Consider the following 144,179-nt stretch of genomic DNA (forward strand, 5'->3'; position numbering starts at 1 on the left):
AGTGGGGACAAACTGGGTGGGAGGCGCCACTAGGTTGGCTCGCACAGGGCGCCTGAACACCAATGGCCGACCCTGCAAGGAATCGACATCTAAATTACCCATTGAATTAGGGAGAACCTAGTAGTGCAGAGCAAACTTCCCAGCATATTGCAACTGGACTGCCCTTATGGGTGGGATCAGTTTGATATGACATAAATGGTATGGGTTCTCTCTATAATGGCACAAGTGAACAAAAACCTTTCTTTGAGACTAACGGAAGGGCAAACTAGGTTTTATCCATTCTCAGTGAACTCATATTCCTTGCTTTGATATGTATTACCCAAAGACCTTGGTTATTACAACAATTCAAAAATTAATTATAAGCACAAAATTATAATAAAAAAATAATTTTTACTGCAACATGTATTTTTCTTTTAGACAGATTTCAGAATAAAGCTTAGATTCATACTAGATACTTAAGATTTCTAGAACAAGATAATCTGATAATCAACAGAATCCACAAGAAAACTATGATATATACATACATTTTGATTTTCTAAAAAGGGTGATACGTATACCAGAGGATTCTAGTGTATTTAATACTTTATCCTGTATAATTCCCTTGGTTCTAGATTTTTTTCTATAATTTGGAATGGTAGTTGCGCAAAGCTATGTCTAGTTTCTTGAAATTGGTAGGAACTGACAGATCATGTCTTTCAGTTCTGATGGTTGACTTATGTTTAGATATTTTATGTACAATTCTACAAGGGAAATCTCACATGTATAGTTTACCATGTGCATGTCTGTATCTCGCACCCAGTTGGATTTTTTCCATTATAGATTGTGTTCATACAGCGCAAGCAATAATACTGATCCTCCTTTTTCGCTCTCCCTTCAAGTTAGTGGTATCCACATCAGTCCGTCCTTGCAAGCGCGCTGTCTTGGCGTTATACTTGATTCTGACCCTTGGACATGCTGCCTCCATTTGCTCTTTTCTCTATTGTAAGTTCCATCTGCTAGTACAGACTGCATTATTATTGGTGGACTGCTATGTTAAAGCCTGCCACCTGGTGGTGGCCTCATTGTTAACATCAGTCTATTTATTCTGATATTTCTACTTGGGAAATAAAAGTAGGACAAAAGTGCTATTGAGTTATCAGTACATGTCACACATGTCACATTTTATCTTTACACAGTGTGTGCTATCTCACACAAGCTTACCAAACATGCACATCTTGTCCTCAGTATCATATATAAACATATATAATGTATGGATGCTAAGTGAGTTTGATTCATAAAAATGACACCTACTTTTAATTTACTTCTGTAATCACAATCATATCATTACCTTGTCTGGGTTCCTGACCTACATGTAGCACCAGATCTGCAATTCTAGAGGATTGATGAAAACATCGATGCATTTTTAGATGCTTTTGTAACAGTTACACAATATGAAATTAATTATAACAAAGGATTCCACATAATTCCAAAACATTTAAAGAACATGTTACATGTAATACTATTTCTGAATGGATCACGTAACGAAAATCTCATTTTTATTTAATACTGTAATTCTCAGTGTCTTATATGTCTAATATCTGGGCCTCACAGGAGTCTGACTGCACTAAAGTGGACACTTATCTCTACCTACTAGGCCACCTAAACTGAAAACAGACATATAAGCGCACAAAAGTTACCCCCTCAACTGTGTTTCAACCTTTTACAGAGAAGTACCCTTGCAGGTCTAAAAAACATCCTAAGTATCCCTACCTCAAACATTTTTCATTTCTATTGATTTAAAGTCCAAATGAAACGTGTAGACACTATTTAAATTAATCCCATATTGGAGAAAAAGCCTGATGAAAAGTTCTAAAGAATATTTTAACAAAAGATATGACTTAATGTAAATATTGACTAGAGCAAATCAACTGGAAAAAGGCTGTAAATTATGAACCAGATTTGGGTGCTTTCTTAAAGAGGAATCCCTTAACGCCAAACAACATATAACTAAATACAATAAGAAAAAATATTACACATTATACACCCTTAAATTAAGTGTATATTCCACACAATAACAAAATAAATTTAATTGGTGATAAAAATAAAAAAAATATGAAAAGTAGAACGAACGTTTAAAATGAAGGGAAAGGGGGACTGTTGCCTAAATGTTTCTACAAGATTCAGCAAGTGATAGTAACACAAAGGATCTGATATATTGATAAAGTAAGATAGTTTCAAGCACTTGTCCCTTCAATAAGTTCAATAACTGTGCTAGTGTTACTAATAATTACATTTATCACCAATTAAATTTATTTTGTTTTTGTGTGGAATATATTTTAATCTTAATTTTGTGTTGGATTTCTTAGTTGTAGAGTTAACCCCAGGTGGAGTGTACGTTTAGATCAAGCTAGTTTTTTATTCCATTTGTTAAATATAAAAAGATGCACAGTTTAAAAATCAAAACACTTTATTATACACTCAAAAAAATCAACAAAACAGAAATACAGAATAATGCAATATTGCAAAAAAAAAAAAAAAAATCAGTGATAGAGGCTATATAACATTAGCTAAACCATAACGTCATAACAGCTCACTAGCAAATTACCTCAAAGGACTGACACGTGTACCAAACATACCCCAACATTTCGGCACAAACACCAGTAGCTTTCTCAAGGGTCAATCATACTTACACATCCTCCATTGGTGTTTTAAATAGCCCTCCTTCCAGCTGATGGCCGTAAAAGGAGTAAAGCACAAATGAGTCTGGGCATGACATCGTCACGCCCAATGTCATAGTTACATAGCTGAAAAGAGACTTGCGTCCATCAAGTTCAGCCTTCCTCACATATGTTTTCGCTGTTGATCCAAAAGAAGGCAACAAAACCTAGTCTGTAGCACTTCCAATTTTGCAGCAAACTAGGAAAAAATTCCTTCTTGACCCCAAAATAGCAGTCAGATGTCTCCTTGGATCAAGCTGCTATTAACCCTCTAATTAGAAATTATATCCCTGTATGTTATGATTTTGCAAGTATTTATCCAATTTCAATTTAAACATCTGTATGGACTCTGATAAAACCACCTCTTCAGGCAGAGAATTCCGTATTCTTATTACTCTTACCGTACAAAAACCTTTCTTTGCCTGAGACGAAATCTCCTTTCTTCCAGCCACATGTGTGACCTTGTGTCCTATGTATAGCCTGGTTTATGAATAGATGTCACTTGATTAATATCCCCAAAACCAGCACACATATTGCTCAAGAATCAATAAACATAATAAAAAAACAGTGATAACTAGAGTTGAGCGAACCGGGACTGTAAAGTTCGGGTTTGTACCGAACATTAGGTTTTTTGGACCCGAACACAGACATATCACTGTATGTTCGGGTTTGAGTTCGGTGTTCGGCAATCAGAGTGCTCTTTGTCATTTTACACAGAGTGGGAAAATGCCAAAGAACTTTCCCACGCTGTGTAAAATGACACAGAGCACTCTGATTGGTTAGATTCCAAGCCCACCAATCACAGTGCTTTGTGTCATTTTACACAGCGTGGGAAAGTTCTTTGGAATCTTCCCACGCTGTGTAAAATGACAAAGATAACTCTGATTGGTGGGCTTGGAATCTAACCAATGAGAGTGTTCTGTGTCATTTTACACAGCGTGGGAAAGTTCTATGGAATTTTCCCACGCTGTGTAAAATGACAAAGAGCACTCTGATTGGTGGGCTTGGAATCTAACCAATCAGAGTGCTCTGTGTCATTTTACACAGCGTGGGAAAGTTCTTTGGAATTTTCCCACGCTGTGTAAAATGACACAGAGCACTCTGATTGGTTAGAGTCCAAGCCCACCAATCAGAGTTCTCTTTGTCATTTTACACAGCGTGGGGAAATTCCAAAGAACTTTCCCACGCTGTGTAAAATGACAAAGAGAACTCCTGATTGGTGGGCTTGGAATCTAACCAATCAGAGTGTTCTGTGTCATTTTACACAGCGTGGGAAAGTACTTTGGAATTTCCCCACGCTGTGTAAAATGACAAAGAGAACTCTGATTGGTGGGCTTGGAATCTAACCAATCAGAGTGCTCTGTGTCATTTTACACAGCGTGGAAAAAATTCCAAAGAACTTTCCCAAGCTGTGTAAAATGACACAGAACACTCTGATTGGTTAGATTCCAAGCCCACCAATCAGAGTTCTCTTTGTCATTTTACACAGCGTGGGAAAATTCCAAAGAACTTTCCCACGCTGTGTAAAATGACACAGACCACTGTGATTGGTGAACTTGGAATCTAACCAATCAGAGTGCTCTGTGTCATTTTACACAGCGTGTAAAAGTTCTTTGGAATTTTCCCATGCTGTGTAAAATGACAAAGAGCATTCTGATTGGCTTAAACCAGCCAATCAGAGTGTTCTTAGCCTAATTGCAGGGCGTGGCAAGGCTTTTTAAGCCTTCCCCCGCCCTGCAGAGCTCGGTCTGCGCGCAGCCCTCCATGGGTGAAGATGGATTATTATTTTTTGCGCTCGTTTTTTTTTTTAAATTGCGTCGGTACTTATGTCTTTTTATTTGGCCTTTTGCTGAAAAAAGAAGATTTTAGAAAAAAGAAGACGTCAAATTGAATTTTTCTTTACAGGTTAGTTATTTTATTCCCCCTTCATTATTTTTAAGGGTGAGGGGGGTAACTTTTTTGGGGTGGGGGGTGGGTGACTAGGGGCTTGGGGACCCCTAGTCACCTTTGATTGGGGGGGATTTTTATTTATGGCCCCCACCCACCGCTCAGGGGTGGGGGCCTGGGGGAGGACAGTAGGTCCCCCTCCTCATTATTTTTATGGCCCCCACCCACCGCGCAGGGGTGGGGGCATGGGGAGGATAGTAGGTTCTTCCCCCATCGTGATTTATGGCCCCCACCCACCGCGCAGGGGTTGGGGCCGGGGGGGAGGACAGTAGGTCCCCCCTCATTATTTTTATGGCCCCCACCCACCGCGCAGGGGTGGGGGTGGGGGGAGGACAGTAGGTCCCCCCATTGTGTATCAGGGTCCCTGAGGACAGGTGTCAATCCATATCTGCCAAGTGACCCTATGTAGGGGGAACAGTCCCTATTCTGCTATGTGTCAGTGTGTATCAGGGATCTTTAGGATAGGTGTCAATCCATATCTGCCAAGTGACCCTATGTAGGGGGAACAGTCCCTATTCTGCTCTGTGTCAGTGTGTATCAGGGATCCTTAGGATAGGTGTCAATCCATATCTGCCAAGTGACCCTATGTAGGGGGAACAGTCCCTATTCTGCTCTGTGTCCATGTGTATCAGGGATCCTTAGGATAGGTGTCAATCCATATCTGCCAAGTGACCCTATGTAGGGGGAACAGTCACTATTCTTCTCTGTGTCTGTGTGTATCAGGGTCTCTGAAGACAGGTGTCAATCCATATGTAAAGGTGTCAATATGCCATATGTCAGGTGTCAATCCATATCCATTGTGATTTAGGAATGTTAGGTGATTTATGCCCTTTATGGATTAAAACCATACTCTGCATCAACTGTGTAATTTTCCATGGGAGTTTTGCCATGGATCCCCCTCCGGCATACCACAGTCCAGGTGTTAGTCCCCTTGAAACAACTTTTCCATCACTATTGTGGCCAGAAAGAGTCCCTGTGGGTTTTAAAATTCACCTGCCCATTGAAGTCTATGGTGGTTCGCCCGGTTCGCCGGTTTGCGAACGTTTGCGGAAGTTCGCGTCCGCCGTTTGCGAACCGAAAATTTTGTGTTTGCGACATCACTACTTATATATCTCTTTCTGTTCTAGTGCAAACTGTACTCCTAGATATGTTAGGCCTCTTTCTGCCCAGTTATAATTAAACTTTCTCTGCATCTGTTCTTTTAATCTAACATCTACATTAACCCCCAATATTTCACACTTATCTGTGTTAACTTTAAAGTTAGAAAAAAAATATTCCATAAGTCTCCAATTCCATCTGAACTTGGAGTAATAAACTGTAATCAAAAACAATACATCATCTGTAAATGCGGATACTTTAACCTCTCCCCCGGTATACCTATATCCCTTAGTATGTATATGATTCCGAATGGCCATAAGGAATGGTTCAAATGCCAAGTTAAATAGAAAGGGGGGTAGCGGACACCCTTGGTACGTACCATTGTTAATAGAAAAGGGTATTGATAATTGGTCATGAACTCAAACGTTAGCTGTAGGTCCTCTATAGAGTGCCTTTATCCAGTTATGTAATCTAGGACCAAACCCCCACGCCTCCAAAATAGCAAATAAATAAGACTGATACACCCTGTCAAAAGCTTTTTCGGCATCAATCGCTAACAAAATAGTTGGAATCCTGTGAGAGATTGCTCTATGTATCAAATTAAGAATCTTAGTGGTATTGTCCCTGGGCTTACAGCCAGGAACAAAACCTGCTTGATCAGGATGGATCAGTTCAGACATAAGGGGTTTGAGCCTATTTGCTATTAATTTAGAGAATATTTCTAAATCAAGATTAATAAGTGAAATTGGTCTGTAACTACTACAGGCCTTCAGGTCTTTCCCTGTTTTATGTATATCTGTAATCAATGCTCTCAGCATTGGGGGTTGTAGAGGGACACCTGAAGTGAATCCATTAAAAGTCTTAAGCAAATGTGGTCCCAGAGTAGTATAAAAAAGTTGATAATAATGTGCCATTAGACCCTCTGGTCCTGGACTTTTGCCCTTAGGCATGGTTTTACTTACTTCAGCCAATTCTTCTGAAGTAAATTGAGCCTCTAATTGATCCATTGTTGAAATAGGTAGCTTACAAGGGATGTTCCTAGATATACAATCTTCCAAATCAAGGGAGACATGTTCAGGGAGAGGTTTATTATAAAGATCCTGATAAAAATCCCTAAAGGAAGCTGCTCTTGTATCTGTAGTGTTACAGGATCTCCCATTTTTATTTAACATTTTTGGTATATAAGTTTTCTGAAGTTTTGCTTTCAGTGCCCTGGCCAATAATTTCCCACTCTTATTTCCATAGGTTTAAAAGGAGCATTGTGTCATCTGAACTGCCCTCAAATGGGAGGAGGGATCATAGTTTTACTCTATTTGCCATTAGGCATTGAAAATTCTCTTCAAAAGGAATCTGTTTATGATTAATCTCTGCAACATGTATTTCTCTAGTAAGAAAATGTATTTCCTCTGTTCGTTTCTTTTTTAATCTGGAGCCCCATTTAATTAATATGCCCCGAATGACCCTCTTACGAGCTTTCAAAAATCCATGAATCATTTGTATCAGATTTACTGTTCTCCTCAAAATAATGAAATAGGGTCTTATTTAAATCCTCAATCACCCGGGAGTCATCAAGGAGAGTTTCATTTAAATGCCAATTAGTGCTTCTCCTAAAGTCTCCTTGTAGTTCTAAGTCTAAAAAGATAGGGACATGATCTGACCAGGTGATGTTTCCAATGGAGGCTCCTTTTAGCAAGTGCAGATGTCTATGATTTATTAAAAACATATCTATCCTTGAATAACTATTGGCCGCTGGAGAGTAGAAAGTTTAATCCCGATCCCGTGGATAGGTGATCTACCAGATGTCAATCAATTGTTGGGAATACAATGTGTAACGGATCGCCTGGTACCCCGACTGGGTACCTCCGTTGAAGGATGATCCTAGCGCTTCCTGAGGACTCCAAGCACTGCAGCAGACACCACAACCACCGTAGACTCCTCCAGAGAGCAAAACAGGAACCAGCTATTCCAAGAGCTTAGCAGAGATTTAGCAAGGGAATATGTCAAGCATAGCAATCCCTTGTAGCGGATTCCACCAATAAGAGATGGCACTCCAAATTGAGGGTAAAGTAGAACTAACTATACTGGCGCATACAGCCTCTTTTATGCCCAATCCACAAACATAGTACTGCCCACAGGGTTTTACAGAACAACCAATCAATCTGTACAATACACACAGACACTCCCACACAAAATCCTCCCTTCTGCCTGTGATATGATTACTGAACACAATGGGTAATATAATTATCACAGACAGAGAAATACAGTTTTATAAAACATATCACAGGGACCCCAACACATGTAATACCCCATATAAAGTATATCCTCAGAACCAGGGGATCTAGGTGAACCACATATCCAAAATTCACCCAGATCCGTTCAGTAGTTTGGAAGATACGGTTTAATGCAGATTCCGCAGAACATATACAGATTATATAAACAATAATTACTGTATAATGTGTCCCCTGTTGTATAGTTTAAAACTACTGCACAATGTTTTTGTGCACCAAATACCGGCGAGATGGCACCGTGTAGAAAAGTCACAACAGTGTCTGTGAGTTAAAATGGCCGCCATCCATTGTTCTCACCATGTGCTTCATCCATTGTTCTCACCATGTGCCTCTGATACATGAAATGGTGGCCACCCAGTAACTCCACAGTATGTCCCCAGATGGTTCTTAAAAGGCCAGTAGCAGCATAATACAATACAACATGCCCAAATCCTGTATTTAAAGGGTCAAATCTCCCAGGGGCCATAGTCAGCAGGCAGGAGGCAGGCAAACAGGCTTCTCCAATGCCCAGTGGCGAGGTTTGTTCCGCCACACAATGTATTTAAAAAACAACAGACCTCTGATGGTGCAAAGCATCTCTCGTCTGTGAGGAACTGTCCATTGCATGGTCTAAAACCAAATTCCAGTCACCCCCAATGATTAAAATCCCTTCTGAGAATCCTTCCAGTTTGCTCAGACAGGAAGTTATAAAAGATGCTTGGATTGAGTTAGGCGCATATATATTTGCTAGCGTAATAATCTGGTCATTAAGTTTCCCCTTTATAAAGACAAATCTCCCTTCCGGATCGTATTTATTTTCTATTTCAAAATAAATTAAATGGGAGGCAACACAAATTTCTACTCCTCTAGACCTCCCTTTTATATAGTTGCTAAAAAAGTTTACTTACAGTATAAGGTGGAGTTTCCTCTTATTTGAATAGCTGATAATAGTAAATATACCTAAAGATAAAACAAAATAGGACACATAATAGTGCAATAACATCTGTATACAATATTGGAGTTCAACAAGTGGATGAAATATCACTCACAAATAAGGAGCCTGTAGGTAAGGCTCACATTTCCAGCTCTGTGGGATATCAAGGTTCCCATTCCCTTCTTTATACTGCCAGGAGGTTTCAAGTAATGAGATATCCTCTCGAAGGTAAGTATAAAAATAAGGTGCTTTATTATAAGTGCACAAGTAATGGTGAACAAAATAAATAAAATCAAAACCTTACAGTTTGAAGGTGTCTTAGGAATAGTCCTTTTTAGTGCAAAACGCGTTTTGCCTCGTTCAGAGGCTTCCTCAGTTGCTGATGTCCTGCTGGTCGTGAGTGTCCTTTTAAATAATCCATATTTGGCACTTACTTGCTGCCGTCGGTTAATGCGTTCATGTGGTATTTCCGCTTCTGGGTTTTGCGTTCCATCGGAACGCATGTATCGGTAGAGCGCATGTTTCCTTTTCATATGTAGTGGAACGCATCCTTGCGTTCCACTGCGTATTTGTGATGTGTCAGTCTCTTATACAGCTTAAAGCAATTCATAATGGATATAATATGAATAGATTTAAAGGACCACTCTAGTGCCAAGAAAGCATACTCGTTTTCCTGGCACTAGAGTGCCCTGAGGGTGCCCCCACCCTCAGGGACCCACTCCCGCCCGGCTCTGGAAAGGGGAAAAGGGTTAAAACTTACCTTTTTCCAGCGCTGGGCGGGGAGCTCTCCTCCTCCTCTCCGCCTCCGTTCCTCCCCGTCGGCTGAATGCGCACGCGCGGCAAGAGCTGCGCGCGCATTCAGCCGGTCACATAGGAAAGCATTCATAATGCTTTCCTATGGACGCTTGCGTGCTCTCACTGTGATTTTCACAGTGAGAATCACGCAAGCGCCTCTAGCGGCTGTCAGTGAGACAGCCACTAGAGGAAATAGGGGAAGGCTTAACTAATTGATAAACATAGCAGTTTCTCTGAAACTGCTATGTTTATAAAAAAAATTGTTAACCCTAGCTGGACCTGGCACCCAGACCACTTCATTAAGCTGAAGTGGTCTGGGTGCCTAGAGTGGTCCTTTAATGTTAGGGAATATCTAGTATATAAAAACAGAGCAAATATTTAATAATACTATTGATAAAAAGCAGAGAATAGAGATAAAAATACTAAGTGACACAATATCTTAATTATAAGTCAAATTAAATATAATAATAAAATAGAATAAGTGAACAAATAATTAATATTAAAATAGATAGTACAGTGCAAAGTATCCAACTATTTCTAAGATCATTATAATGATCCATATTATGACCATTATTTATAACGGTAGTCTATTGTGCATAATTAAAATAAAAGGAGACAGAAAGAATATAAAGATACTGCTATATAAAACTTTAGAAGGTGAGATAAGAGTCCTCTTATTAAAACTCGTATAAAAAACATAAAGCAGAAAGGATATTGTCAGACTCCTCCACCCACCAAAAACTAACATATAACCCTACCAATGATACCGTAAATTTTTTTAAACAGTATGTGGACAAAGGAAAAAAATTAGGAATCCTTACTGATAAAGAAGCAGAATATTTATTGGTAGACAACCCAAAAATACCAGTTTTCTACATTCTACCAAAAGTTCACAAGAATATAGAAAACCCTCCGGGGAGACCAATTATATCCGGTATCGATTCCATTTCCACAAGAATCTCTAAATATATAGATACCATACTCCAACCAATTGTTATAAAAAACCCTACCTATCTTAAAGATACGATCCACGCCTTACAAATCTTGGAAGAAATAAAATAGACGAAAGGAAACGTATTAGTCACATGTGACGTGACTTCCCTGTACAGTTTTATTCCCCATGATAAAGGAAGTCTGATTTTAAAACAGAACAAATAAAGTACATTTTAGAAGGAATTTTATTAATTTTAACTCATTGTTTTTGGTTCAAGAATACTTTTTATTTACAGATTTGTGGCACGGCAATGGGCATCAAGTTCGCCCCCAGTTACGCCAAACTCTTCATGACATTCTGGGAAGAAGCATTTGCATTAGGGGGACATAAATGGGCGGCGAACTTGGTGTCCTACTGCCGGTTCATTGACGAAATTTTTTTTGTATGGACCGGTACAACAGAGGCCCTACAGGAGTTTATTAGATATTTAAATACAAATGACTATGGAATACACCGAACTAGCCACTATAGTGAATTTAAAATAATTTTATTTTTATTTAGATATCAGTATTCAGGAATCTATGATAGTAACCAAAAACTATTTCAAACCAGTAGATGCTAATAGTTACATTAAAAAAACAGTTGTCACCATAAACCTTGGCTTAACAATGCCCCCAAAAGTCAATTTTTAAGACTCCAACGTAACTGCAAACAAGATATAGATTATCTAGAACAGGCACATTACATTGCAAAAAGGTTACAACGAAGAACTTTTATACCAAGAAATGGAGGAAGTTGGAAAATTAAATAGAAAAACCCTTATACAATATAAGCCAAGAAAATAATTAGTTGACACAAACAAAGTTCCTTTTATTTGTAATTTTAATGGACAAAACAGACGTATACAGAAAACTATTTAAAAACATTGGCACCTACTGAAGGTCGATCCGATTTTAAATAAAATGTTACCTTCAAAACCCAAAATCACATATAGAGGAGCAAACAATTTTAAAAGCATTTTAGTTAAAAGTAATTTAACTCCCCAAAAAACTAAGCATTTTATTCAAGATTTAAAAGGTTTTTACGGGTGCGGTATGTGCCTCCCATGCAAAATTACAAAAAGTAAGAAGAGGCATTTAGAAAATATAGAACATATAATCCATAAGCCATATACCATCAAAGATCACCTAACCTGTCAATCAAAGGGCATTATATACATCTTGAAATGCCCCTGTAACCTTGTATATGTAGGAAGGACTATTCGACCTTTGAAAGTTAGGATTGCCGAACACATCCGTAACATTAAAAATGGCTTAGAAACCCACAGTGTGTCCTTACACTTTAAACAGACTCATAACCAAAACCCAGAAAATCTTTTTTTTTTTGCACAATAAAGGAAGTAAAAAGAGATTGGAGAGGGGGTAACTACATTAAAACACTGGGAAGCCAATATGACAGATTTGTCTTTAGACATCTGGAGAGTACAATGAATAAATAAAGTGTCACAGATATTATCTCCAGATAAAATTATGACTTTTGGCTCTATTGTACAAAAATATCAACTCCCCCAACGAGAGAGCTTTAATTATCTGAGGCTTAAATATTTCCTGCAGAAACATCTTAGTAGAAAGTCTGGAAAGTCGTCCACTATGCTGAAATTCATATTCTCAAATCAGATCATACCTAAAGTTCTAGCTAAAGCTATAGAGGTAATTAGAAATATTAAAGAGGTATCAAGTTTTCCCCAGAAGAATAAATGGGAAAAAGGCTTACCGTATATACTCGAGTATAAGCCGAGTTTTTCAGCACATTTTTTGTGCTGAAAAACCCCAACTCGGCTTATACTCGAGTCAGAGTCTGTATTATGGCAATTTACATTGCCATAATACAGACTGGGGGGAGAGGGGGGCTGGCAGAGCTGTACTTACCTTTCCTGCAGCACCTGTCAGCTCCCTCCTCCTCCGCGCCGTCCGTTCAGCACCTCGCTCAGCTCCCAGTGTAAGTCTCGCTAGAGCCGCGGCTCTCGCGAGACTTACACTGGGAGCTGACAGAGGGAGCTGCACAGACCGCGCGGAGGAGGAGAGAGCTGACAGGAGCTGCAGGAAAGGTAAGTACAGCTCTGCCAGCCCCCCTCTCCCCCCCACTGAACTACCAATGAACCTGGACCACCAGGGAAGGAGCCCCCCTCCGTTATCCGAAGCAGTAAAGGATGAACTTTCTAGAACTGAACTCCCTACTACGTTAAACGCGCTGATTCAACTATCAATCAGCATTGACAGAAGACTTAGAGAAAGAAAGGCCGAAAAAGCTCTCTTGAGTCCATTATGGAAAAAACCATTTAGTCCTTCAAAAACAACTGAAAAACCATCATTACAAAATGAACCTATGGAAATAGGGGTAATAAGAAGTCCTCTCACTCTAGAAGAGAAAACCAGAAGACGTCTACTAAACCTCAATACATGCACTGTGCCTCACAAGATCACTTGATCCCAGATTGCCCCTTATTGAAACGGCCAAAAGGCGGTAAGCATGCTCATACCACTTCTATACTAAGTGCACTTCCCTCTAAATCAAACACTCAATTCTCCTCTATTTCTCTCATATTACAGTGGGACAAAGAAAGAATTACGACTGAAGCCATCATTGATTCTGGTGCAAACGGGGTGTTCATTGATTCATCCTTTGTAACCAAAAATAAAATTCCTTGTGTTCGCAAAAGCACTTCTGCTTCTGTCAGAGTGATTGACGGCTCCCTCATATCCTCGGGCCCTATACTAAATGAAACTATTCCTGTAAGAATAACCGCCAATCATACTCATACTGAATATCTTATATTCGATATTATCTCATCACCTCTTTATCCGGTCATACTAGGAATCAACTGGTTAAGGAACCACAACCCACAAATTACTTGGTCTCCCTTCTCTCTCACCTTTAACTCTGCTTATTGTAAAGAAACATACTTACAACATATTCCAATTTTGCAGATTATTGAAGAACCAACTATACCTTCCTGTTATTCTGAGTTCTCAGACGTATTCAGTAAAAAGGAAGCTGAAACACTCCCACCTAATCGTCCCTACGACTGTCCCATAGACCTCATACCTGGCGCCCCCATCCCTTTTGGGCACATCTATCCTCTCTCTGAATCTGAATTAAAAATCCTCAAGGAATACCTGGATGAAAACCTCCGTAAAGGGTTCATTAGACCTTCCAGCTCACCTGCTGCCTCCAGTATGTTTTTTGTGAGAAACCCTTAATGAATTTGCGGTAATAATTAGCAAATCCTACAAAACGCTGTGTAGCTTTAAGACCTTTAGGTAACGGCCATTGTAATACTGCCTCAAGTTTGCATGGATCCATTTTGAAGCCAGAAGGGGAAATAACATATCCAAGGAACTGTATCTCAGACTGGTCAAATTGGCATTTTTCAAGCTTACAATATAAGCTGTTCTCTAACAAGGTCTGGGGAATAGATAAGAATGTCATCTAGATACACTAGTACGAACATGTGGAGGTAATCTCTAAGGACATCGTTTATAAAATCCTGAAATACCGCTGGGGCGTTGCACAAGCCAAACGGCATAACCAGGTATTCATAAAGTCCCATTCTTGTATTAAACACTGTCATCCACTCATGTCCTTCCTTAGTTCTAACTAGGTTGTATGCACTCTTTAAGTCGAGTTTAGTGAATACTCTGGCACCTTTCAACCTGTCAAATAGCTCAGAAATAAGGGGAATGGGGTAGGCATTTTTAATCGTTATTTTATTCAGACCCCTATAATCAATGCAGGGGCCTAGGTCTCCTTCTTTTTTGTATACGAAGAAGAACCCAGCCCGAGCAGGTGAAGAGGATCTACGTATGTGGCTCTTTCTTAGAGCATCTTTAATGTATTCCTCTAAGCAGAGAGTTTCTTGGGGAGACAGTGCATAGGACGCATAGTGCCGAGTAACAAATTTATGGCACAGTCATAGGGTCTATGCGGTGGTAATGTCTCGGACTGAACCTTATTGAATACTTCCTTTAAATCCAAATACTGCGGTGGGATTTTTGTGGTTAAGGGAGGCGCTATGGGCACATTGATGGTACCAACTCGTTGTGGCATTTGTTGTAAACAATGACCTCTGCAACTCTCTCCCCAACTCACAATCTCTCCTTCAACCCAATCTAAACGTGGATTGTGTTTCTGGAGCCAAGGAAAACCGAGTATTATAGGACATGTAGGGGAAGATATAACCTGAAAAATCATCTCTTCTGAATGCAAGATGCCTACTGAGACAGTGATCAGCAGGGTTTCGTGCGTGATGAGAGGCTGGGTAAGAGGTCTCCCATCGATAGCCTCTACTGCTATGGGTCTATCTTTCTGCCTTAAAGGCAGGAGATGTTTGGCAGAGAATTCCTTATCAAGAAAATTCTCTGATGCCCCAGAGTCAATCATGGCCTCACACTGAACAGTAGTACTCTTACAGAGAGCTGGACATGCGAGCCTTAGATGTCCCCTCTTACCACAATATAGACACAACCCCTCATTACGTCTGTATTGTCTTTCTGCCTCAGATTTTAGCAATGCCCAATTGCATGGGTTCAACCTCTGAAGGTGGAGAAGGATTAACAATTACTGGGTTTGAGAAACGAGGAGCTATAGACAAGTTGGTACGTCTAGTACGCTGTTTTTTTTTTCCCTCTCCCGGAGTCTGTTGTCAATATCAATCATATAGGCAATATAATCGTTAAGATTTACTGGAAGGTCTCTGGCTGCGGTCTCATCCTGTATATTTTCAGCCAACCCTTCAGCAAACGCAGCCACCAGACCACTGTTAGTCCAGTCCACTTCAGATGCTAGTGTCCTGAACTCTATGGCGTAATCGGTTACGGAGCGGGTGCCTTGCTTTATTCTCATTAAGGCTTTAGCAGCATTTTTCTCTCTCCCCTTAGGCTCAAAGGTAGCTTTAAAAGCCGTTAAGAATACATTATAATCCCGCGCAACTGGATTCCCACTCTCCCATAAGCCAATCTGTGATCTATCTGTAGGGAAGGAATCGGGGGAAGCTTCAAAATGATATTCAGTCTGGTTTAGAAAACCAATGAAATCCTTAGAATCACCTCCGAAATGAGGAAGAGGTGAAAGGGTTATGGATGGAGGTTTATTTGCCACAGGTGCAGGTACAGGTGGAGGTGCTACCGGTGGTACAGGGGGTGCTTCCAGATAAGCAGTTCTCTGGAGCAAGGTCTGGAACGCTTGGGCAAATTGATCTAACCTGTGGTCCATATCCTCCACCCTGTTCTCACAGGCTATCATATGTTTACAAAGTTCCGCAGGATCCCTGTTGTAATGTCACGACTGGTAGTGTGGTCCAACACGCAGAAACTATGTAAACATATACATAGAAAATGAAAATGAAATAAAAGGATAGAATGTAAACTGGTCCTTAGAATGGCCGGACTAATACGTTAGAGACAGAGAATGGTCAAAGGGAAAGCCGAGGTCAAGGAAGCCAGAAATACACAAATACCATTAAAACAAGCCAAGTCAGGGGAACCAGAAATCGGAATAACAAGGAATAGGCAAGGTCAAAATACCAGAAAATCAGAATCACAAGGATAAACGCACTCTCGGGAACCAGGAACAGGAAACCACGACAGGGAAAGGTACTGGGGCAAATCAGGGATTTAAATATCCCTTTCTGGGCTCTGATTGGTCAGAGTGTGACCTCTGACCCTAGAACGTGCATGTGTGTTGACGTTGTGACGTCACACGCACGTCTGTATAACTTTAAGGGGCGGAGCCTTTGGACGGGACCGCATGGTCGGCGCCATCTTTGGTTTGGGCACACTGCCCAGAACATGTGGAGGAGCAGTTCCCGGTTCGCCGACGAGCAGGTAAGCTTGCTTTATCGGCGAGGTCGTGCCGGTCGGGCACAGACACACCGTGCGGCGTGCCGGGAGCCATAACACCCTGAAATTGTAATTCATGAAGTTGTCTTGCCTTACGAAAAATTTATTCTTTCAATTGAAAATTATGTATGCAACAAATAAAATCTTGTGATTTCTTTTGTGCCTGCACTCTATTTCCCAAGTGCTGTATTTCTATGGTGACAGCTTTTAACTTTTCACTAAAACTATCCTCCATTTTTTAAAACATAATGATGAGATCAGATTTTGAAGGTAATTGGGTCGGGATTGTTCTAAGTGGGGAAAAAAAGAGAGAAGGTAGATCCACACAGTCACAATAACATGTGAAGGTGTAGAGTCTATATTGAAAGTTGTCTACCTCAGAGCTACAAAGTAGGGGGTAACCCAAACAAATATATAAATCGAGGAGACCCATGAGACAAGGGGATCCCAAGAATAGCTCTGAACACACAGAAAAAACTTATGTGATTACCAAATAATTGGAAGGAGGGAGGGGACACGTGTAAATGGGTGAAGAGATGGTAAAGGTTACAGTACAGTAATAGCTCCGGACGACGGCATGTATTCACGCTAAGAGCGCTTTCTTTCTTTATTTTTCACTTTACACTAGGTAGCACTTAGGAGGTCAGTATGTTGGATTGTTAGTTTACCAGCTTGTATAGGTTCTTTAAGGCAGGCAATTCTAGTCCTGCGGGGCTTCTCTGGGCTCGGCACAGGGTTTGTCTGCCCCAGTAGACCCCCCCCATTTAGTTAACAGGGCTCCTACTTGTCTGCCTGACGTTAGTGGGGGCACCATTTATTATTTTTTCTTTGGGTTACTAGCTCTTATCAGTCCACTCAGCTTGTGAATTTTGAGATCTAGGAGGTTTTACCATTCATATTGGGAGGAGCAGTTGGAGCCTTCTACCCCTCCTTATTTCTCACCATATATTGTGCCACTCGCTGTTGTGGACTGTGGGGAAGTTTATTCTTCTCCTACAGATAGTAAGCTGTGGGTGGTATAAGGTGAAGATAGGGTTTCTTTTGTTTACTCCCTCCCACCTTTACCATCTCTTCACCCATTTACACGTGTCCCCTCCCTCCTTCCTATTATCTGTTAATCACATACGTTTTTTCTGTGTGTTCAGAGCTATTCTTGGGATCCCCTTGTCTCAAGGGTCTCCTCAATTTATAGGATTGTTCTAAGATCTAACCCTTCTACTGGACTCTCTAAAAATGGTGGACTTTCTGGCAGGCTTCCTTGCTCGCTAGCTGGAGGAGTAGTTTTGTCTTGTAGGTAATGGTCTGCCAGTTCTGTCAGGAACTTTAGTAATGGCGATTTTTGCGTTGCTGGATTGGGACCGGGGGAAGATCCCACCACTACCTATGCTTTTTCAGTCCCATACTTTCTAATTGCTTCCTGAGCGACTGTATTGATTATTAATTAGGTAATGCCAAAAACAATTGGCACGCTCAATCAGTAGCAATCAGTAGCCGTCAGTAGTAGTTAGTTGTGGTCAATATCAACACAGCAGTATCTACTCAGCAAAAATATTATTATGGAGGCTTTGAGAGTTATTTTTCCTCATGGATCCTCTCAGTTCTTTCTACATATGCTGAATGAGCTGAAATTAATGAAAATCAAATTGACCATATTGATTTTGTCTTAATAAGATAATGCCAAAGGCAGTTGGCACACTCAATCGGTAGTAAGCAGTAGCATTCAATATTAATTAATAGCAGTCAGTATCAACAATGCAGTATCTACTCAGCAAAAATAATGCAAACTATGGCACATATATTGCTGTTATAGTTCTTATAATGCTTATCAAATTATTTAATAAAACTATGTAATATACACACACACATATATATATATATATACACACACACATATATATATATATACAGGGAGTGCAGAATTATTAGGCAAATGAGTATTTTGACCACATCATCCTCTTTATGCATGTTGTCTTACTCCAAGCTGTATAGGCTCGAAAGCCTACTACCAATTAAGCATATTAGGTGATGTGCATCTCTGTAATGAGAAGGGGTGTGGTCTAATGACATCAACACCCTATATCAGGTGTGCATAATTATTAGGCAACTTCCTTTCCTTTGGCAAAATGGGTCAAAAGAAGGACTTGACAGGCTCAGAAAAGTCAAAAATAGTGAGATATCTTGCAGAGGGATGCAGCACTCTTAAAATTGCAAAGCTTCTGAAGCGTGATCATCGAACAATCAAGCGTTTCATTCAAAATAGTCAACAGGGTCGCAAGAAGCGTGTGGAAAAACCAAGGCGCAAAATAACTGCCCATGAACTGAGAAAAGTCAAGCGTGCAGCTGCCAAGATGCCACTTGCCACCAGTTTGGATATATTTTAGAGCTGCAACATCACTGGAGTGCCCAAAAGCACAAGGTGTGCAGTACTCAGAGACATGGCCAAGGTAAGAAAGGCTGAAAGACGGCCACCACTGAACAAGACACACAAGCTGAAACGTCAAGACTGGGCCAAGAAATATCTCAAGACTGATTTTTCTAAGGTTTTATGGACTGATGAAATGAGAGTGAGTCTTGATGGGCCAGATGGATGGGCCCGTGGCTGGATTGGTAAAGGGCAGAGAGCTCCAGTCCGACTCAGACGCCAGCAAGGTGGAGGTGGAGTACTGGTTTGGGCTGGTATCATCAAAGATGAGCTTGTGAGGCCTTTTCGGGTTGAGGATGGAGTCAAGCTCAACTCCCAGTCCTACTGCCAGTTTCTGGAAGACACCTTCTTCAAGCAGTGGTACAGGAAGAAGTCTGCATCCTTCAAGAAAAACATGATTTTCATGCAGGACAATGCTCCATCACACGCGTCCAAGTACTCCACAGCGTGGCTGGCAAGAAAGGGTATAAAAGAAGAAAATTAATGACATGGCCTCCTTGTTCACCTGATCTGAACCCCATTGAGAACCTGTGGTCCATCATCAAATGTGAGATTTACAAGGAGGGAAAACAGTACACCTCTCTGAACAGTGTCTGGGAGGCTGTGGTTGCTTCTGCACGCAATGTTGATGGTGAACAGATCAAAACACTGACAGAATCCATGGATGGCAGGCTTTTGAGTGTCCTTGCAAAGAAAGGTGGCTATATTGGTCACTGATTTGTTTTTGTTTTGCTTTTGAATGTCAGAAATGTATATTTGTGAATGTTGAGATGTTATATTGGTTTCACTGGTAAAAATAAATAATTGAAATGGGTATATATTTGTTTTTTGTTAAGTTGCCTAATAATTATGCACAGTAATAGTCACCTGCACACACAGATATCCCCCTAAAATAGCTAAAACTAAAAACAAACTAAAAACTACTTCCAAAAATATTCAGCTTTGATATTAATGAGTTTTTTGGGTTCATTGAGAACATGGTTGTTGTTCAATAATAAAATTAATCCTCAAAAATACAACTTGCCTAATAATTCTGCACTCCCTGTATATATATATATATATAAATTCCAATTAGTTAATAGATTAATTAGAGAGTGTAACGGATCGACAGGTACCCCGACTGGGTACCTCCATTGAAGGAATCTCCTAGCGCTTCCTGAGGGCTCCAAGCACTCCAGCTGACACCATAACCACCATAGACTCCTTCAGAGAGCAAGACAGGAACAAGCTCTTACAAGAGCTTAGTAGTGATAAAGCAAGAGAGTATGAGTAGCATAGCAATCCCTTGTAGCAGATTCCCCCAATAAGAGACAGCACTCCAAATTGAGGGTGAAGTAGAACTGAAGTTTTAATGAAACACTCTGCTTTTATGCACATTTTATACACATAGTACCGCCCACAGGGTTTTGAAGAACAAACAAACACGTAACATATAGTAAAACACTCCCATTCATTCCCACAAAATCCTCCCCTCTACTTGTAATATGATTACTGAACACAATGGGCTAACGTAATTAACACAGGCAGGAAAATAGAGGGGAAGAGACAGACTTTCCCATGGATTCAAAGGGCAGAAAAAGTGTCCCAAAATCCAAGAAGGCCAAATAATTTTTGTAAAGGGCCATACAACTCAGGGTCGTAGTTATGAGGCAGGAGGCTGTCAATCAGGTTCCTCCAACAGTCACAGGAAAAAGGCAGTTTGGCACATAACAATCCAGTGAGAAAAGGCAGTTTGTCACAGGGAGGATTACATTTTGATGGAAATTGATGATGAAAGCTATGAAGGTTATTTTCCTCACAGATCCTCTCACAGATCCTCTCCGTTCTTTCTAAGTATGCTGAATGGGCTGAGATTAATAGTTCAATAAATTAATGGACATTAATACATCCACCCATGCATAAAGAAAAATCACCACGTTGTTTACTGCTGTTTACCGCTCTGTTTAATGTCGGGAGCCAACCCTACCTTCCATTACCCCTGCTTTGTTTTCTCTTTTTCAGTGTGTGTTCAGCGTATTTTTCAGACACTTCAAGCTCTTTTTACAATGCTTCCTTGTCCCACCTTTTGTGTGTTAGGAAGGTCACTTTCCCTTTCTACTTGTGGGCGCTTTTCTCAGGCGCTCTCAGACTCTCCAGATTCTCTGAACTGATTCTGTGACCAACCGGGAGTATCTGGGCTGGAAAGACTCGCCACAATGCTCCGACCCACATCACGGCATCACGTCCTCACTTTCCCAGCTTTACCTTCTCCTCCCCCTCTGACGTAACGTGCAGTCGTATCGTTATGTCATCACGTCAGCGGGCAGCCATTTTTTGTATAGTAAATTAAATGATAAGGCCCTGGGGAGATAGCGCAGCTAAGCGGACAAGGGCACATGTAGGAGTGTGGGGATAGATGCATGGGATTGGTTGGGAAGTGTCTGTGGGTGTGATTATGTTCTGTGTAAGACAGTGTGGGGGAGGTCTTACCTCAGTGCCACTTGGGATTCGGGCCAGCAAACAGCTTCCTGTCCTCCTGCTCCTGTTTGCCTGGGCCTGCAGATTGACACAGCTTGATGGTTGAGGCTTCTAGCTTCCCTCAGGGCTGCTGCAGCGTGGATGGTGGCCGGCACCTGTGGGAACAATTGGCAAGCATTAATGAGGTATGGCTACCGGTGTGGGCCCCCCCCGCGGCCTACCTCCCCTTGGAGCACCCCCTGTGGTCTCCCCTGCTGCCTCCCATGCGGTCCCTGCCCCTGGGGGCCGCACCAGCACTGGCAGGCGTTCCCACCCGCCTGCCAGGCTCTCCCCTGATCCCTCTCCTCAGGCCCGGTTGATGAGGTGGAGCCCGGGCCCGAGGCATCGACAGGACCGCATGTCTGGGGGCTCCAGACACGCTGCCTACCGACAGGGGCCTGGATTTGAGGCTTTCTGCGGCCGCGCGCGTGGCACGGCCTTCTGCCACGAGGCCTGCCACTGCCGCGCGGCCTGCAGCCTCCTTTGCCGCCCGGCCTGGCACTCCCAGGCCGGGGATGCGGCCTCCTACCCCCGCGCGGCCTGCTGTGTGCACGGCCGCGTGGGCCCTCACGGCAAGGCCGGGGATGCGGCCTGCTACTGCCGCGCGGCCACCTGGAGGGTCTGCCGCGCGGCACACACTTGGGCCCCCTACCACACCATCCGCCCCGGCCGCCAGCGCTGGATTGCGGGCCAGGGGCGGTGGGCGGCGGATTCATCTCTCCGGGCGGCGGGTGGCCGCCCGGCACCAGTCCAGGTCCCCCCGCGGCCGGCGGGGGGTTGGGGCGGTGAGTAGGCCCCTGCGGGCCGCGCGGGGTACCTTAGTACTGCCGTATGGGATTGGGGGGGTCTCTTTGCCCGTCGGGAGCCTCCTCTGCCGGTGAGGAAGGCTCCCAGGGCTGTCTCCCCCTTTTTTTTCTGCCAGGGGTCCCAGTTTCCCCCTTTTTGGGCCCCCGAGTCCCCCCTCTTCTCCCCCCTTTTTCTGCATCCTTCCCCCCTCCTTTTTCTAGTGGGCCTGCCCTCTCCCCTACTTTTTCCCTCTCCTATGTTTTCTTTTCCCCTCCCCTGGGTCTACATTCCCTTTCTGTCTACCCCTCTATGTTCTTTCCCCCCCCTATCTAGCCTGGTCCCCCCCTCTATCTAGCCTGGTCCCCCTCCCCCCCCTCTAGCTAGCCTGGTCCCCCTCCCCCCCTCTATCTAGCCTGGGCCCCTCTCCCCCCCCCCACCCTGCAGGTCACTTACCTCGGCCATCTCCTCTGGGGCGTGGGCTCTCCTCTTCTCCACTGCTCTCTCCTCTGGACTCTGCTGCAGTTCGTGGACCGTCCAGCAGGTGGCGCCTGGATCACAGCTGTTGTCTTCTATGGTTGCTGGTGCTGCTGTTTCTTTGCCTTGTCCTTCTGCGGCTGGTGAGTACTTTTCCCCCCTCTTTTGGCGCTTTGCGTGCATGCGTTGTTCCTTCTTTGTTCAGTCTAGTCCTCCTAGCACGGTAAATAAAAAAAAAATAAAAAAATTAAATACAAATAAATAAATAATAATAATAATAATAATAAAAAAAAAACAATAATAATAATTAATAAATAAAACAAACAAAAAAAAAAAAAAAAAAGAAAAATCAGAAATAATAAGTAATTTGCAGTACAAAAAATGAATTGTGTCCATTACCGCATGGAATGAGTTAAACGACAGCCATATAACAGAACATACAACCGTGATTTAACTGTCAAGTACACGGTGGTGAATAATCAAGCAAAAAAAAAAAAATAATAAATAAATAAATAAATAAATAAATAAATAAATAAATAAAAAAACAGACAACCCAAAAAAAAAAAAAAAAAAAAAAGACATTAATTACCAAACAGAAAATATATATATATATATGAACGGAGAATGTCTGGGTACAAGGACAGCGCTTTCCCCCCTTCGTTTTCTGTATGTCTCATTCGTTTAGGTACACATTCCTGCAGCGTCTGGCGCAGCGGATAGCGCCGGCGGTGCCTCCCGGGTTCGCATGACGCTGGGTGTTGCTGAGCTAATATGGCCCGCTTGGCTTGCGCGCACTACTAGGGAGCATATGGGGGAAGGGGCTTTTTTACGAGTGTGTTCCATCCTGCCACGGGGGTCCCTTGGCTAAGAGGGACATAAGGGGTGTGGTCGGTTACACCCCAGGGTGCATATTCGAATGCACCCTGTGCTCTGGATAGCATGGTCGGGGAGAGGGCTCCCCGAGACTGCGCTGCGTGGTTCTGCGGTCAGGACACTTTCGGGACGCATGTAGTCCCTAGGAGGAGCTGGGTTGGTGGAGGTACATTTTTCCACTTTCGTTGGCGGTGCAACCCTTCTTGGCCTGGGGCCGGGTGGGCTTCGGCCTGTGGTTTTTTCGTCCTCTCTGCAATCTGTCGGGAGGGGGACGTGGGTGCTCTCGGAGCTGGACCCTTAGTCCATGCGAGAGCCCCTTTGGGTGGTGTGGGTCCACTTTACCAAGAACGCTCGACTAGCTTACTTCCCAATCGTTTAAGGTGCCCCTGGAGTCCGCTCTGCGGGTCCCCCCTTTGGGATGTGGTGCCCATGGAGGAGCGGGGTTGATATCCCCTGATTCCTTATTTACTCAATTGTCGTATCCTCCCTGGGGCCTTGCTGCCGAAGGCGGCGGTGGACTCGGTCTTCCGGCTGCTGCCGGTACGCCCGTCGAGTTTGTTTCCGGGCTGTGTTTCTGACGGTCAGGTTAGTTGGCTATATGCCTCCATGTAAGTTGCTCCCGGTGTGGCTTATGTGTGGGGCCGTCAGTGTCGCATGTGCGCACTCTGCTGCTGCAGTGTTTTTCTTGGTATAGTGTTTTGGAGTTCCGTGGGTCGGGGTGTGCTCTTGTCTCCTGGTTAGTGGGATCAATTCCACTAAGGGGACGTCGGTCCCCCTGGCTGCGGTTTGGGGCGTCAGGCAGGAGGCGTCGGTGGTTTGGAGGGGCGTTGTGGGTTTCGGCTGCGCTACCCGTGGGCTCTCCTGGGTACGCTGGGCGTTGCCTATTGGGGTTGCCCTTGGGACTGGATGGGGTTCCTGCTGGGCCTCCTTTAACGCTGGCTTGTGCAATCTGGCCCCCTGTGTCCTGTCCGCTGGCTTCCAACTGTTTTGCCGCCGCAGCAGGTTTTTGGGGTTTTGGGCCATTTGGGCACTCGGTGTTGTGCTGCCTCTTGCCCAATACGCTGGCTCTGGCGGACTCTGGTGTTCTTGGAGGTCCCCCTTTCTGGTAGCATGGCAGGCATGGGGTACCCGGCTCATGAACGAGTGGGTAGGTTTTTTCCTTGGGGACCATCATGGGGGGGTGCTGGCTGTCTTTGTCGTGTGTCGGTAACCACTTCCCCGGTGGTGCTCTGGTACTCTGGTTGCGGCTCCTGGCTCGGAGTGGCTTGGGCTAGGGGCGGCTGGTCCGGGGTTTTTTGCCGGTTATTACCATTGTGTTAGCCGATGCTCTGCCTTGTTCATTATAGGGCGCGGTGTCGATTTATAAGGCGGTGGAGGGGTGGTCGCTTGGTCCACCGGTCTAATGAGACTGGTCCGTGGGTTGATCTCTGCGGCGGCGTGGTGGCCCGCTCCAGTAAGGTGGGAGTGATTGGGACGTATGAGAATGTTTCTTTGTGGGTTCCGGGATGGGACTGCTCATCTACACGTTTGGTTACGGGTGTTGGGGGCGATTTCTGCGATTGGCTGGGGTCGGCTTCCCGTTCATGTTATGGTCGCCGGCAAGTGGGTGGAATTCTTAGATGTTGCGGGGTTGACTTTCTGCATTCTCCTGAGGTAGAGGGAATGCACGGGGTTATGGTTGGGCTCCTTCCATGCTGTAATGGGTTCCAGGATAGTCCGAGTTATACCGTTCGATCGGGGGCAGTGCAGGGTTCCGTCCTTTGCCTGTTTTTCATTGGGAATGCTGTTCAGTCCCCTGGATTATTCAGCCTTCTCACCCTGTTTGGTTCTAGGAGATTGTGTTTTTCACCCCCGCGTCCATTTAGTCGTGGTGTTCCTCTTGGGGGCTCGATTTCCTGGATAAGGATGGTGGGGAATTCAAGGGGCATTTATTTTGGTTGGGGGCGGCTACGGACGCCGCCAGGCTGGGCGTGCCAATGGTTCAGAGGGCTCGAATGGGGGAGTCAGGGTGGTGGGTTCCTTGGGTTCGCCTTGCTGGTCTCTGACTGGATTTATCTCCGCGGTACGGTCCCCCCTCCACCCCGGACTGGGGAGGGTGGGATGTTCGTGTGAATTTGGGCCAGGAGGCGAGGGCGGGTGGTTGGATCTTCCGCCTTTGGGAGTGGAGGTTCGGTGGTCTGGCACCGGATACGTGAGGGGGGTGTGGCTCCTCCTCATACGAGGTCAGCTGTTCCGCCTCATGGGGTACCAGGGGTTTTGTCATCCCTGGGTGGCATGACATGAGTCAGTAACGGTTTCGGACTTGGGTGCTCTTCAATATGGACATGTTCCGCATTATGTTTCTTCCCCAAGGTTCTCGGGGGCTATCGCCCTTTCCTTTTGGCAGTGCGCCCCGCAGGTGAGTGCCCTGGTGCGCTGCGGTCGGTCATTGACTGGATGTGTTTCTGGGTTTGTCGTGGCCATGAATATAATAATAAAAAATAAATAAATAAATAAAAAATGAAAAAATTCTTTTTTAGATTTCCAGTTCGCCTTTTGGGTTTGGCCGGAGGTGGCCTAGTTATCTCGAAGGAAGGGTGCGCTTGCTGGAGGTCGGACTTGACCTCTGTTACTCTAGCGCTGCGTGAAGTGGTGGAACAGGCCATGGCTGGTTGTGGTGGGGTCCCCCGCTGATTTTAGGCGTAAAACAGCGGGGTTGTGGCGGGGGTATGTCCTTGCCAATTGAGTTTGAGGTTACGTTTAAGTAGATGGAATGAGATGAACAAGTTTTTTAAGGTCTCAAACCTCCCCTGCTCTAAAGGTTTAACTTTAGGTTGCCTGAGGTCTCGTGCCCATCGAGCGTGGATAAGGTCGGCTGATGGCAGGCATTGGAAGGATTTTTTATGACGAGGGGGGAGGTGAGAGGGAGTGGTGATTAGGAACCACTCCATGTTTTTATTGGCAAGGACGGTTGGGTCACTGTATAACACTATGGGTGGAGTTATATATGTATATATGTTAATTTATGCTTATTTATGTCTAATGTTTTGGTTACAGAAAAGAAGAGATTTAATAAATAAAGCTATGGATGTGTTATGCAGTAATTTAGTTGTGATAATAAATGCTGTGGCCTGTTTCATCCATACTAAGTGGTCTGTCGTTATTGGGGGGTTTAATGGGGTTAGATTTTGTTCTAGGCTGCATCGCGATTCCCCACTACGTACATACAAGGCCCTGGGGAGATAGCGCAGCTAAGCGGACAAGGGCACATGTAGGAGTGTGGGGATAGATGCATGGGATTGGTTGGGAAGTGTCTGTGGGTGTGATTATGTTCTGTGTAAGACAGTGTGGGGGAGGTCTTACCTCAGTGCCACTTGGGATTCGGGCCAGCAAACAGCTTCCCTCCCGCCCACCCTATACTATATTTTGTCGCAGCTAGCCGGGGGTATGTCCTTGCCAATTGAGTTTGAGGTTACGTTTAAGTAGATGGAATGAGATGAACAAGTTTTTTAAGGTCTCAAACCTCCCCTGCTCTAAAGGTTTAACTTTAGGTTGCCTGAGGTCTCGTGCCCATCGAGCGTGGATAAGGTCGGCTGATGGCAGGCATTGGAAGGATTTTTTATGACGAGGGGGGAGGTGAGAGGGAGTGGTGATTAGGAACCACTCCATGTTTTTATTGGCAAGGACGGTTGGGTCACTGTATAACACTATGGGTGGAGTTATATATGTATATATGTTAATTTATGCTTATTTATGTCTAATGTTTTGGTTACAGAAAAGAAGAGATTTAATAAATAAAGCTATGGATGTGTTATGCAGTAATTTAGTTGTGATAATAAATGCTGTGGCCTGTTTCATCCATACTAAGTGGTCTGTCATTATTGGGGGGTTTAATGGGGTTAGATTTTGTTCTAGGCTGCATCGCGATTCCCCACTACGTACATACATGATGAAAATAATGGTATCTTTAGTAAGACCATTTAATGGCAAGAAAACTGTATATAATATGTGTAGGTACAGTAAATGAGTAAGAGGAAAATTACAGCTAAACACAGACACTGCAGAAATGTAAAAACAGCCCTGGTCCTTAACGGTAACAAAATTAGAAAATTATCTGGTCACTAAAGGGTTAATTGCTTAACAATCAACAAACAAAACAACAGTTCTTTTTCTTTGTAATCCTTTTCCAAAATATTTTGATTTAAGTAAAAATAAAACAAGCAGGATAATTGCAGAAAGGTGGTTTCCCAAGTAAAACAAAATTAGCAAGCAGGAATACTTAGATTGCAGCAATAGGTAGTAATGATGGGACAGCTTCTAGCTTCAGGTAAATTGAGAGCTCATGCAATTAAAGGGACACTCTAGGCACCCAGACCACTTCTGCTCATTGGAGTGGTCTGGGTTCCAACTCCCACTACCCTTAACCCTGCAGCTGTAATTATTGCAGTTTTTTATAAACTGCAATAATTACATTGCAGGGTTAACTCCACCTCTAGTGGCTGTCTACTAGACAGCCACTAGAGGTCACTTCCTGGGTTCTAGCACAGGAAACCTGTGCTAGAGCGTAGCTGGACGTCCTCACGCTGTGTGAGGACCTCCAGCGTCGCTCAAAACCCCATAGGAAAGCATTGAAATGATTTTTCAATGCTTTCCTATGGGGAGACGTAATGCGCATGCGCGGCATTTCCGCGCATGCGCATTACGTCTCCTCGGCGGTGGGCGAGATCAGTCTCGCCCACCGGCCGACGCAATCACTGGGAGGAGCGTCGCGGAGGCGGAGACAGCGGCGAGGGACATCGCCGCTGTCCCAGGTAAGTGACTTAAGGGGTTTTCACCCCTTCAGTAACCGGGGATTGGGGGGTGGGAGGGAGAGGGACCCTCCAGTGCCAGAAAAACTGATCGTTTTTCTGGCACTGGAGTTTCCCTTTAAGTAAAAGAAAATAACTTGGTTTAACTTATCTCTTTGAAGTTGAAAAAGGAGTAGTAATAGGTCCGGTCCGTATTCAGGGTTAAAGAGGTCTGTAAGGTTGGGTTTCCATTAGCCAGATTTGGTACACAAGTAATATTTAGGGGAGCTCAGACAGCAAGTTTGTATCACTGGGAAAAGTATAAACAAATTGAGCAATTTGAGATTACCTGCAGCCAGTGGCGTACATACCAGGGTCGCAGGGGTCGCGGCTGCGACCGGGCCCGGCTGCGACCGGGCCCGGCCCACCAGGGGGCCCGGCCGCCCCTGCGACCCGGTATGTACGCTCTGGGCCAGCCTCTTCTCCTGGGGGGCCCAGGAGCCGGCCACCTCCGGGCCCCCCGAGGCTGGCCCTGCTTACACCCGGCGGCCGGCTGGTGCGCGAGGGAGCACTCTCCCCTGAGTGCTTCCTCTTCAGCTCCCTCGCGCACCGCACTGATACCGGAGCCGGAAGATGATGTCATCTTCCGACGCCGGTATCAGTAAATAAAAAAAACATGTATAAGTGTGTGTGAGTGTTAGTGTGTGTGTGAGTGTTAGTGTGTGTGTGAGTGTTAGTGTGTGTGTGAGTGTTAGTGTGTGTGTGTGTTAGTGTGTTAGTGAGTGTTAGTGTGTGTGAGTGTTAGTGTGTGAGTGTTAGTGTGTTAGTGTTAGTGTGTGTGTTAGTGTGTGTGTGTGTGTTTTAGTGTATGTGTGTGAGTGAGTGTTAGTGAGTGTTAGTGTGTGTGAGCGTTAGTGTGTGTGTGAGCGTTAGTGTGTGTGTGAGCGTTAGTGTGTGTGTGTGTGTTAGTGTGTGTGTGTGTGTGTTAGTGTGAGTGTTGGTGTTTGTGTTAGAGTGTGTGTCTGCTAGTGAGTGTCAGTGAGTGTGTTACTGTGTGTGTCTGTTACTGAGTGTGTTTGTGTGTGTGTGTGTGTTAGTGAGTCTGTTTGATGTCTGTTAGTGAGTGTGTGTTTGTCAGTGAGAGTGTATGTTTTGTAAGTGTGTGTATGTATGTCTGCCGCTGAGTGTGTCTTTGTCAGTAAATGTGTGTGTCTGTTAGCTAGTGTGTATGCATTTGTTCGTGAGAGTGTGTGTGTGTGTGTCTTCAGCACTTACCTTTCTCCAGCGCCGGACTCCCATGGCTCTGGGGATCCCTCCGCCTCTCAGCTCCGAATGCGCATGCACGGCAAGAGCCGCGCACGCATTCAAACCGCCCATAGGAAAGCATTACTCAATGCTTTCCTATGGACGTTCAGTGTCTTAAAATGGCGGAAGCGCCTCTAGCGGCTGTCAGTGAGACAGCCACTAGAGGCTGGATTAACCCTCAGTGAAACACAACAGTTTCTCTGAAACTGCTATGCTTTCAGCTGCAGGGTTAAAACTAGAGGGACCTGACACCCAGACCACTTCATTGAGCTGATGTGATCTGGGTGTCTGTAGTGGTCCTTTAAGTGTGTGTGCATCTGCATGCAGTGGCGTACATACCGCGGTCGCAACCCCTGCAACCAGGTGCCCGCCGCCATGTGTTGCTGCCCCGGCCCGCGCAGAGTAAGCGCGAGGGGGGGGGGGCCCACGGATCAATTTTCACACCGGGGCCCCATGGGTCATGTGTACGCCACTGCCTGCAGCTTCCTTTTAACCCAGGTGCTGGTGACATCTGAAGCATAGGCGAGGCCTGATCGGTGAACCTGGAAGTGCTGCACAGTGTATCTGCCAATCAGTAATCACGACAAGTTGTCAGCTCTTTAGTGTAGGAAACAATGAAGCTGGCTGCCGCAGGGAGCATGGAGGTGTCGTGAGAGGGAGCAGTAACCTTCCTGCAGTTCCTCTCTACTCCTTCATGTGGTGTTTAGTGACATGATGTCACTCCAACCCCGGCATCGCTACACAGAACGTGCAGGGGAGCAGAGAGGAACTGCAGGAAGATTAGCATAAAAGGATGAAAGGTTGCATCAAGAAAGAATGCAGACTTGCATCAAAACCAATGCAGCCTTGCATCAAAAGGAATTTAGACATTAAAATAAGGAGCAACCAGCACAAACCAAGCTAGTGGTACAAGGATGACACCGAATGCAGGTTAAACCTGACAGCTATGAAGCAACATCTGCAATGATACCACAAGTGTATATTACTGAGGGAAAAAGCAGAACAATAAAGTACTAGACCAGGTAGCAGCTCCACTGGCTTTTTTGCTGATTCTGCACAGTTGTCACAGCCAACCACCAGTGCAACTTCTTCCACTACTTCCCCAGAACTATTTTCATTACCCTTAGGCAGAGCAAGGAGGAACATAGTGTGAGCAGTTGAAAGAGGCAGGCTGGACAGGAACAGTCAGACTCCTCATTATGCAGTTAGTTAAAAAATAAAAAAATAAAAAGATAAAGAGTTCCTATTGCAGAGTAGCTACTGTCAGTCCCATTTACACTCACTTTGAAATATTTAGAGTCTTTACTGATTTTAATATATATATATATATATATATATATATATATATATATATATATATATTTATAGTATGAGTACATTTCATATACCATGTAAGTATCCAGTCCACTATTCTAACTCCTTCTGCAGCAAATTAATATCCAGCTCACATTGTATTACATTACCTAGTTTTGTGCCATTGCAAACACTGACACATGACTTCCAATGCCCATTTCATTCATAAAAAGAACTATAGAACTAGTTCCAGAGCAGAACCCTGATGGACAACAGACTATTTGGACATCTGCCTTTCTCCAATACGCTGGTACAATTCCTTATAAAAAGAATCCTGAGAGAGTAAAAACAGAGGTTCCCTTAATTCCACACTTAGCTCCTTAGTACTCTTGAGTGAATACCATCTGGCCCTATGGCTTTTTTTTTTTTTTACCATTAAGAGTCCCCATAGCAACCCAAGTCTTCCGTAGTATAGAAGCAGTATGGCAGGCATGTTGCAGGGGTTTTGGCCAATGTTATATGCCCTGTTTCAACACAGAACAGCTAAGATTTAATTGCTCAGTTGTTCTGTGCTGTTTTCTGTAGACTGTGCTGTGGCTTTATTTTTTGTACCTGATTCTGGATATTGACCCTTAGTCTGTTTATTTGCTTCTGAACCTTTGCTACCTGGATTTAGATTTTTTGGACCTGTTTAACCTAGCCTTTAGAATTACCCTATTTGGATTGTTTGCCATGGACTTTGTTTCACTCCTAACTCAATGAGGACTGCATTTTGAGTTCCATATTAACAACCTTGACATATACTAAGTAAAAATAATTATTCAAAATATCTGCCTTTTCTTCATCTTCATTTACTAACAAAGCCATCTCTGATTTCAGTGACCCTACATTTTTATTTTTTAGAATGTATGTATTTCTAAAAATATTTTTGGAGTTGGTCTTGCTCTCTTTTACCATCACTTTTTATTTTATAGTTTATCTAAATGCTTTTTTGGGCATTGTTGGCTTCCTTTATAGTTTTTGTGGTTTTTATGGGTTGCCTCTGATTAATGCAATTTAAATGCTTTAAATGCCAATTTAGTATTTTTAATTTCTTGTCTTACTTTACTGTTAAGCCACATTTAAATATGTTTCTTGATATTTGTTGCTCAATGGCATAAATGGAGAAGTGTGTATGTATCTCTCTCTCTCTCTCTCTCTCTATATATATATATATATATATGATTTAAAGCTAATCATATCTTATTGAAATTGGCCTGATGATAAAAGATCAACATTGTTCATTATAACCAGTTCCACAAAAGCATCCTTTCTTGGTGGTGCTTCTACCAATTGTGACAGGAAGGTGTCAGTTTCAAAATCCGCTTGTCTCAGGAGAGCTTATGGAAGTCCCTAAGCTGAAGATTCTGGCTCTTTTGGAGCATACAGAGAGGTGGGAGGTATGAAGTCAAAGCTATCTAAAATGGTTTAAATATTTTCGTTGTGAGAACATTTAATTTAAATAGTGAGGTAATAACTTCATGATCCAAGGAGATATCTGACTGCCATTCTGGGGTGAAGAAGGAACTTTTCCCTAGTTTGTTGCACAATTGAAAGCACTTCAGACTGTTTTTTTGCCTTCTTTTGGATCAACAGCAAAAATCAACTGTGAGCTACAGACCTATTGTAATTTCAAAGAACACCCCAGAGCCCTCACACACTTTTGCTTCCTGTGTACATTTTCTTATCTTATTGCTTAAAAAGAAACTGGCACTTTTACTGGCTTGAGACAACTCCTGGCTGTCTCGAGCAGAAGTAAATGTTTCTATTAGAGAAGCATTGTTGCTAATGCTTATGTTAACAAGCATTGTTGGTGAATCACGGTAATTATTGTGCATACACCCTGCATCCCAATTCTTGTCTATGAGAAGCAGTCGATTAGCTAAATATTGTCACAGTAATAAACTCCCATAGGCAGAGCTTTGAGACGACAGACTAGGCCTTTCTTGGTTAGAGGTAAATAGCAATTTGCAAGAGACTTGGAACACCTGTATATCTAAAATAAGAAAGGAGTCCTCCATTGCTAGAAATATATGTATTGTTTTCTAATGTTGGAGTGTCCCTTTAATGTATTAATATCAGGATATTTATTGCTAAGAGATAGATCTAATATTGCGATTTAGAGATGTCCCGAATAGTTCGCTGGCGAATAGTTCCTGGCGAACATAGCTTGTTCGCGTTCGCCACGGCGGGCGAACATATGCGATGTTCGGTCCGCCCCCTATTCGTCATCATTGAGTAAACTTTGACCCTGTACCTCACAGTCAGCAGACACATTCCAGCCAATCAGCAGCAGACCCTACCTCCCAGACCCTTCCACCTCCTGGACAGCATCCATTTTAGATTCATTCGGAAGCAGCATTCTTAGTGAGAGGAAGGACAGTGTAGCTGCTGATGATTTAATAGGGAAATCGATAGCTAGGTTAGTGTATTCAGTGTCCACTACAGTCTTGAAGGACTCATCTGATCTCTGCTGTAAGGACAGCACCCCAAAAAGCCCTTTTTAGGGCTAGAACATCAGTCTGCTTTTTTTTTTTTCCTGTGTAATCTAATTGCAGTTGCCTGCCTGACAACGTGTGTGTCCACTTGCCCAGTGCCACCACTCATATCTGGTGTCACAATAGCTTGCATTTAAAAAAAAAACTAAACTTTTTTGACTGTAATATAATAGCAGTCAGTTTCCTTCACACGTGTGCGTTTCAGGGCCTGCCAGGGCACAGTGTCACACCAGTGCAACTCATATCTGGTGTAACAGTAGTGTACATTAAAAAAAAAAAAAACTAGAAATTTGACTGTGAATAATAGCAGTCAGTCTCCTTCACACGTGTGCGTTTCAGGGCCTGCCAGGGCACAGTGTCACACCAGTGCAACTCATATCTGGTGTAACAGTAGTGTACATTAAAAGAAAAACTAGAAATTTGGCTGTGAAATAATAGCAGTCAGTTTCCTTCACACGTGTGCATTTCAGGGCCTGCCAGGGCACAGTGTCACACCAGTGCAACTCATATCTGGTGTAACAGTAGTGTACATTTAAAAAAAACAACACTTTTTTGACTGTGAAATAATAGCAGTCAGTTTCCTTCACACGTGTTCGTTTCAGGGCCTGCCAGGGCACAGTGTCACACCTGTGCAACTCATATTTGGTGTAACAGTAGTGTACATTTAAAAAAAAATAAAAAAATTACTGTAATAGATTGAATAGCAGTTAGTTGTCTGCAAGCGTGTGTGTCAGGCCTACAGCGACTACTCTGCCAACTTCTGCCAGTGCACAGTGCCACTCATATCTGTTGTCACAGTAGCTTGCATGCATAGTACCACTAATCGAAAAAAAAATGACAGGCAGAGGCAGGCCACCTCGCAGGGGCCGTCGTGGTCGTGGTGCTGTGATTCCCTTTGGCCCTAGAATAATGCCCAGTGTTCAGAGGCCACGTACCAGGGGCGGGCTGGGCCAGGGGGCAGGGTGGCAATTGCCCCCCAGGCCGCCCTAAATCCAGGGCTGCCCACATCCAAAAAAAAAAAAAAAGTTCCCCCCAGTGGCTGAACTACCGGGTCGGAGCTGCGTCCAGGCCCATCACACCAGGGGGCCTGGCTGCTCTGTAGACCCCTGCTGGCAGGACTGGCTCCCCTTGCAAAACTGCTATTTAGTATATTGCTAATTCGGCAATATACTAAATAGAAATTATCTTACCTCACTGATTGGCCATTGGGCAGTAACCTCAGTAAAGGGCAGAGTGGGGTGCAGATGGAGGTCCCGCTGCATTCATTGTTTGGGTGTGCCGCGGAGGCACACTGGAACTCAATGCCTAACCCTCACCTCTTCCTGGGTGGAGTTCTGGCAGAGCTGCCTCCATATCCTGCCTGCAGGGCCCCTCCCTCAGTTCCCAGGATGCCAGCACTTAGACAGCACAGGGGAGCACAGAGCAAGCCCAGCAGACCTCAGGCCCCCAGGATTTCCTGTCCCAGCTTGCAGCAGTGGCACACAGGATCAAGGTGAGTGAAATACTCTACCTCACCTCTCCCTGCACACATAGGAGGCTGTCTCTTCCTGGCTCTACTTCTTTCTGTGTGTCTCACTTCCTTTCTGTCTCTCAAGTTTTTTAACTGTCTTAGGCTCTCCTTTCCTTGTATCACTCTCTGTCTCTCTATAGCTTTCTAGCTGTCTCAGTCTCTCCTTTCCTTGTGTTACTCTGTCTCTCTCTAGCTGTCTCTGGCTCTCCTTTCCTTGTGTCACTCTCTGTCTCTCTATGGTTTTCTAGCTGTCTCTGGCTCTCCTTTCGTTGTGTCACTCTCTGTCTCTCTATGGTTTTCTAGCTGTCTCAGTCTCTCCTTTCCTTGTGTCACTCTCTGTCTCTCTATAGTTTTCTAGCTGTCTCCGTCTCTCCTTTCCTTGTGTCACTCTCTGTCTCTCTATGGTTTTATAGCTGTCTCAGTCTCTCCTTTCCTTGTGTCACTCTCTGTCTCTCTATGGTTTTCTAGCTGTCTCAGTCTCTCCTTTCCTTGTGTCACTCTTTGTCTCTCTCTAGCTATCTCTGGCTCTCCTTTCCTTGTGTCACTCTCTGTCTCTCCATCTCTTTACATGTGTAGCTCTGTCTCCCTTTGGCTCTCTGTCTCGGTCTCTCCCTTCCTATCTGTCTTCTCTGCACTCTATCTCCCTCTCTGTTTCTTTGTCTCTCTCTCAAACAGCCACAAATACAATCACACTCAGCCAGCTCTCACACCCACACAATCACACTCATCCAACTACACACATACATGTAACACTCACCCAGCAACAGTACAATCACACAAAGAAACCATACACATGTCAACCATGTGTATTGCTTAGTGGGGAGTGACGAGGAGTGAAAATATGCACCAGGTAGAGTGACAAGGGGGCCCTACTTTAATTCTTGCACAGGGGCCCAGTGGTCCCCAGTTATGCCCCTCGTTGCCCCCCATGGGCCCCTGTGCAAGAATTAAGTGATGCGCAACCATTATTGACAGAGGATGTAGATAACAGGGATACGTCTCAGTCAGGAAGCATTACACACATGGACGTACGGTGTGATGATGATGATGTTGTACCCGCTGCTGCTTCCTTTGCTGAGTTGTCAGATACAAGTGAAGTGGTTGATGATGACGATGCGTCCGTGGATGTCACGTGGGTGCCCGCTAGAAGAGAAGAACAGGGGGAAAGTTCAGATGGGGAGACAGAGAGGAGGAGGAGACGAGTTGGAAGCAGGGGGAGGTCGTTGCAAGGAGCTAGTGGCACAGTCAGACAGCATGCATCGGCACCCGGGGTCAGCCAGACAGCACGCCAATCGACGCATGCTGTTGCCACCACCAGAATGCCGTCATTGCAGAGCTCAGCAGTGTGGCATTTTTTTTGTGTGTCTGCCTCTGACAACAGCGATGCCATTTGCAACCTGTGCCAAAAGAAACTGAGTCGTGGGAAGTCCAACACCCACCTAGGTACAACTGCTTTGCGAAGGCACATGATCGCACATCACAAATGCCTATGGGATCAACACATGAGTACAAGCAGCACACAAACTCAAAGCCACCATCCTCCTCCTGGTCCAGCATCTTTAGCATCTTTAGCCACATCAACCACTGCTGTCCTCCTTGCCCCCTCTCAACCATCCGCCACTCTGTCTCTCACCTTGAGCAGTTCCTGCTCATCTGCCCACAGTCAGGTGTCTGTCAAGGACATGTTTGAGCGTAAGAAGCCAATGTCACAAAGTCACCCCCTTGCCCGGCATCTGACAGCTGGCTTGTCTGAACTCTTAGCCCAGCTTTTACCATACAGGCTGGTGGAGTCTGAGGCGTTTACAAATTTTTTAGCCATTGGGACACCGCAGTGGAAGGTACCCGGACGAAATTTCTTTGCACAAAAGGCAATCCCCAACCTGTACTCGATTGTGCAAAAGGAAGTAATGGCATGTCTGGCACACAGTGTTGGGGCAAGGGTCCATCTGACCACTGATACCTGGTCTGCAAAGCATGGTCAGGGCAGGTATATCACCTACACTGCGCATTGGGTAAACCTGCTGACGGCTGCCAAGCATGGAATGCGTGGCTCTGCAGAGGAGTTGGTGACACCGTTACGACTTGCAGGCAGGCCTGCTGCCACCTCCTCTACTCCTCCTACTCCATCCTCTTCCATAACCTCCTCGGCTGAGTCCTCTTCTGCTGCTGTGTCTTGCTCCATATCAACGGCACCCCCCCAGCTCCCCAGGTACTATTCCACATCCCAGATACGGCAGTGTCACGCCGTCTTGGGATTGACTTGTCTGAAAGCAGAGAGTCACACCGGACCAGCACTCCTGTCCGCCCTGAACGCACAGGTGGATCAGTGGCTGACTCCGCACCAACTGGAGATCGGCAAAGTGGTTTGTGACAACGGAAGAAATTTGTTGGTGGCTTTGTGCATAAGTACACAGGCTTACAGGACGTCCTGAAGCAGGCCAGGAAGGTGTGTGGCTATTTCAGGCATTCCTACACGGCCATGGCGCACTTTTCAGATATCCAGCGGCGAAACAACATGCAAGTGAGGCGCTTGATTTGCGACAGCCCGACACGTTGGTATTCAACACTCCTAATGTTCGACCGCCTGCTCCAACAAGAAAAAGCTGTTAACGACTATTTGTATGACCGGGGAGCTAGGACAGCCTCTGCAGAGCTGGGATTTTTTTTGCCACGTTACTGGACGCTCATGCGCAATGCCTGTAGGCTCATGCGTCCTTTTGAGGAGGTGACAAACCTAGTCAGTAGCACCGAAGGCACCATCAGCGACATCATACCATTTGTTTTCTTCCTGGAGCGTGCCCTGCGAAGAGTGCTGGATCAGGCCTTAGATGAGCGTGAAGAGGAAGAGTAAGAGTTGTGGTCACCATCACCACCAGAAACAGCCTTATCAGCATCGCTTGCTGGACCTGCGGCAACGCTGGAAGAGGATTGTGAGAAACAGGAGTCAGAGGAGGAATGTGGCTTTGAGGAGGAGGAGGAAGACCAACCACAACAGGCATCCCAGGGTGCTCGTTGTCACCTATCTGGTACCCGTGGTGTTGTACGTGGCTGGGGGGAAGAAAATACCTTCAGCGAGATCACTAAGGACGAGGAACGGGACATGAGTAGCTCGGCATCCAACCTTGTGCAAATGGGGTCTTTCATGCTGTCGTGCCTGTTGAGGGACCCTCGTATAAAAAGGCTGAAGGAGAACGACCTGTACTCGGTGTCCACGCTACTAGACCCCCGGTATAAGCAGAAAGTGCCTGAAATGTTACTGAATTACGGCAAGTCGGAAAGGATGCAGCAGTTCCAAAATAAATTAAAAAGTATGCTTTACACAGCATATAAGGGTGATGTCACAGCACAACGGGAATCTAACAGAGGAAGAGGTGAAAGTAATCCTCCTCCTCCCACGACCACGCCAGAAAGGACAGGACGCTTTACAGACGTGTTGTTGATGGAGGACATGCGGAGCTTTTTAAGTCCTACGCATCGCCACAGCCCTTCGGGGTCCACCCTCAGAGAACGACTCGACCGACAGGTAGCAGACTACCTCGCCTTAACTGCAGCTATCGTCACTCTGAGGAGCGATGAACCCCTTGACTACTGGGTGTGCAGGCTTGCCCTGTGGCCTGAGCTATCCCAATTTGCGATAGAACTTATGGCCTGCCCCGCTTCAAGTGTCCTGTCAGAAAAGACCTTCAGTGCAGCAGGAGGTATTGTCACTGAGAAGAGAAGTCGCCTAGGTCAAAAAAGTCTAGATTAGAGGGATGGATCCCGAAGGGACTGACAGTGGGCGATACATTTGACTAAAAAAGGCCTGATGAGGGGGACGTAACAGGGATTAAACTGATAAGAATAGTACTACTTAACACACCACTCCGATCTGGTGGCACATTAGATTGCACGCGCAGTGCCCCAAATTTGAAGTAAGAGGAACGACCAAGCATCTTTTTCCATCTCCCGGTTCCTAAAATCGATGCCATATACACATCCCCTGATTGGGGATGTAACAGGGATTAAACTGATAGGAATAGTACTACTTAACACACCTTATAATAACGCAGAGAGTGGCAACGCAGAGAGAGGAGTCTGAAGAAGAGGAGTCAGATGAGGAAGGTGGCTTTGAGGAGGTGGAGGACCAAACACAGCAGGCGTCCCAGGGGGCTTGTTGTCACCTTTCGGGGACCCTTGGTGTTGTACGTGGTTGGGTGGAGGAAGAGACCTTCAATGACATCAGTGAGGACAAGGAACGGGACATGGCTAGCTTGGTATCCAACCTTGTGCAAATGGGGAGTTTGCGGTTGTGCAAATGGATTGTTTGCGGTTGTTTGCGGTGCGTTAAACGGGGAGTTTGGTCTGTCACTGTGAAGCGGGCGTAACCCTTACACTACCTGATCGATACAACATCATACCTGATGTTTTAAAGCACGTTATTCCAAACAATTTAGGAATGTTAGGTGATTTATGCCCTTTATGGATTAAAACCAGACTCTGCATCAACTATGTAATTTTCCATGGGAGTTTTGCCATGGATCCCCCTCCGGCATGCTGCAGTCCAGGTATTAGTCCCCTTGAAACAACTTTTCCATCACTATTGTGGCCAGAAAGAGTCCCTGTGGGTTTTAAAATTCGCCTGCCTATTGAAGTCTATGGTGGTTCGCGAACATTTGCGGAAATTCGCGTTCGCCATCTGCGAATGAAAAATTTTATGTTCGCGACATCTCTATTGAGATTCTATCAAAGATACATTTGAACATATTATCTTTTTCCCTCTGTAAATTATTTGTGAGGATATATTTACAATTATATTACTAACACATAACCCGTGTTGTAAGTTTTGTAGATAAAGTATTTCACTATATTTTTTAACTTGACATTCTTTGACCTATTTGTTATTATGGCATTTTTTATTTGGTTGTGTGCAAATTAATTAATGATATTGTATTATTGATAGGGAATTAGTAACTCTCTTTTTTAACCTAGATTTTTGTAGTAGTGACTATATCTTTTGCAGGTCAGTTAGGAAAGGTTGAAAACCACATAAGGGCAGCATTTGGTTTAGATTAGGGAATTATGATACATTGGTTACTGACAAAAGTCAATATGTCTTCCAAGGCCTTTAGCTATTTTTTTTATTCATAATCTCTCTAGTAACTCTGACAATTCAAATGAAACATACAATTCCTCTAAATTAAAGGTAAAATCTAACTAAAAAAATAACACTTTCTTAGAAAGAAATACTTTGTTGTAGTGACAAATAAAATATATTCCTTTTCTCCTCAGAAATATGTGGACATGCGGACAGTGTAAGCCTATTGCTCATGTAGGAGCCCCCGCTGTTCCTTTTCCTGTGCCTTACAGAAATCATTGTTCATGAAACGTGTGTTCTTACCATCTGTTGCAAAGTGGAAAAAGCTTTTCATAGAAAATAATTATTTTGTTTTGCACAGATGGTTTTTCTTTTTAGGAAACAGAATTATTTGCATCACTCTATACTTAAAATATTAAAATATAACAATACTACTTTTCATGAATGTGTTCATGTTTTTACTAAATATAGGAACAAGACAATGAGTATTATTAAAATAAAATATTGTGCTGTAGGGTTTTCCTTAAAAGGCACTCTTTCCACTACATTTTCTTTTTCATGTTGAAAGTGTTTCATTGATCTCATTGAGAAGTGGTATAAACTCACCCTTCAATTATAGTTAATTGTCTCACCTGGGTTAAGAAATCAAGTAAAGGTAAATAATAGGGTATTTCAGTATTTTAGTGATTTGGGAAGAGGTTATATTTGATTATTTGATTTGTGTAGTATCAATATTTAGTCAGAAATGACAAATAATCCAATGCACTGCAAGAGAGGGTTCTACTGCTATGATGATTAAATTATATGATCAATAACAATACAATGAATGCAGTACAAGGGAAAAGAAAAAAAAAAGAAATAGTGCCATAATGAATAGGTGCAAGATACTTTAAATGTTTTGTATTTTAATATAAATAGAATTCATATGTCTTCATTTTGGTAAAGACCCAGCAATAAAGCAATTGTGGTGGGAGAAAAATGAGTACATTCAGATATATTGGATTTGGGGAACAAAACATGAGGCCACAGTCAAAGATAATACAGAAGTACGAAGCTTGTGGGCTTGAGTTCGTAGATGTTCAACTGACCTGTAGGGAGATTGCAAATATGGAGCAATCATTTTCAAAATAAGGAATTCAATTAGCTTAGTTTGGGAAAACAATGAGTTTCAGGAAACCAGTATATATGCAGTTAGGGACAGAGGATAATTAATTTTAACATGTACCGGGAGGACTGGATTGACATCAGAGGAGAGGGTATATCTGGGTATCATCAGCATATAGGTGAAACAGATATTCAAAGAAATGAATAAGGATGTCAAGCAGGGGAGGGCTGGCAGCCTTAGGCCTGGGGGGCAAAACCAGTCAAGTGGCCCATTGCGCCACCAAATCAGTTCACCATCCATGCCCACCTTTTCCTGGTTTTATAATGGATATTGATGTTATGCTAATCAGTAGCTCTTTGCCATACCCGCTCCTTCACGGCTCTGACTTTCAATGTTGTCAGAGCACAGGCTGAGAATCTCTGAGCCTGTGCTCTGACTCACTAACTGAGCGCCGGAACCACGAGGGAGAGGATATGATCTGACTGCACCTCGTTTAAATTAAATATGCTGGTGTACCCAACTTGTGAGCTGTGTTGGCCACCGGGTGCCTCTGTTGTCATGGCACCCTGCGTGACCGCACAGCTTGCTCACGCCAACGGCTGGCCCTGCTGACACACACTGACGTTACTACTTAGATATCCCTCAATATTAATACAGACATCAGAGTAAACACCAATAAACTGTGGAAACAGAGCTGATCCCCCCCAAATTCATAAAGGTTTGCTTAGAGGATTTATTGTAAGATTAAATCATGCCTCCTCCTCTCTCTCCCCCATGCGCTGCTCTGTAGGCTGGGAGGAAGTGAAAAGTAATCACAGTCTCCCAGCACAATGCCACCTGTGGCTGCATGGGGAACAGCTGTTTAATGTAATGCTTGCAGGATGGCCAGCTGCCGCAGAACCTCTTTGTTTCCGTCTCTGCAAAGGGCTCCAGGCACTGCTTGTTGTGAGTGTGAGCCACTGTAAATTAGGGGCAGGGGGCAGAGGGCACTTGCACTGCGGTCAAGACGGGTCTGGGCAGGAGGAGAGTGCAGTGCAATCAGTGCACTCCCCTCCTGTGGGTCACCAGTAGACTGGTGCACCTGCCCAGGATCAGAGTCGGTGCAAGGATTTTTGCCGCCCTAGACAAAATATAAATTTGCCGCCCCCCATGTGACATCACAATGCCCCACCCATATGATCTGCCAGTGCTGCACACAGTGTGTGTTTACATTAAAAAGCCTGCAGGGACCAGCTATAGACACCAGAACCACTTCATTAAGCTATAGTGTCCCTTTAATGTGAGGTAAATTATAGATTAGTGTCACTAATAATATACTAGATTGCCTACTTACAATTAGATGATAACAAACAACACGGACACCCGTGAAAAAATTGATGAAACACAAAAAACTTAAGAAAAAACTTTAACTTAACTGATAGGTACACGGCCTCCCAAGGTTATCTCCCAGCTGATAACCAGGTTACAGGACTATATAGTTGATGGGATATTTTGGGATATTGCTAGTGTACCTATAATAGAGGACAAAACATAGTGCAAATATTGCTAATAAACTGTAGTGAAAATTGCCAGTGATCAGAATGCACTCACATATTCCAGAATAATAAAGCGTATTATGGGTGCCTCCCCTGGATGGAAATGGGGGGTATGTTCCTTTAAAATTCCCTCCTCAAGTGATGGCCGATAGGGTATCCAGGTCAGCACGAAATCTCACAGACAGCAACCAAAGGAATACTTTAAAGGCGGTTTATTCACTTGAAAAAGGTTAAATTAAATAAAATATAATAAAAACAGATAAGAAAGAGATGCTGGTCCTACGCGTTTCGTCCTTATACAACAAGGACTTCCTCAGGGACCTCTTTCAGCAAATCACATTTAACAGGTAAACTTAAAAACAGCATCCTAAAAACGCTAACAATCAAAAGCTATTATATAGGGCTAAGCCCTCCAAGTCATTGGTGGAATAGTGGGTGTCTTCTAATTGCCTGGTTCCAATTCGTCGAGATATTCCTCTCAGGTGTAGCTGTTTTGCCGCAATGAAAAAAGCCGGGTCCGTTCGAAGCTCCAGCCACTTCCGCATTCGTCATACGCCACGCCTGCGTCACGTGTACAATTGCCGATCACATGATCTTTATGCGTTCCACACTCGGGAAGCAAAATGGCTGTGCGTTCCACAGCGTTTGTAACAGCTTAAAGAAACGTCTAATGTTTAACTCAGGCCACTAGGGATAAAAAACTGTTAGAATATATTCTTTGATCACATTAAAAAATATCCCAATCAAAATAATATGTCCTCTAAAAATAATAATAATATTAACCAGTTGAAATGAATGAAAAACTTCCCATCCAAGTTAATCATTCATTATATCCATATAATTTTACTTGATTACTACTAATACTGATAGTGAATTCATACATTAGCAACAATACTGATTTTAATTTTAATTATAATTTTACTTGATTACTAATAATACTGATAATTAATTCATATATTAGTGACAATATTGTTAGCATAATATCCATTAAAGTGACATAAAAAAATCACCTCTCAATTATGGATTCATTTTATAAAAAGTGACATAAAATGTCCATTTTTTATATTTAATTACACATCCATATTATATAGGATTGTTAAACAAATATTACTCAAAACTAAAATAACCATATCACCATTATAAATCCATTTTATGTGAAGTGACATGAATATTTATTTATATATTCGGTTGCATATCCATATTGTGTGAAATAGCATAAGTGATTGAATTTTAATCAGCTTGCCGGCTATATGTTGGGCCTGAGCCTGAAAATCCTCCGTGTGTGAGCAGTTTCTCCTTACTCGGGTTAATTGTCCTTTGGCAATGCCCTTCAACCATGGCTGGTGGTGACAACTACGTTTATGAACGTAGCTATTCCCGTCAGTTGGTTTAAAGAAGCATTTGGATTTTATCTTGTTGTTATCACAGAATAAGGTGAGATCTAAGAAATGTATTTCTCTGCGGTTCCACACTGGGGAAAATTTTAAATTATATTCATTCTGGTTTAAATGGTCAACAAAAGTCATAAATTCAGAATCTGACCCTTTCCAAATGACGATCACGTCATCGATATATCGCCGCCATAGGACCAGGTTCACCACCCAGTCATGCCCCAAACGTACGCAGAGGTCTTCCCATCTGCGCATGTATATGTTGGCATAACTGGGGGCGAACCTGGTGCCCATGGCGGTTCCTACCAACTGGAGATAAAAAGATTGATCGAAAAGGAAAAATTGTGTTCCAGTATAAACTGGATGCCCCACAAAATAAAAGATCTAAGACCGAGGGAGATGTTTTCATCCTGATGCAGATAAAAAGCCACTGCTTTGAGCCCAAGATTGTGACTGATGACTGTATACAATGAGGTTACATCTAGTGTAGCCCAACTGTAATCTTCCTGCCATTCCAAACTTTCGATTTCCTGTAAAAATGATTTCGTATCCTTGGTGTATGACCATGCCATTTGTGCATATTTTTGTAAATAGGAGTCTAGGAAGGCGGACAAATTTGCCGTGATTGATTCGATCCCGCTGATAATCGGACACCCTGGAGGATTTGTTAGGTTTTTATGAATCTTGGGAATGAAATAAAAAATGGGGATAACTGGGTAGGGGTTCCAAAGATAATCAAATTTTCTTTTTGTAATGATGTTTTCATTTCTAGCCTCTTCTAAAAGGGTTTTTAGTTCCATATTAAACACCTGAGAGGGGTCATTTTTGAGTTTTTTATACGTATTCCCACCTGCCAAGATGTTGGAAGCTTCTTGGCGATAGTATTGCTCTGACATAATAACTATTGCCCCCCCCTTTGTCCGCTTCCTTTATGACAATATCCTCCCTAGAGGTTAGATCTTTTAGTGCTGCTTGCTCCCCCTTAGTTAGATTATGTACTTGGTTCCCTCCTCTTTTTCTCTTACCTACCCATTTTTCAAAATCCTTTTCAACTAGGTCTTCAAAGGTTTCCAAGTGAGACCCTTTGCTGTGTTCAGGGAAGAATTTGGACTTGGGCTTAAATTTTCTCTGTATGTCATTAGACTCATGATCATCTTTGTTCTCAATTGGATTCGGGAATTTTAAAAAATGTCTAGTGACTGTCATTGATCTAATGATCTAATGAATTTTTTGAAGTCAATATATAATTGAAAATCATCCGCCTCTTCGTTGGGGGCGAATTTCATTCCCTTCTCCAAGAGCTGCATTTCCTGTTCTGTCAAATTAACTCCAGATAGATTGACAATCCCTCTTTTAAATACACCCCCTGATATTTCTAATCCCTCCCTGAGTTCCTCTCCAGATCCTCTGCTCTTTTTTTTTTGGGTGGAGATTCCCTGTACAAGTGGGAGAAGCGATTGGGGTGATCCCACCGTTTCTCTCGTGGCTGAAAATAATTGGTAATGGTCTTCTCTTTTGGAGCTCTTGCTCTCTCTTGAAAATTTTCACTTTCTCTGATCTCCAAAGGATTTCCTTTTCTACTATCTTCCTTATTTCTCACCACCTGAGCGTAAGTGCCAGAAGGATTTTCCCTTCTATGTGGATTTAGGGTGACATCACTGATGACATCAGTGTTACTCCTATCCATCCTTCCTTTGAAGGATAATTGACCCCCCTTTCTGGGTTTTTATGTGTAGTATCCCTCTTTCTTTCTGGGGAACCTTTTTCAAAGGTCTTAGGGGACCTACCTCTGACTGGGGTCTTTTTCCTAGCATCAAAAGAAGGGAATCTCTTCCTGGAGTAATATTGGGGTTTCCTTTCTCTCTCAGGAGTACCTCTCCTAAAATTTCTAGATGGAGTCCTAATAAATTTATTTCTGACATTCGTCCTTCCCAATTTTTTACGAGCAATTTTGTTCTTAGTGGAGAAGTGATTTTGGGCCATGTCATCTTTGTCCCTCAAATATTTATTATTTTTTGTGTCAGAAATCTTCCCATCTAGAAATTGTAATCTTTTTAATAGAGTTTCTTCCCTTTCTTTGAACTCCACATCTTCCCTATTTACACTGTCTGATTTATCTAAAACATCTAAATCTTCCTCGATCTTTAATTTGCTTGCCTTAGAGAAATCCAATAATAAAGTCATTAATTGACGGGAACAATTACACAAGATTTCATCCCATTTACTCAAAAACTCCTCGTTCTCCAAACCAAAGGCTGGGGTTTTATCTATGCGGAGTCCCCTAGGGATGAGACCCTCGTCTAGATAGCTCCCCAGATATGCAATTTCCCACCATTTTCTCGTTTCCAGATTTAACAATTTCTCCCGTTGTTTGAAAAATTCATCCAACCCCCCCATGGGTCTTGGTTTGGTCACATTTTTAAACATAGATTCAAACTTTCGTGATCTTGCTTTTTGTATCCTTTGTAAATAATTATTACTACTTTCTGCCATTGCTTATAAACTATAATATGGATATGTATTACAATACTGGGAAAACAGCAAATAACAAACCACACGGACACCCGGGAAAAAAGTGATGAAACACAAAAAACTTAAGAAAAAACTTTAACTTAACTGATAGGTACACGGCCTCCCAAGGTTATCTCCCAGCTGATAACCAGGTTACAGGACTATATAGTTGATGGGATATTTTGGGATATTGCTAGTGTACCTATAATAAAGGACAAAACATAGTGCAAATATTGCTAATAAACTGTAGTGAAAATTGCCAGTGATCAGAATGCACTCACATATTCCAGAATAATAAAGCGTATTATGGGTGCCTCCCCTGGATGGAAATGGGGGGTATGTTCCTTTAAAATTCCCTCCTCAAGTGATGGCCGATAGGGTATCCAGGTCAGCACGAAATCTCACAGACAGCAACCAAAGGAATACTTTAAAGGCGGTTTATTCACTTGAAAAAGGTTAAATTAAATAAAATATAATAAAAACAGATAAGAAAGAGATGCTGGTCCTACGCGTTTCGTCCTTATACAACAAGGACTTCCTCAGGGACCTCTTTCAGCAAATCACATTTAACAGGTAAAATCAAAAACAGCATCCTAAAAACGCTAACAATCAAAAGCTATTATATAGGGCTAAGCCCTCCAAGTCATTGGTGGAATAGTGGGTGTCTTCTAATTGCCTGGTTCCAATTCGTCGAGATATTCCTCTCAGGTGTAGCTGTTTTGCCGCAATGAAAAAAGCCGGGTCCGTTCGAAGCTCCAGCCACCTCCGCATTCGTCATACGCCACGCCTGCGTCACGTGTATAATTGTCGATCACATGATCTTTATGCGTTCCACACTCGGGAAGCAAAATGGCTGTGCGTTCCACAGCGTTTGTAACAGCTTAAAGAAACGTCTAATGTTTAACTCAGGCCACTAGGGATAAAAAACTGTTAGAATATATTCTTTGATCACATTAAAAAATATCCCAATCAAAATAATATGTCCTCTAAAAATAATAATAATATTAACCAGTTGAAATGAATGAAAAACTTCCCATCCAAGTTAATCATTCATTATATCCATATAATTTTACTTGATTACTACTAATACTGATAGTGGATTCATACATTAGCAACAATATTTTTTATCATAATAGCCATAAACCATAATTAATTTATTAATGATAATGAATTCATATATTAGTGACAATTACAATTAGATGAGGATGATGATGGGCTGCAGTTTGGATCCACTGGTCTGGTGTAGAACAGGATCTCTGGAGGCTGTTTGCAACTGTGGTCACAAAATTCAATGTTCTGGGAGAATTGGAAGCAGGTCCATTTTTTTTGGGCCTCTTACACAGCTCAAGGTCTGGGCCCCAGGGCCTGACGGTGAGTATGCCCATAAGGCCCACTCATAAGTCCACTTATATGTTCCACCCACCCATGAGTTCGCTCACAGGGAGTGGAGTGTGTAGGGCATGTGTTATGTGTTATTGTAGAGGATCTAATATGTGTGCTTATGGTATGCAGTGTATAGGGATACCAGTTTGTGCAGGTGATGCAGTGTGTTTGTGTGTAGTGGAAGCAGTGTGTATTTGTGTATAAGGGATGTATTATGTGTTTCTGGTTGTGTGTAAGGGATGCATTGTGTGAATCTGTGTTTGTATGCATAAGGGATGCAAGGTGTGTGTCTGTATGTGTGTGCATTGAGTGTAAGAGATGCATTATGTTTCTGTGTGTATGTAAGAAAAAACGTGTGTGTGTTTGCATGTGTGTGTAAGGGTTTGCATTGTATGTTTCTGTGTATGTGTGCAAATGATGCATTGTCTTTGTGTGTAAGGGTTGCATTGTGTGTGTGTGTAATGGATGCATTGTGTGTTTCTCTGTGTGTAAGGGAAGCATGTTGTGTTTCTGTGTGTGTAGGGATGCATTGAGTGTTTCTGTGTATGTATAGGGATGCATTGTGTGTTTCTGTGTATGTATAGGGATGCATTGTGTGTTTCTGTGTATGTATAGGGATGCATTGTGTGTGTGTGTGTGTGCACGCGTAGTGTGAAAGAGCTCCCTGTCTTGCCCCCTGTCCTATAGAGCTGTCCCTTCTGTCCCTTAGAGCTCTCCCCTGCCCCTTAGTGGTCTCTCCTCTCCCCCGCCCTCCCCTAGCGGTCTCTTCTCACACTCACCCACCCTCCCTGTGCTCTTCTCATCCCCCCCTCCACCCTCCCTGTGTTCTTCTCACTCCTCCCTCTGTGTGTTCTCCTCACCCCCTCTGTGTTCTTCTTACCTCCCTCCTCCCTGTGTTCTTCTTACTTCCCCCCCTTGTTCTTCTTACCCACTTCTTCTTCTTACCCCCCTTCTTCTTACCCCCCTCTTCTTCTTCTTACCCCCACTTCTTCTATCCAAGACCCTCATGAACTCTTTGATCTATAAATACTCTGAAGCACCTATATTTACTCCTCTGATCAACAGTTACTGCCAATCCTGTGTCATTTGTGCCAAGGACAGCTCAGGCAGAAGAGGAGGAGAATCCTAAGCATCTAGCTTATCCCTTTCAAGAATCCAAGTGACTATATCCAGGTCCAGAGAGTTGTCGGTTCAAATATGCAATATTTATAATAGACATTTTGTCAGGATGACCAGAGGCCTAGCCGGTCATCAATGTGACAACCAAGACCATATACCCAGTAATGCATCGTGAAAGTTGCAGAGATCACTCAGTGGATTCACCATTCCAGATTCAAGACTATCTCTACAACATGGGAAGTAACATTTGTTGATCTTGACAAACCCTTGACTCTAAAGGAAAAGCTACTTGTTGGGGAAGAAATTATCAACAAGTAGGTGTTTTGATGGCCATAATAACGCCTGACCACCTGCCATCGATGGAAAGCCGAGGACCCCAAAAGGAGACCTTGTGAAGCTAAAGAGATTCAGACGCCAAGCTTCTTCAGGATTATCTGCCCATCTTGAGTTTGTGGTGATATTAATATTGACTAAATGATCTAAGTCCACCTACACTGACATAGCATGGGACAGGTTTCATACTATGATGAATAAGTAAATGTGCCCTAGCCAAGGTTATTATGTCCACACACATAATACATGACAAGGTACTCTTGACATACCACATTCATGCTGCAGGTGCGCCAAGGGGGGGTACCAGATGTTTTCACAGTAAAAGACAAGGTTTAAGTCCATTTCCCCAACCATCACTGCTAATGATATTTTGATCTGCATTTACTATATTTATTACATCCAACGGCGCTTTGTTAATTATACTAGAAATGCACTTTGCAATAACACCAGTCTAGCGGTCATGGGGTTTCTGTGTCTTTGGGCTAACAAGTCTTCTGATATTAACAAATAAAGTTTATCTTTTAGTAACTAACATTTTAAGGGGGGACTGTTGTAGAATTATTAGGCCTCATAAAATTGTCTTAAAAGAATGCTTTGTTAGAAGGAAATGTGCGTCAGCGGAACATTAGATTCCTGTTGAATGAAACATTGTAGCCAGTGAACAACATGGTTTGTCTTAATAAAGTATGTGTCAGCTAAAGCATAAAATGTATATTTACTAAAAGCCTTGAAAACTAACCTTGAAACTAACAGTGCCAACTACTCAAAATGGCTGCCAAAGCACCCCTCCCATCGAGTGAACACCTCGTGCTAAGAAGATGGTGCTGGAATCCGGGGGAGAACTTCATGACGACAGTAATGACATAAGATGGTACACCCAGTAGGACGTGCTTTGAATGAACCACTTAACACTTAACCAATTACTGATTTATAATTCTATGTTATCTTGAATTCTTTAGTGATGTAATAATGCCTTTATAAGGGTCTGCGCACCCATTTTTCAGTCTAAGCCATTAAATTTTCCGAAGTTCTTTCATTAACCTGAACCCTGTGTCTCAGTGTGAATTTACTTCTGCGTGTACGCAACTTTATTATTTTTAATTTGGACAGGAACAGATAGTCATTCAAACTTATTGGTTTGCATAAAAGAATCTACTACAATATGATATGCGTCGATGCAATAAATTAGTAAAATGCAAATTGCAATTGAACGCAAACAGCAACAAAATGCTGTTGTCATTAAGTGAAAGACAAGCTTCTGAAGCTCTGTCCTTAAGGGGTTAAGGTGTTAAATGAAATGGAGCCTCTTTATATATGATCTTTGCATCACACAGCTATGCTACATTGCTACCAGCCACCCCATGTTTGTCTTATTAAGAGTTTATAAGTATGTAGGGGCAGCACCCCTTCCTGGCTCGACAGATAAATGGGCCTTCTAGTTAAAACCAGCAAGGTGATTTGCATGAGGTATAGCCCTATATAGGGTTAATAAGTATGTAGGGGTTTATAAAACACCCCTTCATGTCTCATTAGATATGTTTACCTTTGTCTGATACCAGCAAAGTTTATTGTATGTGTAGAACATACTTCTTCCTGTCTCATTGGAGATTCTTGGCTGATATCAGCAAATCTAATGGCTTGTGTAGGACTCACCTTTTTAGGCTTGCCTTGACGTGGCGGGTGAGCTTAAATTCAAATGGCCATTGGAATAAAACTAAAGAGCCTCCATTTTGTTTAACAGTACATAGGGATTTGGGCCAGAGCGCAGGTAAAATTCTGTTTGTTTTTAAAACATATGAGAATGTTGCACCTTGTACATAAGTCTTCTCATTTCAGTGAAAACAAAAACAAATCTTATACGCTATCCTTACACTACACCTTATGTGGACTATGATCCACACCATACCTCTCACATTGTGACTAGCATAATAAGGGATGAACAATCATAGGTTACATAATTCTAGACATGTCCAAATGTAAAACTATTGCTAATAATGGAAAATAGGAAGCTTTTCCACATTTCCACAAATGGGTACCAATAGCAAATAGGTAGCTACCCGGATTAGTGCCTTCTGTCTTAAAACCGCACCACAATAAGTGGTGCAGGACCTTTGACAATCATGTTGACAATTTTATTTATTTATTAGAATTGTGCATGGCATGAAATGATTATTTCGGCCTAATTATTTCTCACAAAAATAAAAACTAATTGCGAGGATGGCCACATTTTGGCTATATGGTGGTTAAGCTTGTCCAAATTTCGCCAATAAAAAAAATTCAGAAAACTAAACAAAAGGAGTCATACATATTATGTATATATTTTGCCGTATATTGATAGGCACATTTTCCCTCCATTAGATTCATAGATCAAGTGAGGAAAAGGAAAGAGGAGGAGCAGGAATTCTGAACAATCACCCTATCGGCTCACCTTCGAACGACTTGCAGTTTGGAATAAAAATCATCTCCAAGTCTATAATTTGATACTGATCAAGTAATTACAAGCAGATATTACAGATCAACTACTATAAACTAGTGCTCATATTGAAGAAATTGCCAAAACAAAGTTATTTGACATTTATTTACATACATGAATACAATTATTTTACTAGTTACTAGTTATTTTACAATTTCAAGCTGGCCATGTACCTTGATATGATTTAATAATACCATTTTATTTAATAATGCCAGTTAATTATTAATTAGTGCTGAGATTTGATTGAAATGTTAATCCAAATAGTACAAGATCAAACGATGAATTCTTTGATTGTTTATTGGAATTTTTTTTTTTTTTTTTAAATGTACCTCAAACATCCATATACAAGATTTTGAAATATGGTTTATATAATTTCACACTTTATATAGTCCAAACATATTACAAACAGGACTGACTGCAGAAGAGATTCTCACTTGACGTCTTAACAGAAAATAGGTCAACCTTAATGTTAATGAAATGTACCCAATGCGAAACTACAATGCAACAGTTATTTTAAAATAAGAGATGATTTATGTTTGTGTTCGTGTGGATCGACAGCTTGACCATGAAAGGACAAAAGTCTTTCCTAATCTTTAAAAGTAATGGCCTCATGCAATTTCTTTTCTGTTTTGCTGCCTACCAAACTCATTGTATTTCTGTCTTGGCCTGTGTCAGCAGTGTTAGCCCTTTTTTTCCTCTTCACATTGATCGTTGACTTCACTTGACACTGTATCACAACCTATTAGTACAATAAACTGACAAGCTAAACTGCAACTGTACAATGGGGAGATTAGATTAATATTGCACAATGCAGACTCCATGTACTCCACCCCTCACAATGTGTACATATATCTCAAAATACACATAATGAAATCATATATATGCATTATATATGTATATGTTTTAATTATATTATATTATGCATATATAGGAAATAAAAGTGTGTATATATATATATATATATATATATATATGTATTTATTATTATATACATACATATTATATGTATATGTGTGTGTATATATATATACCCCCATGCACCCTCTGCAGCCACAACCCCTCCGCACCCACTTCAGCTCCTACCCACTGCACCCTTTATAGCCCCTGCAACCCTGGCATCCACTACAGCCCCTACCCCCTGCAGCATCTACCCCCTGTTCCCTCTGCACCCTCTGCAATTCCTACCCTCCCGCAGTCCCCCTGCACCATCTACAGCCCCTATGCCTCCTGCACCCTCTACAGCCCCTGCACCCCAGGCATCCACTACAGCCTCTACCCCCACACACCCTCTGCAGCACCTACCCTTCTGCAGCACCTTCCCCTCCTGCCCCACCACTCTCTACAGCCCCTACCCTCTCTGCAACCTCTACAGCCCCTGCCACTCTGCGACCCCTACACCCCTGCAGCACCTTTCTCCTGCTCCGTCTGCAGCCCCTACCTCCCTGCTTCCCTTGCAGCCCCACCCCCATGCTCCCTCTGCAGCTCCTACCCCCCTGTGCCCAGTACAGACCCTACTCCCATGCACCCACTGTATCCCTTACCCCCACACACCCACTACAGCCCCTACTCAAGGCACCCACTACAGCCTTTAATCCTAGGCACCCTCTAGAGCCCCTATACCCCGCAAACCACTACACCCTCTGCACCCACTACAGCTCCTACATCTCATCCACTGCTTGGATTTTTAGGTACATAGGCGAAGATGCATTTTTCCACCACCCACCCCAAAAAAAAAAACACCTTCACCTGTGCCTCTTAACCAGCCCCTCTCCCCTCTCCGACCATTAGTGGTCCCTTCCCTTCCCTGTCCCTTAGTGTTCTTCTCCCCTCCCCCCTCTTTTCCCTGTCTCTTTGGTGTTTCTCTCCCATTCCCTCCCTGTCCCTTGGTGCACCCCACACCCCTTTAGTGGTCACACTCCCCTTCGTGGTGTTCCTCCTACCTCTATTGTTGTATTGCCGAGTGGAGCAGATCCCCTAAAGGAGCTTCAGTTTTCTGTACCCGGCCCGACTGACAGGGAGTGCTCTCTCTGTGAGCACCTCCTGTCAGTCTGGCCAGGTACAGGAAACAGAAGCTTCTGTACCGCGCTCCGCTCCACTCTGTACACACTGACAGTCACACACTCAATGACAAACACACAGACGTCACTGACAGACACAGACTCATTGATCTGACACACACTCATTCACTGACACTGACAAACCCACACTGATTGACACTCATTGACAGACACACTGATAGTCACACACAGACTCAATGACAAACATACTCTCACTGATTTGACAGACACACACTCATACACTGACAAAACACTCATCATACACAGACAGACACACTCATACACTCACATGCACACACACTCATACAATCACTCACAGACGCACTCATTCACACACACACACACACTCTGTCACTCACAGACACACACACTGTCACTCACAGACACACACACTTTGTCACTCACACACACTGTCTCTCACAGACACATGCTCAGTCACTCAGACACACACACTCACTCACAGACACACACACTCTGTCACTCACAGACACACACACTGTCACTCACAGACACACACACTCTGTCACTCACAGACACACACACTGTCACTCACAGACACACACACTGTCACTCACAGACACACACACTGTCACTCACAGACACACACACTGTCACTCACAGACACACATCACATACATTCACTAATTATTTTATAAATACACATTTTCCACCCAGCCTCCCTACCTGGAGAGCTGGTGTGGATGATGGATCGGTCCCTGGGGCTGCTGGGCGGCGTGTGGCGTGCGGCAGTGCTGTCATCAGGCACGGTGAGGGAGCTCTAATCTCCACGCTCTGCTCCCTCGCGGGCTGTCTACTGATGCCGCGAGAGCCGGAATATGACGTCATATTCCGGCTCCCGCGGCATCAGCAGACAGCGCGCGAGGGAGCAGAGCAGAGAGGTTAGAGCTCCCTCGCCGTGCCTGATCACCGCACTACCGCACACCGCGCCGGGGGACGAGATGGTGGCCTGGCAGGAGGGAGAGGTTCCTTCCTGCCGGTTACTAAAATATTGTGCCCCCAGAGCCCGTGCGCCCTAAGGCGGCTGCCTGTGCCGCCTTATGGACGCGCCGGCCCTGACTACAACTCCCATTTCCTCCTGCAATCACAACAGCCCCTATAACCTTCTCTGCACAAACTACAGCCTCTATTTCCCTTGCACTCTAGTAAAGCTTCTACCCCATTCACCATTATACTCCCTGCACCCTCTACCCCTTCACCATTTACAGTCCCTTCTCCCTGGCACCCTCTGCAGCCCGTACCCTACTGCCAGGGCCACTAACTCAGCTAAGGGTCTGGGCCCCCTCGGGCCCGCCTCCAAATACCGCCCACTGGGTCCTCCTCCAAATATCGCCCACAGGAATACGCACACAGACACAAACACACACACTGATACAAAAGGACACAGATACATACTAACAGACACACATACTCTCTAAAAAAGAAGGGGATTTGAGACAGTGTATTGACTGCAGGGGTTTAAATTAATGTCCGTAACGCTTATCCCATTCCCCTTATAACAGAATTATTTGATAGCCTTAAGGGTTCAAAGTTTTTCACTAAACTTGATTTGAGAGGGGCTTATAATCTGGTGAGAAAAAGAGAGGGAGATAAATGAAAGACTGTCTTTAATACTCAGTGGTATATCTGGATGATATTTTGATCCATTCCTCACACCTCCACTCTCATCACCAACATGTCAGGATTGTATTGACTAGGCTTTTAAAAAACAGTTTATACTGTAAATTAGAGAAGTGCCTCTTTGACCAGAGACAGTTCAACTCCTGGGGTATGTGATTTTTCATAAAGGCTTTGAATGGATCTAACTAAACTGGAGGCCATACTTCATACTTCCACAGGGACGTAAAGCAATTCAACACATTATAGGGTTCTCAAATTATTATACAAAGTTCACAACCTTTTTACTATAATAACCCCTATAACACAAATGACGAAAAGAAGTAACAACACTCACAAATAGACACAAGGCTTTAAAGCTTTTGAAGCATTAAAGAACGCTTTTTCCGTGGCTCTATTTTGATCCACACTGACACAGCATTACCTTTTATCATAGAAGTAGATGCCTCAGAATCTGGTGAAGGTGCAGTTTCCTCTCAAGAAAGATACCAGAATACTCATTACACTCATGTTCTTTTTATTCTAAAAATATTGACAGATTCCAAAAGAAACTATGATATAGGGAAGAGGGAGTTTTTGACTATAGTTTTGCTATTTAAGAAATAGAGGCACTATTGGGGCCAAAGATTAGGGAAAGCAAAGGTGCAAACTTAGCGGACCTACATATACAATTATTCAAACTGGAATTTAGTAATAAAGCAAATCCAAATTCCCTTACTGTCAGACAAATTAAAGCCCTCAAATGTCAAATAAAAACTATTTTGGAAAATAAAATGAAGAACTCAATTATAACTCTGAATCAAAGATGGTATAGTAGTAGTAACAGAGTAGGGAAGCCCATGTCAAAAAAACTTAAACCAGATTGGATAAAATTCTCAAAAAAAAAAAATTATTGATGGAAATAAAATCTGTCTATCCCCTCACAATATAGGTCAGGCTTTTGCAAAATATTATGCTTCATTATTAGTGATGTACCGAACTGTCCGCCGGCGAACAGTTCCCGGCGGGTGGACACATGCGCAGTTCGATCCGCCCCCTATTCGTCATCATTGGGCAAACTTTGACCCTGTGCCTCTCGGTCAGCAGACACATTCCAGCCAATCAGCAGCACTCCCTCCATTCCACACCCTCCAACCTCCCTCCCAGCATCCATTTTCGATTCATTCGGAAGATGCATGCTTAGTGAGAGGAGGGAAAGTTTAGCTGCTGCTGATTAGATAGGGAAATTGATAGCTAGGCTAGGGTATTCAGTGTCCACTACAATCCTGGAGGACTCATCTGATCTCTGCTGTAAGGACAGCACCCCAAAAAGCCCTTTTTAGGGCTATAACATCAGGCTGCTTTTTTTTTTTCCTGTGTAATGTAATTGCAGGTGCCTGCCTGCCAGCTTCTGTGTGAGGTTCACATTGGATACTGTGCCTACTTGCCCAGTGCCACCACTCATATCTGTTTTAACAATAGGTTAAGCTTTACATTTAAAATAAATATTTTTTTTCACTGTAATAGAAGAGCAGTTGCCTGCCTGCCAGCTTCTGTGTGAGGTTCACATTGGATACTGTGCCCACTTGCCCAGTGCCACCACTCATATCTGTTTTAACAATTGGTTAAGCTTTAGATTTAAAATAAATAATTTGTTTTCACTGTAATAGAAGAGCAGTTGCCTGCCTGCCAGCTTCTGTGTCAGGTTGGATGCCTTGCCCATTTGCACAGTCAGTGCCACCACTCATATCTGTTTTAACAATTGGTTAAGCTTTAGATTTTAAATAAATATTTTTTTTCACTGTAATAGAAGAGCAGTTGCCTGCCTGCCAGCTTCTGTGTGAGGTTCACATTGGATACTGTGCCTACTTGCCCAGTGCCACCACTCATATCTGTTTTAACAATAGCTTAAGCTTTAGATTTTAAAGAAATCATTTTTTTTCACTGTAATAGAAGAGCAGTTGCCTGCCTGCCAGCTTCTGTGTCAGGTTGGATGCCTTGCCCATTTGCACAGTCAGTGCCACCACTCATATCTGTTTTAACAATAGTTTAAGCTTTAGATTTTAAAGAAATCATTTTTTTTCACTGTAATAGAAGATCAGTTAGTTGTCTGCAAGCGTCTGGGTGTCAGGCCTACTTCAGCGTGTGCTCTGCAGACCTGTGCCAGCGTGCTTTGACAGTTGCCAATCATATCTGGTGTCTCTTTAGCGTGCTTTTACAAAGAAAAAAGGTTTCCAGTGTAAGCTAATAGCAGCCAGTCAGTGTCCTTCAAGCGGCTCTGTCAGGCCTTCCTTCAGCGTGTGCCCTGCACAACCCTGCCAGCGTACTTTGACAGTTGCCACTCATATCTGGTGTCTCTATAGTGTGCTTTGACAACCAAAATTTTGTTTCGACTGTAATAGAAGAGCAGTTGCCTGCCTGCCAGCTTCTGTGTGAGGTTCACATTGGATACTGTGCATACTTGCCCAGTGCCACCACTCATATCTGTTTTAACAATAGCTTAAGCTTTAGATTTAAAAGAAATATTTTTTTTTCACTGTAATAGAAGAGCAGTTAGTTGTCTGCAAGCGTCTGGGTGTCAGGCCTACTTCAGCGTGTGCTCTGTAGACCTGTTACAGCGTGCTTTGACAGTTGCCAATCATATTTGGTGTCTCTTTAGCGTGCTTTTACAAAGAAAAAAGGTTTCTAGTGTAAGCTAATAGCAGCCAGTCAGTGTCCTTCAAGCGGCTCTGTCAGTCCTTCCTTCAGCGTGTGCTCTGCAGAACTGTTCCAGTGCACATTGCCAATCATATCTGGTGTCTCTATAGCGTGCTTTTAAAACCAAAATTTGTTTGTCACTGTTATAGATTGAATAGCAGTTACTTGTCTTCAAGCGGGTGTGTCAGGCCTACAGTGTGTGCTCTGCAGAACTGTTACAGTTCACATTGCCAATCAAATCTGGTCTCACAGTAGCTTGCACGCATAGTACCACTAATCCCCAAAAAAATGACAGGCAGAGGCAGGCCACCCCGCAGGGGCCGTCGTGGTCGTGGTGCTGTGATTCCCTTTTGCCCTAGAATAATGCCCAGTTTTCAGAAGCCACGTACCCTGAACTTGAAAAGTTCTGAGGACATAGTTGACTGGCTAACACAGGACACCCAATCTTGTACAGCCTCCGCTCGGAACCTTGACGCACCATCCTCCTCCAGCTTAGCTTCAGGCACCTCTCAAGATACCACTCACCCGCCTGCCGCCACCACCAAAACTAGCACCACAGCCGCTTTACTTGGTATGTCAGAGGAGTTATTCACACACCCGTTTGAAGAAATGAGTGATGCACAACCATTATTGCTAGAGGATGTAGATAACAGGGATATGTCTCAGGCAGGCAGCATTAAACACATGGAGGTACGGTGTGATGATGATGATGTTGTACCCGCTGCTGCTTCCTTTTCTGAGTTGTCAGATACAAGCGAAGCGGTTGATGATGACGATGCGTCCATGGATGTCACGTGGGTGCCCGCTCGGCAAGAAGAAGAACAGGGCGAAAGTTCAGATGGGGAGACAGAGAGGAGGAGGAGACGAGTTGGAAGCAGGGGGGGTCGTCGCAAGGAGCTAGTGGCACAGTCAGACAGCATGCATCGGCACCCGGGGTCAGCCCGACAGCACGCCAATCAGCGCATTCTGTGTCCACCACCAGAATGCCGTCATTGCAGAGCTCAGCAGTGTGGCATTTTTTTGTGTGTCTGCCTCTGACAACAGCGATGCCATTTGCAACCTGTGCCAAAGGAAACTGAGTCGTGGGAGGTCCAACACCCACCTAGGTACAACTGCTTTGCGTAGGCACATGATCTCACATCACAAACGCCTATGGGATCAACACATGAGTACAAGCAGCACGCCTACTCTAAGCCGCCATCCTCCTCCTGGTCCAGCATCTTCAGCCACGTCAACCACTGCTGTCCTTCTTGCCCCCTCTCAACCATCCGCCACTCCGTCTCCCGCCTTGAGCAGTTCCCGCTCATCTGCCCACAGTCATGTGTCTGTCAAGGACATGTTTGAGCGTAAGAAGCCAATGTCACCAAGTCACCCCCTTGCCCAGCGTCTGACAGCTGGCTTGTCCGAACTATTAGCCCGCCAGCTTTTACCATACAATCTGGTTGAGTCTGAGGCGTTCAAACAATTTGTAGCTATTGGGACACTGCAGTGGAAGGTACCTGGCTGGAATTTCTTTTCACAAAAGGCAATCCCCAACTTGTACTCGATTGTGCAAAAGGAAGTCATGGCATGTCTGGCACACAGTGTTGGGGCAAGGGTCCATCTGACCACTGATACCTGGTCTGCAAAGCATGGTCAGGGCAGGTATATCACCTACACTGCGCGTTGGGTAAACCTGCTGACGGCTGACAATCAAGGAATGCGTGGCATTGCAGAGGAGTTGGTGACACCGCCACGAATTGCAGGCAGTCCTGCTGCCACCTCCTCTACTCCTCCTACTCCATCCTCTTCCATAACCTCCTCGGCTGAGTCCTCTTGTGCTGCTGCATCTTGCTCCACATCAACGGCACCCCCCCAGCTCCACAGGTACTATTCCACATCCCGGATACGGCAGTGTCATGCCGTCTTGGGTTTGACTTGCTTGAAAGCAGAGAGTCACACCGGACAAGCACTCCTGTCCGCCCTGAACGCACAGGTGGAAAAGTGGCTGACTCCGCAGCAACTGGATATCGGCAAAGTGGTGTGTGACAACGGAAAAAATTTGATAGCGGCATTGAAGTTCGGCAAGTTGACACATGTGCCGTGCATGGCACATGTGTGTAATCTGATCGTACAACGCTTTGTGCATAAGTACACAGGCTTACAGGACGTCCTGAAGCAGGCCAGGAAGGTGTGTGGCCATTTCAGGCGTTCTTACACGGCCATGGCTCACTTTGCCGATATCCAGCGGCGAAACAACATGCCAGTGAGGCGCTTGATTTGCGACAGCCCTACACGTTGGAATTCAAAACTCCTAATGTTCGACCGCCTGCTCCAACAAGAAAAAGCTGTTAATGAATATTTGTATGACCGGGGTGCTAGGACAGCCTCTGGGGAGCTGGGAATTTTTTTGCCACGTTACTGGATGCTCATGCGCAATGCCTGTAGGCTCATGCGTCCTTTTGAGGAGGTGACAAACCTAGTCAGTCGCAACGAAGGCACCATCAGCGACATCATACCATTTGTTTTCTTCATGGAGCGTGCCCTGCGAAGAGTGCTGGATCAGGCTGTAGATGAGCGTGAAGAGGAAGAGGAAGAGTTGTGGTCACCATCACCACCAGAAACAGCCTTATCAGCACCGCTTGCTGGACCTGCGGCAACGCTGGAAGAGGATTGTGAGGAAGAGGAGTCAGAGGAGGATTGTAGCTTTGAGGAGGAGGAGGAGGAGCAAGACCAAACACAACAGGCATCCCAGGGTGCTCATTGTCACCTATCTGGTACCCGTGGTGTTGTACGTGGCTGGGGGGAAGAACATACCTTCAATGACATCAGTGAGGAGGAGGAACGGGAAATGAGTAGCTCGGCATCCAACCTTGTGCAAATGGGGTCTTTCATGCTGTCCTGCCTGTTGAGGGACCCTCGTATGAAAAGGCTGAAGGAGAACGACCTGTATTGGGTGTCCACGCTACTAGACCCCCGGTATAAGCAGAAAGTGGCGGAAATGTTACCGAATTACAACAAGTCGGAAAGGATGCAGCATTTGCAAAATAAATTAAAAAGTATGCTTTACACAGCGTATAAGGGTGATGTCACAGCACAACGGGAATCTAACAGGGGGAGAGGTGGAAGTCATCCTCCTCCTCCTCCTCCCACGACCACGCCGGCAAGGACAGGACGCTTTAAAGACGTGTTGTTGATGGAGGACATGCGGACCTTTTTAAGTCCTATGCATCGCCACAGCCCTTCGGGATCCACCCTCAGAGAGCGACTCGACCGACAGGTAGCAGACTACCTCGCCTTAACTGCAGATATCGACACTCTGAGGAGCGATGAACCCCTTGACTACTGGGTGTGCAGGCTTGACCTGTGGCCTGAGCTATCCCAATTTGCGATAGAACTTCTGGCCTGCCCCGCTTCAAGTGTCCTGTCAGAAAGGACCTTCAGTGCAGCAGGAGGTATTGTCACTGAGAAGAGAAGTCGCCTAGGTCAAAAAAGTCTAGATTACCTCACCTTTATTAAGATGAATGAGGTTAAAAAAGGCCTGATGAGATGAGCTGCCTTGGGCTAAAAATGGTCCACACGCTGCTGTATTTTAGCTCTGAATGACGTTTGACTTGCGTGACTTATCCGCCACCAACTAGGGTTCAAGCCGCTATGTTTTAGGGCACTTTCTGCCTGTGAAACAAACATCAATTTTTCTGGCCGCTGCTACAATACCAAATTTTTCAGGCATGTGTACATGCCTAATTTTTAGGCCCACTGGTGCAGCACTGTGGCTTCAAAAACCAAACCAAAAAAAAATCCTCCAAGATGGCACCAATATACCAGTGGTCTAAGCATCTTCCCACCTTGGCCTAAAAAGGGGAGGTGATTCAACAATTAAAAATCTCTGCCATTTACACGTCCACTTATAGGAGACGCGGAAGGTATTAAACTGATATGAACAATACTCCACTCCTATCAGTAGGTCCGTCCCCTTGTGATTTATGCCCCCCACCCACCGCGCAGGGATGGGGGCCGGGGGGGAGGAAAGTAGGCACCCCCATTGTGATTTATGGCCCCCACCCACCGCGCAGGGGTGGGGGCCGAGGGGGGAGGACAGTAGGTCCCCCCATTGTGATTTATGGCCCCCACCCACCGTGCAGGGGTTGGGGAGGACAGTAGCTCCCCCCAGTGTGTATCATGGGCTTTGAGGACAGGTGTCAATCCATACCTGCCAAGTGACCCTATGTAGGGGTAACAGTCCCTATTCTGCTCTGTGTCAGTGTGTATCATGGTCTCTGAGGACGGGGAACAGTCTCTATTCTGCTCTGTGTCAGTGTGTATCATGGTCTCTGTGGACAGGGAACAGTCTATATTCTGCTCTGTGTCAGTGTGTATCAGGGGTTTTGAGGACAGGTGTCAATCCATATCTGCCAAGTGACCCTATGTAGGGGGAACAGTCTATATTCTGCTCTGTGTCAGTGTGTATCAGGGGTTTTGAGGACAGGTGTCAATCCATATCTGCCAAGTGACCCTATGTAGGGGGAACAGTCTCTATTCTGCTCTGTGTCAGTGTGTATCAGGGATCATTAGGATAGGTGTCAATCCATATCTGCCAAGTGACCCTATGTAGGAGGAACAGTCCCTATTCTGCTCTGTGTCAGTGTGTATCAGGGGCTTTGAGGACAGGTGTCAATCCATACCTGCCAAGTGACCCTATGTAGGGGGGACAGTCTCTATTCTGCTCTGTGTCAGTGTGTATCATGGTCTCTGTGGACGGTGAACAGTCTCTATTCTGCTCTGTGTCAGTGTGTATCATGGTCTCTGTGGACAGGGAACAGTCTCTATTCTGCTCTGTGTCAGTGTGTATCAGGGGTTTTGAGGACAGGTGCCAATCCATATCTGCCAATTGACCCTATGTAGGGGGAACAGTCCCTATTCTGCTCTGTGTCAGTGTGTATCATGGTCTCTGTGGACGGTGAACAGTCTCTATTCTGCTCTGTGTCAGTGTGTATCATGGTCTCTGTGGACAGGGAACAGTCTCTATTCTGCTCTGTGTCAGTGTGTATCAGGGGTTTTGAGGACAGGTGTCAATCCATATATGCCAAGTGACCCTATGTAGGGGGAACAGTCTCTATTCTGCTCTGTGTCAGTGTGTATCAGGGATCATTAGGATAGGTGTCAATCCATATCTGCCAAGTGACCCTATGTAGGAGGAACAGTCCCTATTCTGCTCTGTGTCAGTGTGTATCAGGGGCTTTGAGGACAGGTGTCAATCCATACCTGCCAAGTGACCCTATGTAGGGGGGACAGTCTCTATTCTGCTCTGTGTCAGTGTGTATCATGGTCTCTGTGGACGGTGAACAGTCTCTATTCTGCTCTGTGTCAGTGTGTATCATGGTCTCTGTGGACAGGGAACAGTCTCTATTCTGCTCTGTGTCAGTGTGTATCAGGGGTTTTGAGGACATGTGTCAATCCATATCTGCCAAGTGACCCTATGTAGGGGGAAGAGTCTCTATTCTGCTCTGTGTCAGTGTGTATCATGGACTCTGTGGACAGGGAACAGTCTCTATTCTGCTCTGTGTCAGTGTGTATCATGGTCTCTGTGGACAGGGAACAGTCTCTATTCTGCTCTGTGTCAGTGTGTATCAGGGGCTTTGAGGACAGGTGTCAATGTTAGGTGATTTCTGCCCTTTATGGATTAAAAGCAGGCTCTGCATCAACTGTGTAATTTTCCATGGGAGTTTTGCCATGGATCCCCCTCCGGCATGCCACAGTCCAGGTGTTAGTCCCCTTGAAACAACTTTTCCATCACTTTTGTGGCCAGAAAGAGTCCCTGTTGTTTTTAAAATTCGCCTGCCCATTGAAGTCAATGGCGGTTCGCCCGGTTCGCCGGTTCGCGAACATTTGCGGAAGTTCGCGTTCGCCAACCGAAAATTTCGGGTTCGCGACAACACTATTCATTATATAATTTAAAACCAAATAGTTTCTCTCAGAATGAATTCAAACATTTCCTTTCAAAGCTCAATCTTCCTAAATTGAAACCTGATAAACTGATAAACGTAAATAAACCTATTGAATCTGAAGAAATACAAAGAACAATTGCCAAACTCAGCAATGGGAAAGCACCTGGGCCTGATGTATTTACGGCGTATTTTTCGAAATCTTTTGAGACCGTGATAACCCCCATACTATTAAAAACATTCTTAGATATAACAACTTCCAAAAGTTTCACCTCTGAAATGCTAAAAAAGCTACGATCTCCCCAATTCCAAAACCTGTGAAAGACCATAATTATATATCCAACTACCGTCTGATCTCTCTCATCAATTTCGAAATAAAAATATTTTCAAAAATCCTAGCAGACAGACTGCCCCAGATAATTTCTGAACTAATTTATCTTAACCAGTCTGGTTTTATAAAAGGAAGATCAGCTAGTGACAATATTCGTAAGATTCTGAATATGATGATAGAGGTTGGTAAAAAATCTGTTCCTGCAGTTTTTATAGCTGTCGATGCCGAAAAGGCATTCGATAGGGTAAATTGGAAATACTTGTCCGCTACACTTTCTGCATTTGGGATTGAGGGACCCTTTAAAGATCTAATAATGTCTCTACACTCTTTTCCTATGGCAAAAATCTATGGCTACAGTCTAGACTCTGCTTGGTTCACCATTAAAATTGGAACCCGCCAGGGATGTCCTTTGGCACCTCTTCTTTATATTCTCTCTATTGAGCCATTGGCAGTACATGTAAGACAAAATCATAATATAACTGGGGTGAAATTGGGTAATCAAGAAAAAAAAAATAACTATGTTCGCTGATGATATAAATATGACATTAACAAACCCTGAATATTCTATACCATCTGTATTACAGTGTATAGAAGAATACAGCAGATTCTCTAATTATAAAATCAACATGCAAAAAACACAAGTTTTACATTGTAATCTTTAAAGCTTATTAACAGGAAACCTGGAAATAAATATTAATTTTAATATCGAAGAATGGACCACTGATAATTACAACTTACTTCTCAAAGAATTTAGTAATACGATCGCAAAATGGTCCAAATTACAAATATCTTGGCTTGGAAGAATAAATATTATTAGAGCATACTTACTTCCATAATTGGAATATCTTTTACGTACTATTCCTCTTAGAGTACCAAAGAAGATACTTCAATTATTTCATGGTCTATTAATATCCTATGTATGGGGTGATATTAAACCTAAGATCGCATTTTGAGTTATGTCCGCTAGATTAGCAGAAGGAAGTTTATCTTTTCCGAACATATTTTTTATCCACAATACAGTAATGTTTTCACACTATTTAGAATGGGGAAATAATAAGAAAGCATGGTACATATATGAAAGGAGATTGTGTGGTACTATTGACCCTTTTGACCTTTTTTGGGCAGATAAGAACCTCTCTAAAAACTTTAATAATTTAATTATCTATCACATTTCCAATCTATCAAACTGACAAAGAATTTTTTTTTTTCTCAGAAAACCAAATATCAGTAAAAGCCCCTCTGGAAGTCCTGAAGCTTTTTATTCAACACCTTAAAGGAACACTATAGTCACCTAAATTACTTTAGCTAAATAAAGCAGTTTTAGTGTATAGATCATTCCCCTGCAATTTCACTGCTCAATTCACTGCCCTTTAGGAGTTAAATCACGTTGTTTCTGTTTATGCAGCCCTAGCCACACCTCCCCTAGCTATGATTGACAGAGCCTGCATGAAAAAAAAAACTGGTTTCACTTTCAAACAGATGTAATTTACCTTAAATAATTGTATCTCAATCTCTAAATTGAACTTTAATCACATACAGGAGGCTCTTGCAGGGTCTAGCAAGCTATTAACATAGCAGGGGATAAGAAAATCTTAATTAAACAGAACTTGCAATAAAGAAAGCCTAAATAGGGCTCTCTTTACAGGAAGTGTTTATGGAAGGCTGTGCAAGTCCAAAATCCAGTACTACAAAGAAATCCTTCGGTGGGGATTATTCCACTCACGCCTGGTTCATAGAGCAGTGTGGCTGCTCTATTTATTGTAAGTACGTTTCATTTTTACCTTTTGCACTATTTTATTCACTGAGAAAACTATGGGCCCTTTTTTGTGCTTTTGTCTTTCATAAATCCTGCACTCCATACATCACCAGAAGGATATCCTACATGTGGGGAGTTTAAATACCAATGTATGCTGTTTTACTCAGAGCTGGTTATAGCTCTTATTATTGTAAGTTAGCACTCTCAGGACTTCAGTGTTTGTCTGTAGCTGCAGCTGCCATACGTTAATGTACCATTGGTCCATTCTTTTCCCTTATGTTTTTTATATGCTGACACACATTTGAGTCGTTGTACAAAGTATTGAAGAATCACCTATTGTCCAGTTATATCCTTCATGTGGGGAGTTTCAAATACCACTGTATGCTGTTTTACCTAGAGCTGGGCATAGCTCTACTGATTGTGAGTTGGCATTTTTCTCTTCTGTGTTGTCTGTGACATCATCCTTTATGGTTGTGCACTATTGGTCTTCCTTTTTGTCTAATTTTGTTTTTCATATCAACCACTGAGGACCTCATCAAGAACCAAAGAAGACCTACCCAAGACCCCCTTGTGTATTTTCCTTTTACTACCTCGTCTTATAAACAAACCATGTACCACCACCTTGTGGGCTCTCCACACCGATGTCGGGGGTGTCTCCGGTAGCTCGTTGGTGGAGAAGTAGTGCTTGAGTTCGGATTCTAACTCCAAGCTAAATTTTTCGTCTTGCAGAAGCGATTCATTCAATCTCCATGGGTTGCAGCCCCGGTATTTAAAGTCATCTCTAAAGGTTGCGATCACTGGCTCATGGTCGGACCATAAAATGTCTCCCAGGATACATCATTGGATTAGGTTGAGGGAGGAGTCTTGTATAAGTAACACATCTATTCTAGAGTAATTTGTGAGGTTTTGAGTAGTAGGAGTATCCTCTGTTGGAGGAGTGAAGGGTCCGCCAGCTATCGTATAGGTTAAATTTCGTCAGAAGTTGTGTCAGGGCTTTGCAGTTTGGTTTAAGGGATTTTTGTCTGCTCAGTGGGGGGGCACTGAGCTGTCGAGGTGGGGGTCTAGAATATGATTTATGTCTCCGCAAATCACAGTGGTACCTCTCTGAGCAGCTGCCACCTTTGTGAGTACACTAAACAGAAAATGTATTTACTGTACTTTTATATGCATACCACATCATGGGAGAGGAGATATTATTGCTAGCATTCTCTTTTAAAAAAAAGATCGGTAGCCTCTTTAATCCGACTTAAGTTTAGCGTATTACGTAGAAGTCGTTCATTCAAACGCCAGTTGGATCTGTCTTTTAAATCCTCTTTGATTTGCATTATAAGTGCATTATGTTCTGACCATGGAATTGTAATAATAAAGATTTTCTTTACTCTTTTCGATGTATCTGCTTCAGCTAAAAAATAGTCCAATCTTAAATAGACTTGGTGAACACTAGAAAAGCAAGTATAATCCCTTTCTTGAGGATGCCATATCCACCATAGATCGTACATACCACTCCTCCTCAAGATATCACAAAAGGCCCTAGACGAGACCCTAGTATAATTCTCATTTCCCATGCCTTTCAGACTAATCCTATCAAGTGCCGGATCTAGAATACAATTGAAATCTCCAAACTAAATAATCTTCCCTTGTCTAATTCTTTCTACCTTAGCACATAGCTGTCTAGTAAACCTATTGGGAGAGTGGTTGGGAGCATAGATATTGGCATTGGTATATATATATATATATATATATATATATATATATATGGTTATTCATTTCACATATAAGTATATGATTCCTGCCCTCCTGATCTATTTCTTGATGGATCAGTTTAAACGCAATCTTAGCTGATATAAGAGTAACAACTCCTTTTTTTTATTTGACATGGAGGAGGTAAAGACATGGGAGAAAACCTGATATTTTAACTATTGTTTATTGCCAGAACGCCAATGGGTCTCTTGAACTCCCCAAATTTGTATAGACTCCTTTTTCAAAAGATTTAGTAGAATAACTCTTTTGGCGAGAAATTTAATCCCCTAACATTTAGAGTGACAACTTTTATCATAGATTTAGAAAAACTGCTCTACTCAATCTCCAGAGACTCCCCCTTGGAAACCTTCTGTCCTTGCCGCCCATAACATAAAACATTTGACAACCTACAACGAGCACGCACACATAAAACATAAATAAACCCCAGGCCCTATCCCCAAAATGGGAGAATCCCCTATTTAGGAGATGCATCATCATGTATTAAAGTAACAGATGTGCACCTAATAATAATCGCCACAGCAATTAGATTGCAAGTCGCAAACGAGAATGAAGAGAAGGGAGAAAAAAAAATGCCCATGAGGTAAAATACAGTATGTACACGTAAATGCCAGACACATAGAAGCATACAGCTGACCAGATTCTAACTTCAAAATGAGTTGCCTAAATAGATGCTCGAAATTTTTTGCACTTTGTCTTGAAAAACTTTTATAAAATAACTTAAATTACTTAAATCTTCTATATGTTTAGTGCTCTTGGATAAAAGTCAAGTAACATTGTATTCAAAAGTTAAAAGAGTATCTATTTATATAGAAAAAGGGCAAAATTAACCATAGGGTAATAAGATAAGATCTGTTTAGTGCTTGCCATATGTACAGAAGCTCACATTAAACCCCAGTCCCCTCCTTGAAATGAGCACCCTTAATAGGTGCTCTACATATTTTAAACTTTACGTCAAAATAACTTTAAGTGCTATACTTTGACCTCCATTATAGAGTTACTTTTAGTGCTTAAATCTTCCAAATATTTAATAGACTTGAATGACCATCAGACAGTATCAAATTTAGAAGATAGGATAATATCTATGTATTTAGGTGATCTAATTTTATGTGAGCTTTATGTCCTTTAGCCTTAAAATAATTGATTTTAATACTTAATATAAGCCCTTCTATGTATCTAGTATAATCAATATCAGTAAAATAACCTTAATAATAAACACTTAAGTGCAATGTGTAATGGAATCCCTGTTTGGACAGAGTCAGAGAAACAGCATTTCGTCTAAATATTCGTGTGTATGGCTTTTTCGTGTAGTTGTAAAAGAACCGAACAAACTCCCGAACCACCCGACCTCCCACCGAGGTCGTGTGCAGCTCATTTACCACCCAGATCTTGCGGTTAACCGAAAGGTAATTGATGAAAGGCTTGGTGGTCTGCGTTCGTTTGCCGAACACATGGCGGTCGCCATTTTAAAATCGTTGAACGCTTAGCGGTAGATGGTCGTCGATCCTCTGGAACTGTTTTCGGACACTTATTTAGCCGCACACCGCTGACGCGTACCAAGTTCCCGTCCATTCGGTTAATAACTCCCGAACACTTTACCGTTCGGGACTTTCCTACTATACGAGATAGACCGCAGTTATGGAACTCTTTTTCGGATTCAATTCCCGAACAACCGGTGAACTAAAAACTTTACTCGACGATATTGAGAACTGTGTTCGTGGGATCTGAGCACTATTTGTCTGTATTGTGCACTCAGATCCAAGCTATCTGGGGGTATGTTAAAAATGGAGACTATGTTCGGCGAAATATAAGTTTTTTATACAGTTTTGTCAAAATGTAAAAAGGACATCGAAACTCAGCCCTTTTATGATGGTCTCCCAGCAAGGAAACTCCCACAGGGGACCTCGTGGAAAACTGTGACAAAATATACAGAACCAATCAGTTTACAGTACAATTATTAAACACACCCACAGTAACAGTGCAACCCCCCCTCTCTACCTGGAGATAATTAGGTTCTATCCAACCACTTAAGTTAATTATCTCCAGGATAGAGAGGGGGGGTTGCACTGTTACTGTGGGTTTGTTTAATAATTGTACTGTAAACTGATTGGTTCTGTATATTTTGTCACAGTTTTCCACAGGGTCCCCTGTGGGAGTTTCCTTGCTGGGAGACCATCATAAAAGGGCTGAGTTTCGCCATCATCAAACCAGATCGTTTTACCCCTTCATGAAGTCTCGACTCATGTTTGGGGGAATTGGGAGCTATAATCACTACTTCGTTATTATTCTGCTGGGAATTCGGGAGAAGCTGCAAGGATCGGTAATACAGAGCCAATAGGATCCTTCACACCATGTATATTTATAAATGCACTGCAAAGCCCAATCCGCTCTTTACAAGTGAATTCCCTTTATACTTGTGCAGCATATTTTAAGCATTGCCACTAGTGATGTCGCAAACATAACATTTTTGGTTCACGAACGGCGAACGCGAACTTCCGCAAATGTTCGCGAACGGGCGAACCCGGCGAACCACCATAGACTTCAATAGGCAGGCAAATTTTAAAACCCACAGGGACTCTTTCTGGCCACAATAGTGATGGAAAATATGTTTCAAGGGGGCTAACACCTGGACTGTGGCATGCCGGAGGGGGATCCATGGCAAAACTCACATGGAAAATTACATAGTTGAGGGCATAAATCACCTAACATTCCTAAATTGTTTGGAATAACGTGCTTTAAAACATCAGGTATGATGTTGTATCGATCAGATAGTGTAAGGGTTACGCCCGCTTCACAGTGAGAGACCAAACTCCCCATTTAACGCACCGCAAACAACCGCAAACAGTCCATTTGCACAACCGCAAACTCCCCATTTGCACAAGGTTGGATACCAAGCTAGCCATGTCCCGTTCCTTGTCCTCACTGATGTCATTGAAGGTCTCTTCCTGCACCCAGCCACGTACAACACCAAGGGTCCCCGTTAAGTAGTACTATTCTTATCAGTTTAATCCCTGTTACGTCCCCTATTAGGGGACGTGTATATGGCATCGATTTTAGGAACCAGGAGATGGAAAAAGATGCTTGGTCGGTCCTCCTACTTCAAATTTGGGGCACTGTGCGTGCAATCTAATGTGCCACCAGATAGGAGTGGTGTGTTAAGTAGTACTATTCTTATCAGTTTAATCCCAATGTCACGACTACTAGTGTGGTCCAGCATGCAGAAACTATGTAAACATATACATAGGCAAGAAAAGGAAAATAAAAGGACAGAGCGTAAACCGGACCTTAGAATGGCCGGACTAATATGCTAGAGACAGAAAATGGTCAAAGGGAAAGCCGAGGTCAAAGAAGCCAGAAAATACACAATACCGTGTACACAAGCCAAGTCAGGGAAACCAGAATTCAGAATAACCAGGGAAAAACCAAGATCAGGATACCAGGAAATCAGATTCACAATGATAAAGCACTCTCAGGAAACCAGGAACAGGAAACCATGACAGGGCAAGGTACTGGGGTGAGCTACGGATTTAAATATCACGCGGCGGGACGGCAGCCGCGACACCCTGTTACGCCCCCCTCATCAGGCCTTTTTTAGTCAAATGTATCACCCACTGTCAGTCCCTTCGGGATCCATCCCTCATTCATCTTAATAAAGGTGAGGTAATCTACACTTTTTTTACCTAAGCGACTTCTCTTCTCAGTGACAATACCTCCTGCTGCACTAAAGGTCCTTTCTGACAGGACACTTGAAGCGGGGCAGGCCAGAAGTTCTATTTAAAATTGGGATAGCTCAGGCCACAGGTCAAGCCTGCACACCCAGTAGTCAAGGGGTTCATCGCTCCTCAGAGTGTCGATATCTGCAGTTAAGGCGAGGTAGTCTGCTACCTGTCGATCGAGTCGTTCTCTGAGGGTGGACCCCGAAGAGCTGTGGCGATGCATAGGACTTAATAAGCTCCGCATGTCCTCCATCAACAACACGTCTGTAAAGCGTCCTCTCCTTGCCGGCGTGGTCGTGGGAGGAGGAGGATTACTTTCACCTCTTCCCCTTTTGGATTCCCGTTGTGCTGTGACATCACCCTTATACGCTGTGTAAAGCATACTTTTTAATTGATTTTGGAACTGCTGCATCCTTTCCGACTTGCCGTAGTTTGGTAACATTTCAGGCACTTTCTGCTTATACCGGGGGTCTAGTAGCATGGACACCCAGTACAGGTCGTCCTCCTTCAGCCTTTTTATACGAGGGTCCCTCAACAGGCATGACAGCATGAAATACCCCATTTGCACAAGGTTGGATGCCGAGCTACTCATGTCCCGTTCCTCGTCCTCAGTGATCTCACTGAAGGTATGTTCTTCCCCCCAGCCCCGTACAACACCACGGGTACCAGATAGGTGACAACGAGCACCCTGGGATGCCTGTTGTGGTTGGTCTTCCTCCTCCTCCTCAAAGCCACATTCCTCCTCTGACTCCTCTTCCTCACAATCCTCTTCCAGCGTTGCCGCAGGTCCAGCAAGCGATGCTGATAAGGCTGTTTCTAGTGGTGATGGTGACCACAATTCTTCTTCTTCACGCTCATCTAAGGCCTGATCCAGCACTCTTCGCAGGGCACGCTCCATGAAGAAAACAAATGGTATGATGTCGCTGATGGTGCCTTCGGTGCGACTGACTAGGTTTGTCACCTCCTCAAAAGGACGCATGCGCCTACAGGCATTGCGCATGAGCGTCCAGTAACGTGGCAAAAAAATTCCCAGCTCCGCAGAGGCTGCCCTAGCACCCTGGTCATACAAATACTCGTTGATGGCTTTTTCTTGTTGGAGCAGGCGGTCGAACATTAGGAGTGTTGAATTCCAACGTGTCGTGCTGTCGCAAATCAAACGCCTTACTGGCATGTTGTTTTGCCGCTGGATATCTGAAAAGTGCGCCATGGCCGTGTAGGAACGCCTGAAATGACCACACACCTTCCTAGCCTGCTTCTGGACGTCCTGTAAGCCTGGGTACTTAAGCACAACGCGTTGTACGATCAGATTACACACATGTGCAATGCACGGCACATGTGTCAACTTGCCTAAATTCAATGCCGCCAACAAATGTCTTCCATTGTCACAAACCACTTTGCCGATCTCCAGTTGGTGCGGAGTCAGCCACTGATCCACCTGTGCATTCAGGACGGACAGAAGTGCTGGTCCCAAGATGGCTTGACACTGCCGTATCCGGATGTGGAATAGTACCTGGGGAGCTGGGGGGGTGCCGTTGATGTGGAGCAAGACGCAGCAGCAGAAGAGGACTCAGCCGAGGAGGTTATGGAAGAGGATGGAGTAGGAGGAGTAGAGGAGGTGGCAGCAGGCCTGCCTGCAAGTCGTGGCGGTGTCACCAACTCCTCTGCAGAGCCACGCATTCCATGCTTGGCAGCCGTCAGCAGGTTTACCCAATGCGCAGTGTAGGTGATATACCTGCCCAAACCATGCTTTGCAGAGCAGTTATCAGTGGTCAGATGGACCCTTGCCCCAACACTGTGTGCCAGACATTCCATTACTTCCTTTTGCACAATCGAGTACAGGTTGGGTATTTCCTTTTGTGCAAAGAAATTTCAACCGGGTACATTCCACTGCGGTGTCCCAATAGCTACAAATTTTTTAAACGCCTCAGACTCCACCAGCTTGTATGGTAAAAGCTGGCGGTCTAAGAGTTCAGTCAAGCCAGCTGTCAGACGCCGGGCAAGGGGGTGACTTTGTGACATTGGCTTCTTACGCTCAAACATGTCCTTGACAGACACCTGACTGTGTGCAGATGAGCAGGAAGTGCTCAAGGCGAGAGAAGGAGAGGCGGATGGTTGAGAGGGGGCAAGGAGGACCGCAGTGGTTGACGTGGCTGAAGATGCTGGACCAGGAGGAGGATGGTGGCTTTGAGTTTGTGTGCTGCTTGTACTCATGTGTTGATCCCATAGGCGTTTGATATGTGCGATCATGTGCCTTCGCAAAGCAGTTGTACCTAGGTGGGTGTTGGACTTCCCACAACTCAGTTTCTTTTGGCACTGGTTGCAAATGGCATCGCTGTTGTCAGAGGCAGACACACAAAAAAAATGCCACACTGCTAAGCTCTGCAATGACGGCATTCTGGTGGAGGCAACAGCATGCGTTGATTGGCGTGCTGTCTGGCTGACCCCGGGTGCCCATGCATGCTGTCTGACTGTGCCACTAGCTCCTTGCGACGACCTCCCCCTGCTTCCAACTCGTCTCCTCCTCTTTTCTCTGTCACCCCATCTGAACTTTCCCCCTGTTCTTCTTCTGTTCTAGCTGGCACCCACGTGACATCCACGGACGCATCGTCATCATTAGAGATGTCCCAAATAGTTAGCTGGCGCATAATTCATGGTGAACATATCTTGTTCGCGTTCGCCACGGCGGGCGAACATATGCGATGTTCGGTCCGCTCCTATTCATCATCATTGAGTAAACTTTGACCCTGTACCTCACAGTCAGCAGACACATTCCAGACAATCAGCAGCAGACCCTCCCTCCCAGACCCTCCCACCTCCTGGACAGCATCCATTGTAGATTCATTCGGAAGCTGCATTCATTTTTTTTTTATTATTATTATTTTTATTTATTTATTTATTTTTAAAATTCTAAATGCAAAACATTGTTATACAGGGGAATATTCACTAAATACCAAACATTGTTTTATAGGGGAATATTCACTAAATGCCAAGCATTGTTATATAGGGGAATATTCACTAAATACCAAACATTGTTCTCCAGGGGAATATTCACTAAATGCCAAACATTGTGATACAGGGGAATATTCACTTAATACCAAACATTGTTATATAGGGGAATATTCACTAAATTCCAAACATTGTTATACAGGGGAATATTCACTAAATACCAAACATTGTTATACAGGGGGAATATTCACTAAATGCCAAACATTGTTATACAGGGGAATATTCACTAAATGCCAAACATTGTTATACAGGGGAATATTCACTAAATACCAAACATTGTTATACAGGGGAATATTCACTAAATACCAAACATTGTTATACAGGGGAATATTCACTAAATACCAAACATTGTTATACAGGGGAATATTCACTAAATACCACACATTGTTATATAGGAGAATATTCACTAAATGCCAAACATTGTTATATAGGGGAATATTCACTAAGTACCAAACATTGTTATACAGGGGAATATTCACTAAATGCCAAACATTGTTACATAGGGTAATATTCACTAAATACCAAACATTGTTATACAGGGGCATATATAGGGGAATATTCACTAAATGCCAAACATTGTTATATAGGGGAATATTCACTAAATGCCAAACATTGTCATATAGGGGAATATTCACTAAATACCAAACATTGTTATATAGGGGAATATTCACTAAATGCCAAACATTGTTATACAGGGGAATATTCACTAAATGCCAAACATTGTTATACAGGGGAATATTCACTAAATGCCAAACATTGTTATACAGGGAAATATTCACTAAATACCAAACATTGTTATACAGGGGAATATTCACTAAATGTCAAACATTGTTATACAGGGGAATATTCACTAAATACCAAACATTGTTATACATAGGAATATTCACTAAATGCCAAACATTGTTATACAGGGGAATATTCACTAAATACCAAACATTTTTATACAGGGGAATATTCACTAAATGCCAAACATTGTTATACAGGGGAATATTCACTAAATACCAAACATTGTTATACAAGGGAATATTCACTAAATACCAGACATTGTTATACAGGGGAATATTCACTAAATACCACACATTGTTATATAGGAGAATATTCACTAAATACCAAACATTGTTATACAGGGGAATATTCACTAAATGCCAAACATTGTTATACAGGGGAATATTCACTAAATACCAAACATTGTTATACAGTGGAATATATATGGGAAAATTCACTAAATGCCAAACATTGTTATACAGGGGAATATTCACTAAATACCAAACATTGTTATTTAGGGGAATAAAAATAATGAGGGGGGAGACCTACTGTCCTCCCCCCCGGCCCCCACCCCTGCGTGGTGGGTGGGGGCCATTAATCACAACGGGGGACCTACTGTCCTCCCCCCGCCCCACCCGTGAGCGTTGGGTGGGGGCCATAAAAACCATGAGGGGGGACCTACTGTCCTCCCCCCTGGCCCCCACCCATGAGCGGTGGGTGGGGGCCCTAAAAAAACAATAAAGGGGGGACCTACTGCCCCCCCCCAGCCCCCAACCCTGAGTGGTGGGTGGGGCCCCTAAATAAAAATCCCCCCCAATCAAAGGTGACTAGGGGTCCCCAAGCCCCTAGTCACCCACCCCTCCTCCCCCAAAAAAGTTACCCCCTACCTACCCCCCTCACCCCCCCCCTAAAAAATAGTGACGGGGGAATAAAATAACAAACCTGTAAAGAAAAATTCAACTTACCATTTGACGTCTTCTTTTTTCTAATATCTTCATTTTTCAGCCCCAAAAAAGGCCAAATAAAAAGCCATCATACCCGTCGAATTTAAAATGAAATAGAAAACCCGAGCGCAAAAAAAAAAATCCGGACGAAAAAGAAAAAAACAGACACTAAAAAAATTAATCCATCTTCACCCATGGAGGGCTCCGCGCAGACTGAGCTCTGCAGCGTGGGGGAAGGCTTATAAAGCCTTGCCACGCCCTGCAACTAGGGTAAGAACACTCTGATTGGCTGGTTTAAGCGAATCAGAGTGCTCTTTGTCATTTTACACAGCATGGGAAAATTCCAAAGAACTTTCCCACGCTGTGTAAAATGACACAAAGCACTCTGATTGGGTGGCTTGAAATCCATCCAATCACAGTGCTCTGTGTAATTTTACAAAGCGTGGGAAAATTACAAAGAACTTGATTGGGGGGGATTTTTATTTAGGGCCCCCACCCACCACTCAGAGGTTGGGGCCAGGGGGGGACAGTAGGTCCCCCCTTTTTGTTTTTTTAGGGCCCCCACCCACCGCTCAGGAGTGGGGTCCAGGGGGGAGGACAGTAGGCCCCCCTCATTATTTTTATAGCGCCCACCCACCGCGCAGGGGTCGGGGCCGGGTGGGAGAACAGTAGGTCCCCCATTGTGATTTATGGCCCCCACCCACCACGCACGGGTGGGCGCCAGGGGGGACAGTAGGTCCCCCCCTTATTGCTTTTATTAGGGCCCCCACCCACCGCTCAGGGGTGGGGGCTAGGGGGGAGTACAGTAGGTTCCCATCCTCATTATTTTTATAGCCCCCACCCACCGTGCAGGGGTGGGGGCCAGGGGGGAGGACAGTAGGTCCCCACCCTCATTATTTTTATGGCCCCCACCCAACGCTCACGAGTGGGGGCGGGGGGAGGACAGTAGGTCCCCCCATTGTGATTTAAGGCCCCCACCCACCGCGCAGGGGTGGGGGCTGAGGGGGAGGACAGTAGGTCCCCCCTCATTATTTTATGGCCCCACCCACCGCGCAGGGGTGGGGGCCAGGGGGGAAGATAGTAGGTCCCCCCTCATTATTTTTATGGCCCCCACCCACCGCGCAGGGTGGGGGCCGGGGGGAGGACAGTAGGTCCCCCCCTCATTATTTTTATGGCCCCCACCCAATGCTCATGGGTAGGGGCGGGGGGAGGACAGTAGGTCCCCCCCATTGTGATTTATGGCCCCCACCAACAATTTAGGAATGTTAGGTGATTTATGCCCTTTATGGATTAAAACCAGACTCTGCATCAACTATGTAATTTTCCATGGGAGTTTTGCCATTGATCCCCCTCCGGCATGCCACAGTCCAGGTGTTAGTCCCCTTGAAACAACTTTTCCATCACTATTGTGGCCAGAAAGAGTCCCTGTGGGTTTTAAAATTCGCCTGCCTATAGAAGTCTATAGCGGTTCACCGGGTTCGCCCGTTTGCGAACATTTGCGGAAATTCACGTTCGCCGTTTGCAAACGGAAAATTTTATGTTCGCGACATCACTAGTCATCATCAACCGCTTCACTTGTATCTGACAACTCAGCAAAGGAAGGAGCAGCGGGTACAACATCATCATCATCACACCGTACGTCCATGTGTGCAATGCTGCCTGACTGAGACATATCCCTGTTATCTACATCCTCTGGCAATAATGCTTGCGCATTACTCATTTCTACCAACTGATGTGTAAATAACTCCTCTGACATACCAAGTGAAGCGGCTGTGGTGCTAGTGTTGGTGGAGGCGGGCGAGTGGTAACTTGAGAGGTGCCCGAAGCTAAGCTGGAGGAGGATGGTGCGTCAAGGTTCCGAGCGGAAGCTGTAGAAGATTGGGTGTCCTGTGTTAGCCAGTCAACTATGTCTTCAGAACTTTTCGAGTTTAGGGTACGTGGCCTCTGAACACTGGGCATTATTCTAGGGCCAAAGGGAATCACAGCACCACGACCACAATGGCCCCTGCGGGGTGGCCTGCCTCTGCCTGTCATTTTTTTTTCGATTAGTGGTACTATGCGTGCAAGCTACTGTGACAACAGATATAAGTGGCACTGTGGCAGAAGTTGGCAGAGTAGACGCTGTAGGCCTGACACACACGCTTGCAGACAACTAACTGCTATTCAATCTATTACAGTCAAAATTGTATTTATTTTTAAAATGTGCACTACTGTTACACCAAATATGAGTTGCACTGGTGTGACACTGTGCCCTGGCAAGCCCTGAAATGCACACGTGTGAAGGAAACTGACTGCTATTATATTACAGTCGAAAACGTTTTTTTTTGTTAAATGCAAGCTATTGTGACACCAGATATGAGTGGTGGCACTGGGCAAGTGGGCACAGTATACCCACGCTGGCAGACAACTAACTGCTATTCAATCTATTACAGTCAAAATATTTTTTTTTTTTTAAATGTACACTACTGTTACACCAGATATGAGTTGCACTGGTGTGACACTGTGCCCTGGCAGGCCCTGAAACGCACACGTGTGAAGGAAACTGACTGCTATTATATTACAGTCAAAAAAGTTTTTTTTTTTTTAAATGCAAGCTATTGTGACACCAGTGAGTGAGTGGTGGCACTGGGCAGGCCCTGAAACGCACACGTGTGAAGGAAACTGACTTCTATTATATTACAGTCAAAAAAGTTTAGTTTTTTTTAAATGCAAGCTATTGTGACACCAGTGAGTGAGTGGTGGCACTGGGCAGGCCCTAAAACGCACACTAGTGAAGGAAACTGACTGCTATTATATTACAGTCAAAAAAGTTTAGTTTTTTTTAAATGCAAGCTATTGTGACACCAGTGAGTGAGTGGTGGCACTGGGCAAGTGGGCACAGTATACACTGTGAGCCTGACGCACAGGCTGGCAGGCAGGCAACTGCAATTACATTACACAGAAAAAAAAACAGACTGATGTTCTAGCCCTAAAAAGGGCTTTTTGGGGTGCTGTCCTTACAGCAGAGATCAGATGAGTCCTTCAGGACTGTAGTGGACACGGAATACTACCTAGTTATCAATTTCCCTATCAAATCAACAGCAGCTACACTGTCCCTACTCTCACTAAGAATGCAGCTTCACAATGAATGTAAAATGGATTATGTCCAGGAGGTGGGAGGGTCTGGGAGGGAGGGTCTGCTGCTGATTGTCTGGAATGTGTCTGCTGACTGTGAGGTACAGGGTCAAAGTTTACTCAATGATGACGAATAGGGGGCGGACCGAACATCGCATATGTTCGCCATCCGTGACGAACGCGAACAAGCTATGTTCGCTGGCGAATAGTTCGGGACATCACTAATCGCCACACAATACTATTTAGTGCAAATCTTTAACCTCTATTATACCATGACTTTAGTGCCTAATTCTAGTATATAATTATTACATTGAATACAAATCCAATAACATTCAATTCCAACTTTACAATAGAATCTATATAATTAAGTGATATCAATTTAATTGGACGTTCTGTCCTTTATCCTCCCCAATAAAGTGATTTTAATATTTAACGTGAATCCTATATATTTAATACTATTTGATAGAAAAATATTTAATATTATATTTAGGAGGTTAAGATATTATTTGTAGGTGGACTAAATTCCATGTGAGCAATAACTCTTTTCTCTCTCTCTTTAACCCTCTTCTACTACCCCTTTTCCTTTTTCCAACTAATTTATATCCAAGAAGAGGGAAGAGGAGAGGAATATATATATATATATATATATATATATATATATATATATTTATTTTTTTCCTTTTCTTACTTTTTAAACATTGTTCTAAAAGAAACAGTCTACAGTAGCTGGAACTGGTGAGGTGTTTTCTCTTTAAGCATATTTCATTAGCTGTGAGCCATTGTTGCAACTTCTTTGGAGCTTTACATGTCTCTACTTTATCTTTATAGATTATTCTGAGACCGACTGGGAACGACCATGAATATTTGACATCATTGTTTCTTAATATTAGGGTGTACTCTGCATAAGCTCTTCGGGCATTTCTTGTTGCTATTGACAAATCAATGAATAGTTTCATATCTTCATACTTTGAATCTTTTATGGATTTTGATATCATGGCCTTGTTAATCTCCGTCTTGAGTTGAGAAATGACTGTAGGCACATGAGAACTTCTCTAAGGACGTGGTCCGGGAAGACTACCTGCTTTGGAGATTCCATGAGCTCTCTCAATAATATATGGATTATTATCAACCTCTAAGCCCAAAAACTGAAACAATTCTACCAGATACAACTCTAGATTCTTTTGCATTATACTCTCAGGGATACCTCTGATTCTGATGTTTTTCCTCTGAGACCTATCCTCCATATCAGCAATTTTTGTTTCTAGGTATTCCATTTTCCTCTCAAATGTCGTATTTTTTTCTTGTTGTAAACTTTATTGTAATATAGTGTGTTCCATTTTTTCTTCAAGAATATTAAATCTATTTATCACTTTAGCCAGTTCTCCTTTAAAATCTTCTGATATAACCTGGATTTCCTGCTTAATCTTGCCAAACTGTGTTTCCAGACATGCGTTAAGAAATTCTTTCTCAATATATTGTACTTCTTTAGTTGAGGTGTCCAGTGACTCTCTGTCACCCTCCTTTTCTAGATGTAGTTTGCTATATTCATCCTCACCAGATCTTAGTACTTCATACTGGATGGTTCTTCTCTCTATTTTATCTTGTGAAAAAAAAATTGAGAGGCGTTTTTCATTTTTTTGTTCCGTCTTCCTTTCTTTATCTTTTTAACCTCCTTGCTTGGAGTCATATTTTTTAGTAGCCATGTGGAAACAGAGTGAAAAAAAATGTCCCCAAAAGAGTAGGGAGCACCAATAATTAGCAGATTCAGAGGGTGACCAGGAGTAAATTATCTGCTCTCCTTTCCCCTTTTCCTTCCCTTCCCGCTGTCTTTCTCTCTTTTAAATTATATCAGAGGCAAAATTTAAGAGGTAGTAGAGTTCATGAATTCAAGAAGATATAGGAATTATTGTAAAAGGAAAAAAAAAAAAAAATTCCCTGCCAACTTCTTAGAATTAAACATGAGAGATTCTCTTTCTTTAGGATGTCTTAGCACAAAACTTTGTTCCCTGCATTAATTAGTGTCACTTTAAATTTGAAGACTTGCAGATAAGTGATAAGGCACCAGCTTAATCATGGCGTTTTTATACAACTGATATTTGTTTTCAGCAGTTCTATAGTGCTTGCATGTCTGGAGTATCACCAAAAGCTTTACTTGCAAAGTTACAGCTTCTTCCAGACTCTTACTCCCCTTCTAGCCTCTAGCACGCTTAATAGGGAATGCATATACTGTATCCCAAGACATTTTACTTTTCCTGGTTGCAATAATGGCTCCAATCCCCCTTGCTTACAAAGCCGCTTCAATCTTGCCTCAGAGCTGTCTCACCATAGAAAGGCTCCTCTCCGTTATCACAGCTATTTATCAAGAATCTCTGTTTCCTCACTCCCCAGCTTCAGCCTATTCGCACCTTGCATTCAGAACTGTCCCGCCGTGGGGAGCCGGTTTCAATTTTCCCCGCTCTTGCCACCTCGAGGATCCACATCTCCTTCATTCCGTTCGCGGCTTGCGTTCACCGTGAACCGTGACCAGCATGCATCGTTACGTCATCGCTCCTCCCCGACCTCTGCAGTTTTAGATTTATGTTAGTTGTGTTATTGTAATACAATTGCTACTGTAGTATTGTTAGTATATACGTTTTGACAACTGTTATAATTGTTAAGTGTTCTTGCATAGCAAGACCACTTAATGTTATCTCACATATATATTATTAAGTGTTCTTGCATAGCAAGACCACTTACTGTTATCTCACATATATATTATTATTATTATTATTATTATTATTATTATTATTAAGTGTTCTTGCATAGCAAGTCCACTTAATGTTATCTCACATATATATTATTAAGTGTTCTTGCATAGCAAGACCACTTACTGTTATCTCACATATATATTATTATTATTATTATTATTATTATTAAGTGTTCTTGCATAGCAAGTCCACTTAATGTTATCTCACATATATATTATTAAGTGTTCTTGCATAGCAAGACCACTTAATGTTATCTCACATATATATTATTATTATTATAGCCAAATTTGCCACCCTAACTCCTCCCACAGTTTTTACACTACATAGACAAAAATATACCAAAACATGCAGATTGTTCCCGATCGGATTGCTATTACTTTGTGGAACGTTTCGGCGAATGGTTCTCGGAATATGTGGCGAAATTTAACCCATGGGAATGAATGGCAAAGCTAGAGTGGGAGCTGGCAAAAGCTGAAAAATCAGGACATGATTTCTAAGCTGCCACCACTCCCTCATTTTCAGGCCCACCTACACAAATCTTATATCAAAACGTTCAGCTATCCCTGCTGTCACTAAAAGCCATAGTCCTTATAGTTTTCACAATATGACCATTTGTTTGCAACTCACGCAGTCCATTGACATTCATTGAAACTCCACTCTGCAAAGCTCACATTTGAAGGGCAATTTCTAAACTGCGACTGTGCCTTCATTTGTAATACTTCAGAGACATAATATGCATCAAAATGTAGGTCTGGGTCTTGTGATTCTCACAATATAAAGCTCTTCACTGTAGGATTTATAGTTTTAAAAATACAACCGTTTGAAGATGGCATCCGCAAAAATAATCTGACCTGTGCCAGGCTGCAACAGCAAGTGATGTCATAGACAGGGCCTTTTGCACCTGCTAATGTTTTTATAACTGTATGTTTTAATGTAACTGTGAAGCACTTTGGGCAACAACGTTGCAATTAAATGTGCTATATAAATAAATGATAACAGTTACTCCGCCCACTCCAGTTGTAGACAACTGGTGGAGGCAAGAACACTTCACACAATTTCCCCAGAAATTGTAGCTTTTCTAGTTATTAAGTGTTGTTGCAAAGCAAGACCACTTAATGTTATCTCACATATATATTACTATTATTAAGTGTTCTTGCATAGCAAGACCTCTTAATGTTATCTCACATATATATTATTATTAAGTGTTCTTGCAAAGCAAGACCACTTAATGTTATCTCACATATATATTATTAAGTGTTCTTGCATAGCAAGGCCACTTACTGTTCTCACATATATATTATTATTATTATTATTATAGCCAAATTTGCCACCCTAACTCCTCCCACAGTTTTTACACTACATAGACAAAAATTTACCAAAACGTGCAGATTGTTCCCGATCGGAATGCAATTACTTTGTGGAACGTTTCCCTGAATGGTTCTTGGAATATCGTCGTTCTTGTGGCGAAATTTGTCCCATAGGAATGAATGGCAAAGCTAGAGTGGGAGCTGGCAAAAGCTGAAAAATCAGGACATGATTTCTAAACTGCCACTACTCCCTCATTTTCAAGCCCACCTACACAAATCTTATATCAAAACGTTCAGCTATCCCTGCTGTCACTAAAAGCCATAGTCCTGATAGTTTTCGCAATATGACCATTTGTTTGCAACTCACGCAGTCCATTGACATTCATTGAAACGCCACTCTGCAAAGCTCACATTTGAAGGACAATTTCTAAACTGCGACTGTGCCTTCCTTGTTAATATCTCAGAGACATACTATACATCAAAATGTAGGTCTGGGTCTTGTGATTCTCACAATATAAAGCTCTTCGTTGTAGGATTTATAGTTTTTAAAATACGACCGTTTGAAGATGGCAACCGCCAAAATACTCTGACCTGTGCCAGGATGCAGCAGCAAGTGATGTCATAGACAAAGCCTTTTCTACACCTGCTAATGTTTTTATAAATGTATGGTTTAATGTAACTGTGCAACAACATTGCAATTAAATTTGCTATATAAATGATAACAGTTACCCCGCCCACTTCAGTTGTAGACTACTGGTGGAGGCAAGAACACTTCACACAATTTTCCCAGAAATTGTAGCTTTTCTAGTTGTTCTTATTCTTATTATAGCCAAATTTGCCACCCTAACTCCTCCCACAGTTTTTACACTACATAGACAAAAATATACCAAAACATGCAGATTGTTCCCGATCGGATTGCTATTACTTTGTGGAACGTTTTGTCGAATGGTTCTCGGAATATCGTCGTTCTTGTGGCGAAATTTGTCCCATAGGAATGAATGGCAAAGCTAGAGTGGCAGCTGGCAAAAGCTGAAAAATCAGGACATGATTTCTAAACTGCCACCACTCCCTAATTTTCAGGCCCACCTACACAAATCTTATATCAAAATGTTCAGCTATCCCTTCTGCCACTAGAAATGTCCACGGCTAAGCCATAGTCCTGATAGTTTTCACAATATGACCATTTGTTTGCAACTCACGCCTTCCATTGACATTCATTGAAACTCCACTCTGCAAAGCTCACTTTTGAAGGGCAATTTCTAAACTGCGACTGTGCCTTCATTGTTAATATCTAAGAGACATACTATACATCAAAATGTAGGTCTGGGTCTTGTGATTCTCACAATATAAAGCTCTTCGCTGTAGGATTTATATTTTTTAAAATACGACCATTTGAAGATGGCAACCGCCAAAATACTCTGATCTGTGCCAGGCTGCAGCAGCAAGTGATGTCATAGACAAAGCCTTTTGAACACCTGCTAGTGTTTTTATAAATGTATGGTTTAATGTAACTGTGCAACAAAGTTGCAATTAAATGTGCTATATAAATGATAACAGTTACTCCGCCCACTCCAGTTGTAGACTACTGGTGGAGGCAAGAACACTTCACACAATTTCCCCAGAAATTGTAGCTTTTCTAGTTAAGTGTTCTTGCATAGCAAGACCACTTAATGTTATCTCACATATATATTATTAAGTGTTCTTGCATAGCAAGACCACTTAATGTTATCTCACATATATATTATTATTATTATTCTTATTATAGCCAAATTTGCCACCCTAACTCCTCCCACAGTTTTTACACTACATAGACAAAAATTTACCAAAACGTGCAGATTGTTCCCGATCGCGTTGCTATTACTTTGTGGAACGTTTCGCCGAATGGTTCTCGGAATATCGTCATTCTTGTGGCGAAATTTGTCCCATAGGAATGAATGGCAAAGCTAGAGTGGGAGCTGGCAAAAGCTGAAAAATCAGGACATGATTTCTAAACTGCCACTACTCCCTCATTTTCAAGCCCACCTACACAAATCTTATATCAAAACGTTCAGCTATCCCTGCTGCCACTAAAAATGTCCACGGCTAAGCCATAGTCCTGATTGTTCTCGCAATATGACCATTTGTTTGCAACTCACGCAGTCCATTGACATTCATTGAAACGCCACTCTGCAAAGCTCACATTTGAAGGGCAATTTCTAAACTGCGACTGTGCCTTCCTTGTTAATATCTCAGAGACATACTATACATCAAAATGTAGGTCTGGGTCTTGTGATTCTCACAATATAAAGCTCTTCACTGTAGGATTTATAGTTTTTAAAATACGACCGTTTGAAGATGGCAACCGCAAAAATACTCTGACCTGTGCAAGGCTGCAGCAGCAAGTGATGTCATAGACAGGGCCATTTGCACCTGCTAATGTTTTTATAACTGTATGTTTTAATGTAACTGTGCAACAACGTTGCAATTAAATGTGCTATATAAATAAATAATAGTTACTCCGCCCACTCCAGTTGTATACTACTGGTGGAGGCAAGAACACTTCACAATTTCCCCAGAAATTGTAGCTTTTCTAGTTATTATTATTCTTATTATAGCCAAATTTACCACCCTAACTCCTCCCACAGTTTTTACACTACATAGACCAAAATTTACCAAAACGTGCAGATTGTTCCCGATCGGATTGCTATTACTTTGTGGAACGTTTCGCCGAATGGTTCACGGAATATCGTCGTTCTTGTGGTGAAATTTGTCCCATAGGAATGAATGGCAAAGCTAGAGTGGGAGCTGGCAAAAGCTGAAAAATAAGGACATGATTTCTAAACTGCCACCACTCCCTCATTTTCAGGCCCACCTACACAAATCTTATATCAAAACGTTCAGCTATCCCTGCTGCCACTAGAAATGTCCACGGCTAAGCCATACACCCTATAGTTTTCACAATATGACCATTTGTTTGCAACTCACGCCGTCCATTGACATTCATTGAAAGGCCACTCTGCAAAGCTCACATTTGAGGGGCAATTTCTAAACTGCGACTGTGCCTTCATTGTTAATATTGCAGAGACATACTATACATCAAAATGTAGGTCTGGGTCTTGTGATTCTCACAATATAAAGCTCTTCACTGTAGGATTTATAGTTTTTAAAATACGACCGTTTGAAGATGGCAACCGCAAAAATACTCTGACCTGTGCAAGGCTGCAGCAGCAAGTGATGTCATAGACAGGGCCATTTGCACCTGCTAATGTTTTTATAACTGTATGTTTTAATGTAACTGTGCAACAACGTTGCAATTAAATGTGCTATATAAATAAATAATAACAGTTACTCCGCCCACTCCAGTTGTATACTACTGGTGGAGGCAAGAACACTTCACACAATTTCCCCAGAAATTGTAGCTTTTCTAGTTAAGTGTTCTTGCATAGCAAGAATCAGGCAACCGCCAAAATACTCTGATCTGTGCAAGGCTGCAGCAGCAAGTTATGTCATAGACAGGGCCTTTTGTACACCTGCTAATGTTTTTATAAATGTATGGTTTAATGTAACTGTGCAACAACATTGCAATTAAATGTGCTATATAAATAAATAATAACAGTTACTCCGCCCACTCCAGTTGTAGACTACTGGTGGAGGCAAGTGTCAGGATCGGGACAGGGATCCAACACGCAGAGTACAAACAGTAGCCAGATACGTATACCGGACCTTAGAATGGCCGGACTAACGTAAGTAGTACAGTATAGAATGGTCAAAGACAAGCCGAGGTCGAGGGTAACAGAAGACAGGTAAGCGAGAGACAAGCCGAATCAAGGGTAACAGAGATAAGCAGAGTAAGGTAAACAAGCCGGGTCAAAACCAAAAGGGATAATAGAATACACAAGCACTGAGTGACTAGAACAAGCTAGAACCACGACAGGGCAATGAGCTAATGAAAGAAGCTCTGTTAAATACCCTGTTCAGAGCAGTAACCACGCCTCCGAGGCGTCCTGATTGGTCCTGCAGCAATTGAGTGACAGGTCGTTCCGGAGGAGTGTCCTGATGACAACTTCCTACCTAGATGCTGTAAAAGGCAGTCACTCCCTCGCGGCCGGCCTTGCATGACCGGATAGACCGTGGAGAAGGGAGCCATCAGGCCGTCTGGATGGAGGAACAGCTAAGTCTCTACCTCTTTCAGAGGTAGAGACCACAGGTACCCTGACAGTACCCCCCCTCTCAGATACGCCCACCGGGCGGAATACACCAGGGCGAGAAGGGAATCGAGAGTGAAACGCCCTGCGGAGACGGGGAGCATGCACCTCCTCCTGAGGTACCCAACTTCTCTCCTCAGGACCATAACCCTTCCAATCGACCAGATATTGCAGTTTCCCCCGGGAGATTCGAGAATCAACGATGGAATTTACCTCATACTCCTCCTGACCCTCCACCTGAACTGAGCGGGGAGGGGCGATCGTGGAGGAGAACCTGTTACATATTAATGGTTTTAGCAAGGAAACATGAAATGAATTAGGAATGCGTAAGGCATTAGGCAACGCTAAACGATACGCAACTGGGTTAATTTGAGACAGTACCCTGTACGGTCCAATATATCGAGGAGCAAATTTCATGGACGGCACTTTTAACCGAATGTTTCTAGTACTTAACCATACTCTATCGCCTGGAACAAACACCGGTGCTGCCCTTCTACGTTTGTCAGCGTGTTTTTTAACCAGTGTAGAATTGTGCAGAAGGATTTGTCGAGTTCGATCCCACAACTTTCTTAAATTGGCAACATGAACATCCACCGACGGTATCCCTTGAGAAGAAGACTCCGAAGGAAGGATGAAAGCCATAATTCAAGAAAAAAGGGCTAGAATGCGTAGAATCACAAATGAGATTGTTATGTGCAAACTCCGCCCAAGGAATCAAACCGACCCAATCGTCCTGGTGTTCTGAAACGAAACAACGTAAATATTGTTCAACTTTTTGGTTAGTGCGTTCAGCCGCTCCATTGGACTGAGGATGATAGGCAGAGGAGAAATTCAATTTGATGCCTAGTTGGAAGCAGAATGATCTCCAAAAACGGGAAACAAATTGGGAGCCTCTGTCAGAGACAATTTGGGAAGGTATCCCATGCAAACGGAAAATCTCCCTTGCGAATATCTCCGCTAACTCGGGCGAAGATGGGAGTTTAGGTAAGGGAATGAAGTGAGCCATTTTAGTAAATCTGTCTACCACAGTGAGGATGACAGTCTGCTTTTTAGAGATGGGCAAATCAACAATGAAGTCCATTGCCAGGCAGGACCAAGGCTTTTCAGGAACCTCTAAAGGGTGCAGAAATCCGCATGGAAGCGAATGGGGTAGCTTGGTCTTGGTACAAACTTCACATGCCCCGATGAATTCTTTAATATCCTTGCGTAAGTCAGGCCACCAAAAATCTTTAGAGACCAGCACATAAGTCTTGCGGATGCCAGGATGCCCAGCCACCTTGCTGTTATGGAGACAGCGTAGCACCTCCAGTTGGAGAGCGGCAGGAACGAAGTGTCGATCCCCAGGGGTCTGTTTGGGTGCCAAATGCTGAAACTTCATGATCTCAGAAAGCAATGGAGAGTGAATCCTGAGATTCGTGTTCGCGATGATATTCCCCTTAGGAACTATGGAGGACAGAAGTGGTTCAGTTATAGTGGATGGTTCATATTGACGAGACAAAGCATCGGCTTTAGAGTTCTTAGAACCAGGTCTATACGTAAGTACATAATTAAAGTGAGTGAGGAACAAGGCCCAGCGAGCCTGCCTGGCGGACAAGCGCTTAGCCTCCCCAATATAAGACAAGTTCTTATGATCCGTTAGAATAGTAACAGGGTGTAGTGTCCCTTCCAGTAAATGTCTCCACTCCTTTAAAGCCTTAATGACCGCTAACAGTTCCCTCTCCCCGATGTCATATCTGCTCTCAGGCCCAGAAATTTTTTTAGAGAAGAAACCACAAGGGTGTAACGGTTTATCCACCCCTAACCTTTGAGACAGAACAGCCCCAACTCCTGTCTCAGAAGCATCGACCTCGAGCAAGAAAGGCAGAGTCGTATCAGGATGAACTAGAATGGGAGCTGAGGCAAAAAGTTCCTTGAGAGTCTTAAAAGCACCAAGAGCTTCCTCAGACCAGAACTTAGTATCAGCCCCTTGTTTGGTCATATTGGTAATAGGCGCAATGATAGAGGAGTAACCCTTAATGAAGCGCCTATAGTAGTTGGAAAAACCAATAAACCTTTGGATAGCCTTGAGTCCTTTGGGCAAAGGCCAGTCTAAAATAGATTGGAGTTTACCAGGATCCATTTTAAAACCTTCCCCAGAAATCACGTACCCAAGAAAGTCTACCTGAGACTGATCAAAACTGCACTTCTCCAACTTGCAGTATAGACCATGTTGCAGAAGTTTGTGTAACACCTTTCTGACCTGTCTATGGTGAGTCTCAATCTCCTTAGAGTGTATTAGTATGTCGTCCAGGTAAACAATAACACAATCATGCTGAAACTCCCTAAGAACCTCATTAATCAAATCCTGAAATACTGCAGGAGCATTGCATAGTCCAAATGGCATAACAGTGTATTCGTAATGGCCATACCGGGTATTGAATGCCGTCATCCACTCGTGACCTTGCTGGATTCTCACCAAATTGTAAGCCCCTCTGAGATCTAACTTGGTGAAGATTTTGGAGCCCTTAAGACGATCAAATAACTCGGTAATCAGTGGGATAGGATAGGCATTTCTGACAGTTATTTTATTCAAGCCTCGGTAATCGATACAAGGTCTCAGCGTGCCATCCTTCTTCTTAATGAAAAAGAACCCTGCCCCGGCCGGAGAAGAAGACCTCCTGATGAATCCCTTTTCTAAATTCTCCTGAATATACTCTTCTAGAACCGAGTTTTCCGGAACAGACAAAGGATATACATGGCCCCTCGGAGGCATAGTCCCGGGTAGAAGCTTAATTTTACAGTCAAATGACCTGTGTGGCGGCAAAGAATCGGCATTCTTTTTGTCAAACACTGCCCTTAAGTCTAGGTAAAGGTCTGGTATTTGTCTTTCTGTGGACTGAGTAGGATTCTCCTGTATGTTAATATTAGCTAATGGAGAAACCTTGCACAAACACCGATCCTGGCAGCCCTGGCCCCACGAGAGTATCTCCCCTAACTCCCAATCGATAATAGGGTTATGTTCTTTCAACCATGGATACCCCAGAACTATGGGAACGGAAGGAGACGAAATGAGCAGAAGAGATAACTTCTCCACGTGTAGGATACCAACATTTAAATCAATGGGTATGGTCTCACAAAAGATAACAGGGTCTAGTAGTGGTCTACCATCTATGGCCTCAACGGCCAAGGGTGTCTCCCTTAGCTGGGATGGGAAATTGTTTTTACTAGCAAAGGCTTGGTCGATAAAATTCTCAGCAGCACCGGAATCTATCAAAGCCATAGCCCTTACTACTTCCCTCCCGCAAGTTAAGGAAACTGGTAGCAGAAGCCTGTGATCTTTATAATAAGGAGTAGAGGACAATATAGAAACACCCAAGGCCTGTCCTCTAGAGAGACTTAGGTGCGAGCGTTTCCCGGGCGGTTAGAACAGTTCGAGAGTAAATGACCCTTAGCTCCACAATACATACACAAACCCTCTCTTCTCCTGTACTGTCTTTCCTCCTCAGAGAGGCGGGTATACCCTATCTGCATAGGTTCAGGAAGCAAAGATACCGTGGAGTCAGGACTTGGAAAAGCGGGGGCTAACCTAAAAGAAGGTCTCCGGTTCCTCTCTCGAGTGTTCTGTCTCTCTCTTAAACGTTCATCTATACGAGAGATGAACGAAATTAAATCCTCTAAATTCTCGGGGAGTTCTCTGGTAGCAACCTCATCAAGGATTACTTCAGAAAAGCCATTCAAAAATACATCCATATACGCCTGCTCATTCCACCTGACCTCTGACGCCAGAGACCTGAACTCTAGTGCATAATCCACCAGTGTTCGGTTCTCCTGTTTCAGACGCAACAGTAATCTGGCTGCATTAACCTTTCTACCTGGAGGGTCAAATGTTCTTCTAAAAGCAGCTACAAAGGCGTTATAGTTATAAACTAATGGGTTATCGTTCTCCCATAATGGGTTGGCCCATCTCAGAGCTTTCTCAATAAGTAGGGTGATAATAAATCCTACCTTTGCCCTATCTGTAGGATAAGAGCGAGGTTGCAATTCAAAGTGGATACTAATTTGGTTTAAGAAACCACGACACTTCTCAGGAGCCCCACCATAGCGTACTGGGGGGGGTAATGCGAGAAGAAGCACCCACTGTGGCTACCTCTAGACCTGAACCGACAGGAGAAACAGGGGTATTACGTATCTCCTCTGGTGGGTTATTGGCACGAGATAATAGAGCCTGTAGCGCAAGCGCCATCTGATCCATTCTGTGATCCATGGCTTCAAACCTAGGATCAGGAGAAGCCAGCTGACTGTTTGTACTTGCAGGATCCATTGGCCCTGTCGTAATGTCAGGATCGGGACAGGGATCCAACACGCAGAGTACAAACAGTAGCCAGATACGTATACCGGACCTTAGAATGGCCGGACTAACGTAAGTAGTACAGTATAGAATGGTCAAAGACAAGCCGAGGTCGAGGGTAACAGAAGACAGGTAAGCGAGAGACAAGCCGAATCAAGGGTAACAGAGATAAGCAGAGTAAGGTAAACAAGCCGGGTCAAAACCAAAAGGGATAATAGAATACACAAGCACTGAGTGACTAGAACAAGCTAGAACCACGACAGGGCAATGAGCTAATGAAAGAAGCTCTGTTAAATACCCTGTTCAGAGCAGTAACCACGCCTCCGAGGCGTCCTGATTGGTCCTGCAGCAATTGAGTGACAGGTCGTTCCGGAGGAGTGTCCTGATGACAACTTCCTGCCTAGATGCTGTAAAAGGCAGTCACTCCCTCGCGGCCGGCCTTGCATGACCGGATAGACCGTGGAGAAGGGAGCCATCAGGCCGTCTGGATGGAGGAACAGCTAAGTCTCTACCTCTTTCAGAGGTAGAGACCACAGGTACCCTGACAGCAAGAACACTTCACACAATTTCCCCAGAAATTGTAGCTTTTCTAGTTATTATTATTAAGTGTTCTTGCATAGCAAGACCACTTACTGTTATCTCACATATATATTATTATTATTATTATAGCCAAATTTGCCACCCTAACTCCTCCCACAGTTTTTACACTACATAGACAAAAATATACCAAAACGTGCAGATTGTTCCCGATCGGATTGCTATTACTTTGTGGAACGTTTTGCCGAATGGTTCTCGGAATATCATCGTTCTTGTGGCGAAATTTGTCCCATAGGAATGAATGGCAAAGCTAGAGTGCGAGCTGGCAAAAGCTGAAAAATCAGGACATGATTTCTAAACTGCCACCACTTTCTCATTTTCAGGCCCACCTACACAAATCTTATATCAAAACGTTCAGCTATCCCTGCTGCTACTAGAAATGTCCACGGCTAAGCCATAGTCCTGATAGTTTTCGCAATATGACCGTTTGTTTGCAACTCACGCCTTCCATTGACATTCATTGAAACTCCACTCTGCAAAGCTCACATTTGAAGGGCAATTTCTAAACTGCGACTGTGCCTCCATTGTTAATATCTCAGAGACATACTATAAATCAAAATGTAGGTCTGGGTCTTGTGATTCTCACAATATAAAGCTCGTCACTGTAGGATGTATAGTTTTTAAAATACGACCGTTTGAAGATGGCAACCGCAAAAATACTCTGACCTGTGCAAGGCTGCAGCAGCAAGTGATGTCATAGACAAAGCCTTTTACACCTGCTAATGTTTTTATAACTGTATGTTTTAATGTAACTGTGAAGCACTTTGGGCAACAACATTGCAATAAAATGTGTTATATAAATAAATAATAACAGTTACTCCGCCCACTCTAGTTGTAGACTACTGATGGAGGCAAGAACACTTCACACAATTTCCCCAGAAATTGTAGCTTTTCTAGTTATTATTATTATTCTTATTATTCTTATTATAGCCAAATTTGCCACCCTAACTCCTCCCACAGTTTTTACACTACATAGACAAAAATATACCAAAACATGCAGATTGTTCCCGATCGGATTGCTATTACTTTGTGGAACGTTTCGCCGAATGGTTCTCGGAATATCGTCGTTCTTCTGGCGAAATTTGTCCCATAGGAATGAATGGCAAAGCTAGAGTGGGAGCTGGCAAAAGCTGAAAAATCAGGACATGATTTCTAAACTGCCACCACTCCCTCATTTTCAGGCCCACCTACACAAATCTTATATCAAAACGGTCAGCTATCCCTGCTGCCACTAAAAATGTCCACAGCTAAGCCATAGTCCTGATAGTTTTCACAATATGACCATTTGTTTGCAACTCACGCCGTCCATTGACATTCATTGAAACTCCACTCTGCAAAGCTCACATTTGAAGGGCAATTTCTAAACTGCGACTGTGCCTTCATTGTTAATATCTCACAGACATACTATACATCAAAATGTAGGCCTGGGTCTTGTGATTCTCACAATATAAAGCTCTTCCTTGTAGGATTGATAGTTTTTAAAATACGACCGTTTGAACATGGCAACCGCCAAAATACTCTGACCTGAGCCAGGATGCAGCAGCAAGTGATGTCATAGACAAAGCCTTTTCTACACCTGCTAATGTTTTTATAAATGTATGGTTTACTGTAAAGGTGCAACAACATTGCAATTAAATGTGCTATATAAATGATAACAGTTACTCCGCCCACTCCAGTTGTAGACTACTGGTGGAGGCAAGAACACTTCACACAATTTCCCCAGAAATTGTAGCTTTTCTAGTTAAGTGTTCTTGCATAGCAAGACCACTTAATGTTATCTCACATATATATTATTAAGTGTTCTTGCATAGCAAGACCACTTAATGTTATCTCACATATATATTATTATTATTATTAAGTGTTCTTGCATAGCAAGACCACTTAATGTTATCTCACATATATATTATTATTCTTATTATTCTTATTATAGCCAAATTTTCCACCCTAACTCCTCCCACAGTTTTTACAGTACATAGACAAAAATCTACCAAAACGTGCAGATTGTTCCCGATCGGATTGCTATTACTTTTTGGAACGTTTCGGCGAATGGTTCTCGGAATATCGTCGTTCTTGTGGCGAAATTTGTCCCATAGGAATGAATGGCAAAGCTAGAGTGAGAGCTGGCAAAAGCTGAAAAATCAGGACATGATTTCTAAACTGCCACCACTCCCTCATTTTCAGGCCCACCTACACAAATCTTATATCAAAACGTTCAGCTATCCCTGCTGCCACTAAAAATGTCCACAGCTAAGCCATAGTCCTTACAGTTTTCACAATATGACCATTTGTTTGCAACTCACGCCTTCCATTGACATTCATTGAAACTCCACTCTGCAAAGCTCACATTTGAAGGGCAATTTCTAAACTGCGACTGTGCCTTCATTGTTAATATCTCAGAGACATACTATACATCAAAATGTAGGTCTGGGTCTTGTGATTCTCACAATATAAAGCTCTTCACTGTAGGAATTATAGTTTTTAAAATATGACCGTTTGAAGATGGCAACCGCCAAAATACTCTGACCTGTGCAAGGCTGCAGCAGCAAGTGATGTCATAGACAAAGCCTTTTACACCTGCTAATTTTTTATAACTGTATGTTTTAATGTAACTGTGAAGCACTTTGGGCAACAACATTGCAATTAAATGTGCTATATAAATAAATACTAACAGTTACTCCGCCCACTCTAGTTGTAGACTACTGATGGAGGCAAGAACACTTCACACAATTTCCCCAGAAATTGTAGCTTTTCTAGTTATTATTCTTATTCTTATTATAGCCAAATTTGCCACCCTAACTCCTCCCACAGTTTTTACACTACATAGATAAAAAATTACCAAAACGTGCAGATTGTTCCCGATCGGATTTCTATTACTTTGTGGAACATTTCGCCGAATGGTTCACGGAATATCGTCGTTCTTGTGGCGAACTTTGTCCCATAGGAATGAATGGCAAAGCTAGAGTGGGAGCTGGCAAAAGTTGAAAAATCAGGACATGATTTCTAAACTGCCACCACTCCCTCATTTTCAGGCCCACCTACACAAATCTTATATCAAAACGTTCAGCTATCCCCGCTGCCACTAAAAATGTCCACAGCTAAGCCATAGTCCTTATAGTTTTCACAATATGACCATTTGTTTGCAACTCACGCAGTCCATTGACATTCATTGAAACTCCACTCTGCAAAGCTCACATTTGAAGGGCAATTTCTAAACTGTGACTGTGCCTTCATTGTTAATATCTCAGAGACATACTATACATCAAAATTTAGGTCTGGGTCTTGTGATTCTCACAATATAAAGCTCTTCGCTGTAGGATGTATAGTTTTTAAAATACGACCGTTTGAAGATGGCAACCGCCGAAATACTCTGAAATGTGCCAGGCTGAAGCAGCAAGTGATGTCATAGACAGGGCCTTTTGCACCTGCTAATGTTTTTATAACTGTATGTTTTAATGAAACTGTGAAGCACTTTGGGCAACAACGTTGCAATTAAATGTGCTATATAAATAATTAACAGTTACTCCGCCCACTCCAATTGTAGACTACTGGTGGAGGCAAGAACACTTCACACAATTTCCCCAGAAATTGTAGGTTTTCTAGTTCTTATTCTTATTCTTATTATAGCCAAATTTGCCACCCTAACTCCTCCCACAGTTTTTACACTACATAGACAAAAAATTACCAAAACGTGCAGATTGTTCCCGATCGGATTGCTATTACTTTGTGGAATGTTTCACCGAATGGTTCTCGGAATATCGTCGTTCTTGTGGCGAAATTTGTCCCATAGGAATGAATGGCAAAGCTAGAGTGGGAGCTGGCAAAAGTTGAAAAATCAGGACATGATTTCTAAACTGCCACCACTCCCTCATTTTCAGGCCCAACTTCTCAAATGTTATATCAAAACGTTCAGCTATCCCCGCTGCCACTAAAAACGTCAACAGCTAAGCCATAGTCCTTATAGTTTTCACAATATGACAATTTGTTTGCAACTCACGCAGTCCATTGACATTCATTGAAACTCCACTCTGCAAAGCTCACATTTGAAGGGCAATTTCTAAACTGCGATTGTGCATTCATTGTTAATATCTCAGAGACATACTATACATCAAAATGTAGGTCTGGGTCTTGTGATTCTCACAATATAAAGCTCTTTGCTGTAGGATGTATAGTTTTTAAAATACGACCGTTTGAAGATGGCAACCGCCGAAATACTCTGAAATGTGCCAGGCTGAAGCAGCAAGTGATGTCATAGACAGGGCCTTTTGCACCTGCTAATGTTTTTATAACTATGTTTTAATGAAACTGTGAAGCACTTTGGGCAACAACGTTGCAATTAAATGTGCTATATAAATAATTAACAGTTACTCCGCCCACTCCAATTGTAGACTACTGGTGGAGGCAAGAACACTTCACACAATTTCCCCAGAAATTGTAGCTTTTCTAGTTAAGTGTTCTTGCATAGCAAGACCACTTAATGTTATCTCACATATATATTATTATTAAGTGTTCTTGCATAGCAAGACCACTTAATGTTATCTCACATATATATTATTATTAAGTGTTCTTGCATAGCAAGACCACTTAATGTTATCTCACATATATATTATTAAGTGTTCTTGCAAAGCAAGACCACTTAATGTTATCTCACATATATATTATTATTATTATTCTTATTATTCTTATTATAGCCGAATTTGCCACCCTAACTCCTCCCACAGTTTTTACACTACATAGACAAAAATATACCAAAACATGCAGATTGTTCCCGATCGGATTGCTATTACTTTGTGGAACGTTTCGCCGAATGGTTCACGGAATATCGTCGTTCTTGTGGCGAAATTTGTCCCATAGGAATGAATGGCAAAGCTAGAGTGGGAGCTGGCAAAAGCTGAAAAATCAGGACATGATTTCTAAACTGCCACCACTCCCTCATTTTCAGGCCCACCTACACAAATCTTATATCAAAACGTTCAGCTATCCCTGCTGCCACTAGAAATGTCCACAGCTAAGCCATAATCCTGATAGTTTTCACAATATAACCATTTGTTTGCAACTCACGCCTTTCATTGACATTCATTGAAACTCCACTCTGCAAAGCTCACATTTGAAGGGCAATTTCTAAACTGTGACTGTGCCTTCATTGTTAATATCTCAGAGACATACTATACATCAAAATGTAGGTCTGGGTCTTGTGATTCTCACAATATAAAGCTCTTCACTGTAGGAATTATAGTTTTTAAAATACGACCGTTTGAAGATGGCATCCGCCAAAATACTCTGACCTGTGCAAGGCTGCAGCAGCAAGTGATGTCATAGACAAAGCCTTTTACACCTGCTAATTTTTTATAACTGTATGTTTTAATGTAACTGTGAAGCACTTTGGGCAACAACATTGCAATTAAATGTGCTATATAAATAAATACTAACAGTTACTCCGCCCACTCTAGTTAAGTGTTCTTGCATAGCAAGACCACTTAATGTTATCTCACATATATATTATTATTATTATTCTTATTATAGCCAAATTTGCCACCCTAACTCCTCCCACAGTTTTTACACTACATAGACAAAAATGTACCAAAACGTGCAGATTGTTCCCGATCGGATTGCTATTACTTTGTAGAACGTTTCGCCGAATGGTTCTCGGAATATCGTCGTTCTTGTGGCGAAATTTGTCCCATAGGAATGAATGGCAAAGCTAGAGTGGGAGCTGGCAAAAGCTGAAAAATCAGGACATGATTTCTAAACTGCCACCACTCCCTCATTTTCAGGCCCACCTACACATAACTTATATCAAAATGTTCAGCTATCCCTGCTGCCACTAAAAATGTCCACAGCTAAGTCGTATTCCTGATAGTTTTCACAATATGACCATTTGTTTGCAACTCACGCAGTCCATTGACATTCATTGAAACTCCACTCTGCAAAGCTCACATTTATAGGGCAATTTCTAAACTGCGACTGTGCCTTCATTGTTAATATCTCAGAGACATACTATACATCAAAATGTAGGTCTGGGTCTTGTGATTCTCACAATATAAAGCTCTTCACTGTAGGATTTATAGTTTTTAAAATACGACCGTTTGAAGATGGCAACCGCAAAAATACTCTGACCTGTGCAAGGCTGCAGCAGCAAGTGATGTCATAGACAGGGCCATTTGCACCTGCTAATGTTTTTATAACTGTATGTTTTAATTTTAATGTAATTGTGCAACAACGTTGCAATTAAATGTGCTATATAAATAAATAATAACAGTTACTCCGCCCACTCCAGTTGTATACTACTGGTGGAGGCAAGAACACTTCACAATTTCCCCAGAAATTGTAGCTTTTCTAGTTATTATTATTATAGCCAAATTTGCCACCCTAACTCCTCCCACAGTTTTTACACTACATAGCCGAAAATTTACCAAAACGTGCAGATTGTTCCCGATCGGATTGCTATTACTTTGTAGAACATTTCGCCGAATGGTTCACGGAATATCGTCGTTCTTGTGGCAAAATTTGTCCCATAGGAATGAATGGCAAAGCTAGAGTGGGAGCTGGCAAAAGCTGAAAAATCAGGACATGATTTCTAAACTGCCACCACTCCCTCATTTTCAGGCCCACCTACACAAATCTTATATCAAAACGTTCAGCTATCCCTGCTGCCACTAAAAATATCCACAGCTAAGTCGTATTCCTTATAGTTTTCACAATATGACCATTTGTTTGCAACTCACGCAGTCCATTGACATTCATTGAAACTCCACTCTGCAAAGCTCACATTTGAAGGGCAATTTCTAAACTGCGACTGTGCCTTCATTGTTAATATCTCAGAGACATACTATACATCAAAATGTAGGTCTGGGTCTTGTGATTCTCACAATATAAAGCTCTTCACTGTAGGATTTATAGTTTTTAAAATACGACCGTTTGAAGATGGGAACCGCAAAAATACTCTGACCTGTGCAAGGCTGCAGCAGCAAGTGATGTCATAGACAGGGCCTTTTGCACCTGCTAATGGTTTCTATAACTGTATGTTTTAATGTAACTGTGCAGCACTTTGGGACAACATTGCAATTAAATGTGCTATATAAATAAATAATAACAGTTACTCCGCCCACTCCAGTTGTAGACTACTGATGGAGGCAAGAACACTTCACAACATTTCCCCAGAAATTGTAGCTTTTCTAGTTATTATTATTAAGTGTTCTTGCATAGCAAGACCACTTACTGTTATCTCACATATATTATTATTATTATTATTATTATTATTATTATAGCCAAATTTGCCACTCTAACTCCTCCCACAGTTTTTACACTACATAGACAAAAAATTACCAAAACGAGCAGATTGTTTCCGATCGGATTGCTATTACTTTGTGGAACGTTTCGCCGAATGGTTCTCGGAATATCGTCGTTCTTGTGGCGAAATTTGTCCCATAGGAATGAATGGCAAAGCTAGAGTGGGAGCTGGCAAAAGCTGAAAAATCAGGACATGATTTCTAAACTGCCACCACTCCCTCATTTTCAGGCCCACCTACTCAAATCATATATCAAAACGTTTAGCTATCCCTGCTGCCACTAAAAATGTCCACAGCTAAGCCATAGTCCTTATAGTTTTCACAATATGACCATTTGTTTGCAACTCACGCAGTCCATTGACATTCATTGAAACTTCACTCAAGCCAGCTCAAACTTGAAGGGCAATTTCTAAACTGCGACTGTGCCTTCATTGTTAATATCTCAGAGACATACTATACATCAAAATGTAGGTCTGGGTCTTGTGATTCTCACAATATAAATCTCTTCACTGTAGGATTTATAGATTTTATAATACGACCGTTTGAAGATGGCAACCGCAAAAATACTCTCTGACCTGTGCCAGGCTGCAGCAGCACGTGATGTCATAGACAGGGCTGTGATGTCATGTTTTTTTATAAATGTATGTTTTAATGTAACTGTAAAGCACTTTGGGCAACAACGTTGCAATTAAATGTGCTATAAAAATAAATAATAGTTACTCCGCCCACTCCAGTTGTAGATTTCTGGTGGAGGCAAGAACACCACACAATTTCCCCAGAAATTGTAGCTTTTCTAGTTATTATTATTGTTATTATAGCCAAATTTGCCACCCTAACTCCTCCCACAGTTTTTACACTACATAGACAAAAATTTACCAAAACGTGCAGATTGTTCCCGATCGGATTGCTATTACTTTGTGGAACGTTTCGCCGAATGGTTCACGGAATATCGTCGTTCTTGTGGCGAAATTTGTCCCATAGGAATGAATGGCAAAGCTAGAGTGGGAGCTGGCAAAAGCTGAAAAATCAGGACATGATTTCTAAACTGCCACCACTCCCTCATTTTCAGGCCCACCTACACAAATCTTATATCAAAACGTTCAGCTATCCCTGCTTCCACTAAAAATGTCCACAGCTAAGCCATAGTCCTTATAGTTTTCACAATATGACCATTTGTTTGCAACTCACGCAGTCCATTGACATTCATTGAAACTCCACTCTGCAAAGCTCACATTTGAAGGGCAATATCTAAACTGCGACTGTGCCTTCATTGTTAATATTTCAGAGACATACTATGCATCAAAATGTAGGTCTGGGTCTTGCGATTCTCACAATATAAAGCTCTTTGCTGTAGGATTTATAGTTTTTAAAATACGACCGTTTGAAGATGGCAACCGCAAAAATACTCTGACCTGTGCCAGGCTGCAGCAGCAAGTGATGTCATAGACAGGGCTTTTTGCACCTGCTTATGGTTTTTATAACTGTATGTTTTAATGTAACTGTGAAGCACTTTGGGCAACAACGTTGCAATTAAATGTGCTATTTAAATAAATAATAACAGTTACTCCGCCCACTCCAGTTGTAGACTACTGGTGGAGGCAAGAACACTTCACACAATTTCCCCAGAAATTGTAGCTTTTCTAGTTCTTATTCTTATTCTTATTATAGCCAAATTTGCCACCCTAACTCCTCCCACAGTTTTTACACTACATAGACAAAAATTTACCAAAACGTGCAGATTGTTCCCGATCGGATTGCTATTACTTTTTGGAACGTTTCGCCGAATGGTTCACGGAATATCGTCGTTCTTGTGGCGAAATTTGTCCCCTAGGAATGAATGCCAAAGCTAGAGTGGGAGCTGGCAAAAGCTGAAAAATCAGGACATGATTTCTAAACTGCCACCACTCCCTCATTTTCAGGCCCACCTACACAAATCTTATATCATAACGTTCAGCTATCCCTGCTGCCACTAAAAATGTCCACAGCTAAGCCATAGTCCTGATAGTTTTCACAATATGACCATTTGTTTGCAACTCACGCCGTCCATTGACATTCATTGAAACTCCACTCTGCAAAGCTCACATTTATAGGGCAATTTCTAAACTGCGACTGTGCCTTCATTGTTAATATTGCAGAGACATACTATGCATCCTAAATGTAGGTCTGCAACAACGTTGCAATTAAATGTGCTATATAAATGATAACAGTTACTCCGCCCACTCTAGTTGTAGACTACTGGTGGAGGCAAGAACACTTCACTCAATTTCCCCAGAAATTGTAGCTTTTCTAGTTATAAATGTTAGTTGACTCCCATTGTGATGCATGTCACATGTGACTAACTGCATTTTGGAATAGTCTACATGGTGAGTGGACTCCATTTTGGATTCCCTCTATTTCATTAGTAACTTTGGGAGCAACCTGTAAAGTGTTAACAGATACCAACTGATGCCATATGTGTCATTCATTTAGATATTTGGGAATTTTTAAATCTCAGGATTATTAATATATAAATATAAAAATCATAACCAAAATCCTTGTAATCTTGGTGATTTTTTTCCAATTCACTATGTTCACCTAATAGTATGCAGCAAATTAGTACAACCAAATAAGCAGTTAAATACATCTGCTTACTTCATCCAGTCATTTGCCAAATCCTGCCGCCTTCATCAGGAAAAATATTGCGCGCATTCTCCCCTACTTTACATCAGATACGGCTAAGGTGCTGATCCATGCCTCTGTCCTCTCTTGCCTTGACTACTGCAATCTGCTTCTCAGTGGTCTTACGTGCTCACAACTTGCCCCATTGCAGTCTATAATGAATACGGCGGCAAGGCTCATCTCCTTGTCCGCCCGCACCTCCCACACCTCACCCCTCTGTCAGTCCCTTGCAATGGCTTCCCGTAAAATATAGGGCGAAATATAAAATTCTGGTTCTTGCTTTCAAATCTCTACATAATGCTACTCCCATCTATTCCCCTTTAATACACAAGTATGTCCCATCTAGGCCCCTATGCTCTGCCGAAGACCTACGTCTATCCTCTGTTTGTACTCGCACCTCTGATGCTCGCATTCAAGACTTCTCTAGGGCTGCACCGTTCCTGTGGAACTACCTTAGTTTTTCCGTTAGACGCTCACCCAGTCTCCACTCTTTCAAAAAATCATTTAAAACTCCCTTTTTCACAAAAGCATATCAATTAAACTGTTTATGGCTCCCAATGATTCATCTCCTGCAACTGTCATTTAAAAAAAACACAAAACAAAATACACTAAGTCTTCATTGAATACGATTCTACCAATCTGCTTCCCTAATACTTCTCTTACCTGTTGTGTCCCTTTACCCTACTCCCTCTAGCATGTAAGCTCATTGAGCAGGGCCTTCAAACTTGTCTGGTGCATCAAACTTGTCTGGTTCCAATTACATGTTTGTTAGTCCACCCATTGAAAAGCGCTATGGAATTTGTTGGCGCTATATAAATATTATAATAATAATTTTGTTTTTCAATATTCTGTATATTTGTATTATTTGTATATTTGTATTAAAATGATTTGAACCACATGTTTAACCCCTTAAGGACACATGACGTGTCTGACACGTCATGATTCCCTTTTATTCCAGAAGTTTGGTCCTTAAGGGGTTAAGGACAAGTCACCAAAAGCTAGTCACCAAAATAAAGTATTTTGTGGTAGTTCCGTTGGAAACAAGATGTTCTCTCTAGTTTGCTAGGGGATTCAAGTAGCAGGGACCTGCTTTCTGGCTATACTTTTCCCTGGTCCCAGGAACATTTTAAGAAACAGCCGGCCTGAAAGCTAAAAACGTCTTTGTAAAAACGGTGGTAAAAGCTAGGACTGAGCCACAAATGCCTTTGTAAAGCAAGTAGTTGGAGGCAATGCAGGTAGAAAAGTTTACACCTGCCTGGGAGAAGCCCTTTCAGAGGCCAGCCCAGCCGGACTTTGTGGCATGCGCTGTTTAGCCCATGCTTTACATTGGTTGGTAAGAAGTTCACTTAGAGGGTGCATAGGATGGTAGATTGTGCAGCCAGGCTGAGAGAAGAATTGAAAGGTCATGTGCGTGAAATGATGGACACCAGTCCAGAGTTAATTTCAATAAAAAAAAAACAGTAAAATGCACACACTTGAAGACATCAAATGACAAAAAGGAAATATCCAGGAACACCTGAGGTTTCTTCTAAAATGCAGTCTTTATTTGAAACAAGGTGGAAGTGGAAACAACATTTCGGCTCCTCTCTGAGCCTTTATCAAGTCAGGTCCATTCATCATTATTTACCAGTCCAGAGTTCATGCTGGCCACCATTTGTGACTCAAGAAAAAAGGGCAATCTGGCTGTGAAGGCTAATGCAATGCCTATATGGGAAGACAGAATAATTTATAAAAAAAGATGCGTAGAGTGCAAGGTAAGGTCAATGACTGGGATCCAGAGGACCCAGGTTCAATCCCAGTCAGACCCAAACACAATTCCGCATATGACACGATGATGATCGTGACAGTACCCTCCCTTTAAAGATTCCTTTAGGTGAGAAGAGGTAAACATCTTTACAGTCCAGAAGGTTTCTTTGATAGAAACATTTAAATACATAAAGGGAATCAACACAGTAAAGGAGGAGGCCAAACCAAAAGAAGAAAAACTATAAAAAAAAACATATTTAAAAGAAGAAAAACACAACATAACTACCAAAAAAAATAATATCAGGAAGTATTACTTCATTGAGAGGGTAGTGGATGCATGGAATAGCCTTCCAGCTGAAGTGGTAGAGGTTAACACAGTAGGAGTTTAAGCATGCGTGGGATAGACATAAGGCTATCCTAACTATAAGATAAGATAAGGCTAGGGAATAATGAAAGTATTTAGAAGACTAGATGAGCCGAATGGTTCTTATCTGCCGTCACATTCTAAACTAGCAGTTCTGTGCTCCTCCTCCATAGTTGGTGTCTGTAATCATGTTCCTCTAGGCAGCATTGAGCTGAGGTTCCGATTGAGCTGAGGTCTATACCACTGTGATTGGAACCATGCCTTTCAGAACCTAGTTTGCCTCCTCCTACCTATTGGGAACAAAATAGTCAGCTGTTGTTAAATATTAGGTTGGTTGTGCAATAGTTGCTGACATGCCCACCCTCAGTTACTGGCAACTGCCTCAATCTTTCGAGGTCACAGGTCACACCAGATTTAGTTGACAAAAAACAGCAATTTTACGTACCGTAAATTCCTTTGTCCTTAGTTTAGGGGCAGCACTGGAGACAAGTGGGTATTGCATTCATCATGTGCACTAGAAGCTCTGCAAATTTAAAGAAATACATCACCTTCCCACCTATTCACATATAGGAACTTGCTCCTCCAAGCCTCTCCAGTTATATAAAGAACCATATGGAGACCAATTACTGCAAAATAAAATGTAATAATCTTAACAAAAGGGAGGGTCAGTGCACTACTGCCATTTTTACCTTACGTATAGTGGCAGTATTGCAAACAAGTGGGATATAGCAAGATCCCTTCCACAACAAATAGGATGGGGATATCAGTAGGTCACTGCTTGAAGCACCTTTTGCTCAAAAGCAGCTTCAGAGGAAGAAAAAATGCCCAGCCTGTAATGCTTAACAAAGGTATGGAATGAAGACCAAGTAGCTGCTTTACAAATATCTATTGGGAATGTTGCAGTTCTTTCTGCCCATGAAGTTGCGTTGCTGTCATGGAGTGAGCCTTTACTGGAAATTTGTGTGTAATCTTGAAAACTTCATACACTAGCTTGCTAGTTTCTGTAAGCCACCTGGAGATCTTGGACCTAGAAGCCTCTTTATCTTTATAAGCACACTGGAATAAAAGTGATCTGAGATTCTAAATTTAGCTGATCGTTGGAGACATATTTTGAATGCTCTTTTTACATCTAGCAGATGCAATTTGTACTGTGCCTCAGATGACTGTTTCTGGCAACATGATGGTAGCACAATGGATGGTTAACGGTTTTCCTTGCAATCACTTTAGGCCAAAAAGAAGGCCTGGGGTGTAAAATGACTTTATTTTGGTGAAAAATAGTAAACTCAGATGAAGCTGAAAGAGTCTGCAATTCTCCAATACATCTAGCCGATGCGATAGATAGAAACAGATTATAAAGAGTCACTTCCTGTAAGGGCTCAAATGGGGGTTCACACATAGCTTGAATGACCACCAAAATACTGACAGCCTGGGAAGCCTGGTGAAAAACAGTAAATTCAGATGAAGCTTAAAGAGCCTGTAATTCTCCAATACAGTAAATACAGCCGATGTGATAGCCACCAAAAAAGCTGTTTTAAGACACAGAATTTTTAGTGACACATCCTGTGAGGGCTCGCCGAAAGATTCCACGTAGGAAATGCTGACAGCCTGAGAAGGCGTTTTAGCAAAATAGATGTAAAAAATCTGCAAATAAGGATGTTGGATGCTAAGTCACGAACAAGTAAGGGACTCAGTGCCGAGATTTGGACTTTAAGGGTAGAAACTCACAGGCCTGTTTTAAAGCCATCCTGTGAAAATGAAAACATATCAAGAATAGGAGAGTTATCTGAGAGGCATTGATGTTGCCTACACTAAATCAGAATTTTTTGCCACATTCTCATATAAATCTTAGTAGTTGAAGAGTGAGTAGAAGCACGAGAACCTCACACATATTCTCTAAAAGCCCCTGCTCTCTGAGTATCATACTTGCAGCAGCCAAGCCGTTCACCTGAACATTTTGAGTGTTTCTAACGGAAGATCTATGTTCTCTATGATGTTGCCCGCTCATGTAAGCACCCAATGAGATGTTGCTAAATGCTCTATTTTGGAGAACCAACTCCTGTTTGGCCAGTAAGAAACAATCGCCAGAATCCTTGCTTATTCTAGTCTGATCTTCTGAAATTTTTGTGCTACCAAGGCTACTGGAGGGAAAATACACCCATGAGATAAGCTGTTTAGGAAGTTGGGCCGATCCTGTTTCAAGATTGATGCAAAGGTCAACACTTTTCTGCTTTGTCTTGTATCCATAAGTTCGAAATCTGAAAGGCCAAACCGGTGTACAAATCTTGAGAGCCTAAGAGGATGCAGAGTCCATTCTGACTGAGGCCAACGTTGTCTGCTTACTGTATTATAATGCAGGCTGCAGTATACAATGCAAGGATTCTCAAAAACCTTGTGTGATGAATAAACGAAAATAAAGTGTGGCGTTTACTGCGCCTTAAAATTCATACATACATAAACCTTCAGGGAAATGCAGTAAACCTCAAGGAAAAAAAAGAAGACAAATAATAGTGCAAAAAAATATGATACAGTTTAAATGGTATAGGTAGTTGCTATAAGAAAACCACTCACATATTTAGAGCTAATTAGAGCTTTGCTGTATAGTGCATAGACGGTACAAGGATGTATGGTGGTCGAAGTGTTGTTGGTCCTCCAGATGTAGGTAGGGTTTTTTTATTTTTGGGGAGGGGGGTGACTAGGGGTTTGGGCACCCTTAGTCACCTGGGGGGGTACATTCTTATTTATGGCCCCCACTCACCGCTCAGGGGTGGGGGCCTGGGGGGAGGACAAAAGGTCCCCCCCACATTCTTATTTATGGCCCCCACCCACTGCTAAGGGGTGGGGGCCGGGGGAGAGGACAGTAGGTCCACCCCCCTTATTGTTATTTAGGGCCCCCACCCGTCGCACAGGGGTGGGGGCAATAGGTTTTTTTTTTACATTGAGCAGCCACTGGCCACTGGCTGCTCACTGTTTACTAGACACGCCCCTGCTCACGGTATAGCGAGTAGGGGCTGAATTTACTAATACTAAGTAATCTTTACTTAGTATTAGTAAATTTGGCTGAAAGACCAATTTAGGTCTTTCAGCCTTTTGATAGATAGCTCCCTAATATTTTATGTTATTTTAAGTGATTTCCCTATCCACATTTGTTTGCAGGGCACTTGTCCTACGCTTACCCCCATTGTACTTCCTTTTTCATCCCTTTAGCCCTTCCCAGGACTTTTTTAGAGCCATTTTTGTGCCCAAAAGTTCAGTTCCCCATTGACTTCAATGGGGTTCGGGTTCAGGGTCAAGTTCGGGATGAAGTTCGATCCCGAACCCGGACTTTTTTTCCAAAGTTCAGCAGAACCCGTCGGACCCGAACATCCAGGTGTCCACTCAACTCTACCTAGGATACTTCTAGCACCGGAAGAAAAAAAGACAGGGATCTGGAAACCAAAAGACCTAGAAATTCCATCCTTGTAGAAGGGATCATTTGAGATTTCTTCCCATTGATGATCCAACGTGTTCTTCTAAAAAAAGAATTGTTTCTTGTAGGCTTAATTTTAGTCGATATCTTGACTCTGCCTTTGAAAACCAGGTAGGGAATAATTGCTATATCTTTGAACTTTAATGGTGCTGCCAAGGGAACCAGATTTTTTGTTGAGGCTGAGGCTAGGCTAAACGTTAGAGCCTTGAATTGGAAATGTAAATTTTGTTTTCCTGAATTTATTGCAAACCTGAGGAATATCCTTGTATACATTGCTATAGGAACATGAAGGTAGGCGTCTAACTTTGCCATGTATTCCCCTTCTTGTAGGATTTTTCCATACAAAACCTCTGATCTAGTATGCACTTTTGAAATCTAAAATTGGACAAAAGGACTTGGACAAAAACAGGCGAGAATAGACTCCCTGGAATTCTTGGGTTCTGGGTACTTTTTCTATCTTCCCACTTCTCTTCATTTTGTAATTTAAATAAATCTGCTTTAAATGCATTGAAATAAAGGCATATCTCTCTGGGTTTTTCCATTCTCTCTGTAACAACTTCAGAACTCTGAGGTGCATGAGGAAGCCTTGGTAGGTCATCCGTACTGCAGCAGACAATTCTTTTATAAATTTCTCAAGTTCCTACAGTGGGAATCCTTCAGAGAAGGAAGAGGCAGAGGAATCGCCAAATGAAACATCTGAGAAAGAACATGATATATATCTCTTGTGTTTCTTCACTTTCTCCTGAATCTTAACAGCTTTGCTGCCTTTCATCACTGTATCCTTAAAAGACTTGAAAGTCCGAGATAAGTTGTCCTGGAACCAGTTGAAAAAATAACAAATTTCTTGCTCTGCTGAGCATTACACGTTTTCTTCCTACATCTGTCTGGAAGAGGGACCACACATTCCATACAACATAAAAATTGAGTTTTGCATGTGGCTTTTTAAGGCATAGAAGCTGACATCTTATCCTTTTCAGCTTTGTTTGGAGCGGAAGGATGGGACATATCTGAAATTTTTTATTTTTTACCTTTTATGTTATAAAGAACATATCTTGAAGCTTTTAGAAGAGATTTCAGTCATTCCCACCTCAAAAGCCTCACAGCCATGTGGGAGGCCTGGTGACACCAGGTATCTGTTCTGGCAAATCATCCCTGGTGTCAGACAGGTCCTGCACAGCATTTATAGGTTCAAAGTTCAAATTTAGCACCCAAACCACATGCGCAGTAGCACAGATGGAACGTCAGGGTATCGCAATGCCTCCTGGGCCTGCGTTCAACTGCAGTGTACATGCGTCCATTCTGCATGCTGATTAGAAGTGTGCCCGGAACCTCCTATACCATAAGCCACATTAAGATGCTTCCAGTCGCGTTTTGTACAGCTACAAAAAGGAAGCCCTGCCACTTAGCTTTCCACCCGGGGAGCTTTCAGGCTGTTCCTCCCTGTGCTTACCACAGCTCCTGATAATTCATATCATGTATATATATATAAAAAAATGACATATAATATAATAAATGATAATTAATGAAAACCAATAGATATGGAAATCAGACCCGATCCAATTCCTCATTTAGGCCATTAGGACTTAGAGTGTTTAATTTAAAAATCCATTTGGATTTAGTCAAACTCAATGCTCTTTTTATTTTCGCCAAATCTCCCCTATTTGGAATCGGCCAATTTCCTTAACTAAAGTAGAGGAAGGGTCACCATTGTGTGATAACTCAAAATGTCTTGCCACCAGGGATCTCCTATCTTTATGCAGGATGGCGAGGCGATGTTCTCAAAATATTTTTTTTTCGAGGCCTTTTGGGTTGTACCATATATATTAACTCACATGGATATGTCAAAAACAAAAGAAGTTACAATTAGTCCTACTAGTGATGTTGTAAACCTCTCCTCCTATATTTGGCCCAAATTCACAAGACTTATTACATAGAAATCCACAAGTAATGCATCTTGTGTGGCCACAACGAAAATGGTATCTCTTTGGACTGACCTCACTAGATGGGGAATCGAGGAGCTTAAGTCTCAACGGGGCTAGCAGGTTCTTAAGATTCTCCAAAATGTGGCCCTAGGGGAGCCTGGGATGCTACATTTTAACCAGGGATCTAATTTAAGGATGGACCAACTTTAATGCAAAATACTAATAATCTCGTCAAAAGCAACATTAAAAAGCGTGGAAAAAATAGAGCATTTTCCCGAACAAACCTTAATTAAATTAAAATAAATTAATTATTGCATCTCATTTTCTTTTTCCTGTTAACTACTCCTGGTTTAGCTAGTAGTTGTAATATGGCTTCATGAAAACCTGAATGAACAGTATGAGTGAGGGGAAGGGATTCAGAACAGTCTGACTTAGACTTGATGAGACATTCCCTCTGCATAGTGCATGCTTTGAGATATGCCTTTCTAATAAACTTAGTGGGTACGCTTTCTTTATAAACCGCTAACTAAGTGCAAGTGACTTTCTCTCAAAAATCGTCCACAAGGGAGCAGTTCAGTTTAATCACTGTGAATTGTCCCAATGGGACGGTTGTAAATTAAGTAGGATGATGCCCACTCCCTGCATGCAGAAAGCCATTTACATCAATCTGTTTTTGATAGGTTTTAGTGAGGATACCGTTTGTACTTCCCTTGTGACAAACACAAAAAAAAAAAACAGTCTTGTGCTTATTGAAAGTAAAACACAGTCCCCAATCATTACCATTCAGGTAAGAAAAAATATCATCAATTTTATCCCACTCTCCATTCCATATGTTTAGGGTATCATCTATAAAGCGGCAAGTCGCCCCAGCCAATAAAGCTCGTAAATAAATTTGGATAGGAAGGAGCAAAACTCGCCCCTTTCGCCGTACCCTTTATCTGCAAGAAAAAAATCTCAAACTGAAAGAAATTCTGAGTCAAAATAAATTCCGTTAATTTCAAAAAACAATTTGCTTGTTGTTCTGGTAGTAGGGGATCAGTGGAGAGGTATTATTTCAGGACAACCCCAAACGATGATCAATATTTGAATACAGGGCCGGGACATCTATTGTGACTCAACTATAATTCTCAGATCATTCAATATCCTGGATCAATGATAACACATGCCCTATGTCTCTGATATAAGATGGTAAATGTGGGACATATCTCTGCAGATGTAAGTCTACCTATTTAGACATGATGTAAGAGATCCAATTGAGGAGATAACCGGACATCTAGGTGGATTTTACAATGACTTGTGGATCTTGAGTAGGTAATAAAATATGGGGACACCACCTGAGGCCGACAAAAGATATACATTTTCCCTTTTATCCAAAGATACACTATTAAAAGCCAAATCAACTAGATCATGCAGTTCTTTAATAAAATTCAAGGTAGGATCTAAACTTAATTTTTGGTAATAATCTGTACTTCCTAGAATGTTATGTGCTTCTTTCATATAGTCTTGCCTGTCAAGTATGACAATGCCACCACCCTTATCCACTCCTTTAATGATGATCTCTTTATTATTTTTAAGTTTCTTCAGGGCCATCAATTCTTTTTTGGGCAGATTATTCCCTACAGATCTACTCTGTACTTTGGTATTTTTACAAAAGGTTTTCAGGTCTCTAAATACCAATTCATAAAAGATCTGTATAAAATAACCCTTATCTGTCTGAGGGTAATATGTGGAGGGAGGTCATAAACCTGAGGGTATGTTTGCATTCAACACTTGTAGTTCATCTAAATTACCATTCAATTGTTCTTGTTAATTCAATAAAGAGAGAAGGTTATTGAAAATAATCTTATCTTGTGGATTAGTAAATATTTACGTGCACTCATCATTGGTGTTCGCCACTTTTATGTTGAAAGATCTTTTTATAGTGAGCTTCCTCACAAAATGATTTAACTCTTTAAACAATTCAAACATAATGGGTTCTTTATCAGGTGCATATTTAAACCCTTTATTCAATAAAGATACTTTCCTTGATTTTAGTTCATAGGAGGAGAGGTTGAAGATGCCCTTCATTAGTGTTGTCGCGAACCCGAAATTTTCCGGCGAACCGCGATTGACTTCAATGGGCAGGCGAATTTTAAAACCAACAGGGACTCTTTCTGGCCACAAAAGTGATGGAAAAGTTGTTTCAAGGGGACTAACACCTGGACTGTGGCATGCCGGAGGGGGATCCATGGCAAAACTCCCATGGAAAATTACACAGTTGATGCAGAGTCTGCTTTTAATCCATAAAGGGCAGAAATCAACTAACATTGACACCTGTCCTCAAAGCCCCTGATACACACTGACATAGAGCAGAATAGAGACTGTTCCCCGTCCTCAGAGACCATGATACACACTGACACAGAGCAGAATAGAGACTGTTACCCCTACATAGGGTCACTTGGCAGATATGGCGGGGTCGTGGGAGGGGGAGGATGACTTTCACCTCTTCCCCTGTTACATTCCCGTTGTGCTGTGACATCACCCTTATACGCTGTGTAAAGCATACTATTTAATTTGATCAGCATGGCCACTTGAGTTTTTAAAGTTTTCACGCTGCTTGTAGTTTATATATGGTTCACAAAAATCAAACAAACGATAAAGTAAACATGTAAGGATTCAGAATATTCTTTCAAACCCTTACACATTGTGTGTACATACTTTTTGTCTTAAGTTTGTGGCTTTAAAGAGGTTCACGTTGTTTCTATGATGTGCATAACATGTTCTTGTAAATGTTTGTTAAATTTTTCCTGGAATTGTAATTTTTGAATCTGAATAAAGATAGTCAAACCCCTGATACACACTGACACAGAGCAGAATAGAGACTGTTCCCCCTACATAGGGTCACTTGGCAGATATGGATTGACACCTGTCCTCAAAACCCCTGATACACACTGACACAGAGCAGAATAGAGACTGTTCCCCCTACATAGGGTCACTTGGCAGATATGGATTGACACCTGTCCTCAGAGACCATGATACACACTGACACAGAGCAGAATAGAGACTGTTCCCCGTCCACAGAGACCATGATACACACTGACACAGAGCAGAATAGAGACTGTCCCCCCTACATAGGGTCACTTGGCAGGTATGGATTGACACCTGTCCTCAAAGCCCCTGATACACACTGACACAGAGCAGAATAGAGACTGTTCCCTGTCCACAGAGTCCATGATACACACTGACACAGAGCAGAATAGAGACTGTTCCCCGTCCACAGAGACCATGAAACACACTGACACAGGGCAGAATAGAGACTGTTCCCCGTCCACAGAGACCATGATACACACTGACACAGAGCAGAATAGGGACTGTTACCCCTACATAGGGTCACTTGGCATGTATGGATTGACACCTGTCCTCAAAGCCCATGATACACACTGGGGGGAGCTACTGTCCTCCCCAACCACTGCGCGGTGGGTGGGGGCCATAAATCACAATGGGGGGACCTACTGTCCTCCCCCCCTCGGCCCCCACCCCTGCGCGGTGCGTGGGGGCCATAAATCACAATGGGGGGGCCTACTTTCCTCCCCCCCGGCCCCCATCCCTGCGCGGTGGGTGGGGGGCATAAATCACAATGGGACGGACCTATAGATAGGAGTGGAGTATTGTTCATATCAGTTTAATACCTTCCGCGTCTCCTATCAGTGGACGTGTATATGGCAGCCATTTTAGGAACCGCACACCTGGGACCCGAGCAAGGTCACCTCGTTCAAGCTGCTCTGGTTCCTTGATGAGCCAGCTGCCCGTGAGTTAACATGTCCCGTGGAGAAGCACTCTGTCCTGTAAAGCCTCACCACAAAAAAAATTAAATAAATAACAGCACTCGGAGTGGTGAGTTTAGTAAATGTTCATATCAGTTTAATACCTTCCGCGTCTCCTATCAGTGGACGTGTATATGGCAGCCATTTTAGGAACCGCACACCTGGGACCCGAGCAAGGTCACCTCTTTCAACAGGCGACATGATTTGGCCCTGTAAAACTATCCTGGATATTCTCTACAAGTTCTATGGATATGGCATTGATTTATGTAACAGGGAGATGGAAGAAGATGCTTGGTTGGTCCTCTTACTTGAAATTTGTGGCACTGCGCGGGCAAGCTAATTTGCCACCAGATAGGAGTGGTGAGTTTAGTATTGTTCATATAAGTTTAATACCTTCCGCGTCTCCTATCAGTGGACGTGTAAATGGCAGAGATTTTTAATTGTTGAATCACCTCCCCTTTTTAGGCCAAGGTGGGAAGATGCTTAGACCACTGGTATATTGGTGCCATCTTGGAGGATTTTTTTTGGGTTTGGTTTTTGAAGCCACAGTGCTGCACCAGTGGGCCTAAAAATTAGGCATGTACACATGCCTGAAAAATTTGGTATTGTTGCAGCCGCTGCTGTAGCAGCGGCCAGAAAAATTGATGTTTGTTTCACAGGCAGAAAGTGCCCTAAAACATGGCGGCTTGAACCCTAGTTGGTGGCGGGTAAGTCACGCAAGTCAAACGTCATTCAGAGCTAAAATACAGCAGCGTGTGGACCATTTTTAGCCCAAGGCAGCTCATCTCATCAGGCCTTTTTTAATCGAATGTATCGCCCAGTGTCAGTCCCTTCGGGATCCATCCCTCATTCATCTTAATAAAGGTGAGGTAATCTAGACTTTTTTGACCTAGGCGACTTCTCTTCTCAGTGACAATACCTCCTGCTGCACTGAAGGTCCTTTCTGACAGGACACTTGAAGCGGGGCAGGCCAGAAGTTCTATCGCAAATTGGGATAGCTCAGGCCACAGGTCAAGCCTGCACACCCAGTAGTCAAGGGGTTCATCGCTCCTCAGAGTGTCGATATCTGCAGTTAAGGCAAGGTAGTCTGCTACCTGTCGGTCGAGTCGCTCTCTGAGGGTGGATCCCGAAGGGCTGTGGCGATGCATAGGACTTAAAAAGGTCCGCATGTCCTCCATCAACAACACGTCTTTAAAGCGTCCTGTCCTTGCCGGCGTGGTCGTGGGAGGAGGAGGAGGAGGATGACTTCCACCTCTCCCCCTGTTAGATTCCCGTTGTGCTGTGACATCACCCTTATACGCTGTGTAAAGCATACTTTTTAATTTATTTTGCAAATGCTGCATCCTTTCTGACTTGTTGTAATTCGGTAACATTTCCGCCACTTTCTGCTTATACCGGGGGTCTAGTAGCGTGGACACCCAGTACAGGTCGTTCTCCTTCAGCCTTTTTATACGAGGGTCCCTCAACACACAGGACAGCATGAAAGACCCCATTTGCACAAGGTTGGATGCCGAGCTACTCATTTCCCGTTCCTCCTCCTCACTGATGTCATTGAAGGTATGTTCTTCCCCCCAGCCACGTACAACACCACGGGTACCAGATAGGTGACAACGAGCACCCTGGGATGCCTGTTGTGTTTGGTCTTGCTCCTCCTCCTCCTCCTCCTCAAAGCTACATTCCTCCTCTGACTCCTCTTCCTCACAATCCTCTTCCAGCGTTGCCGCAGGTTCAGCAAGCGATGCTGATAAGGCTGTTTCTGGTGGTGATGGTGACCACAACTCTTCCTCTTCCTCTTCACGCTCATCTACAGCCTGATCCAGCACTCTTCGCAGGGCACGCTCCAGGAAGAAAACAAATGGTATGATGTCGCTGATGGTGCCTTCGTTGCGACTGACTAGGTTTGTCACCTCCTCAAAAGGACGCATGAGCACTTGAGGTGGGATGTGGACTGGGGACAGGGAGCACGTGGCGTCGTTTTGAAAGGGCGCCGTCCTCCACGTGAGATAGGGCCGTGAGTAATGACGTCACGGGTAGCCTGCCCATAGTATCGCATAGGGTGGAAGAGCTGATAGGACATCTGAAACGTATTGGGATGGAGATGCTTAATTGTTCTCCAAAATGCTTGACACCACCCCATAGTGAATCTCTGCAAACTTTAATACCATCAGAGGAGGAAGAATGTGGCAGCCCACTGGGATTATTCGAAAAATTTCAAATTGATGATTTTCCAGACCCTGGGGTTGACATTAGTCCAGATTTACATCTAGTGACCCATGAGGATGTTCCAGGCACTACATGTGAAATAAAGACAGATAATAAAGTGAATGATCCTTCTCCTTGGGACTTGCACCCTGTCGTTGAAGGTGGAGTAGGCAATGGCAAGAGCATGCTGTGGGTAGTCAGTGCAAACACTCTCTTCCCGGTGAATAATGAGGAGACTAACTATGATGACGTTATTTGCGTTGAAAGTAATGATGCCAGAGATCTTTTGAAACCATATGGAAGGAACGAATTGGTTAAAAGAAAGGCAAGAGACCACCTGCATATAGACAAGAATACGCATAAGAGAAAGAAGAGAACAGGTGAAAAAGAGAAGCTGCAGACTGCCTATCTGCAAATAGTTGAGTTATGTCCTGAAGATGTCCGTGTTACCACAGTGCAGACTCTCTTTGATACACTACTGAGGAGAGTCAGAGAAACCCCAGATCTTCACGTATTGGATGAGTCGGTGCGTGGAGTTGCAGAGAACGTAGAACAAGAAATATTTAAACTTTTCCTGTGTACTGACAGCAGATATAAGAATAAATACCGGAGCCTCCTTTTCAATTTGAAGGACCCTAAAAATCAGATCCTGTTCCGTCGTGTGGTCCTTGGTGAAATCACCCCACAGTGTTTGGTTCTAATGAGTGCAACGTAAATGGCTGCACAGGAGCTGGCCAACTGGAGAATTCAAAAGAGAAAACATGCACTGGAACTAATCGAGAAAGAGGAAAGACAGCCATACCAGATTCAGATGACAAAGCTGACACACAAGGGGTTAATTGAAATTGATACCGTGCCCGATCAGAACTTGACCCTAGAGGATCTGTCTGATTCTGTGTGGCAGCCTCAGGATTCTCAGCAGGATTGCATCTCAGAGAAAAGGGACACAACATCCCAACACAAGAGCCACCTTTTAGATCAGGACTGCCTTATATGCAAAGGGCTGATAAACCCCCCAGGTGATGCTGACTTAAGCCAATGGGTAATTACCAAGAAACCAGAGAAAATATGGAAACACCATATAACTAATGTCAATCAACATTCTTCATGCATTGAAAAGAAGAACAAGAAATTGTATGATCCAGATACTAGACTCACAGATCCAGCAGACTCAAGTGTGTGGAAGGGATTCCTTCACATGTTCTCTATAAAGCAGTTTAAAGTTACAGCCACGCCAGAGTCTGGTTATAGCAGTCATCTTTGCCAGGATTTACCAAAAGTGTTAACATCAGAAGGATGCATTTTGCAAGAGTCTGTTTGGGAATATGTGGATCGTATCTGGCCAGAGTGCACCAAGGATGTGTGTGATCCGACTGAATCCAAGAACGTCAAGTGATGCAGTTTCATATGCTCGGCTGTATTCTTATCTTAATCGGAAGCTGAGATATGCAATCATCAGAAGTCATGGCATGGAGGCGTTCCTAGTGCCTCTACCTGCCGGCCAACCCATCCCTCAAAGATTGCGTCCTTTGGGAGGTCCAGGTTTGGAAGACAACCATCCTATTCTATTCTGATCTTGCTTCTTCCAAGCCATCCTTCCTGGACAGCTTATCCCAAAAAATCTTCCAAGAAACATAAAGAAGGTTTGGATATCCCAGATGATATTTTCTCTGACATATTAGCAGATGTTGAACGAGAGGAGAGACAAATGGCCGAGCAAGGGCTCCCTCCTCCAGGTTTCCCAAATTTTGAGCAGTGGAATCAGAATTCTGAGGATACAGGAGAGGAAGTTGGCATGCCTGAGATCATGAATATGCTCCAAAATTTGAGCAATGGCCTTCAGTTCCCAGGAGAATTCTCTGGAATTATAGGAGAGAGTCAGGGTGCTAATATTATGCCACCTCTCCATGTGCCAAATACTGTTCCAGCAGGTCTCCCATATCCATCTTTTCCATTGTATCCAGAAGCAGCCTACCCTGGCTGGCATGGTATGTTGCCCCCTACTCATGCAGTAAATCCATTGTCCATTGACCCAGCCAATCTCTTCTCTTACCCGCTTTCACAAATAATACCACCTAACTTCTTATCTGATCAACATTTTACTGCAGGACCTCAACCTTTTGCATAAATGTTGTAGTTTTGTTATATTTACGTTTTTTTTTTTTTTTAACTGTTATGTTTTAGCGAAATATTGAAAAAAATACATGTAATGTGCTGAACATCAAAGCTGAAATTTTAATTTGTCTCAGTAAGTTGAAAGCCATACTTTCTATGGGAGTTTCAAATGTTCAATAATTGTTTTCTGAAGAAAGCATAACTGTCTGTTTTTAGCAAGCAACAACCCCATATTAAGCTGTTTATTCACTGAACATCTATTTGTACTGAATTGAAAACTGAATGACAAAATGTAGGCAAAAAACGAATGGTTTGAATATATTCTTCAAATACCAGAATTTTTTAATTTGTTTTTTAGTTCACTACTATTCTGTGTTTAGTAATGTATAAGTGTGCCAGATGTGACAAGTTTACATAGGTTAATTATAGCCACTGTTATATCTGGGCTACAAATACATGCATTTTGGCAAACACCTCAAAGCCCATGTAAGCTTTGTGTTGTTGATTTCTTTTCTGTTGCATGTGTACAGTTGTACTGTAAAATGGGTAAAGCATGGGATATGTTTTTACATTTGTATACTAAAAATTTTAATATGGGGGCGTGGCTTGGAGGCCGAGGAAGATGGCGGCGTAAACCTGGTGCTCCCCAGCAGGCTCAAACTAAATCCTCGTCCCAGCGCTTAAATCACGGCGACCATGGGCAAAACTCACCGGGCACCGCACACACCCAAACCTGCCGACAAGACTAAGGGGTCGGCGGCCCCCTCGCTAAGGCAATAACTGGTACGACCCACAGACATGGCCTCCCAGGCCTCCAATGACTCGGAGGAGTCCGGAATTTCCCGCCCGACATCGCCACGCGGCGAACAGCAAGAGACGCAGACCCGGACACCCCCAGATCTCCAAGCGGACTGGGTACAGATGATCCGGGCACTCCCGACCAGACAGGACCTGAAAGTAGCCAACTCAGAACTGAGAGCCTCGATCACCGCGGAACTACACTCCCTGAGGGAGGACATCCAAGGCCTACACAATAAGGTGTCTCAATTGGAAGCGGACTGCGATCACCTGTCCTCCGCTCAGTCAGCTCACAGTGATACTCTGCACCGCCACACGGAACAGATGAGACACATGGCCCTGCATATGGAAGATTTGGATAATCGAGGCCGGCGGCAAAACATCAGGGTAAGGGGGATCCCCGAAGAGGTAGACCAAACCACCCCGATCCCGGATACCCTCAGGGAGCTCTTTAACAAACTCCTGGGCAAACCGGCGACCACGGCTCTAGAATTTGTAAGGGCCCACCGAGCGTTAAGGCCACGTGGCCCACCGGAGGCTCCCCCGAGGGACATCGTCTGTTGTCTAGCCAGCTTCCAAATAAAGGAAGAAATACTGCGCAAAGCACGAGGCACAGAGAAAGTCACACTAAATGGAGTCGATATCCAGCTTTACCCGGACCTCTCACCGACTACATTGGCATACCGGCGGGCGATGAAGCCCCTCACCAGGATCTTACAAGCACATAGAATCAGGTATCGGTGGAATTTCCCGACCGGGCTGCAGGTCAACACTCCAAAAGGTCCCTTTACGGTCCGCCACTCTGACGACATCGGAGACCTCACCACAGAACTCCAACTCCCGCCCATCACCATGACATGGCCGGACCCCCTCGCATTCTACACGGCGATGCCTGCGGCCCGAGGTCCCCCAACCATACCTCACCGCAGCAGAGGGACTCGCCAGCAAACCACCAGACCCACGGGGACCGCAGCATAACAAGGACTGAGGCCGAAACAGTGATCAACCGCAAGTAACCTTACCAGTGACATTTTTCCCACCAGGGGTGCAACCGCTCATAAACATTCTGCAATAAGGGCCTGCTCGATCACTCACGTTAGAGGCTGACCCGGGGGGAGAGGGGGATAATAGGCCTCACAACCGCTACACACCAGGCAACCCGACCAACTAATCGCACCAAACACTAGACTTAGGGGGGAGGAGGAATAGGGGAACGAACACAAGCAGGGCATTCCAAGGGGCGACCCTTGCTGGAGTGGGGGTGGAAGGGGGAGAGGGGAACCCAAGGAGAGGCACCCCAGACGAGGGACCACAACATGGACCCTGAGGTTCCCTTAGCGTAAGTCCCACAAGCAGCCTTACCCCAACAGCATACTTGATTGCTGCTAACTAGCCGCCTGGTCTATAGCTGACATACGGTACAGAAACGAGGCTACAGAGATGAGTAAGGATCACGAATGTTTCCATCCCACTCAGACCAACATGACCGAATTGAACTGAAAGACTCACCCCAACCTAGCCCCGAAGGGGGAAATCAGGACATAGAGCGGTTTTATTATTTCTCTTTCAGGGTTTTTTTCTTGTGACACGTATGTTAAACTTTGATAATAGCTTGCAAAGGAGATTTAGGACTCCACCAGTGCAGACTATAATTCATCCTGAGTCCTTTGCTTTTCAAGAGGTTTTCCATATGTAATCAGGGATCCTGCTACTCATACTTCTGATAATCCGATATTTTCTGCTTAACACCATATTGTCACTGGACACCAACACGGAGGGCGGGGAGGGGGGACACCCCAATTGGACTGGGCCCTGCCGCGGGGGCCACGTGCACCCTGTGATGACTTAACCGAGCAGGGGCCGGGCCCCACCGGCGGGTCCCACTCACGCACCTGACTAACGGGGGCCCGGCTCACTTGAAGGCGCGGGAGACCGGGCGCCGTCCTCTCCAGGTCCCGGCCGGGTGCACATATGATCAACAGGGAACAAAGCACGGGAACTGGGGTAGAAAAAGGGAAAATGAGGGGGAGGGGGAGAGGGGCCCAACACTAAGGAGGGTATGTAACCTAAAGGGGCGAGTGGACACAGGAGGGGAGAGGCACGCACTCTGTAACTCAGGCGCTGGTTTTGTGAATAGAGATACTGTTTAACGGTCACTAGATTGTTTGTTAATGGTTTTACCATGATCCTTCTTGTTATCTCACTGATGTTCTGTTGTTATTTTTGCAAGTACACACCGCGGGCATCCGCAACTCAATTGTGACATAAGACCCGGAGCCCAGAAATCTCATGCTCCATGGACGAGGACTACACAGACGACACCAATAGCACCGAAAGAGCCGATAGGGGAACCACACGGACCTGACGGACCGAGACCACTACACTAAGGTACACGCCAACCACTCCCATACACGGGGACACGGGGACACGGGGAGGGCTGGAACCACCCGGAGCCCCCCGGCCTTCTCCTACAACCCCACAGGGCACAGCGACCTCAGTTAGGCGAGTAGTACCCGTGGACCACAGGTGGCCACGGACCCGACTGCTCCCCGTCGCTGCCGCCGCCCCGACACTAGTCAGGGACGAGTTTATCCACACACACCTACACACACTACACCTTCTTCCCCCACCCGACTTAACCCACTAAGCAAACGCCTCCCAAGACCCCAAGACCCGACAGGACTCAGCAACCTGCCCGATACAACCACCTACACACCACGACAAAATGGCACTGGTCCCGGAATGCCTCTCTGTCCTCTCCATTAATGCCAGAGGCCTCAATAAACCGGAGAGGCGCTCAGGGGCACTGAGAGACTTCCACACCAAACGGGCTTCCATAGTCCTGATTCAGGAGACACATTTTCGAGAAGGGGCTAGACCCAAACTCACCGACCACCACTTCCCGACGGGGTACTACAGCGACTACCATGCAGGGAAGTCCAGAGGTACAGCTATCCTGCTCAACAGAAAAATACCCTTCAATGAGCTGGGACAGATGACGGACAGAGAGGGTAGATACCTCTTCTTGAAGGGTACAATAGCAGGGCAGACATACACAATCGCAAACCTTCACGCCCCCAACCACAGGCAATACAAATTCCTAGCACGCACACTTAGAAAACTGCAGGCCTTTGCGGAAGGGGTCACCATCGTGGGGGGGGACCTCAACGTAGCATTAGACCCGCGATGGGACTCCTCTTCCGGCACATCACGGGTCCCGACACAACACCTGACCTCGATCAGGACCCTACTGGCCCGCCACAAACTGATAGACTGCTGGAGGGCCCACCACCCAGATGAGAAAGACTTCACCTTTTTCTCCCACCCCCACAGAGCATACACCAGACTGGATTATCTTTTCACCACGCACTACCATCTGTCCTTAATACAAAGCGCTGACCACGGAGTGGCACGTGGTCAGACCACGCACCAGTGACTGTGACAATCTCATCCCCCCTATACCGACCCAAATTCAGTAAATGGAGGTTAAATGAGTACCTATTAACCAGACCGGACCTGACTGCGGATATAGGAGAGGCACTCAACGAATACTTTACGATAAACACAGGCGAACAAACCTCACCGACCATCAGGTGGGAGGCACACAAAAGTGTGATCCGGGGACATTTTATTAGACAGGGAGCGTACCTCAAAAAACAGACAGACAGCAGGATGACAGACCTCGTCCGGGAAATAGAAAAACTGGACACACTCGATAAAACCACCCCGAGCAAAACACAACAGGCCACATTACTACAACTGAGACGTGACCTGACTAGCCTTCTCCATAGGAAACACCATAGGGAAGCTATTAGACACAGGGCCTTTTTTCAGCTCCATGGCAACAAAAGCGGTAAACTGCTGGCCAGGATGCTCGCCAATAGGAGACGGACGACGTATATAGACAAAATACGCGACGCGCAGGGCACCATACAGCGCCTCCCCGCTAAGATCCTAGAAGTAATTAAGGGCTATTACACAAACCTTTACACCATTCCACAACCCCAAACAGACAAGGCGAGAGCCAACCTACGACAGAAAATACAGGAGTACCTATCTACCCACCCCCTCCTGACCATAGATGGCGGAGCCGCAGACCAGCTAGATGAACCCATCTCAACGGAAGAACTGTCTCAGGCCATCAAAATGACGAAACAAGGTAAAAGTCCAGGCCCAGACGGACTGCCACTGCGCTATTATAAAACATTCGCGGAACACCTATACCCCCCTCTTTTGGAAGCTCTCAACGCACTGAGAGAGGGCCATCACCTCCCCAAACAATCACTGACCGCGCACATAACAATCATCCCAAAGGAGGGCAAAGACAGGGAACACTGCGGGAACTATAGGCCCATTTCCCTCATTAACTGTGATATCAAATTACTGGCAAAAATCTTGGCAACACGTCTCCAACCACATATCCCCACACTAATACACCCAGACCAGGTGGGCTTCATCACAGGTCGAGAGGCAAGGGATAATACAACCCGAGCACTGGCCCTCATGCACGGACGGAGGAGCGGGGACGAGGGCGTTCTCTTGCTGTCCACGGACGCAGAGAAGGCCTTCGATAGGGTAGATTGGAGCTACATGTTCCAAACACTGACGCATCTGGGACTGGGCCCACACTTTCGGGGATGGGTAGAAGCATTGTATAAGGGACCGACTGCCCACGTCATAGTCAACGGAGCCCTGACCTCTGAAATCCACATAGGCAATGGCACCAGGCAGGGATGCCCACTATCACCCCTGCTCTTCGTGATGATGCTCGAGCCATTCCTGTCACACATACGCCACAACGCCGACATAAGGGGACTCGGGAGGGGGGACACACAACACAAGATCGCGGCGTATGCCGACGACCTCTTGTTTTTTGTCACCAATCCAGAGGTATCACTCCCAAACATCCTAAACGCCTTTCGGGTCTTTGGGGAAATATACAATCTAAAAATTAATTTCTCTAAGTCCTGGATCCTGAATGTCAGCATACCGGAACATAGAGCCACCCCACTGAGACTGAGCTACAAATTTCAATGGACAGCACATAAAATACAATAACTGGGCACCTGGCTGACCAGGAAAGATAAAGACCTATTTAAGGAAAACTTTACTCCCCTATTGCAAAGGTTTCAAAGAGACCTAACGGACTGGGCATACCCTCACATTTCCTGGCTCGGCAGGATCCAGGTCATAAAAATGAATTTCCTCCCACGCCTATTGTATCTCATGCAGGCACTCCCTATCACTATCCCCAGATCCTTCTTTCGCACTCTAAAACAGGCAATGGGGAAATACGTATGGAATCAAAGGAGACCGAGAGTCAGAATGGCCACACTGACACTACCCAAAGACAGGGGCGGCCTGGCTATGCCAGACTTCGCCCTATACTATGACTCATGCCATTTACAGAGAATCATGGAGTGGTCTAAAGAGGGGGTACATAAGAGATGGAAAGACCTAGAGGAGGTAGAGGCCGGCAGGCCACTATCCACCCTGCCATGGCAGACGTGGGGAGGGACTGAGGGACGGGGCGCGCCGAGCACAACAGCAACCATGCGAGTATGGAAGACAGCACTGAAGAGATACGGACTGGCACCGTATCCGTCCCCCCTCCTCCCCCTGACACACAACGAAAGCTTCCCACCGGGCATGGACCCTAGGGCATTCAGAGATCTGCTCCGCCACGAAATGCCTCGACTGTACCACCTCCTAGATAGGACTAGCTGTAAGACGTTACCGACCCTGCTAGAGGGCAGCACCCCCACCCCCTTCCAGACACTTAGGTACAGACAACTACTGAGCTACGTACACACCCTCCCTGGAGGCACAGCGCGAACAAGGGCCCACACCACATTTGAGAGACTATGCCTAGATCCCGACCCCCAACCCCATGGGATCTCACTCCTCTATACCACGCTACAGAGGGAAACCCCAACAGAGACGCCCAAGTTCATGGGGACATGGGAACAAGCACTAGGTAAAACACTCACTGAAGGGGAATGGGAAAAGATATGCTACTTAACGCATCACTGCTCGGTATTCAGCAGGACCCAGGAAACGGCGTTCAAACTACTGACGAACTGGTACCGCACCCCCACCATGCTTCACGCCAGGTACCCAGACCACACTGATCTTTGCTGGCGATGCAACAAAGAAGCCGGCACCATGCTACACCTTTGGTGGAGCTGTGAGGCCATCCAACCCTTCTGGAAGGGTATACACGACCTGCTCCAAACATTCTCTGACGCACCACCACCCCTACTCCCAGAGGCCATGCTCCTCCACCATACGAGGACACCTAGATCCCGATATAAAAAGTCACTCACCATCAGAATTCTGAACGTGGCCAAGCAAGTACTTCCACAATACCGGAAGCAAGCAATGCAACGCCCCCACTGACAGCATGGTTCTCCCAAATGGAAGAACTTAGAGCCATAGAGGAACTTAACATGAGCGCAAACAACCTGACAGACAAATACCTGGAAACATGGACGCACTGGATACTGACGACCAGTAAGACTGAGTTCATGGATAGGCTCCAATACAACGGGAAGGAGGGGGGCGGCGGGGCGGCCCGGACCAGTGCCATGACAGACAACGCAGTTATAGAGAGTCCTGGTGACCACACATCTCCCGCAACAAAAACGACCCAACCCCCAAAACCTTTCACCACCACACACAAAACTATGCACCCAGACACCGAACCGTGATACTGACACAACGCCACACGGACGAGGCATTCACGACTTCAACACTACACAAAGAGCCACACACCCGGCCAGATGATCAATGCACCGTAACTAACTGACACATAAGAAAGACACCACATAGCCACCCTCAGGTGGGGGACGCTACGACCCAAGACCGACACACGAGACAGGACCTAACAAAGGGTACACACATACACGACAAAGAATCCAGCACGACACATTTGCTACAGACTACCACTTAGGGCTCACGAGCCACGGCATTATAAAATGAGGTGAGACCTGCGAGTCTCAAAAAAACGAATGATGTACACAAAACTTTTGAAACCTGCGAGTTTCGAAACGTTCAATTGACATGCTGACACAAACGGATACAAATTGGAGACCTGCGAGTCTCACTGTTATTTAAAATCCATGAAAATTAATAAACAACTATTTACAAAAAAAAATAAAAAATTAATATACGTTGAAAAAAAAAAAAAAAAAAGGACGCATGAGCCTACAGGCATTGCGCATGAGCGTCCAGTAACGTGGCAAAAAATTCCCAGCTCCCCAGAGGCTGTCCTAGCACCCCAGTCATACAAATATTCATTAACAGCTTTTTCTTGTTGGAGCAGGCGGTCAAACATTAGGAGTGTGGAATTCCAACGTGTAGGGCTGTCGCAAATCAAGCGCCTCACTGGCATATTGTTTCGCCGCTGGATATCGGCAAAGTGAGCCATGGCCGTGTAGGAACGCCTGAAATGGCCACACACCTTCCTGGCCTGCTTCAGGACGTCCTGTAAGCCTGTGTACTTATGCACAAAGCGTTGTACGATCAGATTACACACATGTGCCATGCACGGCACATGTGTCAACTTGCCCAACTTCAATGCCGCTATCAAATTCTTTCCGTTGTCACACACCACTTTGCCGATATCCAGTTGCTGCGGAGTCAGCCACTTTTCCACCTGTAACCGCGGGCGGTTCCCTTATTTACCTCTATAATGTCTTAAAGCATAGAACTTAGCAGGGCTAACCATACAGATATCTTAGCCATAATGTTATATAGTTAGTAAGAGATCCTCTATTTAACATATGTAAATAATTGAGAATACAATATAAAATAAGGATTGTCTTGGAAGCAATAGTTTTGTCTTTTAGATATTTATTATATAAAAATATAAATATAGACATATAAAATCCATTATAGCAGAGTTTATAAGATGAAATTAAATGCTTGCAAATATCATTAATAGGTTAACATACCCTTCTGAACATGTCATCATGTCAGCCTCTCTGTCATTTTAAGATGGAGCAGCGTCTGTCTCCAAGTCTCTCCTCTGTTTCTTAACATTTAAAAGTACACTTATTTATACCTCAAGTGTCGTCATTTTAGAGTCACCATAGTTCATATATGAAAAAGTAACTTGTCTACTTTAAATCAATTTAGGACCTCCCTTAATTTGGCAAAGATACAAGGTAATAACTAAAGGGTGCATACGTCATGGAAATTTTCCTGACTTAGTTCAAGATGGCATCTTAAAGTCTGAATAGCTTATCTGTTGTTTATACCAAGACGTAAGTGCACAGTCGTGGGAGATTCCCGGATTTGGGGAAGTTCCATTAACTTGGGGTTACCACAGTATATTGTGTACTGAAAGAGTCGTAGTATAGCCTTGAAGCTTGTTTATGCATTATTGTTATTGTAATTCGTCTGGGACAAAATGGCGCAAACATATTATGCACTGAGGTTATTGCTTAAAGAAACATCTATGAAAAACAATATGTTCCATTTCTAACACCTTGTCAATTTGCAATATCTCTTAAAGACAAAGTACACAGTTTAAGAAATACAACATTTCATTCTAAAACTTGTAATATTTGCATTTGCCCATAACACCCTCTCCATTAAACTGTGGACATTGTAGACCATTTCTTCCTTAAATTAGTGAACCAAAGTTCTCCAACAGTCTAGGTTTTTTTGTGCTCCCAGCATCTTTGATCATTGTTGTAACAGTAAAACATCCGTAGTGTGATCTTTGCCTGTAAAGGTGGTTGATTAAAATGAGCAAAGCTTTTGTCTAGGAAAGAATTGAAAAGAACACCAAGTTCCAGAGTAAGATATTCTCGGATGGATCCAGATACGAATTTTAATCCAAAGTTAAAAGTAGTAATTGTATTTTTAATCCAAAGTCTTTAAAGGCCTGTATAAGTTTACATCCCTTAGATACATTGCTGGAGGTTGTGTTTGTAGAATACCCGGGTATTTGTTGTAGAGTATAGATTGTAGAGTCCAACTTTCCAAATATTTGGCTAGAATTGGTTGCAGATATTGAATCAGCATCATCTGTTATCACCGTGGTGATGGTGTTGGTATTTGTCTTTGTCTTTTGTCTTTACTTGTTTTTTTCCGTGAAACATTTTTACACCGTTTTATGATGTGTATATATTGGATAATCTCCGATATTCTTTTACGGAATAAATTAATTTACAGCATTTCCAAGACATTGTCTTAAGTGACATGGATCCCATTATAGTAAATGTTATGTTGATACAGCAATCGAAGTGGATTCTCAAGAACGCCTCTTTTTGCTGTATTGGAATCTTTGTTACATCTTAGTGATAGACACCTCAATGACATCAGGTGCTGTTGTGCTAAAAATGTTAACAGGTAAAATCTGTGGAAAAATCTTTACATTTGTTATACTTTGTATAATAATGATAGATGAAATAGTAACATAGTTAATCTTTCTAGTGTTTTGTTTTAAAGATAAACACCCTTGTATATGATTTAGAGATATAAGGATAATTCGAAGCAGCAACATATTTACCGCCTTTGTTCACAATGGTATGTAAAATTACAATCTCTTTAAATGTTAAAAATACTCTTTTATTCAAAATCTCTCTATATATTTGGAATAGTTGCTAATTGGAAATATGACGTTAATTATCTTTCTTGGTCCTGTTAGGTAGAAGACAACCTATTCCCTAAGTTACAATTAGTAAATATAATAACTATAGTTATTAGTGGCTTAAAATACCAGAAACACCCAAATATTGAATTTTATTTTAACTTTTTTTACCAAGATCTGACAGCCATTGTGTATAGTCACGTTCGTAAGATTGGATGCTTAACAATGAGAATCTTAATTTTTTAAATATATTTACCAGCGGCTGTTGGGTGTAACTTAAGATGATTTGGATTTTTTATTATTTCTAAAAGTGAGTTAAGAAAGCACTTAGATGCAATATTGAAGGTATTTATATTTTAACTCTACCTTTGTATAGGTGGCTTTATGTACCTTTAACCATCACAAACCAAATAACAATTCCTTGGTATTTGAAAAACCGATAAAATATTTGATTACGTGTATTTTAATATATGTACATAGAGTGGTATGGATGTTGAATTTATATTTTTGACATCTTTTCACCAGTTTGCAATAGGTGACCTAAATGATCAATTTCCAAAATAATCATGTATATCACCTGGACGGGTTAATCCATAATACTCTTTGATTTCCATTGGCTGGCCTTGGCTCTGGCAGACTGAATATTTTTATCATTATAAATAAACTTTATGATAGTTGAAGTAAAGTTTCTGCCTGTCTTTCAGTTAAGTTTTAACTGTTGAAGTACTTCACTTATATTAATTATACCACTCTGCAAACTTATACGGATAACGAGTAGTTTCTGATTTAATAAGAACAGTTCACATTTTCTTCTAAAGTTTAAACGTTATTGCAGTTGTTATTGTAATCATATGATCTTTAACTATCATGATTCAATTATTCATCTGTATTATTAGCTGTTACTGTATGTCTAATATATTTGTTTGTAGGCCAGACTGCAGCTGCATATGGCATTTTAGCAATAATCTTCAATTGCGTTTCAGATATTCACAAAGTCTATCCACCTTTGTAATTAACACATTATGTGTTTATTTTATACCATTAATTATAGTATCTGTATTGTATTACACGTTGTCACTGACACATTTCTGATACAGGGAAAAAAAATAGCATGATTGCTTTAGTAATTATAATTTTTCTGTCCATGCACCACATTCCTGGAAGTCCAGAATATAGCAAAAATCCATTGTCGTTTGATTCTATGGAGCCATTGAACGTTTTGATTGGTATAGTTATACCAAAAGAGCAAGGAGTACATCGGTAGATCACATCTGCAACAGAACGATTACAGATTCCTTGTTGTAGCAATGTCTCTGTGTTCATGTTTACAGGAGTTCCTTACTTTGCAGGTATGTACATAATATGTAGAGTTTAAGAAAAGCTGCAAATCGTGCTTTAGTACAAGTGTCCCATGATGTAAGGTTTCTGACAGATTTTGCTGGTCTTTTATATTCCATTCTCTTGGCAGGGCATCTGCTCTTAGTAGGCCTGTGTTGTCATTATTTATTAATTGCATCAAGGTTTCTTTCGTTAATTGATATGTTTCTGCCGAATTCAAATTCATATGCCACCAAATGTCATAATAACGTTCATTGTTACAGAATATTGTTCCAGGATGGTTTTCACTCCAGTAGAAATCTATATTCCTCTTCTTCTGCTCCTTCCTATTAACCACTTTTTCTGAGTTGAAGTTAACAATCTGTGTCTTGTACTGTGAGGTGCTTTGATAGTCAATCAGGTTTTCTCAGTACCATGTTCCATCTTGAGAAATAGCTGGATGTTGACAGTTATCAGCCTTTATTTCTTTTTCCGGTCATCTTCTGTCTGGAAACATAATAGCAATGTCCAGAATTAGCATAGCACTTCTTTTCAGCATAAGAAGGCTGTTTGCGGTAGTCATTCAATGATAAACTATATGGCAAAGTATTTTCTTGCATCACCTTCATAGGTGCATCCAAAGTCTTTCACAAGCATCTGTCTCATCTTTTTCTGTTTTCCGCATGCTTTGCCATCATCGTTGAGTCCATTATTAGGATTTGAAATAGTCCAATCACATCTCTCTCATGTATAATAGTTTTTTGGAATGATCTCAATAGGTTCCTTGTGAAATACCAGTGTATTCATTTCACTGTGAGCTGTGTCTCTCCTTTTGAGATGGTTCTTGGAGGTAGTCCTCACGATCAAAGAACTTGTATAGTGTGCAGTCCAATTCAGTTCAGGTGCTTCCTGCTTGTTAACATAATCCCAATGCAGTTTTAAAACGAAAGCTAGGGTTGATGTTATGATAATGCTGCAGATTGTAAGAAGGAGGCACCATAACCAATTTTATAGCATCCCTTTGCTTCCATCTTTGCATTTCTTTCTTACTGTATAAGATAATTCAGGTTCAGTCTCTGTTTTCTCCAGAGTCTCTTATAATGATGTTGATGATTCATTTTTCATACATTCCATGTTAACTGTGAATGTATCACGCCTGTCTGTTCATCCTTTCTCCTTCACATTTGCAGGTTCAGATGTCAGATCATGATTCAGTCTGTTATGTGGCTATGATTCTGGTGGCTGTGTTCTGGTGGCATTTCTGTCATCCTCTGTTTGTTTTATCTTGTCATCTTTAACAGCATTCACTGTGTCAGTCAGTGGTTCTGTGAACGTCCTGTTAGTAAAATATCAAAACTTACTGTTCTCTGTTGGCTCTGATTGTTCTCTGTAGTAAAAGTTCTCGGAGTCACCCTCTCCAGGACAAACTGGCCAACAGTAAGAAAAAGTTGGTGGTGCATGGTGAGGTGGGCTGAAAAAAAAAATTCCCTAAATTTCTCTAAAAGAACCAATGGTTCTAAGCTCTCCCTGGTGCAGAAATATGATTGTCAGTGAAAAACATGTAACATTTCATATGGTGTCTCACCATTTGTATCATCAGGTATGTTGTGAATGCTCACATGTACCATAGGAATAAATAGATACCACTGTGTGGGGCAAGCAACTAGTAACTTGGTTAATAATCATTTAACCTCAGCATTTTCCCAGACCACAACCCCACTACTTTGGGGGTGGTTGGGGCACTGAAATCCCAAAGTAACCCAAATGTGGTTGCCCAGTTTTAGGTTTCCTTTGCAGTAACTGCAGGACCACCATCCAAATGGATGGTCCTGGGATTATCAAATGCATAATAAGGAAGTGAGACTAGAAAACGTGGCATCAGAGGTTGCACTTCACACAGGATATATCCAAGTAAACCTGGTACATACATCAGCACATACAAAAGCATATTCATAACCATGAGATGTTGGCAAACTTCCAATGTATAGTAATTAAAAAAGTATGTTAGATATTAATATTTCAATAAACCGTACATCAGTAATGTGACAATAAGCAAATGCTTATGATTACTAAACACATGAATTACAGTATTTCCCATATTGGACCACCAATATTCCTTTTCAGGAGTCAGAAGTACATTACCTCTCTCTATAAGAGCTTGTCCTAGCCATGAAAAAGCTTTTGGGCAAGGCTTTCCTCTATAGGAAGAACAACCAACATATTACCTTCAAAGGTTATTATGTAATTAACCCCTCTAAACGATAGGAGTATTTATACAGATACCAGGTGGATAAGGTCTGGATATCCTTGCAAGCATAAACTCTGCATCATGACTGAGAGATAGGGTATGCTTTTGTGATCCAGTGACCACAGACACAGTGCATCAAAGTGCCTGTTAACGGCCAACTATATGAGGAGAGGGCCCATGCTTTGTTATAAGCATGTCCATACACGTATTACAATGCCAGGCTTTCAATTTGTTACCACAAAGCAAAATGCAGATGTGGATATAAACACACGACGTATCGTAAGAAAAACTGTTTGAACACCAGACTGAGACTAGAGATCAGTTTACAGTGGACCAAAATAGATAAATGAAATCCGATCAATTGATATACTTTCAATATACTTTATCCTCTGTATTAACTATGATATATTAAAGTTAAAACAATAACATTTAAAAGCCAACTTTTAGTGTGCATAGGAATTACAAGGCCGTTCATAATGTGAGATAAAGAACAGCTTTTTTTTTTTTTTTTTTTAAATCCAAATCTGTGAGCACAGAATGACCTTGCACTGAAAATTCACTTGCAGGGGAAAAAAACAAAACCTTTTTTCTTTAGTAAATTAATTAATTAATTAAACGTAGTTAGAACCTCCCTCAAACTCCCGATTACTTTGCAAGAAACATGTCGTCCTTAAATACCGGGTAAGTCTATTCAACAGTGAAATAGCATTTTTACTCTGTATATTATTTTGTCACAGCTATACTGTGCATTATGACAAACTATTTTATGAGTATTGTGCAAACTGTTCATTAAAAGCCAGTGGTCTTGCGGGCCATAGAATATTTATTTATTTATTCTTTAAAGCTCTGACCTCAATCGGTAAAGCAATATTGTAATGGTGTCCATTGCAATCTGCTGTCTTACTTGCTGCTGTCAAAAATTCTGAATATGTTCAGAGATTTCTTGGGCAATAATAAATCCCCAAAAAACAACAACTTTGCATTTATGCTAAACTTGCCTGTTGTAAATGTATTCTGTATATTTCTTGACATAAGTACTTGTACTTAAATTGATACCGGAGAAACTGACGGAAGCCAAGCACAGAGAGATGGACACAGGTTTCTTCAGGAAGGAAGAGATTCTTTATTGGATCACCGATCGGGACTCAGAGGGACTAATGTCACCAAAATACAGCAAGTTCTGAGCCCCGGACAATAGTGCAGGCTCCTTATATAGGCACATAACTCCTCCCATATTAAGCTGCACCCGCACATTCTCTTGACCAATCAATACAAATAAGAATTAACTTCCTGCTTGACCGCATGGCTTGTCCAGCACAATGGAGGAGGGGAATACTATATCCTGTATTCTTGCACATGCTCCGTACACTACTGATCGTATCTTGCCTCGTGCAACCAACTGATCGATACGTCAGCATATGCACGTACACATGCCACGTGGTAATCTCGGCCTACTAAATTTATTTTTACCGAGATTCCACCACATTCCCCCCCTTTGATGCCTCTTGATATTTCACAATTACTAGAGGCATCACTTAATCTTGGTTTGCATACACCGCAAGTTACCTTGAACCAGACCAGACTTATCTTATGATGTGAATCTTCAACACTCATCTTCCTGCATTGGTTCTCCCTGATCTAGAGCCTTATATTTATAAATTGCCATTATCTGTGCAGCAGCCTTCCTCTCTGCTATATTTTCTATCAGGCTTTGCACAGACCTAACTACTAAGGGTATAAGACACGGCAGGAGTAGACACAACATTAAAATTAGTAGGACTCCACCTACCACTGCCTTAAGCCCTCCAAACCACTCATACCAGCTACCAAACCAACTACTTGGATTATACCCTTTCCATACCTGAGTAGGCACATGCGCTAGTTTAACCATATGGCTAGTAAGCTCAGCTATTGCTTGCCCTTCGTCATCTATTTGAAGACAGCAATTGCTCAGGTTAAACTTCCCACATACACCTCCCTCTACTGCCAAAAGGTAATCCAAGGCTAATCTATTTTGGTATACTGCTGTCCTCATCCTGGTATTGTGCTTCGCTAGAAGATTGAGCGCTTGTGAGGTCTCATTAGTAATTATCTCAACCACTGCCTGTAATCTTATAATACGGTTGAGCATATAAATTGGGGTTCTATAACCAAAGGTACCGTCCTCTGCCCACGTGGCTGGCCCATAGTAATCTATAATACGCTGGGGAGGCCATTCATTATCTTCCCAGGCGCCTATCTCTATGGGTCCCCTTTTCTTCCTATGATTCACATCATATACTTTAACACCTAAAGTCTCACCTGTTTCAATAGGTAACAAGAAGAAGGATGGTTTGAGCATACCCAACACACATGCCCCTTCCCAGTCCTGTGGCAACTCCGAATAGGCTTTCTTACCACAGATCCAGTACAAATTTGCTGGGGCTCTCCAGTTAGATGTGATGGATAGATCAAACCACACATCCTTTAAATTGGCGTATCTAGCAAACGGGTTAGATGGTTCTGAGACATTTGAAGCCGACCACCAAGTTGTATTCTTCGTATCATCATCATAAGCTTTTTGCCCTAGAGTTGTTAATTCTCCTACAGAAGTATTATACATCATTCCTTTCCTTGCTATGCAAACATAACCTATGATGGAGGTCTTTAATCTCCACTCAGATTTACCTCTAACACTCATATGATAATCGGCTTGTGTAGATATTAATTGGTCAACTGCCTCAGAACCGGACATTACCTCCTTTGCTTCCCAAGGCCATTGGTCTCCCATGTTAGTACCTCCACACCAGTGGCGGATCCAGAGCCTGATCTCGGGAGGGGCACTTGTAGATTATTTAAAAAAAATAATCCTAGCACAATAACCACTACAGCTCAGTGTAGTAGTTATGGTGCCAGTAGTGCCAGGATCCCACCCCGGAGTAAGTAGTCATACCGTTTAAGAACAGTTTGACAACTTACCTGGGGTCTGCTGGGATATAGGGCATAGGAGAAGTGGTGTGTGTTAGGGGTGAAGTGTGTGTGAAAGGTGCAGTGTGTGTGTGAGCGGTGAAGTGAGTGTGAGTGCGTAAGGGTGGCAGTGTGTGTGTTAGGGGGCAGTGTGTGTATGGGGGCACTGTATGTCTGTGTGGGGCAGTGTGTGTATGGGGGGCACTGTATGTATGTGTGGGGCAGTGTGTGTATGGGGGCACTGTGTGTATGGGGGGGTCGTGTGTGTGTGTTTGGGGCAATGTGTGTATGGGGGGGCAGCAGGGTGTGCGGGGCAGTATGTGTGTGGGGCAGTGTGTATGGGGACAGTGTTTGTGGGACAGTGTTGTATGGGGACAGTGTTTGTGGGACAGTGTTGTATGGGGACAGTGTTTGTGGGGCAGTGTGTGTATGGAGGCAGTGTTTGTGGGGCAGTGTGTGTGTGTAGTGTTTGTTTGTGGGGCAGTGTGTGTATGGGGACAGTGTGTGTATGGGGACAGTGTGTGTATGGGGACAGTGTGTGTATGGGGACAGTGTGTGTATGGGGACAGTGTGTGTATGGGGACAGTGTGTGTATGGGGACAGTGTGTGTATGGGGACAGTGTGTATATGGGGACAGTGTGTATATGGGGACAGTGTTTGTGTGTATGGGGGCAGTGTTTGTGTGTATGGGGGCAGTGTTTGTGTGTATGGGGGCAGTGTTTGTGTGTGTGTGGGGTCAGTGTGTGTAGTGTGTGTATGGGGTCAGTGTGTGTATGGGGTCAGTGTGTGTAGTGTGTGCATGGGGTCAGTGTGTGTATGGGGTCAGTGTGTGTAGTGTGTGTATGGGGTCAGTGTGTGTAGTGTGTTTATGGGGTCAGTGTGTGTAGTGTGTGTATGGGGTCAGTGTGTGTAGTGTGTGTATGGGGTCAGTGTGTGTATGGGGGCAGTGTGTATGTGGGGCAGTGTGTATGGGGGGAGGGGAGGAGGGAAGGGAGGCTTTTTAATAAAAAATTTTTTTTTTTAAATGTATTTAATAAAATATATTTATGTCCCCCCTCCCTTCTTACCTTTATTGAGGAGGAGGGGGGACATTTCTGGATCCCTGGTGGTCCCAGTGGGGAATCCCTGGTGGTCCAGTGGTTCCAGTGAACTCTAGCCCGCGCTCCAGGGCTAGAGTTCACTCTCGCGAGATTTGGAGCGTTGCCGTGGTAACCGCGGCAACGCTCCAAATCTCGCGAGAGGAGGACCCGGAGGAGCTGCTGGTAACAGCTCCCGGGTCCTCTCTCCCTCCCCTTCCGGTCGGCTGTCAGTAATGTGCCTGCGGACCGGGGAGGGAGATCACTGATCTCCCTCCCGGTCCGCAGGCACATTGCAGGGCTGGCGCTTGGGCAATGCCAGCCCTGCACTAGCCGGCAGGGGAGAATCTCGGGGGGGGCAATTGCCCCGTTGCCCCCCCCCTGGATCCGCCAATGCTCCACACACATAGCAGTTGGTAACATTAAGACTACCGGCAATACTTTCAGCTAAATCAATAAACAGGTTTTTAGCATTATGGGGGATCTTATTATCTATGCTCATCTCTTCATAAAAGGAATGGTATACTTGATGAGTCTGGGAGGATACCGTATCAGTCTCTATCCCTATAAACAATACTGTCCCAGGATCTAAACCCGTCCCATATATTTGAAACCCAAATAAATTACCATATTTATCTAAGAACTTGTCGGGGTTATTTATAAGTATATGGACTGGATTGCATTCCATAGACTTACAATATGGGCTGGTAGGCAACTTAGTCACAATCATGTCCTTGTCTACTGTCTGTCCCCAAGTTGCCCACCCCACACAAGATCAATATGGGCAAAAGTTATAATCTCTATTTGGGCATCTAGGGCTCACACTTATTTTTACTACTGGGACAAATATATTTATCGTTAGACCCATACGTCCTCTCCCATCTAAGATCCCCACATACATTCCACGGCTTTCTACCACTTGATATCGCCTTACACGCATCAAATAGCAGAACACCCGAAGAATGTACGGATTCTAATACCGTCTTATTAATTAGGGTCCCCTGAGGATCTCCATTCCTGAGAGTCAACCAAATTGTACGAGGTTGATACTCCGGACTGAAGCACTTAGGTTCTCCTACTCCTAAATGGCACACACTATATTCTATATTTAGGTATCTACATCTTGATACATCTCCTTTACACTCGTATTGCGAATGCCAAATTAGGGTTTGGGAAATATGGTTACCTGTTCTTGTAGTCTTAATGCATACCTCACAGCTAGGAGTGTCGGTACCTCTACCTTCCTGAATATAAAAATACACATATAAAAACATTATCAGAAACACATCTTTCGTCGTCATCCTCAGTCTTCGTCCGTGCGAAGGCACCTCAGCTTCCAGGATGTAAGGGCTGCAGGGAATGGAGTTCTGCTCGTCTTCACAGGGGTCCCTTCGGGACTTTTCCTGGCTTATACACTCGTTGGTGAGCGGACAGGCTTTATTATGGCCTTCTCACTCACTTACCAAATCTCTGAAACAATAAAATTTGTAATCCACAAAGTTCCTCGTCACTCCGACTGAGTCGTGCGCTTTAACCGGATCTTGCAGGGATTCTCTGGATCTGCTGTAGCTTGCCAAGAATCGACTGCTGCTGGTTTAACCCTGGAGTGATGTATCCACGGAGTCACTTCGGCTACTTTTATCGCTGTAGGGGTAGATAAAACAACAACATAAGGACCTCTCCACTTGGGCCCTAACGGTACATTATTCCACTCTTTAATCCACACTTGGTCTCCTGGGTGGTAACTATGAACTGGGGGATAAATATTCACAGGTAATCTATCTTGTACCCATTTCTGTACCTCCTCCATAGTCTTACCCAACTCTACAACCTGCTGCCGGGTAATTCCTTCTCCCAACTGACTCAAATCCCCCCTTAAGTTACCAAGTACGGGAGGTGGTCGCCCATACATGATTTCAAAAGGAGAGAGGCCCATCCTTCTGGTAGGTGTACTGCGGATTCGCAATAGAGCTATGGGCAAGAGAACGTTCCACTTAAGTTGGGTTTCCTGACACATTTTAGCCAACTGATTCTTAATAGTTCTATTCATTCTCTCTACCTTACCAGAACTCTGGGGTCTATATGCCGTATGAAGCCTCCACTTTATACCAAGCAGTGAGTCAGTTGTTGTAGGCACTGATGAACAAAAGCTGGACCATTGTCCGATCCTATAGAGCAGGGTAGTCTATATCGGGGTATTATTTCTCGTAGCAGGAATCTCACAACTTCCCCTGCTTTCTCTGTACGAGTAGGACATGCTTCTACCCAGCCTAAATAGGTACACACAACTACCAGCAGGTAGCGATGTCCACCAGATTTAGGCATCACTGTATAGTCAATTTGTAAATCGGACATGGGGAGTCCCCCCATAAACTGGACTCCTGGTGGCTTTACTGGTCCTTGCCTTGCATTATTTTTAGCACACGTTACACATCTTCGTACAATGGCCTGAGTCAAGTTGGACAATCTTGGTATGTAGAAATGTTTTCTGAGAGATTCTTCTGTGCTGTCTCTCCCAGAATGTGTCCCGTTGTGATAGTTTTGGACAATTTCTACCGCTAGTGATGCTGGAATGACTATTCTTCCATCTTCTAACTGATACCATTTGTTCTCCAAATACTTTCCAGGTTCAGTCTTTAACCACTCTTCTTCTTGAGCTGTATAAACTGGAGTCCATTGAGACAGTGGAGTTGGTATAAGAGCAGCTATATGCCCCACATACTCTTGTCTTCCCGATTCAGCGGCACGCTTAGCTGCACTATCTGCCATCCGATTTCCTTTGGTTACATCACCATCTCCTCTCAGATGCGCTCGACAATGTATAATACTGACTTCTTTCGGCTCACACACTGCTTCCAATAGTTGTAGGATTTCAGCTGCGTACTTGATTTCTTTGCCTTCTGAATTCAATAGTCCTCTTTCTTTATACAAAGCTCCGTGTGCATGAGTGGTTAAAAACGCATACTTGGAGTCCGTGTAGATGTTCACTCTTAAACCTTCAGCCAATTGTAACGCTCGTGTCAGTGCTATCAATTCTGCCTTTTGTGCTGATGTTCCTTTTGCCAGTGGCCGAGCTTCTATCACCTTGTCTATCGTTGTTACTGCATATCCTGCATAGCGGATTCCTTCTTTCACATAACTACTGCCGTCGGTGTAATATTGAACATCGGGGTTCTGGATGGGAAAATCACGAAGATCTGGTCTACTTGAAAATACTTCATCCATTACTTCCAAACAATCATGTTGACTTTCAGTAGGTTGTGGCAAAAGGGTAGCTGGATTTAAGGTGTTTACAGTCTCTAAATGCACTCTTGGGTTTTCACACAACATTGCTTGATACTTGGTCATACGGCTGTTACTAAACCAATGATTTCCTTTGTAATCCAACAACGTCTGTACTGCATGTGGGACTCGTACATAAAGTTCTTGACCCAGAGTGAGTTTATCGGCTTCAGCTACTAGCAGGGCGGCTGCAGCTACGGCTCTTAGACAAGGTGGAAGTCCGCTGGCCACTGCATCCAGTTGCTTAGACATGTAGGCAACAGGTCTTTGCCATGATCCCAAGTACTGTGTCAATACTCCCACAGCCATTCTTCTTTGCTCATGTACATACAGGTAGAATGGTCGTGTGTGATCAGGTAGACCTAATGCTGGGGCACTCATCAAAGCCTTCTTCACATCTTCAAATGCCGTTTGCTGTTCTTGAGTCCATAAGAAGGGGTCGTGCTCTGTACCCTTGATAGCTGCATACAAAGGTTTTGCCAGTATCGCGTAGCTGGGAATCCATATCCTACAGAAGCCCCCAAGAATTCTCGCACTTGTCTTCTATTCTTGGGTATCGGTATTTGGCACACAGCTTCTTTTCTCTCTGGCCCCATAATTCTTTGACCTTCAGAGATATGGAATCCCAGATATTTGACAGTTGGCAAACACAACTGAGCCTTCTTTCTAGACACCTTGTATCCTGCCTTCCAGAGAATGTGTAGTAGATCGTGCGTTGCTTGCTGACATATTTCCTTTGTAACTGCTGCTATCAACAAGTCATCTACATATTGTAACAATACACACTATCCTGGGATGGACTCGAAATCCAGTAGATCTTGACTTAGAGCTGAACCAAATAGGGTAGGTGAATTTTTAAACCCTTGGGGCAGTCTTGTCCAGGTCATTCGGCGTTTTGAGCCCGTTACAGCGTTTTCCCATTGGAAAGCGAAGATACATTGACTTTCTGCGGCAATTCAGAGGCAAAAGAAGGCATCTTTGAGGTCTAGGACTGTAAAGTAAGTAGCCCCGCCCGGAATTAAAGCAAGCAGGTTATATGGATTGGGCACAACTGGATGTATACTAACAACCGCATCATTGACTGCTCTCAAGTCCTGTACAGGTCGATACTCATCTGTACCGGGCTTTTGAACAGGCAGCAATGGGGTGTTCCAGGGGGAAGTACAGAATTTTAGGATACCATACCGTATGAACTTATCCAGATAAGATTGAATGTTCTTCTTAGCCTTCTGCGGGATGTGATATTGTCTTAGGCTTACTGGATAAACCCCAAGTTTTAGTTCGATTTTAATTGGTGGAATATTGCGGGCCAGTCCTGGTGGGTTGTTCTCTGCCCAAACTCCTGGTATGTTGAATAAGGACTCATCACTCCTAGGGTTTTGGCTAGTCAACGCTGTATAAAGTCGCCACTCTTCTTCCTTTGGTACGGATAATGTCATAATACCTGAAGGTCCATTAAACTTTAAGGATGTTGTTCCATTTGGTAGGAACGTAATCTGCGCTTGTAATTTAGATAGCATATCACGTCCCAGCAATTGGACTGGACATTCAGGCATATAAAGGAATTGATGTTTTACTACGTGGCCTCCCAATGTACAGAGTCGACTTTTAAGAACCGGTTTTGCAGCACTTCTTCCAGTTGCTCCTATTACAGTAATAGTTCTTCCAGATGGAGGAGCAACTAGGTCAGTCACCACCGAATGTTCAGCACCAGTGTCGATCATGAACGCACTACTTTTTCCCCCTATTGATACATCGACCATAGGCTCCGCTCGACCAAGGGGGATGGAGCCCGGTCAGTATCAATAGTCCTCCATGACCGTGTCAGCCAATCCTACAAAGTCCCTACCTTCTCTATCGCGGGACCTTTGCGCTGCTGGATAGTACCTATCTTCCCTTACACTTCCTCTGTTCCCATTACTCCCTCTATTACCATTGCTCCCTCCGGGGCCTCCTCTACCTCTCGCTCTGCCTCTAAAGTTTCCGTAACCTGCCCTGGGTAGGTCTCTCTCGTACTGCTCTCTTTGCGGACACTCGTTTCTCCAATGCCCTTCTTCCTTGCAATACGCGCACTGATTCCTACTCAAAGGCTCCCTATTCCATCTACTATCGCCTCTATCTGGGCCCCGTCTATCTACGCCTGCGATCGCTACCGCTAGCATATCAGCCTTTTTACGCATCTTGCGCTCTTCCTCTTTCTTTGTCTCTGTTTCCCTGTTCATGTATACTTTATTTGCTACCTCCATTAGTTGGGTGATGGACATTCCTGCAAACCCTTCTAACTTTTGTAGCTTGCGCTTAATATCTCCGTAAGCTTGGCTGACAAAGGCGGAGTTTACCATTCGGGAATTATCAGCGTCTTCCGGATTAAAGGGGTATACAAGCGGTATGCCTCCAATAATCGGTCATAAAAGACACTGGGCGCTTCCTCACTTTTCTGAATCACCTCAACTGTCTTCGACATATTAATAGCTTTCTTTCCTCCGGCTTTCATGCCAGCAATTATAGCGTCTCTATAGGCTTTGAGTTGGACCATATCTGCGCCTTTAACATTCCAGTCGGGATCGGTGTTAGGATAATGTGTTGCGGCCCATGCTGCCGGATTGGCTTGATTTAAAGCACGGGCTCTATCCTCTAGCGCTTTAATGGCAGCTTGGTTAATCCTTGTCCTTTCCTCATTATTAAACAATGTCATTAATAACTGCTGGCAATCAGCCCATGTCGGATTATGTGTCTGAACTATCGAGGTGAACAGATCGGTCATAGCTTGTGGTTTCTCAGTGTACGAGGAATTGTGGGTCTTCCAATTCAAGAGATCGGTAGTCGTGAACGGGACATATACGAAGACTGGGTCAGCATGTGCCATTTGACCTGCGGCATCGAGATAGGCTGACCCAGGATTCAGACGAAGAGGCATCTGATAATGTCTAAGTTGTTGGGTACCGGTCAGTTGTCGGGTTAGTATAGGGCTACGTGGAGGGGCGTCAGTTATGGGTTCCAGTCGGGGGGGAAATAGGGCATGAGGATGTGGGAGCTTGATTTTGGGAAAAGCTAGTAAATAGAATACTCCCAGCCGAACTAGAAGAAGCTTGACCGGAAGTTTGAAGTGGCGCCAAATCAGGATATTCAGATCTAACGGGGGTTGGTTCTGGTTCCGGAAGGGGAGGTTTAATACGAGGGGGGTGGATTCTGTACTGGAGGAGGAAGCGGAAGTGGATGAGGGCAATGAGGGGAGGGGTATAGAACTTCCTGCACTCGCGCCACCTCTTCCTATAGGGAAGTAAGGGGGCGGCAAAGGGATCTCGGACTCAGGTGGCGTGTCCAAAATGGGCCTAACCACAGTCCTAGTGGACAAACAAGTCCTGGCCACCATGAGGCGACATTGCTCCTCGTGGCATATCTGAATCCATTTTGGCGAGTCGTTTACGGCCTGTCTCCAACAATCAATATATGGAAACTGTCCGTAAAGTTCAGGCCTACCTGACACAGCCACGTGTACACGCTGTATCAGGATTGGATCCAAACTACCACGTGGCGGCCATGCCGCAACCAAAATAGGCCACTCCCTAGTGCACAAAGTGACCAAACGTACAGGAGACATTTTAACCCCAAAATCACATGTTTTAAATCCCTTTTTAAAATGCTTTACCATACAACCTAAGGGATCCAAAATCGTTGACTCCGACGCGCCCATACTTATCAATGGAACGTTGTTGACAACGAATACTATGCACGCGTTCTATTCAACAGTCACACCCGTTTCCTTCGGCAACAGCACCACGTGGTACGATTACCAAGTGAAACGTACACAATAACACAATAAACACTCAGGGAATTCCCGTACACACACAGCTGTTACACCAGTCACTAAATAATCACTATTATGCCCTTTGGCGAAACTATACAGTCACCCACGCTATAATTCTCTATATATGAATTACCCGTCTATAACACACCCCAGTAACATCGTCTTTTACAAACAGCGGTTACAGTACGGTTAGCATAGGTCAAAGCACAATTTAAGGTCACAATACAATTATTAGTGGTTATGGTGTTAAACATGCAATAGACGACAATGATTAGTACTTATAAACAGTGTCAGTAAATATACAGGGTTATGGTACCGTGCACTATGATACAGCAACACACTATTAACGGTCTCGCTAGACGGCTGAGCTTGCGCTATCTAACAAGATATACACTTTACTAAACAATCTTTAACACATATACAATCCCAACTAAACTATTGGCCAGTACCTTGAATGGACTACCTAAAACTATGTACACCCGTTTTGGTTAGCCACACTGCCCAAGCACCACATATAGCGAACTAGAGGGCGGAATTTACACAGAACCCTCTTAGTCTATTTACTCTATCAAAAATCTAGTGGGTTCCAAATTTACACGCCTTCCCACTTAGCCAAGATAGGTTGAGATCTAGCGAACCGAATTTACACAGGCGCCGCTTAGTCTCCCGGTCCCTCCGACCTAGCGAACAAAATATACACCCTAGAACGCTAGTCTAGACAAGACACCGGTGTCCGGCTAGGG

This window comes from Pelobates fuscus, chromosome 2 (genome assembly GCF_036172605.1).
Source record: "Pelobates fuscus isolate aPelFus1 chromosome 2, aPelFus1.pri, whole genome shotgun sequence".
NCBI classification, from domain to species: domain Eukaryota; kingdom Metazoa; phylum Chordata; class Amphibia; order Anura; family Pelobatidae; genus Pelobates; species Pelobates fuscus.